At 41.2% G+C, this 144,179-nt stretch overlaps 1 protein-coding gene across 1 annotated transcript; it reads right to left on the bottom strand.

The window, feature by feature from the left end:
• Positions 1-13,826: 13,826 nt before the first annotated feature.
• On the bottom strand, positions 13,827-14,198 carry LOC145391131 (Y-box-binding protein 2-like). Its single transcript, XM_080265815.1, has one exon. It carries the CDS (start codon positions 14,196-14,198, stop codon positions 13,827-13,829), a length of 372 nt encoding a protein of 123 aa, XP_080121941.1.
• Positions 14,199-144,179: the final 129,981 nt, after the last annotated feature.

Here is a 144,179-nt window from a genome sequence, read left to right as displayed (position 1 = left end):
CATCACAGGCCTCAATACTAACAGCTGGAGTATGGGCCTGATGGAAGTCCCTCCTGTTGTTCTCTAAGAACTGTGCTTCTGTGCTTACACCCTGCCTAGGCAAACTCTCGTCTTTGTCTATCAACTTGTAATTCCTTTCTCCTTCTTGCTGGAAGTTTGCTCTCATTCAGCCAGTCCCAAAGAAGGGTGACCACTCCCAACCCTCTAACTATCGTCCTAATTGCTTTTTAACATACTATATCTCAAAAGTGCTTTTGAGTCAAATTCTTAATAGAAAATTTTAAAGCATCTTTCCTATCACAACCTTCTTTTCTGATCGTCAGTATGGGTTCTGTCAGGGATGCTCCACTGGCGATCTCCTCACCTACCTTTCAGACTCTTTGGCCATCCTCCTTTCGGGACTTTGGCGAAAGCTTTGCCATTGGATCTCCGACATCTCAAAGGCTTTCAATCGAGTCTGGCATATGATTCTTAATTTCTAAACTGCCCTCTTACGTGGTTTCTATCCTTTTTATCTGTGCTTTAATCTCTAGCTTCCTTTCTTCTGGTCGTTCTATAGCTGCTGTTGGTAGACGGCCATCGTTCTTCTCCTAGATCTATCAACAATGGTGTTCCTCAGGGCTCTGTCCTATCACCAACTCTCTTCCTTTTATTCATCAATGATCTTCTAAGCTATACAACTAACCCTATCCACTCGTATGCTGATGACTCCACCCCTTCACCTTTCCATTCAGTTTCCGCAACGTCCATCTCAACCGGGTACTTCAACAAACAAGGGATGAGGCTATGGCACACTCTAATGTTACTGACTTGGCTCGTATCTCTGACTGGGGTAAAATAATCTTGTTGTTTTTAGTGCATCAAAGACTCTTGTAGTTCTTTACACCTATCAACCCGACAAAATCTTCCACAGGTGTACCCACTAAAGTTTAATAATACTCAGCTTAATACTGCATCATCCTTAAATATGCCTGGGGTTTCATTCACTTGGGACTTATCTTGGAAAGATCATATTACATCTCTTGTAAAATCTGCTTCCAAGAGATTGGGTGTTGCTTTAAGCCGACTCCGTTCCTTTTTTTACCCCTGCACAATAGTTGGAGTCTATACAGGGGCTCTTTATCCGCCCCTGTGTGGAGTACCAACACGCATATGCGCGGGAGGTTCTCCACATACAGCTCTTCTCAATAGGGTGGAGTCAAAGGCTTTTTGTCTCATTATCTCTTCTCCTCTTACTGGCTCCCCCTTCAATCTCTGTCTCTTTGCCGCACTGTTGCATCTTTATCTCTTTCTATCGCTTCTTCAATGGTCGCTGCTCCTCTGAACTGTCTGCATGCATTCCTCCACCCCTGCGGCGGGCGCGTAGCACTCCGTCAAGCAGCAAACTCTCATCCCTTTTCTATCCATCTCTCTAATGCAAGAGTTAACCGTTACTACCAGTCCTTCATATATGCAACAGGTCAACTTTGGGAACTGTCTCCCTCTGTATGTATTTCCTGCTTCCTATGATCTCCCAGTCTTTCAAACGCATCTCGAAATGATCGGATCTGGAATTCTGGCTCTCTCTTTGTATTTTGTTCTTCTCTTGGAGGGAACAGTTTCTGCGGGCTTGTGGCCTTTGGTTCCCTTCTTCCTAGTATATATAAAAAAAAAAAAGGTCAGGTGTGGGTAGGGGGATGGTTCCATTACGTTTGCCAGACAGGGGTAAACAAGCTCTGCTTGTCGGGCCCTGCTGTGGATGTCACTGATTAATGCACTGCTCACTTGACCCTCGTGCAGTGTGGTGCAGTGAGGATGTGTCTCTTCTCCCTTTTTTGGGGATAAGATGCGAACGAATGCGTGGGAGTGGATGAGTAACAGAGTGTGTCGACCTGTCTCGGCTATCTCCCTTTTCTTGGGGGAAGCAGCCTGACAGGTATATAGATATATAGATATTAAAAACCTGAAGATTCTCTTTTTTATTGGTGTGATATTTGCCCACTCATGCACACACTCTGGGAAATTGCATTACATTTATATCTCTTGCGTGTTGTATGGAATGCCGGAAGAAATTATGGTCACATTTTTGTCGTTGCTTGTGTCCATCCCTTGCCTTCACTCTGTCATTACCACTTGTTTACAGCGATTAAAACTGTGGTTAAGACAATTACTATGCACCGCACCTTCCTTCACCTCAATCCCTCCCCACTCCCACACCACGCTGTATTGCAGCACACAGCATGTCCCTAATGATATGACTTACTTCTCTGATCCTGTAATTCTGACAACACTCACACATACATTACTGTACAACACTATACGGTAGAAATTGTTGCCAGCAAAGTGGAAAAGGTGAGCTAAGTGAGTGAAAGAATTATCATGGAATAAATTTATTGAGTGTGGTAGAGTAGGTATATGGAAGAAATTATTATAGAGAAAATAAGAGAGAGATATCGGAAGTCCCAGTGAGTGATGAACAGGGTGGCTTTAGGAGTGGCAGAGGATGTGTAGATCAAAATATTTACAGTGAGACACTTAGTGGAGAAGGCCTGTGAGAAAGAAAATAAGGTGTTTATGGCATTCATGTAGATTCTGGAAAATGCATACGACAAAGTAGGCAGGGAAGGATTGTGGAAAGCTTTATGCGCATGTACGGTGTAGATGGTAAGCTGCTAGGTGCTGTCAAGAGTTTTTATGATGGTGGTGAAGCATGTGTAAGGGTTTATGGGCAAATTCTAAGTGAATGGTTCACGATCGGTGTGGCTCTGAGACAAAGTTGTGTGATGTCTCCATGGATGTTCAATATATATATGGATGGGGTGATGAGAGGAAGTAAAAACACGAGTAATGGAGAGAGGGATGTGCGTTGGTGGTGAATGGTGATGGATGGAAATATTCCATATTTGTTGTATGCTGATGATGCAGTACTACTTGCAAATACCGTACAAGAACTTGGTAGAAGCTAGATGCAGAGATTTGCTAATGTCTGTGGAATGTCGTTCCTTGAGGGTTAAATGTAGAAAAGAGTTAAAGTGGGAATGGTTACTGAGAGAAGAAGGGTTGACTACTTCAAGTAGTGCGATGTTACTAAGTGAATGCAGAGAGACCTAGAATTAAGGAGAGAAGAGTTTCAAATACCTGGTGATTTACACTGATAGAAAAGAGAGGAAAATGTGCAAAAGAAGTGGAAAGTAGAGTGACACAAGGAAGGAAAGTAGTTTGGTTGCAATAGAGAGGCCTCTGATAAGAAAAGTAGGGCTTGAGTGTTTTGGGCAGCTGCACTGGAGGCTTATATGAAGCAGAGTGTTAGAGTCACCTTTAACAGCTTATGGATGTTTGGAGACTATGTTGTTTGTGCATGAAAATTGAAAAGTCAAGAGTTAGGGGCAGTGGAGCTGGGACTGCTGAGAAACGTATGTGGTGGTACAGAGAGTGGATAGGGATACGAAATAATGGTGTGGATCAGTATGAAAGATGCGGAGTTGGGAAGTCTGGTGGGACACCAGAATAGAAGAAAGTGTACTGAGTTGGTATGGTCTTGTGGAGAGAATGGATAACAATAGAGTGGTGAAAAAGGGTATAACTGAGCGAATTTTGAAGGAAGGAGGAGGCGAGGTAAGCCAAGAAGGTGGAGGGATATGGTGGATGTGTGTGTGAGGAAGAGTAGGTTTGGAAGTCGGTAAGGCTAGGGGACTGACGAGAGATCTGAGCTGGCTGGATGAATTTTGTGAGGAGAAGCACATTATCAAGAATATGGCACCTCTATTTAACGTGAGCCAGCGTCCGGATTGACTCCTGTCGGATAAGTTTATGTGAAGCTACCAGAACGTGCTGAATGTGTTTGGCAAGTATCAGATAAAGCCGGACTCAAATTCCGGGGCCTTTGGAATGATGAGTGAATCGAAGCGTGGTCCATTGGATGGGTCCAAATTTGGGTTTGTCTGTATTGATTATTACTCCTCACCTTGTCCTAGGGGTGGGAAAGGAGGGTTCGGATGATGAATGATGATGACTACACTATACTATATATACCTACTATACCTATACCTCTACTACACTATAATATACTATAATTCATAACTGCCATACTATACTGCGTACTGTACTACACTGTATGATTAATACTATTCTATACAGTACTATACACTACTATACTATACCATACTACGAGTGTTCTGTACTATACTATGCTATATTCTGTTATACTATTGCCATACAAAACTATACCATACATCCCCCCAAATTTTCCGAGCACAACCACATTACACTAATGTACACTCCACCAGTTCACACCTCACACCATACTACATGTCTGTCTGTCACCGGTACTGTCTAATGTTATCTGATGCGTTCCTTGTAATACCGCCATACACCGCAAGACATTATGCTACCAACTGCCCTGCTTTATACAGTTCGAGATACATCTCGCCACATCACAAGTCTCGGTATTGCCGCCGTAGGGTTGTGTCACTGGTGGTACCGTCCGACCGCCATTTTAACTCGGTGTACTGTCGCGATCACTAATTACTTTATCCCCCTGGCAAAAGAGGGAAGTGTAGGGAAAAGGTTGAGAAAGGATCAACGGAGCAGATATTGGCATCTCTCCAGGCACACACACTCACACAGTATACACACTACTGGAAACCGGTATTATCCATTAACTTGCCGTTCACCTACCCTGTCATTCACCCCCTTCTCGCATAGGGCGTAAAGAAACTGATCCTGATAGGATGTGTGTTTGTAGTGTCTATATATTGACCAATTACATTTACTTTTTCCGCTCGTATCGGGCCAGCCTTGCACTTCGTCTGTCATGTTAGATGTCACTTTGGCACAACGCACCACACAGCACCGCATCATATCCTCAGACGGAGGCTACCATGTACGCAAAGTATATGGATTTACTTAGGGTGTCAAGTATTAGAGAGGTTTGCATGCAAATGACCCAGAAAACTCCAGTAAATACTAAAAGTTGCTCCAGTGCAACCGGGAGCAGTATTTGGCATATCATGGCAAGTACTAAGCTGGAGCTTACCCCCAACAAGCTAGAATGTTATTATTTCACAAAAAGTACTTTTTTCTCTTCCTGTCATTTTTCTTATACCGTAAACTAGGATAGATTTACACAAAAAATTTGAGTTCATTTTTCTTATCAAATCAGGCCGTGTGTCTTTGTGCACCAGGTTACTCAGCCCGTAACACCCTCACATCCCACTGATTTCTTAGTCAAGAGTCCACAGAATGTACTGTTGTATTCTCAGATAGACATCTCCAGCATACCTCATTCTTTCTCTGTTGTCTCCATTTTCTCTTTTCCTTTTTCCTATTTTCCAATTATTTAAAATCAACTCACTTTTTATCTCTTCCACAATCAAACTTATATTTTGCTTATTATCACTTTTCCGCCAGCCCACACATTTTATTTTCTCTCTCCAACGCCTTTCACTTCACTTACTTACAACACTCATCTTTTCTCTCCCTTCCCTCCCGACCACATCCAAAGCATTACTTTCTCCTTCCTTTTCCTTTTAGCTACACCACCTAGCTACCTTCTTCTTTCACCCCCCACCATCCGTATCCCCCTCCAAAAGGATGATACACTTTTCTTCCTCCTCCCTCTTTGTATTTCTCCCTCTTTTTTCTTCTCTCATTTGCTTACTTTCATGTTTTTTTTGTTTTTTTTATGCGAGGAAGAGAGGAACCAAAGGCCCATGAGCCCTCGCAGTAACAGTTCCCTCCAAGAGAAGAACAAAATACAATAGAAAACCAAATTCAAGATCCGATCATTTGAGATGCCTGGACACACTGCAGTTTTGAAAAGACTGGAGATCATAGGCAGCAGGAAAATACAGACAGAGGGAGAAAGTTCCAGAGCTGACCTGTTGCATAAATGAAAGACTGGGAGTAACGGTTAACTCTTGCATTAGAGAGTTGGACAGAAGTGGGCAAGGGATGAGAGTTTGCTGCCAGACGGGTGCATACGCACATGCCCGTCGTAGAAGGTGGAGGAATGCAAGCAGATAGTTCCAGAGGAGCAAGTGACCATTAAAGTAGCGATAGAAAAGAGATAAAGATGCAACAGTGCGGCGTAAGAGACAGAGGTTGAAGGCGAGTCAGTAAGAGTGAGGAGAGTTAATGAGACGAAACGCCTTTTGACTCCACCCTAATATTGAGAAGAGCACATGTATGCTTGGGGAGCTCTCTCCCCACACATAGAGAGTTGTACTCCACACAGGGGGCGGATAAACCTCTGTATAGAGTCAACAATTGTGCAGGGGTAAAGAAAGAGCGGAGTCGGCTTAGCACACCCAATCTCTTGGAAGCAGATTTTACAAGAGATGTAATATGATCTTTCCAAGACATTAGGTGTGCCATAGCCTCAGTAAATGAAACCCTCCAAGCATAAGTTCAAGGATGATGCAGGATTAAGCTGAATATTATTAAACATTAATGGATATACCTGTGGAAGATTTTGCTCGGGTTGATAGGTGTAAGAACTGAGTCTTAGATGGCATTAAAAAAAACCATATTATTTTTACCCCAGTCAGATAAACGAGTAAAGACAGACATTAGGTATGCCATAGCCTCATCCCTTGTTTGTTGAAGTAACTGTTGAGATGGGCGTTGCAGGAACCGAATGGAAAGGTGAAGGGTGGAGTCATCAGCGTATGAGTTGATAGGGTTAGATGTACAGCTTAGAAGATCATTGATGAATAAAAGGAAGAGAGTTGGTGATAGGACAGAGCCCTGAGGAACACCACTGTTGATAGATCTAGGAGAAGAACGATGGCAGTCTACAACAGCGGCTATAGAACGACCAGAAAGGAAACTAGCGATGAAGGCACAGATAGAAGGATAGAAACCGTAGGAGGGCAGTTTGGAAATTAAAGATTTATGCCAGACTCGATCAAAAGCCTTTGAGATGTCAAGTGCAATGGCAAAGCTTTCGCCAAAGTCCCGAAAGGAGGATGACCAGGAGTCTGAAAGGTAGGTGAGAAGATCGCCAGTGGAGCGTCCCTGACGGAACCCATACTGACGATCGGAAAGAAGGTTGTGATAGGAAAGATGTCTTAAAATTTTTCTATTAAGAACTGACTCGAAAACTTTTGAAATACAGGACGTTAAAGCAATTGGACGATAGTTGGAGGGTTGGGAGTGGTCACCCTTCTTTGGGACTGGCTGAATGAGAGCAAACTTCCAGCAAGAAGGAAAGGTACAAGTTGACAGACAAAGGCGAAAGAGTTTGCCTAGGCAGGGTGTAAGCACAGAAGCACAGTTCTTGAGAACAACAGGAGGGACCCCATCAGGCCCATATGCCTTGTTAGTACTTATGGCTACTGTCTCTTGCAAATTCTTGTACTTTCCCCATCCCTCCTCCCTCTGCATTCCAGTGTTTCCACCTGTCTCACGATCATCAACAATCATCCGTTTCTTCATTCTTTCCCCTACTATACACTCCCCTTCCTATATCCCCTATTGCTTCCCCTTCTCTCCGTTCCCTCCTTCATGCCTCCCCTTCCCCTCATTCCATCCCTTAAATCCCTTTCCTTGGGGAATGTTGGGGATTGAGAGGGAGGGGAGGGGTGATGGAGGAGGGGAAGAGGAGTAAAGGGGGAGAAGGGAGTGAAGGAGTGGGGAGAAGTGAAGAGAATGGGAAGGAGAGGGAGGAGGCAAGAGAGGAAGGGGAGGAGGTGTGGAGAGAGGAAGGAGGGAGGGGGGGTGGAGCCAGCATAAGGGATGGTGGCGTGGATTGGTAACGTTGTCAATATTCCGCCAGAAGTGTTTAGTAACTTTTCTCCACATTCTCTATCGTTTTTTTCTGCCAGGTCAATGGAGAGAGATAGATAGATAGATAGATAGAGAGAGAGAGAGAGAGAGAGAGAGAGAGGGAGGGAGACTTGTCACTGTAGCTGATGTACGTATCATTAAACAAAAGATAGCAAGGAAGGTGTAACTGACGCTTATCATTATTATAAGCGTGACCTGATTTTAACAGAGAAGAGAAGCATAAAGGAGGCGAAAGAGAGAAAGAAGGTAGAAGGTAGGAAAGACTGGAATGACTGACGAGGAGAATAAGTGAAAAAACTGAAGATAGGAAAAATCAGATATAAACGAGATAGATGGATAGATTGATAGACTGAGCGATAGATAAGTTGATGAATTCATTGAAAGGTAGGTGGGTAGGTAGTGAGATAGTTGTAGATGTGTGTGTGTATGTGTGTGTGTGTGTGTGTGTAGAAGAGAGAGAGAGAGAGAGAGAGAGATCTAAGTAAAAAAAAAATATTTTTGTACGTGCAAATTTACAAGCAATGATTGCAAGAAAATTGCATAAAAAATCAGTAGAATAAAAAAAAAAATTCTCACTGCCGTGGCTTTTAGTTAATTAAAACCCCATTATGTAACTGGCACCATTTAGATAATTAAACCTCACACCCTCTTAACAGTAAAAAACAGCACGTGTGAGAACCTCACACACACACACACACACACTCACACACACACACACACACACAAAGTTCAGTGTGTACGTGTAATGACCTCACCACATCTAAGTGTAATGAGACGTTACCATTAAAAACCCAAAACGTAATACGAGTGGAGAGTACTGTGGTGTGTGTACTGTACGCACAATGGGTAGATGTACAGGTGTGCGTGTGTGTGTGTGTGTGTGTGTGTGTGTGTGTGTGTGTGTGTGTGTGTGTGTGTGTGTGTGTGTGTGTGTTTGCATGCGTGCGCGCGCGCTCACTGTAGCTATTAACATGTGACCTGCAGAGAGAGAGAGAGAGAGAGAGAGAGAGGCACAAATAATATTTTAAGTGTGACATCAGTGTTGGCTGTTCATGAGCACAACTAACCATGGCCACTACATATATTGCGTTCGTTACTACGGTATACCGTACATGTTGCTGCTCTGTGATTCTAACGCTGTCCTGTTTATATTGGGTGTTCAGATGTTGATGTTTGTTGTATACACTGGACGGAAATTATATAAAAAGTGTTCAGAATAAACAGCAATGATGGCGTGCCTAATATCTCCTAGGAAGACCGATTAATATTTTTTTCTCTCTCTCTTTAGCCAGACACAGGTTGAAGGGCAGCGTTAATCGGATGTTAAATGTGACACAGATGGATGCAGCAGACTCTTGGTGTTTACTTTTATGTGGTAGGAAAATTATTATAGAGATGGAGTAAATTTCCTAGCATTGCATACATATCATTTTCGAATAGACTTAAGTATTAGTGAGTTTCACCAGGGTGGATGGACACAACGAATGAACAGGGTTGTGATTAAAAAATGCCAGTTCACTAGAGCACTCATGATGCACCGTAAAAATGTCATTATATTATTTTAACTCTTACATGTCCCAGATTTTCTTCTCGATTTAGCTTATTTCACATAGTTCGGTGCCAGAAGACAGTGTTACAGCTCTACAACCTTTCCCAAGCACTTCTTCTTGACTAGGATCATACTGTAAAATTAATCTTGTGTTACATATGAGCACTCAAAGTGGAGATGCCCACGTTACATTAACAAGAGGATAATCTTTTTTTCTTTCAGAGCATGGTGAACATATCATGACGACGCATTAAGCAAAGTCAGTTCTGTGTTATCCCTTTTAAGGCATAGGGTTCCGAGGCTAGGCTGGGGTAGTGCACGGTATTTAGGGGCAAGTGACTGACTTACGACCCTAGTGGCAATAAAGGATCACAAAATCACTTCTTGAGGATTTCATCCTGCTTGATCACACAACTTTCAGCCTGACTGGTACCCTTACACTACCCGACGTCGCTCGATAGTACGTTACCAGTAAATATAGTTTTGTTGTTGTTCATTGTTGTGGATAGGCCTTACAATTCTTTCTGTTAAAAATTTTCCTGTTGTTATATTCCTGTAGTACAAGGGGCTTTTATTTTAATTTATTTTTTTGGTGGGGGTCACTGTTTCAGTTTTTCATATTATTAGAGTAGGTGTGGGGAAGGCCTGTTTTCCAGTATGAGACCTTGGTGAACATTTTTTCTCGTTTGTTACAAGAAGTACATCGGTTGCAATGGACAACACTTTAACTTCTAACAACTTCAGTCCAAGAGATTTCTCCCTTGCAGAATAAAATCGTCCGTCGTCAGCAAGAATGATGTACAACAGTCGCTTTTGCAGATGATCTCACAATTTCTTTAGTAAGAAAAGAAATACATCTAACAGAAAAGCACTCTCTCTCTCTCTCTCTCTCTCTCTCTCTCTCTCTCTCTCTCTCTCTCTCTCTCTTGTGTACTCGTGACCTTCTCATCGCCACGGGAATACAGTTTCTTCATTAAAGACTACACCTTTTTCTCTCTCTGCCATTTTTTCTTTTACTCTCTTTCTCTTTGTTTCCTTTCGGTACCATCCCCTTCTTTTTTTTTTTTTTCTGCATTATCTTTTTCTCACATATTGAATGAGAGTGGATGTGTGTGTGTGTGTGTGTGTGTGTGTGTGTGTGTGTGTGTGTGTGTGTTTTCTGTCGGGAAGTTTTCAAGATGTATGTTTGAAAGTGTCATATTTCGAGATATTCCATACTTTTCATTCTTTTATTGCTTATGTGCTTGTTTTGCATTCTGTTATTTTTCTTCTGTGTACAGTCTTTCCATGGGTTTGCATTCGTAAATTGCTTACTCATTTTTTTTTTCTCTTATGCTTCTCACTTTTACCTCCCTCTGTCCTTTCTTTCTCATCCTTTTCCTGTCTCCTGTAATCTTTCCCTGTCTCACGTTTTCTTTCCCCTTCATTCTCTTTTCTCTACCTCACAGTCTCTCTCTCTCTCTCTCTCTCTCTCTCTCTCTCTCTCTCTCACACACACACACACACACACACACACACAATACCCTCTGCATAGATAACCATTGTTGCCTGATGATGAACTATCTGGCCGGATTTTTACAGGGGTCATTCGCCTCAGAGTGATGACCTGCATACTGGTGAATGGAGTTGCGTTTGTTGTTTTCCCTGCTGTTTGTGCTGAACAGGTTGTTGGTGTGGTGCGTTAGACATTATACTTTCACATTATAGCCATAGCACTGGAACTTTTATGCCCTTACTAGGCTGGAATTTCGATATATTGTGTTGTTTGAAATATGATAGTGATTTGGGGAAAAGTTTTTGCTTTCTCTTTAAAAGTGGAAGTAGGTTATGCATTTATTTTTGTGTATTGTTTGTCTGCAAATGATCTCCCAGTCCATGGCATCCATGATTTCTATGCGTGTGGAGGGAGGTGAGGATATTGTATTTACACTGGGCGGAGTGTGGGATGGGGAGGGATATTGGCTGGTGATATTTTTTATGCTAGGGAAAAGGAACCAAAGGCTGCAAACCTGCAAGATCGTTCCTCCCAAGAAAAAAAATAACAGAGACAAATGCAATATACGTTTACTTCGAAGTGCTTGGACCTGTTGGCCATAGGCAATGGGAAATATGGACAAAAGAAGACAGATTCCATAACTGACCCGATGCATACGTGAAGGACAGGGAGTATCAGATAACTCTTGCATTTGGAACGACTTGCCACGTTGTTTGTCTATCTTGTTAAAGATGTGTGCAAATGTGTGTATGTGTGGGAAAGGGGAATAAAACGCATCAGCCATATGTCAGGTTATGCAGATCTTGCAGTTTTGTTTCTGCCACATGCCTCTCTGCGTCATAGTCAGGTGCGGTGTGTAATGTATTCTGTCCTGTTCTGTCTTTGTCATTACCGCCGCCTCCATTGATCCCATGAGCAGGATGCTAATTAATGGTCCAAGTGATGCTCCCTCTGGTTCACCTTTATGATGTTGGTTAGCAACAGAAGCCTTAATGATCGCGTCTAAACAAATGTCGAGAAAGTGTTGGTATTTTCATCTGCACCTGTACCTCACTTTGACACGCACCTAATAAAACATGTCCGACCTACTGATTGCGTGGCTTCTTATCAGTCATTAACAGTTCATGGAAATTAATAAGAAATGATAGAGAGAGAACGAAAGAGTAAAAGGGAATGGAAAAGGGAGGAAGAAAAGCATAGGAAATATGTAGGCATCGTCAATTCCGGAGAGATAATCTGCTCAGAACTGCATACAGTCCTGCCCAGTCTTCCAAATGCCTTACCTCCTGTCTTTACACCTCTGCTTACCACCAACCCTGCCTCACCACAATCCCTGCCTTACTTTCTTGTCTTCCTTAACATCTTCCCTGCCTCGCCATCTTTAGTACCTAACCATCCTACCTGCCTTACCACCATCCCTGCCTCACCCCTCTGTTTGCCTCACCCCCCTGTTTGCCTCTCCACCTTCCCTGCCTCACCTCTTGCCTGCATCACCACCTTCTCTGCGTCACCATCTTCCCTACCTCATCATCATCCCTACCTCACCCTCCTGTCTGCCTCATCACCGTCCCTGCTTTACCATCTCCCCTGTCTCACCACCTTCCCTGCCTCACCACCATCCCTGCCTCACCACCACATCTGCCTCATCACCACCCTACCTTACCTCCATCCATACCTTGCCACCATCCACGCCATATCACCATCCCTGCCTTACTACCACCTTACCTTACCGCCATCCATGCCTTATTACCATCCATGTCTTACCGCCATCCATGCCTTATTACCATCCATACCTCACCGCCATCCATGCCTTATTACATCCATGTCTTACCGCCATCCATACCTTATTACCATCCATGTCTTACCGCCATCCATGCCTTATCACCATCCATACCTTACCGCCATCCATGCCTTATCGCCATTCACGCCTTACTATCATCGATGCCTTACCATAAACCCTGCCTCACCATCGTCCCTGCCTCCTCCTCCTCCTGCCTCATCACCTCCCCTACCTTACCTCCGTCCGTACCTTACCACCATCCCTTCATCACCATCTTGTTTCACCCTGCTTCCTGCATAACCACTTTCCCTGCCTCACCATCTGGCCATCATACCTTCCTCGTCCTGCCATATCAGGTCCACTGCCTCATCAGTTTTCCTGCCTTTTCTCCGGCTTCACCTTCCCTCTCTCATCCTCTGCTTTTCTGAATGATCAGCCAAAATGTATGTGTGTGTGTGTGTGTGTGTGTGTGTGTGTGTGTGTGTGTGTGTGTGTGTGTGTTGCACACAAACTTTTGGTTCCATAATAGGTAATACTGAGTCCCTTTGGCCACGGTATGACACACGTGGTGTGGAGGCGTGTGAGGCTTAATTACACTGTGAGAGGCAGGCAGGTGGAGTGAGAACGACAGGGAGAAGGGATCAGCGGGGAAGGGAGGAACAGGAGTGTACAAGGGGAAGAGAAGGGAGGAGGAGAGCAAGAAGGCAATGGGCTAGGTGGAGAAAGGTAAAGAGAAGAAAACTGATTATTAACTGGCAGACAGGGATGTTGCGGTCTCGATAGCATAACCGTGGGGTTTGTTTGAGGAGAGAGAGAGAGAGAGAGAGAGAGAGAGAAGGGGGAGGGGGAAGAAGATTAGAGGTGGAAAGAAAGAGCATATAAGCAACATAGGAAAGGAAAGAAAAGACGGCGAGGACAATCACCGCAAGATCGGAGAGGAAGGGTGGAAAATGAAAAGAAGTGAAAGGAAGAATAAATTAGAATGATGAAAGGAAGAAATAGAGGGATGGAAGGATAAAAAGAGAAGTGAAAAGAAAGGAAAGCCAAGGGAAACGTGGACAGGAAGCTGATGGTAAAAGGGTGCTGGGAGAAACTATAATATTCTCGAACCCCCCCCCCAACATACACACACACAAACGGCTTGACAGCGGAAGTTAAAGCCCCCTTATCACCCCCACAAAAAGCCTTCGCCGTCGCGATACACATCTCCACGATGAGTTTTAGCTGTCCTGGACTCACAGGATCCCTGGCCTGATGTCCCCTGGCCATGAGATGTCGCCATGCATGGGCAGAACCCTGCACGGCCACACCTCCCAGCCCTGTAACATCCCGGGCCTCAGGACCTTTCGGGGTCCAAACAGGCTAAACTGCACCGGCTCTCCATCACCAAGGGAGCGCTGGAGGTGCCGTGGGTTTGACTTAACGATCACCTGGCGGTGCACAAAAACATCAACGCCAGTATCATGGTGTTTAATGAATCTGTACCCCGCTCTTACATTAATCCAGACCACGGTCCTCCGGATCTTCTGGGCTACTGGAGACTGTGGCTGGCTGGTTGCCCCCCTCAACGGGTCACAGGCAGTGGCAGCAGCACGGTCGCCGTCCATGGCTGTCGGTCTCTCCCTCTTCCTGTCAATTGGTGTGTACCAATAAAGATGCATGGCATATTGTTTCTGTTTAGCAGAAGTCCGTTTTGAAGGAAATACATTCTGGCCTTTCTCAAAGCTTCTTCATTTTTGTGTGTTCATTGATTAATTTCGTTTACTGAGCCACTGTGAAGGAACTGGGTATCGTCGGCGTATTGTACAAGGGTACTGTTATTAAACAGTTCTTGCATGTCATTTACATATACTGTATATTGAATAATATGGGTCTCTGAGGGACCCCATATGGCACATTTAATTTAAGGGACACTGTATTATTTATACGAACTGACTGTGTTCTATCTGCTAAGTAGTTATCGAACCAAAAAATGATTAATTTACCTTCTTTAATTTTTTAACGATACTATGACTGACTGTCAAATGCCTTGGAAAGATCACATAGGGTTAAGAGATATACGTTTATTATCCATGTTGTTATAAATTTTATCGGTTACTACAGTAAGTAGTTACTATAGTAAGATATATGTAGAAAGAAAGAGAGAGGTGAAAAGATTAGTAAGGGAGAGTAAGATGAGAGTGGATGAGGAATTTGGAAGGAATTTGGGTGTAAAGTAAAGGGACTGTAAGAAAATGTTCTGGAATGAGGTGAAGAGAGTAAGACAGGGTGGAAGTGAAGTTAGCAGGGGAGTGAAAGATAAAAATGGTAGATTGCTAGTGGAGAAGGGAGAAAAAGTGAGCAGATGGAGAGAACATGTTAAGGAATTGTTGAACATAGAGGATGGAAGTAATGTGAGTATAAGTGCCTGGGGAATAGCTGGGAGAAGAAGGGAGGTGAGAAGACAGGAAGAAATCAGTAGGATAGAAGTTGTGAAAGCAATGAAGAAAGTTAAATTGGGGAAAGCCCCAGGGATTGATGGAGTGTGTGGTGAAATGTTGAAGCATGGAGGAGAGATAGTAGTAGAATGGATGTGGAAGATGTGCAGATTGGCCTGGGAGGAAGGTAAAGTCCCGGAGGATTGGAAGTCAGGTATAATTATTCCACTGTACAAAGGAAAAGGAGAAAAAGAAGTGTGTGGTAAGCATAGGGGCATTTGTCTTCTTAGTATAATGGGAAAAGTGTATGGTAGGATACTTATTAACAGAGTTAGAGAAAGAACAGAGGAAGTAGTTGAAGAACAGGCAGGCTTTAGGAAGGTAAGAGGTTGTGTAGATCAGATACTCATTCTTAGATCTCTAGTAGAAAAGTTTCTAGAGAGGGGTAAGAAGTTGTATGCGGCTTTCATGGATTTGGAGAAAGCATATGACAAGGTCGATAGACAAGAATTGTGGAAAGTATAAAGAAAATATGGAGTAGATGGGAAGTTGTTGAATGTTGTGAAGAGTATGTATGATGGTGCTAAGGCTGCAGTGCGTGTGGATGGTGAACTGAGTGAATTTTTCTCTTTGAAGGTTTGGTTGAAACAGGGATGTGTCATGTCTCCATGGTTATTCAATCTGTACATGGATGGGGTAATAAAAGAGGTACAAGGTAGGCTAGTGGATGTTGGAGTGGCCCTGGTGAGAGAGGGTAGTGTTTGGAAACTCCTGTAGTGTTGTTTGCAGATGATACTGTGTCGTTAAGTGAAGACGAAGGGGAGCTGCAAGGCTTGGTGGATGAGTTTGGGAGAGTGTGTATGAAACGGAATCTAAGGGTGAATGTAGGGAAGGGCAAAGTGATGGCCTTTGAGAGAGGTGAAGTCAGTGAATGTACAACGAGATTGGATGGTAAGGAACTGGAAAATGTGAGTACTTATAAGTACTTGGGTAGTGTGATGAGTAAGGATGGAGGTTTGGAGGGTGAAGTGCTTGAAAGGGTACAGCAAGGAAGAAAGGTTGCTGGTTCCTAGAAAGCAGTGATAAGAAACAGGGAAGTGAGCATGGAAGTGAAAAAGCTACTACATGACAGTATTGTGATACCAACTCTAACGTATGGAAGTGAAGCTTGGACGTTGTTGGAAGGACACAAGTCAAGAGTGAAAGTAGTGGAAATGAGTTATTTAAGAGGAGCCTGTGGAGTCACACGGAGAGATAGGCTGACAAATGAGTATATAATGGAGCGTTGTGGTGTGGATGTGGGTGTGATAGGAAGCGTTAGAAGGTATACACTGAGGTGGATTGGCCATGTGGAGAGGATGGAGGGTGAAAGACTGACGAAGAGAGTGTATGTGAGTGAGGTGCAGGGGGGGAGAGGGAAGGGGAGGCCGAGGATGAGATGGAGGGATGGGGTGGAGAGGTATATGAGAGAGGGGTGTGTGAGTTGGGAGCAGGGCAGTGAAATGGCTGGGGACAGGGCGACGTGGAGGCGATTTGTTTGTGGCCACCCCGAACGGGATTGAGGCGTCTGGCAATAGATAGATAGATAGACTACAGTGCGAGCTGCTTCTGTTGACAGTTTCGGACGGAAGCCATGCTGGTTTTTAGAGAGTAGTTTGTTGGTTTCCATAAATTCCAGGAGTTGGTTAGAGACAATTTTTCGATAATTTTGGAGAAGATTGGTAGAAGTGAGATGGGGCGATAAGTTATGATATCATTCTTGTCTCCAGCTTTATAAAGGGGGGTAACAATGGCGTGTTTCCATGAGTTGGGAAAGAGACCAGTGAAAACTGAGGTATTTTTTATTATGGTTAAGTAGAATTTGATTACATATAAAGAGTCCTTAATTAATTTTAGTGAAATATTATGTGAGCCAAAAAAAATTGGTTTCATGCAAGTGTGTATTGTCAATATAACCGTATTTTGATCGACAAGTTGAGGACTGAAATTATTTGTGCTGTTACTAGCTCTGTTAACAGCTTCTATGTCATGAGGAGTAGGCCTATGCAGTTACCAGTCTTTAACAGCTCTTGTGTTTTACGGAATGTTGTTTCACCAGCATTTGCAAAACATGTATTAATTTCATGTGCTTTATTAATAGTATTGTCAAATGCCAGTGCAGGGGAATTATTCTTTTTATGAGGTATTATATCGTTGACTGCTTTCCATGTAGCAGCTGTATTACCTTTGCAGTTAGATAGTTTAGTGTGATAGAAATGTCCTTTAGAATTATTGAAAAGACTTTTTACCTGCCTTTTAGTTTTTTTTTTTTTTTTTTTTTTAAAGCTACATTAAATCGGTCTCTCTTAAGAGCCTTCTGTGCGTCATCTCTGCCCTTCATGGCATCGCGATTCGTACTATTTATCCATGGGGCGAAGAGTCGGCGTATTCCTTTGGTTATCATCGGAGCACAGCTGTCTAAAGTACTATTAAATATCGAGGTTAAAATATTGACTTATTCGTTTACATGATCTGTTTGAAGTATATGGTTCAAGTTATGGGCTTCAGAGTTTAGAGAGAGAGAGAGAGAGAGAGAGAGAGAGAGAGATGGGGAACAAGATTGGAAATGGGAAGTAAGAGCAAATTAGCCACAAAGGAAAGAAAAGACGGAGAAAATCAGCATAAGATGCGAGAGGAGGCGTGGAAAACGGGGAGAAGGAGAAGGAAGAATAAAGTAGAATGATGAAAGGAAGAAACAGAGGAATGGAAAGATAAAAAGAGAAGTGGAAAGAAAGGAAAGACAAGGAAGAGGTAGAGAGGAAGATGACAGTAAAATGATGGTAGGAGATACGATAATATTCTAGAACAACTCCCCCCCTCAACACACACACACACACACACACACACACACACACACACACACACACACACACACACACACACACACCGTGTTAAAGGAACGAAAAAATAAAATAGCAGTCGTGTGCAACTTAACAACCATTTATTATACCAGAAGGCACTGTATATATCAAGATAATTTCAGAGGAAGTGAGACGCCATGTTTGTGTCATAAAAGTTATACGGTACATAAATATAATGTGAATCTCATTACTGAACTTCACATTAAAGTTCCTCGGTGGTGATACTGATGGAATGAAAGGGAGGGGTGGGAGGAAAGGGTAAGGGAAGGAGCGAGGGAGAGGTGGATGGCGGAGTGATCTAGGAGGAGTGAGGAAAGGTGGGGTGATGGGAGAGGAGGAGTGGGAACAAGAATGGTTGAGAAGGAGTGCTGGTGAAGTGAGACGAAGGTGTGTGTCGTGGGGTGGGATGGGAGAGGTGAGGAAATATGGGGTGGTGAGAGAGAGGGAGTGCGAGAATGAATGGTGACAGAAAAAGGAGAGGGTGTGGTGGGGTACGGAGGAGGGATGTGTGGTTAGGTGGGAGGGAATGGGTGCGTGGTGGGGTGAGGGGGTGGCAGGGAGGGTGATGGAGTGGGAGGGGAGAGGGGAGGAAAAATACGGTAATGGGAGAGGGTGAGTGAAAGGATTAATGGTGAGAGGAGGCGGGATGTGTGATGGGGTGGGGGTGAGTTGGTGCTTTGGATGGGAGGGGAGGAGTGAGTGGTGGGGTGCAAGGGAGAGAAGGGTGATTAGATGGGAGGGGATGGGAAGAGGAAAGATTGGGTGATGTGAGGGAGGACGCAATAGGACGAATGCTGAGAAAAGGAGGAGGGATGTGAAGGGATGATGGGAGAGGGGGAGAGCTTGGATGAATACTGAGAGGAGGAGGGGGGTGTGATGAAGTGGGAGGGGTGAGGCAGGTGTTTTGTCTCTGTGTAATTAAGATTATGCCTTGGCTCTTCTAGTGGGTGAATATAAACAACTCTAATTACTTCCTCCACTCCCCCTTCAGCATGCGTCCTTCAGTCCTTTACATTTTTTTTTAATGCGAGGAAGAAGGAACCAAAGGCCATGAGCCAGCAGTAACAGTTCCCTCCAAGAGAAAAACAAAATACAATAGAGAGCCAAATTCAAGATCCCATCATTTTGAGATGCCTGGACACACTGCGTTTGAAAGACTGGAGATCATAGGCACCAGGAAATACAGACAGAGGGAGACAGTTCCAGAGCTGACTTGTTGCATAAATGAAAGACTGGGAGTAACGGTTAACTCTTGCATTAGAGAGTTGGACAGAAAAGAGTTGAGAGTTTGCTGCCAGACGGGTGCTACGCGCCTGTCGTAGAGGTGGAGGAATGCATGCAAACAGTTCAGAGGAGCAGTGACCATTAAAGTAGCGATAAAAAAGAGATAAAGATGCAACAGTGCGGTGAAGAGACAGAGGTTGAAGGGAGTCAGTAAGAGGAGGAGAGTTAATGAGACGAAAAGCCTTTGACTCCTCCCTATTGAGAAGAGCTGTATGTGGGGAGCCTCCCCACACATGAGAATTGTACTCCACACAGGGGCGGATAAAACCCCTGCATAGAGTCAACAATTGTGCAGGGGTAAAGAAAGAGCAGAGTCGACTTAGCACACCCAATCTCTTGGAAGCAGATTTTACAAGAGATGTAATATGATCTTTCCAAGACAAGTCCCAAGTAAATGAAACCTCAAGCATGTTCAGGGATGATGCAGGACTAAGCTGAATATTATTAAACATTAATGGGTATACCTGTGGAAGATTTTGTCGGGTTGATAGGTGTAAGAACTGAGTCTTAGATGCATTAAAAACAACCATATTATTTTTACCCCAGTCAGAGATACGAGCCAAGTCAGACATTAGGTGTGCCATAGCCTCATCCCTTGTTTGTTGAAGTAACTGTTGAGATGGGCGTTGCGGGAACCGAATGGAAAGGTGAAGTGTGGAGTCATCAGCGTATGAGTGGATAAGGTTAGATGTACAGCTTAGAAGATCATTGATGAATAAAAGGAAGAGAGTTGGTGATAGGACAGAGCCCTGAGGAACACCACTGTTGATAGATCTAGGAGAAGAACGATGGCCGTCTACAACAGCGGCTATAGAACGACCAGAAAGGAAACTAGCGATGAAGGCACAGATAGAAGGACAGAAACCGTAGGAGGTCAGTTTCGAAATTAAAGATTTATGCCAGACTCGATCGAAAGCCTTTGAGATGTCAAGTGCAATGGCAAAGCTTTCGCCAAAGTCCCGAAAGGAGGATGACCAGGAGTCTGAAAGGTAGGTGAGAAGATCGCCAGTGGAGCGTCCCTGACGGAACCCGTACTGATGATCAGAAAGAAGGTTGTGATAGGAAAGATGCCTTAAAATTTTTCTATTGAGAATTGACTCGAAAACTTTTGATATTCAGGACGTTAAAGCAATTGGACGATAGTTGGAGGGTTGGGAGTGGTCACCCTTCTTTGGGACTGGCTGAATGAGAGCAAACTTCCAGCAAGAAGGAAAGGTACAAGTTGACAGACAAAGGCGAAAGAGTTTGCCTAGGCAGGGTGTAAGCACAGAAGCACAGTTCTTGAGAACAACAGGAGGGACCCCATCAGGCCCATATGCCTTGTTAGTACTGAGGCCAGTGATGGCAGAAAATACATCAGCTGAAGAAATTTTAATGACCGCCATGAGGAAGTCAGAGGGGGGAAGTGATGGAGGAACAGCACCGGAATCGTCTAACATGGAATTGGAGGAGAAAGTCTGTGCGAAGATATCTGCTTTATCAGTAGAAGAAATAGCTACAGAACCATCAGAGTAGAAAAGAGGAGGGAAGGATGATGAGGTAAAGTTGTTAGAAAGGTTTTTGGCAAGGTGCCAGAAGGAGCGGGAAGAATTCGAGTTGGAGAGTTGAGAGCATTTAGTATGGATGAAATTATTTTTAGCAGAGCGAAGAACAGATTTAGCACGATTCCGGGCAGAAACTTAAAGATTATGTGATTCAGGGGTGGGTTGGCTCCGGTACCTTTTGTAGGCCCTCTCCTTGTTGCGGACAGCATTAGAACAAGCGTGATTAAACCAAGGCTTTCTTGCTTTAGTCAGAGGATATGAGAAAGGAATGTATGCTTCCATGCCCGAGAGAATAACCTCCGTAATGCGCAAGGCACAGTCAGATGGCTCCCGGCCATGGAAGCAATAATCATTCCAAGGAAAATGAAAGAAGTACTGCCTGAGGGCCTCCCAGTCCGTGGCTCTAAAATGCCACAGACGACGTTTCCCTGGAGGGTCCACAGGCCGTACCGGAGTGATAGGACAGGTTAAGGTGATAAGGTTGTGATCGGAGGAGCCCAACGGAGAGAAAAGATTAACAGAGTAAGCAGAAGGATTATTTGTAAGGAAGAGGTCAGGTATGTTGGAGCTCTCTCCAAGGCGGTCAGGGATACGGGTAGGGTGCTGTACAAGCTGCTCTAGGTCATTAAGGATAGAAAAGATGTAGGCTTGTTCACCAGGTGGATCAGTGAAAGGAGAGGAGAGCAAAAGGTGGTGATGAACATTGAAATCTCCTGGAATGGAGATTTCAGAGAAAGGAGAAATGGATAGAATGTGTTCCATCGTAGAAGTAAGATAGTTGAAGAATTTTTGATAGTCAGTAGAATTAGGGGATAAGTACACAGCACAGATATATTTAGTCAGAGAATGACAGGAAAGCTGAAGCCAGAGTGTAGAGAATTCAGAAGAATCGAGTTCAGGAACACGAGAGCAAGATAAGTCGTTGCGTATATATACACAACAGCCACCTTTGGCTTTGAAATGAGTATAGAGAAAGTAGGAGGATACAGAAAAGGGTTTGCTGTCAGTTGCCTCAGACAGCTGAGTCTCAGTTAGAAAAAGGTGAGGTTTAGAGGAGGAGAGGTGGTGCTCAACAGAGCGAAAGTTAGAGGAAAGGCCGCGAATGTTGCAGAAATGAAGAAGAAGAGAGTCAGACAGTGGTTCCAGGCACCTCGAGTCGTCACCGGGAGAGGGGCGGATGGTGGGGGCATTTATGGTCCCCCCTCCCTGGGGACTCCGAGGCTTGGTGATGAGACGCCATTTTTTAATTTTGGAAAAGGAAGTGTAGTGTGTACTGTGCATGAAGTTTGGTGTGGATAGTTAGAGATATTTGTACTGGAGAGCATGCTGGCCTACTCTCTGTGTAATTGAGACACTGAAAAAGTTCAGCAAAGGGGGATGGTCAGGAACTAGTCCTGAGGGCTGATGAAACGGGAGCTCCAGCACTCCCTGTCATCAGCTTTCCATCCACCTCGGGAGTACTGCCCTGCTCGACTGGTGCTACAGTCTACTCCTCTCTCTCTCTCTCTCTCTCTCTCTCTCACACACACACACACACACACACACACACACACACACACACACACACACACACATTTCTTTCAAGCAGAGTTTTCCCATAAACCACTTAGCCAAAATCCAACAGACGCATTGCTACAGCAGAGAGAGAGAGAGAGAGAGAGAGAGAGGTGGTGGTGGTGATGGTGCACCCAGATATACTGTAGTAACAATTACATTCACTATCCACAGTGACACTCACCCTGCCTGGTCCACTGTTAACACCTACATAATATTACGCATAACATCTGCGATCGTATTTTCGTTGGTTATGGAGGTTCCATAACACCGCCTTAGCTATTTGTTTTCGGATATGGCTGATTATTATCCTTTTCTGCCGTATTTATGCAGAGCTTAGCGATATTGGAAGAGTTTTGTAATATACTGTAGAATTTGTCAGTAAGATGTAATAAACAAATAAATCTCTTAGAAAAAAGAGTTTGGGAGCTTCCTCTACTGACGAGAATACGGGACCTGAAGCTTGTATTCCCTAGTAGGAGAGTCAGTAGTGAAATTACCATATGCTTTAAATAACGTTGTTTCATTATATTGTTTTTATTCTAACTTGACACGGATTTTCGTTCTTCTGAAGTTAATTTCACGTAGCTCACTGCCAGAAAAAGACAATAGAACAGCTGGACATTCTTTCGATAGCACTTCTTTGTGACTAACATCAATATCTAGTGACAATTTATCGTCACGTCAACAGACAAGGTGGAGATGTGGTAATTTAAGGCCAAGTTAGAGTGAGAAGAGTATAGCCGGGAAATTTTCAATCCTCCATTATCTTCTTAATTAATCGTCTTTCACCAAATGCATGAAGTACGTGGGAAATAGTCTCTTCCTTACACCCAAGAATGAATGTAGAGACCAAATTATTGTATGCTCATTTAAATGAAGATGTTATAAATGCAAAGAGATGAAGGATATCATCAGAGGTGGAGAGAGAGAGAGAGAGAGAGAGAGAGAGAGAGAGAGAGAGAGACAGACAGACAGACAGACAGACAGACAGACAGAGAGTTAATAAAAATGTACGTGTGAGCAATGATGTCAGTGTTGATGAGTACCTTATTTACACCAGTATATTCCTGTGCGGAATGATGAAATGTGAAGGAGAACTGGAGTTGTTCGGGAGATGGCTGGTAGAGTTGAGCAGAGGGTGTTGCGATGATTTGGGCATATGGAGAGAATGGATAATGGGCGATTGGTGAAAAAGATAACTAGATCTGATGTGAGAGGTGTAAGACTGAGAGGAAGACCACGAATAGGATGGATGGACAGTGTGAAGAGAGCGCTGGATGCGAGAGGGATGTCTGTTGTGCAAGGAAGAGTGTCTGTGCGTGACAGAAATAAATGGAGAGAAATAGTGAATGAAATAAGCTATGACGCAGCCCTGAGGGGATATTCTCCCGCATTTGGTCTGATCAGCTATTTCAAGTCAGGTGCGGGTAGGGAGATGAGTCTGTTATGATGTGGCAGGGGTAAACCAGCTCTGCTGTCGGGCCCTGCTGCGGATGTCACTGATTGCATTGAGCAGTTGACCCTTGTGCGGTGTGGTGCTGTGAGGATCTGTCCGTACTCCCCTTTGGGGCTAAGATGCGAATGAATGTGTTTGAATGGATGAGTAAATGGGGAGTGTGTCGTCCTGTCTCGGCTACCTCCCTTTCCTTGGGGGAAGCAGCCTAGGTATATAGATAGAGATATTCCTGTTAGTACAAACTGTCTTCTTGAACTCTCTACCTGTGAAGACCTGTTTTGTATTCTCTGTCTGCATCTTCATCTCACCCCAATTCTGGGATTCCACTCTGTTATCCTTGCTGTCCATCTTTTATGTCTTGCGAAGGACTTGGCGTACTCACAAGAATTTTGTGTCCGTGATCGTTTCTCTCTCTCTCTCTCTCTCTCTCTCTCTCTCTCTCTCTCTCTCTCTCTCTCTCTCTCTCTCTCTCTTATATCCAAGAATAGCTTTTTTTTTTTCCCTCTGATACTTAATCTACTTATTTTCATTCTTTTCTGAGCACCTGTTAGTGTTCTAAGGATTGTATTAGGCTCTAGGTTTATATCCAAGAATCGCTTTTTTTTTTTCCTCTGATACTTAATGTACTTATTTTCATTCTTTTCTGAGCACCTGTTAGTGTTCTAAGGATTGTACTAGGCTCTAGGTTTCCGATCAGTAAGTAAGAACAGAAATGACGCATTTCTGCTTTGACGGAGGCAATTTCCTATACCTGTACATCAGGAATTGCTCTGTGCACCAGGAGCCTTCCATTGCAGTCCTGTTGTTCGCTTGATTTCATTGCTATATGCATTATTCAAAACATTCTAGTTTTTCATCTCCTCTTACTACGCTGAACATGTTCATAAAAATGACTTCCGTTTACTACATATGCACTTCAGTGCCTGCTGACAGTCTCCTCCTTTTTTAACAGAACTCTTGTTTCTTATGACTTAACCCAAGATTCACACACACACACACACACACACACACACACACACACACACACACACACACACACACAGTAAGTAGATCAAAGATTGTTGAGTCATTCACAGTTTATGTTACTTCCTTTGCCTTGAGAGGGTAAGGTTTAGTGTCAGACCCAGCAAGTGAGAGGAGGGATCATGCAACACAGTTCCTGCCAACTAACAGCCTAGTGTATTCATCATGTCTCTCACTCACCACAAACTGTTAACGGCTGAAATGTTCGCTGTGTCTTCCATGAACCATTTTATTCCACAGAATAACGAGTCTGACAATTACAAGGGTTGAACTAACATGGCTTGAAAATAATATTGTCTAGGTAGATGGACAGGCAATAAAGCATCGGGACATACCGCTTTGTAACATGATACACTATAACATGAATGGATGATATACCATACCACAACGGCTGTACAAACAGGAGAACTACAGCATCTAATAAAGAGGAAATCATCAGTCACACTCATACAAGTAGGACATAAAAAGTTAAGAAAACAAAATGAATAATATAGTTAAAATGTGAACAGGGAGAAGTGGTGGAGTAGGAAGACAATCATGAAATATGAAGAGGAACAAATGTCCGACCAACATTATTATAAAAGATAGATAAAATAACTGAAAAGAAAGACAAATATGATAAACGAGGAAGGTAATGAACGTGAATACGAGAAAAATGGTAATGTGGGTCAGTCATTAAAGGAAATAAGGATGAAAGAAGTTATAAGTGCAGAGAGGCAGGGAGGCAGGCCAGGGTAGTGAAGGGTGAGTGGAAAAAAGATGACTGATGGAGGGGAAGAGAGAGAAGAGACAGGGTGGGATGGAGAGAGTATTTGTGTTCTGTATAGAGAGACACAGGAATGGAGCTTAGGTAAGATTTCTGAGAGAGAGAGAGAGAGAGAGAGAGAGAGAGAGAGAGAGAGAGAGAGAGAGAGAGAGAGAGACAGACAGACAGACAGACAGAGACAGAGACAGAGACAGAGAATGTTGAGGTGAAGAGTGATTGAGAGTGGATGAGGACAAGAGGGTGAGGAAAATGGTGGAAGAGAAGGATGAGGAGGACTGACCGGCAGACAGATGTGTAGCGAAGGAGAGAAAACGAATGAAAAAAAAAAGAAAAAAATAGACGATGTTCAGGTGAGGGGTAGGTGGGGGCACTTGCCATCCACTCACTCGTTGTAGTGATGCTCTCGGGTGTCTGCCTTTTCCTCTCCTACATTCTGCTTTCCTTCCATCCTCTTATATCTTTCGTTCGTTCATTCTTTTCTCTTTCTTCTGCCTACGGGTGAGTTTACACTCCCTCTTCTGTCTTTCTTTCCTTCATTCTTTCCACTTCCTTCTGCCTGTGGATGACTCTACACTGAGTGACAAGCCAAATGGTTTCCTGTACACCAGGAAACCATTTACTACCCTGGGTGGTAACCATATAACCAAATTATGGCGACTGGTGGTTTAATGGGTAATTAAGGCGCTCCAATTGGATTGAGCCAAGAGGTGGTTGGGGTTGACTGCTCACTTAATGCCACTCAGGGATGAGTGTGACCGGTTGCTCTCATCTTAAATGTCAGAACCAACTTGCCTAGCCCAGGGCTCCTACGCTCTTCATGCGGCAACATAGGACTGGATGATGAAAGAATGAATGATGTTCAGGTGAAGGATGAGAGAAAAAAAGAGAAATAAGGCATGAGGGGAAAAAAATCAAAGAAGAATGAGGAGGATGACTGGGATAACCGGCGACGGAAAAGAACAAATGATTAGACAGACTAAATGAGGAGGAGAACAGGGAGGGGCGAACGAAAAGGAAGACGAAAAAGGAAGGGAAAAGAGTAGAAGTGGGGAATAAGAGACAAACCAAGAAGAAAAGATGTAGATGAAGAACAACACAATGGTGAGGGAGAGAAGAAGGAAGCGGCGCCACGAGGGATATGATGATTATAATTACTGGACATGAGTTGCTGGAAGAACAGAGGACGAGATGGAAGAACACTATTAAAACAACTGACTAGGAGGACAATGATATAATGATTAGGACTATGAGGAGACAGGCGAGAGTCAGAAGGAGAACGAAAATCGTAAAGTGACAGAAAAAGACATGAAGAAAGAAGGGAGAAGGGTAAAATGATGATAAGGATGGCTTAAGAGGGGGAAAAGAGAGAGTAAGAAAGAGAACAAGGAACACACACACACACACACACACACACACACACACACACACTCACAACAGGTAATACGTACTTCAAAGGTATCCTTAATTCAGGTAAAAATCACATAAGACTTTTTCTTGGACTGCCACTCGGGTGACAGAACTGTAATTCTCTGCATATGGTGAAAAAAAAAAGATTCTAAGCCCCCCCCATATATATATATATATATATATATATATATATATATATATATAGAGAGAGAGAGAGAGAGAGAGAGAGAGAGAGAGAGAGAGAGATAGAGTGATAGATATATATATATATATATATATTGTGTGTGTGTGTGTGTGTGTTTTATATTGCTTGTTGCACTGGAAAATTATAATTCTAAAAGCTATGAAGACTATGATATAATTTAATCAAAACGTCATCAGCCTTCTCTAAAATCCAACAGACAGAAACTACTGCGACATATCAGGCAGATGAAGCCCAGTTTAATGCAGCTTAAAAAATAACCAAGTTTAAGCTGATGAAACAAGATGTTTTATTTTTTGGTTAAGAAGGCGAAAGTTATGTTTTCAAGATGATATCTTAAAGTCAATTGCCCTAAGTGTTGTTTCGGATGGTGCAATATGTATTGTAATCTCGAACTTGATGGGGTTTCCACAGGCAGCATTAACCCGTGCCGTCCCGGCGACGTGAATTAACGTCTGCACATGATGTGCACTCATGTCCCTGTGACGTGAATTAACGCAGCAACATTGCAAGTTGCATAATTTTCACATTTTTCAAAATTCGCGCCTGATTTTTGTTGCGGCCGCCTACACAAGCCTCACCTACTCGCCACCAGGCGGATAATCCCCTAGACCCAGATTAACCCCACCTGACCCTGTGATCCTCCACTTACCTGTCAGCAGTCACCCAGGTCAGACATATCGTGTCGTGGGCTGTCAGACGAAGAGATACAAGTCGCCCTGGATACCTTTACAGGGGATAGTGATTCCCCACTGGACGACGACACCCTCGATGTCGTTTACATGCAGCCTGAGGAGGTTACCACCAGCAGTGATGAGGAGGTCCCTTCCCCAAGGAAGGTCAAATATATAACATATAGGAGGGCAGGGGACGACCAGCCTGCACCACGTGCTGCATCTAGGCAGCAACACATACCATAAGATGAGGACGAGGACGAGGAAGCTGTACATGGTGGTGTATTTTCCTGGCTGGGGAAGGAAAAGATATCGCCACGTGGGACTGGTGTTAGGACTCCATATTATAATTACAAATCATAATAGATAGATAGATAAATAGACAGATAGACAGCTCTATGCGAGCCTGGGAATAGGAAATGATCTTGCAAGTTACACTGAGGAAAAGCTGACGACAGATTAGAAAGTAGCAAGTCAGGAGATGATGCAGTTAGCTTGTCAGCGAAACACCAGGTGAACAAAGCCTAGTGACCATACACACACATACACACATACTCACACACAGGCTTCTAGAACTTTCCAACCACAGTGAACACACGTGACACGACTCCTGTTTCACCAGAATTTAGGAAAGAGAGCTCAGAAGGAGACAGGCCATAGAATCGGCAGGTAGTGGGGAGAAAGGCTTAGCAACTTGGAAGAGAGAGAGAGAGAGAGAGAGAGAGCGAGACAGGAGGTAGCTAGCGGGACTCTACTTAACTTCACTCGTGTGTGAGAGACTCTGTTAATATTTCCAAGACAAATAAAAATAGTCCCACACTATTCTTTACCTCTCCTGTCATTGCATGACAAATGGGAACCAAGATTATCAACGTACAAACAACTCAAGTATGACAACCGCTCGTCCACAAGTCTAATATATATAACTTCTCTACAAGTAACTACAAAGTCTTTTTATGACATTTGGTAGCAGCAAACGTATATGAACCTTGTCTACGAATCAACAGTGAATTCCTACAAAATATCAAGATTGAAAACAATAAAATACCTCTCACAACCGACAACTCACAACCAACTCCTGACAGTATTCTCTCCAACCCCCCCTCCGTCTCCCCGATCATCCCGCTGATGTAGAGGTGAAGAGGTCACAGGACGCCTTGCAAGTAGTTTAACAAAGTACTGATACAAACAATCTTGAAATTTCTACGACGAACCAACGAACTACAACCATGTACAATCAACTACAAGTAACAACTCTACGAGTCGTCTGTATAATCTTCTACACGCACCTACAAGTAGCGGCAGTCTTCATCCCACAACGAGTAAATCACAAGAGAAAAGGACCGAGAAAACATCGACAAAGAAAAACAAAACAAACAAACGAAGAGTGAGACACGACTCATAACTCACAACTACCAGACCTCACCCTCCTCTCTCTGCTACATCCACCCAACCTCCACCGCTGACGCAGGAGTCAAGAGGTCAAGACGATGAAGCAAATACCAAGTCCATATTCACAACTCATCTTACTCACTCGTCTTCACTCAAGTTACTCATCGCTACTCATTCACTCACCACAGCTACCAGTGTGGGAAGTCGACGTCATCATGCGTGCTTGCTGAAAAGACTCCACGTCAGTCAACTCACCACCTGCACCATCACTAACACCATTCCCACCACGGTAAAAATTAGTGAGTTACATAGTTACTTCATTTATACAATACACAGTGATAGACAATAAGCTTCTGCACAAACATATAAAACGTGCTGTATAGTTACAGCTTAAATACACATACTTACTTCAGTTATCTGCACAACTCAAACACTAAATAATCACCAACAATAAATATTCCACACTGTATATATTCATTCATTTATTATAACATTTATTTACTACCAACGAGTGTTACCATTTATACCTACATAAAATACGTGTTTCATACATACAGCTATACATTATTATATCTACAAAGTGATAAAGAAAATATACCATCACAGTTACTCAGTGAGCGATTAAAAGAACTGTATTAAACATTTATTAATTAAAGCTACCTAGTGGAAACATATAAATTAAGTTACAAGGTAAACTAGAGAAAAAAAAAATGACCAACACAAATGACGTTAGCAAGAGTGAACATCTTCAACACAATCGTGAAGACAATGATTTCCACACAGTGCTGACACACATATTACCCACGATAGGTACAAGTGAACAACAAGTCAGTATATATAGTTAATATTGTATATAGTGTATATATATTTTTTTTATATAAAATAACAAAATATGGGACTATATGATATCATTTTCAGTAATATCTGTGCAATATAAACTAACCCTTAAAAAAGGGTCCCAAGGGATTTAACCAGCAATTATGAAACCATGAACAACACAGAAAAAGCGTAGACAAACGAAGACAAACAAGCTATAGAAAATCAATACATTAAAAAAAAAAAAGAAAAAAAGAAGAATGAAAGAAAAAGTAATAGAGTAAGATCACATATGTCAGGACTGCAATTATTACAATTATGTAACTACAAACGATATGTAACAATTATGTAACGACAAACGATTGCATTATGTTACACTTGCTACAGTTATGTAACTACAAACAATATGTACCATTTATTTAACAGTTGAATTAACAAGATGTAACTTTTATGTAACTTTAACTACAATTATGTAACTACAAACGATATGTAACAATTATGTAACGACAAACGATTGCATTATGTTACACTTTGCCAATTATGTAACAGTTGCATTAACAAGATGTAACTTTTATGTAACTTTAACTACAATTATGTAACTACAAACAATATGTAACAATTATGTAACAGTTGCATTAACAAGATGTAACTTTTATGTAACTTTAAGTACAATTATAAGGCCAAGACACTTATGTAACAGTTGCATTAACAAAATGTAACTACAATTATAAGGCCAACACAATGATGCATTACCACAATATTTTGTAACAATTCATAAAATGTTACAATTATGTATTACCACAATGCTACTACAATGTTATAAGTCATACAACTATACCACAATTCTGTATTACCAGTATCATCATACAAGTTGGGTGAAATATTAGACATTACTAAAGGGATACCTCAATATGTAATGTATAACCTAGCAGTATTACCATTGCACAATTATATGCGTATGTCTGTTATACATACACATCTTACAAAATGTTATACAACAACCATTGCATTTATTCAAATATGTATACAACTTGTTTAAAATGTAATATTACTGGATAATTACTATTTACTATGAATATTATATATATACAATATTATAATCAATATTATATACTAATAGATTAGCATATGTCAATGATGATTGCTGTCGGAGGACCTCCAGTGGCGTGTGCCGAGCATATGTTAGGACTCCATATTATAATTACAAATCATAATAGATAGATAGATAAATAGACAGATAGACAGCTCTATGCGAGCCTGGGAATGGGAAATGATCTTGCAAGTTACACTGAGGAAAAGCTGATGACAGATTAGAAAGTAGCAAGTCAGGAGATGATGCAGTTAGTTTGTCAGCGAAACACCAGGTGAACAAAGTCTAGTGACCATACACACACATACACACATACTCACACACAGGCTTCAAGAACTTTCCAACCACAGTGAACACACGTGACACGACTTCTGTTTCACCAGAATTTAGGAAAGAGAGCTCAGAAGGAGACAGGCCATAGAATCGGCAGGTAGTGGGGAGAAAGGCTTAGTAACTTCGAAGAGAGAGAGAGAGAGCGAGACAGGAGGTAGCTAGCGGGACTCTACTTAACTTCACTCTTGTGTGAGAGACTCTGTTAATATTTCCAAGACAAATAAAAATAGTCCCATACAATACTTTACCTCTCCTGTCATTGCATGACAAATGGGAACCAAGATTATCAACGTACAAACAACTCAAGTATAATAACCGCTCGTCCACAAGTCTAATATATATAACTTCACTACAAGTAACTACAAATTCTTTTTATGACACTGGGACAGACGGCACATCGCGACTGTTCCACAGGTATGTTCCTTCTATGTGTTCTGTGGCAGGAAGTAGTGGTGTGGGGATGGTTAGGGCAGCAGAAAGTGAAAGTGTTAGGGCGGGAGAGCGCAGACAGATTCGTGAAAGCGAGAGTGGTGTGGGGAAGGCAACACTCTCTCTCTCTCTCTCTCTCTCTCTCTCTCTCTCTCTCTCTCTCTCTCTCTCTCTATATATATATATATATATATATATATTAGGATAAGGCTTACTGTAAATCGTGTACTACTGTGAAAGCAAACGTCTAACGTGGAAAAGGCCAGAATGTAATGTGAGAAGTACTATAAAGGGGGAGAAAATAAATTCAGAGGTGAAAAAATAATGACATGACATGATTTACCTACGTAAATTAGCGCTACTTCAATGCTAATTCTTTTCATAAAGCATGAACTTCTGTAAAAACAATTGTCTAACATGTAAATGGGTAATATGTTATAAGTAATCAAAAAGATGAAAAAATAGAATCTGAGTTGAAAAAAGCATGAAAGACCAAGTTGTCACTTGGTAAATAAGCGCTGTTCTTATGCTAATTCTTTTCGTAAAGCAAGTACATCTATAAAACTAATTGTATAACATGTAAGTGGGTTATATATTATAAGTAATCTAAAAGGTGAAAAAATATAATCTGAGCTGAAAAAAGCATGAAATAAAATGATCTCTCTTGGTAAATAAGCGCTACTTTTATGCTAATTCTTGTCATAATGCTTCAAAATATGTACAAACAATTATGTAAAGTTGAAAATGGTATGATGTTATTGTGGAAGTAATATGGAACATGAAAAAATACAATAGCTGATGAAATAACGATGTTTGTTATCCATCGGTGACATAATCGACTGATTTCGCTAGGGTCGCACAATGGTACATACCTTATTTCTCATTTTTTTCTGTATAAAACCCAATATACTTCTGGTAAACATATTTCCAACATATGAATACATGATAATAAACGTATACTACATCAGTTCAGAGTACCCGTGCCACCATAGAAAACGTACGGCGAAAAGACTACTCATAGAGCATGGCAGTACCTGTCAAACTTACCTGCTCCAGGTAAGCCATTTCTGGACCCAAGGGACACCTTTCTTTGTGATTTTCCTTGGTTTCTGACCAAAAGCGAATGTCTGAGCAAAAAAAAAAGATGGTCCAAAAAAGCCGGGACTGGGGTGGACCAAAGCTCAGAAAACGTCGGGACTGGGCGGGTTAATGTAATCGCCTGACATTATTCACACCAAAATGTCCAAATGGGTCACTGCCCTTTCACCGTTTGTGTCCGATCAAGTCATGTTGTACAGTGCATATAGTACATGCTGGGATTTTTCTTTGAAGGCAGATTTTACAGTATCCAACGTACAGTACGTGCTAGGGCTTTCCTTTTGTGGTGCGAGTCATATGTAATTTTTCAACTGCATTTTAATTAGATTAGAGTCTCGGTGGTGCTGGTTTCTTTAAACAGACACTACTTTGTAAATGGTTGGTTAAGTGCTGTATTAAGGTTAATCGTTTTTTTTTTTTTTTTTTTTTTTTAATGCTAGGAAGAAGGAACCAAATGTCAGGAGCCCGCAAACTGTTCCTTCCAAGAAAAAAATAAAATAAAATAATGCAAGAGAGAGCCAAATTCATGATCCAATCATTTCGAGATGCCTGGACACACTGCTTTTGAAAGACTAGAGATTATACGAAGCAGGAAATACAGACAGAGGGAGACATTTCCAGAGCTGACCTGTTGCATAAATGAAAGGCTGGGAGTAACGGTTAACTCTTGCATTAGAGAGTTGGACTGAAATAGGGTGAGAGTTTGTTGCTAGACGGGTGCTACGCGCCCGCCGTAGAGGTGGAGGGATGCAAGCGGACAGTTCAGAGGGTCAGTGACCATTGAAGTAGCGGTAGAAAAGAGATAAAGATGCAACAGTGCGGCGAAGAGACAGAGGTTGAAGGAAGCCAGTAAGAGAAGGAGAGTTAATGAGACGAAAAGCGTTAGACTCCACCCTATTGAGAAGAGCTGTATATAGGGAGCCTTCCCACACATGAGAGTTGTACTCTACACAGGAGCGAATAAGAGTGGATGGTCATGTGCTGTATTTGTTAATCGGTATGAAAAGGCGCTACTTTATAACTGGTTGATCGTGTGCTGTGTTTAAATTTATCGATAATCTATACATGACTTTACACCTGCGTGCAGCTGTTAACAGATAAAGCTCAGTTATTCCACAGAAAGCTAAGGTAATTATCACCTTCAAAACAAGATAAATGAGACGCATTTGTGATAAATTGGCATGAAGCGTACCCAGGTAACCACTCAGCTAATTGACCTCTCTCTCTCTCTCTCTCTCTCTCTCTCTCACACACACACACACACACACACACACACACACACACACACACACACACACACACACACCACTAAAGCCACCCACTCACACTGCATACAACATGAGCCAAATACGACACCGCTTGAGGTGAAATCTCACACTTACTTCTCTTTTATCTTCTTTCTTTCCTGTTATCCACCTTTACTGATCTGGGACAAAAAATAAGAGAAAAGAGGGAAAATGTTTAGAAAGGCTTCCAACACGCTTCTCACACACAGTTGATAACGTTGCCAACCTTGTTTTATGGTTCTGCCTTTCGGTTTGTCTTCCTCACTTTTCTTTCCCCTTGAAGGACGGATGGGTGGGTGAGGAAGGTATTCAGACCAACGGCATACCTTCCTCTCCCCTCACCTCTCCATCCTTCTGATCCCTACTCGCTCATCCCCTCCCTTTGTTACCCTTTCTAGTTCAACCCAGAATTCTTTAGGGCAGTATTTTGTTACCCTATTGGTAGAAGAATGTCAAATGAAGATAATGTGGCTTGATGGAAGTTGAGGATAATAAATGATGAAGAGTAATGTAAAGAGGAAACAATTGGAGTAAGACATAGAGAAAGACAGGATTGAATTCAATGGTACGAATAGAAGGGAAGAGGGATGAGACTACCCAAGACGCAGACTTTGAAGCAAGTAATCACATTTGAAAGCAACCCGATGAATAAAGGGTTGCTCTTATGAAGTGTGACGGCGACTGTGGTGGGATGGGGAGCAAGGAAGGAAGAAGGCAGTAGGAAGAGTGAGTATTGGAGAAAAAGGAGACAGGGAGAAAGTGATTTGCTACCGAATGTTTATTAACGCGATGTTAATTTTGTGCACACACATTGACAAAAGCGCCTCCCCCCCTCCAGACACACATTCATCAACACAAAAGAACCTCGCCTAAAGTGCAAGAAAACATTTTCACATAAATTACAGTCGCTGAAAGAGACGTTCGCTCACAAGAAAAGTCGCTGGTTACAAAAAAGGAAAAAGAAATAGGAGGATGCTTGATTCTTTATACACTGAGGGAATCACTTAAGCATTATATTATGGCCGTAGTCAAGCGATTTTTCTTAGGTGAGGAACAGTTTAGGCCTATGCCTCAGAAAATTACAGCAAACGACACATGACGGGGAATATGTGAGGCTGGAGAGAGAGAGAGAGAGAGAGAGAGAGAGAGCGAGAGAGCGAGAACGAGAGAGAGAGAGAGAGAGAGAGAGAGAGAGAGAGAGAGACCGAGAGCGAGAGAGAGAGAGAGAGAGAGTATTAGCCAATAACTCCACTCTCATCACTACTTCCACCTAGCGAACCGGAAAAAAGCCAGGGCAGGAATGTTATCGGATTTCATACCAGTCAGAAGCGGGTGTACTGGTCTGGTACTGGTGTTGCAATATGATACTGGTGTGGGAAAGGTGGTAGCCTACTGGTGTGACAAGGATGGTACTGGTGTGACAAGGATGGTACTGGTGTGGCAAGGGTGGTACTGGTGTGGCAAGGGTGGTATTGTTGTGATAAGGGTGGTACTGGTGTGATAAAGTTGGTACTGGCGTAGCAAGAATGGTACTGGTGTGATAAGGGTGGTACTGGTGTCGTAAGGGTGGTACTTGTGTGGCAAGGGTGGTACTGCAGTGGCAAGTGTGGTTCTGGCGTAACAAGGGTGGTACGGGCGTGGCAGTGCTGGCTCTGGTGTGGCAAGGATGGTTCTGGGTGGCAAAGGTGGTACTATGGTGAATGTGGTTATCTGGGAAGTGCAAGACAGTCATCCTGAAGTGTAAAGACTTGTAACCCGGATATAATATAAACTGATTAGAAAATGCATTTGCGATGGGATAGATGAAAAAATATTGCAGTTTCTGAGGAAGTTGGATGAATCGATAATGAATGTACGGAGTCAGAGTGGATCTATGCATGACGAGACAAGAATAATGGATGGTTCAGCACTAAGACAGGATGATGGATGATGAGTATAAATGTAAATGACTGCAAGAAGGATGAATCCAGAGTTTGAGAAGATGGATGAACAGCTAATGAATGGATGCACTCAGAGTGGATTTATACATGATGCGACACAAGACGGATGGATAAATAAACGTTGTGACAGGACGGTGGATGAACATATAATGAATGTATGTAGTCAGAGTGGATGCATGCATGATGAGACACAAGACGGATGGATGAATGAACGTTGTGACGGGACGATGAATGAATATTATAATGAAAGGATGTAGTCAGAGTGATGTATGCATAATGAGACACAAGACAAATGGATGGTTAATCAGTGTGACAGGACGATGAATGAACAGTATGGAGATAACCAACTGGAAGCTAGAAGAATACAGAGAGTGAGATGATAGATTAGTGGATGACAACAGTGTCAGTGGATAGATGTATGGCAATTAATAGTGCATGATGAAGGGATGGGTACAGAATGTGATATGAATATGGACGACTGGAACCGGTGCAGATATAAAGGATTACAGGATTATCACACGTGACAGCAATACAAGTGGAGGCTTGGTATGGAGGGGAGAAGGATTATCTGGTTTACGTGTGTGTGTGTGTGTGTGTGTGTGTGTGTGTGTGTGTGTGTGTGTGTGTGTGTGTGTGTGTGTGTGTGTGTGTGTGTGTGTGTTGACACATTCTTCCTGATATGAGAGGTCCAACTGAGGGCATTGTTAAGTGAGACGCCGAGAATTTCAATACTTTTGGAGATGGGAATATTAGTAGTACTAAAGGTAATATACGAATCTGGCAATAAGTGTCTATTAGTAAATTGTATATATTTAGTTTTACTAGCATTAAATGAGACAAGACTGTTTTGTCCCCATTCACTGATTATAGATAGGTCTTGATTTATGGAGCTGGCTGTATTGAGGTGAAAGGTAGAGATATTTGACTCTGTAAATGTGTGTCTGAGTGTGAATGAACTATAAAGTGTTGACTCATCTGCATATGAATGGATGGGATTGTCGGTAACAGATAAGAGATCATTAATATGAACCAGGAACAGGGTTGACGCCAGAACTGATCCCTGCGGCACGCCGGCGTTAACTGAGTGGAAAGTGGAATATACATCATCTACTTTTACTCTTCTTTTCCTGTCACTGATATATGAGGAAATCAAAGGAACAAAAGACGTTAGTCCACAGCAAGGGAGTTTGGACAACAGGGAACGGTGCCATACTCTGAAAAAAACTTTAGAAATATCAAGGGCTACTGCATGAGTTTCTCCATGTAGGTCAATTGATTCATGGATGGTATGATTTAGGAGATTTGGGTATGTCAATGGTGGATCTGTCGTGGCGAAAACCATATTGTCTATCACTAATTAAGTTGTTGGATTCAAGATGTTTAACAATGTGCTTATTAATTAAAGTTTCAAATCTCTTACCAAGAGAAGATGTGACAGCTATTGGTCTGTAATCAGAAAGGTCAGTGGAACTTCCTTTCTTCGGAATTGGGTGGATATTGGCTTCTTTCCATGAATTTGGAAATGAAGAAGTACGTATGCATAGTCTGAATAATTTAGCTAGAACAGAGGCAAGTTCACGGGAACATTTTTTCAAAACAATTGGCAGAATTCCATCTGGGCCTGGAGCTTTGTTGGTAGGTAAATTGCCTAGGATGGATTTTACGTATCTTGTCTGTATTTTAAGTGGAACAATTCGGCAGTTCTAGTACTGGAACGTTCTGGCTGGCATCGTCTATGGTAGAATTTTTAGCAATTGTACTGCCAAAAATATCTGCTTTCGCACATGGGTCATTTGTAATGTTCCCATCTGAAGTTTGTAATGGGGGAATGGATGATGCCTTGTTAAAGTTATTACTGAAAGAATTAAGAGTTGACTAAAATATTCTATTGTCATTAGGGATGTTAAGTAGTTTTGATGCTTGCTTTTGAAGAAAGTTTGATTTAGCTAGATTTATTATAGCTTTTTCATGATTCCTAGCAATTTTAAATTGAGAGAGTGATTCAGATGTTTTTGATTTAAAGTAAGAGTTATATGCTAATGACTTTTGGGCTGTTGCTCTGGCACAGTTGCCATCAAACCATTTTGGAGAGTTCGATCTTTTAGTGAACTGTTGACTTGGTATGAACAAATCCATACCAGGTAGTATTAAGTCACAAATGTGGGACTGGGTAGAATTGGGATCACTAGAGGCAAAAAACTGCTATGGAGTGTCAGCAAGATAATTTCTAAATCCATCCCAGTTTGCCCTATCAAAGTGCCATCGGGTCACCCTGACAGATTCAGAACGGGGAGGTGTTGGGGGGTTAACTAATGAGGCTTTGATGAGACTGTGGTCAGAGGATCCAAGTGGTGACAGTACCTCTATCCCGTATTGATCTGGATTATTTGTCAAGAATAAATTCAAGAGATGGGCATTATGCTCAGTATTATCAGGTATTCTGGTTGGTTGTTTTACCAGCTGGGTGAGATTAAACGATTCTGCAAACAGCTGGCACTCTAGACCAGCATCGTCAGTCCTGGCAGAATGCAATAACCATTCAACATTATGTATGTTAAAATCACCCAATATGGTAATTTCGGTGCTAAGGGCAAGGTTAAGGTTACTCAGCTGTGTGGATATGGATGGAATCAAATACACTGGGTTCCGGAGAAGCATTGGGGGAGCAATGGACTACACAGATATATTTGGGATGAGGTATAATCCAGGTGAAATTGGGAGGGAGACAGGTGGGGGTATAATCCAGGTGGGATAGAGGGAAACAGGTGAAGTACAATCCATGTGGGACTGGGAAGGAAGCAGGTAGAGGTATAATCCAGGTGGGATCAAGAGGAAGACAGATGGCGGTACAACTGTGCGATCTGGCCCAGTAATTTTGGACAGATTTAATGGTTATGCGTATAAATTGAATTACTATAACTGAAATTCAAATATACAATCAGTCTTTATATCCACGGTGGACTCTCTTTTCTTCTTCTGACATTGAGGCTCCGTTTGGGTTTATAGTGGAATATTTTCCAGTTTGGACTATTATCGGTTTGAACCATTTTCACAGTAACTTGCAATTAATAACAAGTTACACAAATTGTGAATTATCGGCTAGAATAAATATAGTTGAACTATCTGCCTTGAAGATTAAAATTATTTTTATTATTATTATTATTTTTATATATATCGGCGTCTTACTGTGCCATTTTGAAGTGACTGTGAGGTAGGTGGAGATACAGAATAGCTAGTCAACGAGATGAATTACGTTTTAGTGCACTTGGCGTTTTGTCGACTGTAGTGAAAGATTCAAGCATATACATTAATTATAATCAGGAAAGGCTGCAGCCATAAGCCAAAGTTTTATTGCAGTGTACTGCATGTCGATATAAATAAATACTGTACATGGTTAACACCATTATAGCCAGGATACTACATATTGTGCTGCCTGGCCACTGATTTACTACCTGTGGGCAAATACATCATGTGGGGCAATGATGATGATGATGATGAAGCAATAGATGTTCGTGTCATGAAACAACTGGGAAGTCAAACAAATGAAGTATAGATGCATACCACTGCAATGATTATTTAATTAACATCTATTTTAGCTCCAGTAACGCACATATGAAATTCATTATAGAAAGTCTAAATATATTTTTTTCTGTGCACAAAGCAATACTCTGCAAACTGGTGCATTTCACCGAAGTAATACATTTTAAATCTCACCTTGGCAACCTTCCGTGTCCCAGTTATCTATAGTATGGGCACAGGAAGCCAGTTTATTTCTGACACTTAAATATCTGTGATTCATGTCGCATCCATTCTAGCAATAACTTATTTTTCTACACTGCATAGCTCGGCCCTTTATCTCCTGCTATTCTCGATGTCCTTCTGTTCGGAAGGATCTAAATTCCATAATTCAATAATGAATGGCTGCAAACACTGAGTACTAAAACATGCAGAAAACGTGGAACAGGTAGAAAACTGAGTAAAAAAATGGAACTGACATATTTACTGGGGAAGAAATTGTAGTCTGGTGCCATGAATTATTGCATTTCAGTCAAGACTATTCCGGGAGAACCGAGCATAATTTGGAAGGGTGACTAACTGATGCTGGTGACTAACTAATGGCAGCAAACCTGGGTGTGCAGCACAAAGGTCAGTGTCGAGAGGGATGCTGGGTTATTACCTCAGTCCGGATATTATGAGGCAGACTGAATAATTTACCAAGGGATGCTGGGTTATTACCTCAATCCAGATATTATGAGGCAAAATGAATGAAGCAGAATGAATTACTTACCGTACCAAGAGATGCTGGATTATTACCTCAGTCCAGATATTATGAAGCAGAATGCATTATTTACCAAGGGATGCTGGATTATTACCTCAGTCCAGATATTATGATGCAGACTGAATTATTTACCAAGAGATGCTGGATTCATACCTCAGTAGAGATATTATAAGGCAAACGGAATTATCTAGCAAAGCCAGAAAGGTGTGTGACTTTAGCGACACCAGAAGAACATGTTTTTGCCTCTCCCCAGCGACATCATTTCCCGGGCAACAAAGTTATTTTTATATTTTATGCAGTGTATCACGCCGCCAACACAATAAAGGTCAGCAGTAATTTTGAGGAACTTTATTTCCTGAGTGACAGCAATTTTTAGATTTCATGCAAAGTATCAAGCCACCAACAAGATAAAGATCAACAGTAATTTTATGGGACTACATGGATCCTATACTGGGTTGCAGGTGGTGATTCCTAACATTAGTCCACTCCGGATTTGAACCCAGGCAGTGGCTACTAAAAAAGAAGAAAAAAATGTCTATGCATGGTGTGGATGAACCAAAGGGAGATTACAGACGGTAGGTGTGATACGGGGACGTGTGTGTTGTCCCACTGACATATGGGTAAATTACACTAGGTTTATTTGTACTGATATTTTCAGCCTCAGTCATAGCAAGTATGTTTTAACCCCTTCACTACGATGGCATATTCTTTTATTCCAGCCGAGTCAGACGACTTTAAACAGCTTTGGAGAAACTTTTCGATCTAGAGGAGTTATATAAAAACCTAAAATAACCCCATTACTAACAGAAATCCTTTATGTTTAGCAATTAAAAAAAAAATAAATGTCTAAAAGAATCGGGGATAAATTTTGAAAAATTTCACAAACCAAAGGAGGAAATACCTCCTCACAGGCCCTCAGATCTTGATTTATTTTTCGTTATTCATCAATCCCTGGATGTCCCCAGCTATTGCCCTTTTGTCACCATTATCATAATCATTATCATTATCATCACTATCACATATTAATTAATATTATTTAATATTAATATATGGAGTCAGCAGAATCCAGAAAAATGAGTAACATTCGGATATAAACCTAGGATATACTATAGTTTCTCATTAAAAATTACCCCATCACCCAAATGACCTTCTTAAGCCTTTCAACAGCACCACTGACCACTCCCTCTCCTCATCACCACCGTATCAACTCTCTGGACCACCATTTATTACCCTGTAATCATAGACCCTATTTCCTCCTGGAGTAAGGTTTATAATGGAATGAATTTCAAGATATGTAACATACCGTACAGTATCATTGCAGTATCTTCGTCGTTTGATAACTCTCTCTCTCTCTCTCTCAGGCACAGCACCTGCCAAAGCTCTGTGCGGTTCCAGTTTTTGGATCTGCACCTGTACCGTAACCGTAGTGTTAGAACCGCATCCGCATCAGAGCCGCAAATTATAACGGTCTTGGACCCGCATCTGCACCTCACCCGCATGACAATGTCTGCACCCGCACCGCACCCGCAAGACATAGAACCACACCCGCACCGCACCCGCAAGACATAGAACCACACCCGCACCACACCCGCAAGACATAGAACCACACCCGTACCGCACCCGCAAGACATAGAACCACACCCGCACCACACCTGCAAGACATAGAACCACACCCGCACAGCACCCGCAAGACATAGAACCATACCAGCACCACACCCGCAAGACATAGAACAACACCCGCACCACACCCGCAAGACATAGAACCACACCCGCACCTCACCCGCAAGACATAGAACCACACCCATACCACACCTGCAAGACATAGAACCACACCCGCACCTCACCCGCAAGACATAGAACAACACCCATACCGCACCTGCAAGATATAAAACCACACCCATACCGCACCCGCAAGACATAGAACCACACCCGCACCACGCCGCAGATTAGAATCCCACAATTTGCACTACAGTCAACATATATCTACATGGTGGATTGCTGGACATTAAGGAATCAAAGAGCAAGCACATCTGTCTATCAGTCTATGGTCAGACGTCTTAATCCTGTAAGGGGTGGCCAAAGCAAATCGTCTCCGTGTTACCCAGTCCCTTGCAAGCATATACGGTATATATGATATAGAGAGATGAAGAGCAAACAAGAAAAGGATTGCAAAGATTTTATTCCAGTATGGTTATGAAATATGTTTAAGGCTTTTATGATGTAATTTTGGCATGATTGTACAAGTTCATGACCCATCGTGTTATACAGTGGCTTCTATTGCTTGCATGCCTACTTCTCTTTACCGTTAACTTTTAAGATTTATAAGATGAATTCATAAATAAGATATCGACACAGGATGCCTTTAGGCTTGGCCTCCTAACTGACACTTTATGTCCAACAAGACTAACATTTCTTTCCTTAGGTACACTGGTGGCCATGATACACAGAACATTACGTGCAAGCCTAGAGAGTGCCGGGAGTTGGATTTCGTGTTCGTTCCACACACATTCTTTGTGTGTGACTTAAACACTCATTTTCACCCATACTAACTCCAGCAATTCCGCACATGTACCGCAGTGGAGAAAATACAACCCCATCCGCACCGCACCCACAGGGAATGGAACTGCATCCACACAGCATCTGCAAGGATTTCTCTACAGTATCCCGCAACCGCACGATACTGCAACACAGTGCGGTGGGGTTTTTCCTTACAGAGCACCGGCACCTGCCATCCAATATCCTTGAAGAAGTCGACTCTGACAGACGACAGGCAGTGAAATACTTCAAGCTGATATACTACCAACCTCTGACCCCCACATCCCCTCTCACTCTATGTCCCCTCACTCTCAACATACCAACTTACTTCTTTGCTTGATAGTTGATGTTGTATAAATCTCTCTCTCTCTCTCTCTCTCTCTCTCTCTCTCTCTCTCTCTCACACACACACACACACACACACATTATAACACCCCTACATTGTATACACACAAGGCCTGGCATATAAACATATCCATACAGACCCACCAGCAACCACTCTCACACTGAGCTGCCAAATACAACTGTCTTCGTGGCACTTTTCTACCCCTTGGGCAACATGATTTCATTAAAAATACTGAAATTATAACTGACAAAGAGAGAAAAGAATTCTAGATAAAGACTATAAACAAGCTTAGCCTCAAAATGGTAAATAATGATATATGAGTAGGTAACCAGTATAAGAAAAAAGTTTCCAAGAATTAAAATATATCAACGTGTGTTTCCATAGATTTAAAAAACAATACAACTAATCATAACAAAAAATCGAATCGGGATGTTTCTTTATGAAAAAAATCACGAAATCCATTACAAAACCAGGAAATAAATACTGAAAATGAAAAGTATACTGTAAAAATAAGCATCTGATACCTTCTGTTGGCTTTACGGTGATGAACTCTCCATTCTTTACAGAGACTATGACTGGAAAAAAAATGCATACGGGAAAGGATGAGCACGACGTGAAAGTCCTATGTAAAATTTTTGAAAATAATGAAAAAAAAAAGTAGTTTCACACAAAACCTTGGATATATTGAAAAAGGAGAGAGAGAGAGAGAGAGAGAGAGTGTAGAGAAAAAAGGGTAAAAGGGAGGGGGGGAGTGGGGAGGAGAAGCACAGACGACCAGGGATGGAGGGATGACAGGGGAAAGGGGGAGAAAAATAAAGAGGAAGTAAGTTATGTAAAGAACGGTTGAATGAAAGGAAAGGGAGAAGAGTGGAGAGAAAAGAGTAAGAAAAAGTTAGTCTCTCTCTCTCTCTCTCTCTCTCTCTCTAGGTAAGGGCAATATATTCAGCAGGGTTGCGCACATTGCCCCCAACTTTGTCATCTTTCCACAGACTTGTTACCAGAAGCATAACTTGATGGAAATTTATTGTGAAGTGAGAGAACTTTGTGTGTACAAAGTATGAGTGAGTGAGTGAGTGAGATTGCAAGGAATGAGTGAGTGAGTGATTGTTTGTGTGTGTGTGTGTGTGTGTGTGTGTGTAATTCACCGGGTCGGTCAGGATCACTTGATGGTCGTGATGGTCAGCTTTTACCCTCCCGGAAGGGAGCTGAAGCTCATATGGTCCGATCTAAGGGCAAGGTGTGTGTGTGTGTGTGTGTGTGTGTGTGTGTGGTTCACATTTCTCTCCCTGCTATCTTCTCCGTAAATCATAATCATTCGTCTGTATATTTTCCCCTCCTTCTTCCGAATCAGGGTTTATTTCTTAGTCCCCCCACATTTTCTTCCCTTCCATTCACAGTTCCCTTTTCTTCATTTCCACGTTCATTTTTCTCCACCCCCACCCCTCCTCACCTCCCACCACCATTCGTCAATTATTCCTTTGTAACCTTCACTCAGCAAACTGACCTCTCTCTCTCTCTCTCTCTCTCTCTCTCTCTCTCTCTCTCATTTACAAATATTCCTTTTCTCTCCCATTTTCATGCTCCGTCCCTTCCTCCCTTCTTCTCTCCCATTCGTTCTCCTGTTCTCTATTTCCAAGATACACTTTCTCTCCCATTCTCTTATCTTCTACTAGCCTCACTTTGCCATTCTCACTCGCATATTTTCAGTTTGTCGCTTCCCACTCGTGTCAAAAAGGAGACACAAAAATAGGCTGTCTAAATTATTATGCCACAGCCCACCTATGCTGGAGGAGACATTAAATGATGGGTTTGTCCGACTGTGCGTGCGTGGGTCCGTGCGTCCGTAACCTTAACACTATTGTCTATTGATGGATTTCCACCAAAATTTGTCAGTGATGTAGCATGAGGAGATGATAAACTGATTAGGTCTGCTAGGGCAAGGTCAAATGAGTTCGGCTCAGTTTATATTTGTGTACGCGATATCTCCTGAACCCCTCGACGAATTATAACAAACTTTTGTCAGTGATACCGTAGGAAGGGACAAAGAACTGATTAGGTGTAAAGAGGGGGACGTGACAGAGGGGACACGAAGTGTCAGGGTGAGAATCAGAAATGATGGGAAAAGGAAATATATAAGAAATAAAGGATAAATAAGCACAAAAGAAATATGAATAGATGAACGAACAGACTATGGAAACGTGGGGAAAAGAGGGAAACGCAAGAGAGAGAGAAAGAGAGAGAACTTTGGCGAAAATAATGGGTATGTGGGGACATAAAACGCAGGATAAGGGAAGTGATATTGCAGAGAGAGAGAGAGAGAGAGAGAGAGAGACTCTTCTTTCGAGTGAGAGAGGGTGGAAAAGTGACTGAGTGAAAGCCGAGTGGGTTGGTGCGCTTGTCCGAATAGAAGTGTGAGCTTTCCCTGTGCGTAATAAGCATACATGCAAAAAGAGGTATTTCGGTATGTGAGCAGTTAGTGTGTGTGTGTGTGTGTGTGTGTGTGTGTGTGTGTGTGTGTGTGTGTGTGTGTGTGAGAGAGAGAGAGAGTGACATCCAGCTTCACATTCTTTCCAAAGACGCCACCCCCCCTCTCTCTCCACACACACACACACACACACACACACACACACACACACACACACACACACACCAATTATACCTGTCCAGAAATTAATCCTGTCTCAAAATTTGTCTCCTCGTACAAAATTCAATTCAACCTTGATTTCATGAGGGAGCGGGTCTGAGGTAATGAGTCTGGGTGTTCTCTCTCTCTCTCTCTCTCTCTCTCTCTCTCTCACACACACACACACACACACACACACACACACACACACATATACAAACACACACACACACACACACACACACACACACACACACACACACACACACACACACACACACACATATACAAACACACACTAATTATACTTGTCCAGAAATTAAACCTATCTCACATTTTGTTTCCTCATTCACGCGCGCGCGCGCACACACAGACACAGACACACACACACACACACACACACACACACACACACACACACACACACACACACACACACACACACACACACACACACGAAAAACGAGGGACTGAGTAAGGAACACAAATAATCTTGAAAGGAATAAATGCAGGTAACACAACAAAGGTACAGAAGCAAGGTACTGAGGAGAAAGAAATAAACAGACACAGAAAACAATAGAGGAACGCAAGGACGTGGCAAGAACACGAAGGTCGCAAAGGAAGCAGGAATGGAAGTCGATGAGATAACAGAGATGAAGTATGAGGGGTATGAAAGAAACAAACAAATATCGCCATCACACAAGACCGGGATGAAACACAAACTACTACTGTATACGTGAAACTCAAGGAACGCAAGAAAAAAAAAAAGCATGAAACAGACACAGGGAATAAAAATAAGTAACTCAGCTTATCAAAACTAACCGCCATCGCTTCTCCTCGCCACTACAGACCACCCACCCTCACGTACTCGCCCTCCTCATTCTCAGCCTTCCTTTCCTCCTAGTCCAATCGGCCTCGCTGTCGACCACTCTCTGTTAACCTCTCATTCTATTTGCTCAGCGCAACTAAAACATCCGAATTATTCCTTTTATGCATCACTGCATCACTCTGAACATAACTAAAGCACCTGAAATTATCCCGCATATGCACCATTCTTAAATGTATATTCTTTCTACCTAGCCTTCACCTACAACAAAGCAATCGATATACTACACAGTACAGCGAAAGCACACTAATCAATAGCAACGCAGTTCAGTGCAACCCGACCTTTTCTAAACCATCCAAGGGCAACCTAAAGTAACCCAACCCACATTAAATTCACCAAGCTCGTACTAATCTATAAACAACATAACTTTAGCTAAACTATACCAGTTAACCTAACGTAACCCAATCCACATGAAATTAACCCAACTCATCCTAGCCGAACGTGCATCCACTAACCAAACGTGAACCCAACCCAAATTAAATTAAACCAAACGTGCTAACCTCTCAAAGGTTATTAAACACTCAGAGGAGGGAGTGACAAGGCAATAACAACAACCCAACCAACTATTCCAGTCTGGATATGTTCAGGCGGAAACACAGCTGCTATTGCACCACCAATGGGCGGGAGAGAAAAAGGAAGCAGAAAGGAGGGCGAGAAAAGGAAAGGGGGAATGGGCAGAAGAAAGGACAGAAGAGAGGAGGGAGAAGAAAGGAAGGAGAGAAAAGAGTAGAGGAGAGGTAAGGGAATATAAAATATATCTATATCTATCTATTTATCTATGTATATAATGCACACACACACACACACACACACACACACACACACACACACACACACACACACACACACATACATACATACATATATAGATAGATAGATAGATAGATTGATATATATAGATATATATACAGTAGATATGTATGTGGAGAGGGTGTGAAAGGTGAAAGGAAGGGTTGAGCATAAATTTAAGGAAGGAGTAGTCGAAGAAAGAGAAGGCAGGAGGGAGAGAGAGAAGGGAGGATCAGGAGGGGAAAAAGTAAAAAATAAATAAAAATGGAGGGGAAACAAGAAAAATGGAGACAATAATAGAAGTCTGTGGAAGGTGATGGGAGAGAGGAGAGTATCAACAGGAGTGAAGCAAGGGACAGACGGGAAAGGAGAGGAAAACAGACGAGAAAATAATTCTAAAGACGAGAGAGACAGGCAAAAGGAATGAAGTGAGGAGCAAATATAACACGATAAAAGAGAGGTCAGGTAGAAGAGGGTTGTGGGTAGAGGAGGGGGAGGTGTTGGAGTGAGGGGTTATTGACAAGACAATTGGCAGGTGGCAGGTATAATACAATTTCAGCCTCACCTTCCCCTTTGTATTCCCCAACTATGTCCCCACTCTGCACCCCAACTGATGCAATCTTCACACAGTTATGTCGATGTTAACCACTCAGCTCAAACCTTATCTGTTGCTGTTTCTCTCAGTGTTGAGGATATTTATTGACACGATAGATATTACTGTTTTTGCTACTATCAACACTGCCAGTACTACTACCGGTACTGCTATAATTACCTACAACACTACTACCGATATTGTTATTATTACCTGCAGCACTACTACCTGTACTACTATAATTACCTACAGCACTACTACCGGTACTGCTATAATTACCTACAGCACTACTACCGGTACTGCTATAATTACCTACAACACTACTACCGATATTGTTATTATTACCTGCAGCACTATTGCCTGTACTACTATAATTAGCTGAGTACTACTACCAGTACTGCAACTATTACCTACAGCACTACTACCGGTATTGTTATTATTACCTGCAGCGCTATGCCTGTAATACTATAATTAGCTGTGTACTGCTGGCTGTACTGCAATTATTACCCACAGCACTACTACCAGTATTGCTAATAGTAGCCATAGCACTCCTACCTGTATTGCTATAATTGGAATATAGTTCCAGCACTGCTATTGTTACCTGCAGCACTACTACCGGAATCGTTTTTATTAGTTACAGTACTACTTCCAGTTCTGCTATAGTTACCTGCAGCACTACTACTACCGGTACTGCTGTTATTAGCTTCAGTACTACTACTACCGGTACCGCTGTTATTAGCTGTAATACTACTACAATTACAGATTATGTAACCATTAGCACATTATGTTCATTCCACCCTGCTTACCATTACCATATGGGATGGACAGATTCACAGCATCATTTAGTTGATGTATCTTGCAACACTAATGAAAGCCCATGCACGACCCACCTTCCCTATGTCAAAGTTTCCCACTCTCTCTAAAGAGCTAGTAACGTGCTGCCTTAAGTGAACGTGTAAGGTGATGCTGCTTCCACCCCTGTGCTGTAGAGACTAGGAGGCTGCTTGCTTCACTGAGTGTGTGTGTGTGTGTGTGTGTGTGTGTGTGTGTGTGTGTGTGTGTGTATTGTTGTATCTCTACACCTGTATAAGCATACGGCTTCCAGGCCATACTCGCGGCTCTTTAACTTAGATTCAGTAAAAATAATGTTCCCCTACCATCAATACTACTGTAAATGATCTCTGATTATCAGTATTCATTCCGTAACCATTAGTTTAATTGTTTTTGTAATATTATCATCACTTCCCCTTGCGAGTTTCCACGGATCAAAATTGAGTTATTGTAATAAAAACAGTTTGCAGTAATTTAACAGAACCATTTGTCTTCGGTACTTGCCATGTCTATAATTTGCTGTAGAACATTGCAGGAGTCAATGGTAAAGAATTTCAGATTATGGCATGAGACATCGGGGACCTCTCTCTCTCTCTCTCACTCTCTCTCTCTCTCTCTCTCTCTCTCTCTCTCTCTCTCTCTCCACATGCGGTCAGCTTGTTATCTTGCCTTTTCTCCCTCTGCCAGTACATTTCAACAGCCAATGCCTCATTTTTGACGAGTTACCTGAGAGCTGTTCTTACATTTCAACATGACAACTGCAATTTTCACTCACTCTGTGAAAATCACTAACAGGTATATACATAGGTTGTGCCAAAGGTAACTTACTCGGAAGAGACTTTGTCCCACGATAAATCATCCTCCCTCAAACACCCTGCCACATTGTTTCTCATCCTGGTTTTCAGAAAAGGAACAAAGAAGTGAGAAGGGCAGCAGATGTATTGGCTGACCAATAGACTTAATACATAGACATTACAACACAATATTATCCCACAGACTAAGGTACAGAGGTTAAGAGGATGACCTAGTAAAAAGAATGAAGAGACAAACCTTAGAGAAGACGCAGAAAGAAGAGGAGAGATAAAAAAAAATATGGAAAAAGAACGAGTGAAAAAAAAGGGGGGGCGAGGGAAGTGATGCAAGGAAAAGTAAAGGTAGGTGGGAAGTAAGGACGAGAATAAGTAAAACAAGGAAAACTTAAAAAAAAAAAAAAAATTAAAAAAAGAATCCATTATACAGAGTTACGAACAACACACACACACACACACACACACACAAACACACACAAACACACACACACACACACACACACACACACACACACACACACACACGAACAGTAACATTATGCAAGGACATTTTTCTTCGTGTTGTGGCGTGGGTCATGATGGAAAAAGTTTTTTTATTAGTCGATCAGGGAGGTCATAAACTCCAGTTAATGTGAGGGAAGACGTCAGATTATGCACAGGCAGGTAATCTGACCTGACCTAACATGACCCATCCCTCTTAATGACGCGTTTACACAGCAAAATTGACCTCACAACCACATTACATGTCAAGCTGAGACACATATGGTGTGGGGTGGGGTGTGGTTGACGGGAAGCAAGAGAAATACAATGCACACGACCCAAAGACGGCACTTGTGTGTGTGTGTGTGTGTGTGTGTGTGTGTGTGTGTGTGTGTGTGTGAGAGAGAGAGAGAGAGAGAGTTTACTCACGGGACTTCCTGTGTCGTAAGAGTAAGAACACACACACACACACACACACACACGCACACACACACACACACACACACAATATTTAGTTCTTTACGGAATGTAATGCAGTTCACCTTAAATATAAGCACATATATATATTATCTACCTGGAATCTGAAGAGCCGAAGGTTAGGTTAGGTATGAATCACAGATAAAGAGAACAGGTGAGGATGGGTCAGAGTGGACGGTACATGAGTGTTAAGATATACAGGAACTGATTACCACACTGGATAGTCTGACACAAACTAGGCAGCTATAAAATCTAACTTGGCCTAATCTCAGTTTCCCCTACAGATTCAGAATTGCATAACATAACGGACTCTAACTAAACCATAAATGACCCAATCACGAATATTTAGGTGATGAACACAGTCAGTTCTGACCAGAAAGATAAAAAAAAAAAAACTTTTCAGCCTAAAAACTTAAACCAGACAAGTATATATCTATATATATATATATATATATATATATATATATATATATATATATATATATATATTGCTACATAGCCTATGATTTCATCATCCTTTGTGTAATTCTAACGTACAGTATGCTGCATGTTTGATCACGAGCGTGTTCTACCTCACTCCCCCCTCCTCCCTTATAGTAGAGTAAGTCGTTCTTTCTGTTGTTCAGAGCAGGATTGTCAACTCTTTGTCCCCTCTGGCTTCATTTGCGCGTCATTCTTACAAGTTGTATCAAGCTCTGCCGGCCCCTGTATAATGAGCTTAGTCTCTACATTAATTGCCACTTAGATCTACTCCTCATTTTGCTCACATCTCTGTCCTCCCCTGTACAGTTATTATTATTGTGAGTGCTCAGGAAGTCTCCAACCATCTAGCAGCTGTGTAATTTGAGTATAAGTGTTATTACATTTTGTTCTTGTACTGTATAGCATAAGGTGTTGATTCGTAGGCCTATTAAAGTTTTTGTGATTCATATTGTCAGCCAGTGGTAATAATATTTTGTATCTGTAATAATATATCTTGCATTCACTGAGTATTATCTGGTTTTCTCATTTTATCAGGGCTGACTTAGATAAATTTACTCTTGCTAATTTCGTGTTAATAGAGGTTATTGCAGTTAACCATATATTTAACCTGTTTTTTGCCATTACATTATCCTTATGAGTCCTGAATGTTTTGTTGTTAGTTTAAGCATTAAACTTTAACTTGTAATTTTACCTAACTCTTTTGTTTTGAACTTGGAACTTTACGGGACAGTAGTGATTTTTAGTATTCTCACCATTCATTGTGGTGATGATACACCAAATACTGCAAGCTTCAGAGCGTGTCATCCATTACACGGATCATTAAGGAATATAACCGTACTTATTTCACGAACAAACACAGGAAATAGAATTAGAAATAATCTCTTGTGATGGCCTAACACCACCCCATCTATCTATTGATGATCTGTTGTTATAATCATATCAATAACATCCTTTGCTAAATGGTTAATGATATACCAAATACTGGAACCACCAGAGCGTGTCATCCAGTACTCGGGTTATTAAGCCACGTAAGCACTCAATTACACGACCAAAGGCAGGGAAAATATAAACACTTGAACCACCGGAGCGTGTGTTTTATAGCTTCAATAATTAAATTACACACACACACACACACACACACACACACACACACACTTTCCATTCCTTTATTCGTAATGCTCCTCCTCGCCGAGATTCACTTCTCCCTTTCATCTTTCATCATTTCATGTTCCATGCCTCTTCCCGTCATTCTTCCTCGTACTGTGTTAGAGAGACAGACAGACAGACAGAGAGCCAGCCAGCCAGACAGACAGAGAGACAGAGACAGAGGTGTGTGTGTGTGTGTGTGTGTGTGTGTGTGTGTGTGTCTGTCTGTCTGTCTGTCTGTCTGTGTGAGTGTGAGTGTTTGCGTGTGTCCGCTTGTGTGTGTCATTACTTCAGTTTCCGCTTCGTTCAGTTTCTTACATTGTCATGACTCCTCTTGCTGTCTTGTTACAATAATATCCGCTCTGGAACCTTAAGACATTTGACTTACTTATCCCTTATCTCACCTCGTGTCTTCTCAATCGATGCTTCTAACCTATTTGTTTCCCATCTCGTTTCACCTGCTTGGCTCCTTTTTCTTCATTAATGCTGATGTACCCCGGTACATAGTTCATCTTTGCCCTATTACCGAGGTCTTGTGAGCACAAAGGGACACTGGTGAGGAAAATGAAATATAAATAAGCCTTCATTAATCCAGAGATCATAGTCTTACCTTCCGTTTTCCCTCACTTCCTCCTGCCTCCCTTTCTCTAAATCCGTCTTTGTTTTCACCACCATCCTTTTCTTTTCTCTCTTTTTCCCTTCTGTCTTCCTCCTCCTGCTCTCTGCCATGTCTTAGTTTTGCTAGAGCAATATATCCTGTTCCATATTCACCTCAGTTTCCCCCCTCTTTTATACATATATTTCCGTAGATTTTTTTCCCCAAATTCATTTTCTTCAAACTGCCACTGTTACCTCACTACCAGAATGGGCAGCTCAAAGTCACAACTTCTGGGGTGATATTTTAACAACTGTTGTATATTGCAGTAATACACAGCTATCTCCGCTCTTGGCACTTGTACGTGATTTTTATAGTTACGTTGTCTTTTTATTTTTTACAGTACTACATAACTTTCTTTGCTCAGGCAAAGAAGACTGGTTTGAGCCCTGTGACATATGTTTGATCACATGTCAAACCTGTAGTTCCGAATGTTGCGGTTATCGATATTTATTTTTGTTGCACCCAGAAGGGCGGCCAAATACAGAGTGTGTCCCTTGCAGTTACTGAGTCACTTTACGGTTTTGAAGGATGGGGTCCAGGCCTTGTGGGGTGCGTGTTATTGATTGTGATATACATACACACAACGTACACAGATACATACATACATACATACATATATACATATAAACATACAGAGAAACATAGACTAACAAACAAACAGAGGTATGGCCGTTATGGTAACATGACCGTGGGGCACCAGCAGTTACCTGTATTGGGATGACCTGTGAGCCAGATGGGTGTCACTGAAGTTGCATAACCAATAAATAATTATTTCTTTCCTCTTAGAATACTATAGGGGTGGGTGCGGCTGTTAAAGTGCCCTGTGATTTTAAGGATTGCCTTGTATTGTTACTGTTTAACTCACTTCTGCGTATAGTGGTTCCAGAATAGCCTACTGCAGGGACGTATAATGTCCTGCTTTGTTTTGTTGATAGTTTCAGTTCATTAATAGCTGTAGAAAATTATTTTGGTGTAAACTGTGATAAAATGCTATTTTGAAGATTTTGCAACCTGCGTTACTGTCAGTTTTTGTAAGAAAAAACAATGTATCATTGTTACTGATGACAAGATTTGTCAGGAGTTGGTTTACCTTGCATTATTGTAACATTTTTCCTTATTTTTTCTTCATTTATTTTTTTATTGTCCAGTATTAACCAAGAAGTGCCGTTTACCCACAGCTTCATGAAACTGGGCTCGAAGGATGTTTCTTTATATGTTTACATGTCTGGTAGTTTTGAGCAGTAACAAAAAAAAAAAAAAAAAAAAAAACGAAAAGGATACTCAGGAAAGGATAATATATGTATCTGAGTGACCAATAAAGGAAAATCATGTATATATATATATTGGAGGGTGAAAATTTATTGTAGGAATGAATCAGCCCGCATAAAATGCCAGCCAAAAGAAGGTACCGCATGGCAAACTACAATGAGAATTCCATGCCATTAAATGTTTATAGCCGCAATAAAGCCGAGCGAAGCAGCAGTAACCCAACTCCTGGGACATAAACACGAACCTACTCAGACATGATCCACCAGGCCAGTGTGAGGTGTGCCTGGTTTATCACAGTTACCAACACAACCAGTAGCATTTTTACTGTGTACCCCACATATAAAGGGTGCATCACTCGTAAACCCCATTGTAAATAACAACTGGTGGTATGCTTTACTGTACTCCATATACATTTAGGTGAATATTAAGGTAGCCTTGGACCAGAGACGTACTTCATATTTTATTTTTCACTCATATAAGTCTTAACATTTAGTTCGCCTTGCAACGTTGTACATAATTTTTAAACATATACCACTGTGTTCGTTCCGTGTGTATTTGCATTGCGATGTCTGGTATTCTTTTTGTATGTAAGCTGTCCAGACGAGCCCACTGAGCCTTGAATTTGCATCCTGGTTGATTTAGCAAACAAGTTTCTCTTGACCAAAAAGAAAGAGGGAGAAACAGGCACAGAAATACAAGCAGGAAAATAGATGATGACATACAGATAAACAGACGAAGAAAACTTCAGACAAACAGGTACACAGACGGACCTATACGCTGACAAACAGACAGGCAGACAGATAGGTAAAAGACGGACAGAGAAGCAACCAGACAAACACATACAGACACTCAGGTAAATAACAAATAGGAAGACAGACGTACAGATAACTAGATAATGTTATCATTCCTCCTGTGAGTGCCCAAAAATGGAAGACTGCAAAAGCTGCCTGAAGGGAAGGGAACAATACATTATTTTTTTTTCTTCATTATTCCCTCTGCTTCTCACACTGTCTTTTGTTACGGGTTTTCAAGCATCAATTTCACTTCATTACCTTTTGTTTGTATCACATTTTTGTCTCATTTTCTCACTATAGTTTTCATTACCTTTTGTTTGTATCACATTTTTTGTCTCATTTTCTCACTGTAGTTTTCATTACCTTTTGTTTGTATCACATTTTTGTCTCATTTTCTCACTGTAGTTTTCAATTAGTCTCACGTCATCATTTATCAGATTCTTTTACATGCTCTCCTCTCTGACATTTCTCCTGCACTCACAGATTCTCTCACATTTACATCACTCATATTTTCTTATTCACATTTTTCATGCGCTCATACATCCTCTTTCTCACATTTTCACTCTCTCACATTGCCTCAGGCTTACACACCGTCCATTCACGAGTGTCAGGAGGAAGACGTTTAGAAGCCCCACAGTTTTCACAATGCGGGGGCTTGGTGCAGGCAGAATTTTAGAAATACAGTAGGTTATTTCTTTGTCACATCTGAGGTATTACTTTGCTTGGTCTATTTTCACCTTTGTAGAGTTTTCCCTTAACTGAATAAATATGACCATAGGTACCAAGAATATAATATCTGTATGACTAACCCTCTAAAAATTGAGGATTAAGAGACATGGCTATGTTCTGTTTATTAGTTAATGTAGGAAAGGGGTAGGTAGATACAAAGCGTAATACAAGTAGATAGACAGTTTTGGGAGCATCTCAGTCAAAATAAGCAAATAGTGTGAAACATAACGTATGTGTGTGGGTTGGACCCGAGATGTTCAAAGGCTTGAATAATGAATAAATTAATGGATGTATGGCCCATTTCTCTAGACAGGATGTGTTCTACATTTGCAGTACCTCATTTACTTGTGAAAAATTAAATAATAATAATGCAATAGCTCTGATGATAATGATGATTGTGATGATTTTATTTTTATCATATTCGAGCATTGCAGCACTGGTCATTTGTAATCCTCTCCATCATCATCACCATCATCATCATCAGCAGCAGCAGCAGCAACCTGTATCAAGCCATGGGGGAACAAATGCCGGTCCCAGGTTTCTCGACTTGACAGATTGATTATTTGTGTGTGTGTGTGTGTGTGTGTGTGTGTGTGTGTGTGTGTGTGTGTGTGTGTGTGTGTGTGTGTGTGTGTGTGTGTGTGCGCGCGTGCACCCCAGCATCACTGTCAACCATTTTTTGTTTTATCACATTTCCCCCCAAACAAGCGTCATTTAGCATCTTGTTTTCAGAGCATGATTCAGTCAGGCACCTGTTCGCCTCAGTCAAAGCCACCACCGCCACCTTCACAGACGTCACGGTCAGGTGAGTAGTGTAATATCCTTCACTGGCGTGGCAGGCCTAACTATTCCCCAACCATTGTGATGTTGAGTTAGTTTGACTGATTGATGGATGGATGGGTTGGTTTTATTATCATCATCATTATTATTATTATTATTATTATTATGATGATGATGATGATGATGATGATGATGATGATGAGGGTGATGATGATTACCATCAATTTTATTATTATCATTATTATTATTATTATTATTATTATTATTATTATTATTATTATTATCGTACAAATTGCTGTGGTATTACACACACACACACACACACACACACACACACACACACACACACACACACACACACACACACACAAAAGCAACTGCTTCCCTATATTCGTGTCCATCCCCTTATGGCCGTAGAAATACAACTTTTCCCAGCCATACATCAGCTTTACGCTGTTTTTTTCCCTTTTCCTGACCATTTGTCCCTTTACTCCCTCTATGCTTCCCTTCGTTGCCATCCCTTTTATGATTTATCGTACATTTATATTTTTTCATAAGCTGACCGAGGGTAGATATGTGTATATATTCCTCTGGTGGCATTTTAAAAAAAAAAGTATACGCGATTGTTTGCCTTGTTTCGAGATTGTATTTTCTACATTTTTCATTTTGGGGGAAGCAAGGGGGTATTTTTCCTGTTGCTAGTTTTCCCTGACTCTCTATCCATTCTCTAGAGTCCACGCTTTTTCTTGCTTTTCTTCGTTTTTACCTTTTGGTTACTTCCTCCCTCCCTTTCCTTATCGCCTGTTCTATCCTGCCACACACACTCTTTACCTGTTTCTCCCGTTTGCTTATCTCACAGTCCCTTCCTTGCTTCACGTCCTCCTTCCCTAACCACTCTTCCCCTACTTAGTCTGTTCCTCCTCCCTCACCACTTTCCGCCTGTCAACAGTTTTCCTGTCTCACACACCATCCCTGCCTCACAAACCCTCCTTGCCTCACTATTTTCCTTCCATCTCTGTTATGCCTCCCACCCCTCCACTCTTTCACTCCACACTTCCATTTCTCCCCCTTCCTCCCCCTCTCCTTCCTCTCTCCTCCCTGTCTCCTGTCCTTCCCTTACGAGTCCCTTTTCCCTGCACGTCTTTCCCCCCCAATTTTTCATCACCAGAAGGACAGCAAGGGAGGTATTCCACTAATATAAATTACCTTTTATATTCCAAGTCTATGTGGGGTATTTCGAAAATCCTGTGTAATTCCACCAACGCGGAAATTATGACAAGTTGGTGATAAACGCAGCATTACAGTAGGCGTGGGAGGGGGCGAGGAGAAGGTGGGTGTGGCAGATTTGTAGGGAGGAAAAAGTGAAAGGAAGGAAGAGGAAGAACAGAAATAGGAAAGAAGGAAAATGAGATCAAGGAAGAAAGGAAAATGGGGAGAAAGCAAGGTCACATAAAAGGAAGGCCACAAGAAAGAAAAGGTGAAGAAAAGAAGACATGGACTGAGTATGAAAGGGGGGGCAAAAGTGTCAGTTGTTATGAAGAAAGATTGAGAAGGAAGCGAGAAAGGAAAGAAGGGAATAAGGAAAGATGTTTAAGTGTGTTGTTAAGAAGGAAGGCGTGGAAGAAATTGGTAATAAAGAGAGGGAGTATGGATAGTAATATATGAATATATATATATATATATATTCCATTTATTAATCAAGTACTTTCTCTTCATTGTACCTAGCTTTGTCCTCATATTCATTTTCAGTCATACTTTCTTCTCCGTTTGACGTTTTCGCGTCGTTTGGCTTCTTTTCAGTATGTTTTGTTCATTTCAGCAAACTTCAACTTACAGCAGTTCAAACCCAACTGTTACAGATTGTTTTTGTCTTTTTAATAAATGGAGGACAGCAGTACTCTGGTTTATGAATTTTTAAAAATTTTTCTTCCTCTTTAACTTCAGTTCTAAATTAATCACTTACTTTCCTTTTTTTTTTTTTTTGTACTGTCAGTAAAACAGATTGCCATTCTGTAATTATTCATGCTGGACAGACCGTATAAAGAACAGTCATAGGTTATTCCATTATTAACAACATTTATGAGTATACGACAAGCCTAAGTCCCTGGTAGCGTACAATGTCTAAGAAACCTCGTGTTGCCTCTATGAACCTACGTGGTAATGGTGAGGCCGTGGCTGCACCTGCTGCCTTGAATCACTACACCACCAGGCGATTAAAGGTTATATAATAAAAAAAAAAAAAATCCAAAAAACGTCAGCTGAAATACAGTGGGATTGACTTATTATTCTGACGACAGCGATAATCCCTTGTAGCTAATCCGGCAAAATTTCACCATTTAATCCTTGGATTAAAAACTTTGTCAGATTTGTTTTATCGTGATTCACACATTAGTTTTCCGTAATGTAGCCGACGCACACACACACACACACACACACACACACACACACACACACAGGTATAATCCCTTGTGGCTAATCCGGCAAAATTTTACCATTTAATCCTTGGATTAAAAACTTTGTCAAATTTGTTTTATCGTGATTCACAGAGTTTTCTGTAATCTGGCAGACACACACACACACACACACACACACACCGAGGGAAATCTACCTTTGGTTCACATTCAGGGCAGAGTAAACCAACAGAAAAGTAACTAATTCCATGATACAAGTAGGGTGAGGGTGACGGTAAGGATGAAAGTGAGGTTAACGGTGACTGTGAGGGTAAGGGTAATCGTGAGGGTGAGGGTTGGTTGGAGTGTCAGGGGTGAGGGTGGGAGAGGGGGAGAGTGAGAATGGCAGAGGTGAGTGTGAAGGAAGGTATAAGAATATTAAATGATGATTAGGATACTATGATGGGAAGTATGAACAGAATAATTAGAAAAATGATAAATGTACGAACAAGGATGGACCCGGAGTAGCCTACCACAGGAGAACTTATGGAATCTCTGTCTGTCTGTCTGTCTGTCTCTCTGGGGGGCAGGGTGGCTCATTGGTAGAGGGCCTGACTCAAGACTTAAGGGTCGAGAGTTCGCGGCCCGCTCAGGTAACTGCCCTGCTGGGAGGGGTAGCGCTCTCCCGAGTATCATTTGGTTAACTGAAGTAAATTGCATTTGAATACACCATTGTTGTCATATCAATAGGGTTTTCATTATTTTTTTGCTCTTAAACTGTTGTCAATGAGTCATTTGTGGGGTGTGATGGGGTGGGGGGGAAGGTTGGAAGGCGGTGGGGTGTGACGGAGTGGGATGGATGGGTGGGGTAGGGTTGGAGGTAGTAGTATCACGAAGAGACAGCCGCAGGACAATGTAAAGAGGGTACACGGAATGTCAGATTTTGGTAGTATTTACACGGGTCAGTCTTACGGCCATGTTTATATATCAAAGGAGAGCAAGCAGGAAGCATACTTGGTAAGGGTAAAAATAATTACGAAACCATGAAATAAATCAGCTTGAAAGTGTCCTCCTTTTCAGCTATAATTGGTAAAATAAAGTAAAAATATCATCTTCAGTCACGGTAAACAAACTGCAAACTGTTTTTCCTCCATCAGAGAAATAAAATCCGTTGTAAATTAAACAGTCGGGTAACAGGTGCATTCGACTGTCTGTTTGCCTCATTTTGAAGAATAAGTGAGAATAAGAGTATATGAACGGGAGAAGAGAGAGACACGGAAAAATGATAGTTATATTTGTTGTTTAAAATCATAAGTTGCCTTCACAGTAATATATAATGAACACCAGAAGGGATGCTAAGTGAATAAAATCATGTTAACTGGAGTACAGATGGTGTTTCAGGGTAGAACTATGAATCTATACTACCACAGTAACACAACCACATCTATAATACACTGTCCATCCCCCACCATTCCCTCTATCATTATCCCAGTATTCTCCTTAGTTAGTCAAAACAGACAGGAAAAAATGAGAAACAACACCGTAGCACACACAAGAAAACGTATTAACTTTGAAATTTTGTAAGTTTAAGGATGCCTTTAATCCTATTACTAAGGGAAAAGCTGATGGAAAGGGAGAGCATGTAATGAACAATCAGTCTCTGTAATTAAACAAGGTAGTCCCTTAACAATTATATGCAAAGTGAGTATGATGCGATGTTTAGGATATTTTTTGAGGATTTGTTGCTTAAAGGATATGATTATTAAAGGTTCGAACTATGGAAGAATCTCTAAGGCATAGGAGGTATGAGACTTGGAATACTGATTCTTCTCTTTACTAAATTGCATCAAGGCTGTCTTGTTCAAGAACGCTGTGATGGTACTAGCAGACGTGTTTTTATGACAGGTTGGTGTATGATAGACAAGAAATGTTGAAAATATTAAGAATATATGGAGTAAATGAGGAGTAGACTGTAGCACCAATCGAACAGGGTAGTACTCCTGAGGTAGATGGCGAGCTGGTGATAGGGAGAGCTGGAGCTCCCGTTTCACCAACCGTCAGGACTTGATCCTGAACATCTCCCTTTGCTGAACATTTTCAGTGCTTTCATTTACACAGAGAGTAGGTCAGCATACTCTCAAATTACCTCTACCTTCAACTGTCTACACTGTGCTACATGCATGTAAGATATCACACCTTCTATTCCCACTCCCTTTAGCAGTGGCCACTGCAGTATTACTATCACCACCGGCAGGGTAGGGCTGGCGGCACAGAGTCCTCCCGGTCTCCATCAAGCGACTGTGCCGGCAGCGACTGTTGCAATTTCCAGTCATGCTTGTCAGTGGAGAAGTGAAGGTGCAGCCTTATATTTTACCAATAGCTTTGGCCTTAGCACCAACCTAAATTCAGTTCATTTTTTCCTACAGTCCATATCCCCTCTGGTCCTGTTCCTCACACAACCACAAATCTCACCCTTTACAGAAATATCCCCATTTAGTTTTCCTGGTTACCATTTCACAAAGTTCCGTAACAAGGGCGGCATCTGTTGTTATATCAAATCTCAGTATGCAGTTGACACAGTTTTAAACTTCACTTCATCCAGCTTTGATTACTCATTGTATAAACTAAATTCTCTAAATATTACCAAATATATCTGTGTAGTCTATTGTTCCCCCAATGCTTCTTCAGAACCCAATGTATTTGACTCCATATCCACAGTTGAGTAACCTTAACCTTGCCCTGAACACCGAAATTACCATTTTGGGTGATTTTAACATACATAATGTTGAATGGTTATTGCATTCTGTCAAGACTGAAGATGCTGGTCTAGAGTGTGAGCTGTTTGCAGAGTCGTTTAATCTCACGCAGCTGGTACGGCAACCAACCCTGACCATAATGCCCATATCCTGGATCTATTCCTGAAAAAAATACTGTAATCTAGATCAATACAGTAGTGCACCAACTTTCGCTACAGCAGGATTCGCGGAATCCACTTTCGCGGCATGCACCAAATATTCCCTAACTTCCACTTTCGCTTGAAAAAAATCGATTTTCGCGCACAAATTTGGGGTTTGGGACAATATTTTGAACTTTGAATTTCCTGCACCGCCCGCCCGCAACCCACCGCCATCTTGAATGACGTCATGTCAACACTCTGTCCACCCATTCCCGCCATTGTGTACGAGCGTGCTAGCTCCATTGTGTTGGATTCTCACGGTTCAATGGCCTCTACTATACCTGGTAGTGTGGGGAAAGGGCCTGGTGGTGTGGGGGGAGAGCCTGGTGGTGTGGGGGGAGTTGCATCTGAGGAGGCAGAGAGAGAGAGTGGTAGCGAGGCAGCAAGAGGTGGCGCCAATACGTCTGGCGTGGCTAAATAAGCCCGCCACGCGCCTCGGATACTTACCCCCAACATCCATTAAACACCTCAACCTGGTCTCTGTGGTATGTTTCTCCTCATATAATGTGTACTGTACAGTTTTTATTGTTTGTATCTCACAATGCAATGTACAATAGTGATTTGATGTACTGTATTGCAAGTGAAAATGAAAATCTGATGTTACTTTAGGATAACCGGGAACCAATTAGCCTTTTTGCCATAAAGACAATGCCCCAACTTTCGCTAATTCCACTTTCGCGCATTATTTTTGGACCCAATTAGGCGCGAAAATTGGTGCCCCACTGTACAGCATAGATGTGCTATTACCACTTGGATCCTCTGACCACAATCTCATCAAAGCCTCATTAGTTAGCCTCCCAAACCTCCCCATTCTGAACCTGTCAGGGTGACCCGATGGCACTTTGATAGGGCAAACTGGGATGGATTTAGAAATTATCTTGCTGATATTCCATGGCAGTCTTTCTTCTCTAGTGATGTCAGTTCTACCCAGTCCCACATTAGTGACTTAATACTAGCAGGTATGGATTTATTCACTAAAAGATCGAACTCTCCAAAATGGTTTGATAGAAACTGTGCCAGAGCTACAGCCCAAAAGTCATTAGCATATAACTCTTACTTAAAATAAAAAACATCTGAATCACTCTCAATTTAAAATTGCTAGAAACCACGCAAAAGCTGTAATAAATCTAGTTAAATCAAACTTTCTTCAAAATCAAGCATCAAAACTACTTCACAACCCTAATGACAATAGAATATTCTGTTCAACTCTCAGTTCTTTCCATAATAACTTTAACAAGACATCATCCATTCCCCCACTAAAATCTTCAGATGGGAACATTATAAATGACCCACGTGGGAAAACAGATATCTTTGCCAGTATATTTGCCAGAAATTCTACCACAGAGGAAGTCAGCCAGAGAGTCCCAGTATTAGAACTTGACTCACCCAAAATTGTTCCTCTTAAAATTCAGACAAGACACGTAAAATCCATCATAGACAATTTACCTACCAACAAAGCTCCAGGACCAGACGGAATTCCTTCATTTGTATTGAAAAAGTGTTTCCCTGAACTTGCCTCTGTTCTAGCTAAATAATTCATACTATGCATACGGACTTCTTCCCTAATTCATGGAAAGAATTCAATATCCACCCAATTCCAAAGAAAGGAAGTTCCTCTGACCCCTCTAATTACAGACCAATAGCTGTCATCTCTTGTTAAAATATTTGAAATTTTAATTAATAAGCACATAAACATCTTGAATCCACCCAACAACTTAAATAACGATAGACAATATGGTTTTCGCCACAAAAGATCCACCATCGACATACTCAATCTCCTGACTCATACCATTCATCAATCAATCGACCTACACGGAGAAATTCATGCAGTAGCCCTTGACACTTCTAAAGCTTTCAGCAGAGTATGGCACCGTTCCCTGCTGTCCAAACTCCCTTGCTATGGACTAACGTCTTTTGTTCCTCTGCTTTGCTCATATCCCAGCGACAGAAAAATAAAATTAGATGATGTATATTCCAATTTCCATTCAGTTAATGCCGGCATGCCACAGGGATCAGTTCTGGTGCCAACCCTGTTCCTGGTTCATATTAATGAACTCTTATCTGTCACCCACAATCCCATCCATTCATATGCAGATGACTCAGCACTTCATAGTTCATTCACACTCAGACACCCATTTACAAAGTCTAATATCTCTAACTCTCAACTAGTACAGCCATCTCCATAAACCAAGACTTATCTACGATCAATGAATGGGCACAAAACAACTTGTCTCATTTAATGCTAGTAAAACTAAATATATGCAATCCACTCACTTGATGTAGTGCTGCCTACTTCTTCCTTAGCCTTTATCATTCTTTTTCTGTGTTTGTCCTCCTCTCTTCCTATTTCTTCCATCTTTCCTGTCACTTCTTATTGCTTTCATATCCTTTACAAGTGGCTTTACATTGAGTGACAAGCCAGATGGTTTCCTCTAAGCCAGGAAACCATTTACAGCGCCGGGTGCTAACCATATAACCAACCCATATGTGCTCCCTACGTTTCAACAAGTGGGTTGGTGGAGGGTTAGTGCCCCTTCCTGTAAAACAAATAACTCAGAGTCAAATGGCCACCCCTTACGGGATTATGGCGTCTGGCAATAGATAGATAGACTAATAGACAGATATTGCCAGATTCGTATATTACAGTCAGTGCTACTAATATTCTCATCTCCAAAAGTATTGAAATTCTCGGTGTCTCACTTAACAGTGCCTTCAGCTGGACCTCTCATGTCAGATCACTTGCTAAAACCGCCTCAACTTGTTCACTGACGAGCAGTTAGCTATAACTTATAGGAGTCATGTGTGCTCTCAGCTTGAATATTGCTCATCCTTGTGGAATGGATGTGGAGAGGTTGCATTAAAACAACTAGACAAAATTCAGAATAAAGCAGCTGGAATTAAACCCTGCAATTATAAATAAACTACCTCCCCTACAAGTAAGAAGAAATGTTGCCTCCCTTGCATTATTTTACAGGTATTTTTATGGCAAATGCTCAGACGAAGTTGCATCCATTGTGTCATCTCTCCATACCATCCCTCGTGCTACACGGGCATCTGGCAGCGCTCATGACTGAAACGTTACTCAGCCATATTGCAGAACTTCTGCCTATCCAAACTTCAACCTACAACTGTTCAAGTCCAACTGTTACAGATATTTTATGAATGGAGGGCACCATTAATCTGTCGTATGGATTATTTTTTTTACTCATTTGTTTTTCTTTCGTCTGTTCTATTATTTACAAAATTGGAAAGCTGCTGAATGCCAAGAAAAGCATGTATGAGGGCGCTAAGGCTTCAATGCGTGTGGATGATGAAGTGAAAGAAATTTTCTATATCTATGTTGGATCGAAAGAGGGACGTGTCTTGTCTCCAGGACTGTTCAGTTTGTGTAAGAATGAAGTTATAAAAGTGCTATAAGGTAGGGCAGTGGATGTTGGAGTGACTCTAATGAGAGAGAGCAGCGTTTGGAAAATTCCTGTTTTGTTATTTGCAGATGATACTGTATTCATAAGTGAGCACGAAGGGGAACTGCAAAGCTTGCTGAATGAGTCTGGGAGAGTGCGTAAGAAACTGAATCAAAAAGTAAATGTAGGGAAGAGTAAAGTTTTGGTCTTCGAGAGGAAATGAAGCCACTGAATGCAAAGTGAGGCTGGATAGTGAGGAAATGTAAAATGTGCATTTAAGTTCTTGGGTAATGTGATGAATAAAGATGGAAGTTTAGAGGATGAAGCTCTTGAAAGGATAAAACAGGGAAGAAAGGTTGCTGTTTCATTGAGAACAGTGATAAGAAACAGGGAGGTGAACATGGAAGTTAGAAAGTTACTGTATGATGGTATTGTTATACCACTTCTAATGTATGGCAGCGAAGCTTGGACCTTGTTGGAAGGACACAAGTCAAGAGTGAGAGTGGAAATGAGTTACTTGAGAGGAGCATGTGGAGTTACATGGAGCGACAGACTGACAAATAAGGAATTGAAGGAGCGTTGTGGTGTGGATGTGGATGTGATAGGAAGGTCTAGGAGAAACACACTGAAGTGGTATGGCCATGTGGAGAGGATGAAGAGTGAGAGACTAACGAGGAGAGTGTATGTAAGTGACGTTGAGGAGAGGAAGGGGATGGGGAGACACGATAAGATCGAGGGATGCAGTAGGGAGGTATATGAGAGAGGAGGTACAAGTTGGAGTAAAGACAGAAAAATGGCAGGAGGCAGGGAGGCTTGGAGGCGATTTATTTTGGGCCATCCCTTACTGGATTAAGGAGTCTGGCTATAGATGGATAAAGATAGGTAGTTTGTATGACATTCTTGGGGACCATGCTAAAAATCAATGAACATTATTTAAATGAAATTTCATTTCAATTTGTTCTTTCCGCAGCCGGGCTAAATATCTTAATTATTATTTACCCAAATTTGTTTTCTTGTTGTTAATCAAAGTTCAATCCCTATCCCTCGTTATATATAAATTTTATTCTTTAATTATCGCCTTCAATCTCTCCCTATATATATCTTTCTTCAGCCCTCCAGACTCTCCCGTAATGTTAACCTCCTTATATATCCTCTTCAGTCTGTCGCCTAATACGCCATCATCCCTCACCGTACGCCCCACAGTTTTTCATCCCTTTCGTGAAGTCGCCTCCACGTCACTGAGGCCATTGGGAAGCGCGGGTGTTGGTGAATAGAGAGATGCGAAAAGAAGTGACTGACATAACAGAGTGACTGACATAACCAAATGATTGGCATAACCGAATGACTGGCAAAACAGAGTGACTGACATAATGGAGTGGCAGGCATAACAGAGTGACTGACAGAACAGAGAGACTGGCATAACAGTGTAACTGGCATTGCAGTGTGACTGGCTTAAAAGAGTGACTGGCATAACAAAGTGAAGGAGGGGAGAGGAGGGGAAGGATTCTTGTAAGATAACATTGACTGGTATAACAGTGAGGAAGACAAGGGGAGAGGAAGAACACATGGAAGATACCAGTGCCTGGCATAACAGTGAGGGAGGGGAGGGGAAGGACACGTGTAGGATAATAGTGACTGGCATAACAGTGAGGGAGGGGAGGGGAAGGACATGTGTAGGATAACAGTGACTGGCATAACAGTGAGGGAGGGGAGGGGAAGGACATGTGTATGATAACAGTGCCTGGCATAACAGTGAGGGAGGGGAGGGGAAGGACGTGTGTAGGATAAGAGTGTCTGGCATAACAGTAAGGGAGGGGAGGGGAAGGACACATGTAGGGTAAAAGTGACTGGCATAACAGTCAGGGAGGGAAGGGGAAGGATACGTGTAGGCTAATACGGTCATAAATTACATGGTAGTTATCGCAACCATACTGATGGAAGTTACCATATATTTGATATTCATTTTCTTAAGTTTGTCCTTGTTTGACCTGCCAGTCATTTTTTTTTTTTTTAAGCAATTGTTTGCTTACTGGTATCTAAATTGTGACTTAGTTACGCTTCATATTTTTCTGAGTCCTCCTGTTCTATGCTGTTGTAGTGTTGGCTGACTTTTGTTAATATTAACTTTTTTTTTTCTGCCATGCAAAAGCCTGCAGGTTTCTTTTAAACAGTAGTCTGGTTGTAGATGAACTATAACAGTGAGAATAAGTCATTGTCTGTCTGTCTGAATGTCAGTTCGTATAATTATAAAAGAAACGATGACTGAATAAGGGAGACAACGACCGCAGCATTAGGATATTGATATATATATTGGTGTGCATTAGTGATATTTTACTTTGGAGCTTAACAGAGAGAGAGAGAGAGAGAGAGAGAGACAGACAGACAGACAGAGACAGACAGACAGACAGACAGACAGACAGGCAGACAAACAGACAGAATACGTAATATCAGAGCCCTTTGAGACCGATATTGAGGCATGTGATGTGGTGTGGTGTGGTGTGGTGTGGTGTGGTGTGTTGCAGTGTGTGGTGGCGTATGAGTGTTAATGACAGTGCAGGGAAGGTGGGTGCACAGGAAAGGGCAAGAGGCGGGCCAGGAGGGTAAGCAAGGAGGGGTAGGGAGGGAAGGAGGGGTAGGGGGATGAAAGGGGGGTAGAAGAGAGAAGGGGGTATAAAAAAAGGGAAGAAGGGATGAAGAAAGAAGGAAGATGGGGGAGGGAAGGAGGGAAGACAAGCACAGGGGAAGCGAAGGAGAGAGAAGGGAATTGGAAGGAAGGAAGGAAGGAATGAATAAGGATGATTAGGGGCTGAGGAAAAGAGTGGTAGGAGAAAACGGAGGGAAATAGAGGGTGGAGAAAATGTTAGTGGGAGTGAGAAGGAGGAGGCAATAGGTCACTGAGGGAGAGGGAGGATGCGAGAGGGGGAAAGCAAGGGGAGAGGAAAACTGGGGGAGGAGAGGGATGGGGGGAAAAATTAACAATGGGAAGAAAGGGAAACTGGGGTCGAATCAGTGCGGGTTCTGGTCAGAGGTTGCGAGGGTATACCTGAATTTGATAACAGAGAGAGAGAGAGAGAGAGAGAGAGAGAGAGAGAGAGAGAGAGAGAGAGAGAGAGAGAGAGAGAGAGAGGACATCTCTCAAAAATTATAATATCATTCATGTTTTCATAGTCCCTTATCAGCTTTTTAATATCTTCCCTTCTTGTTTCTCTTCTCTAAATCGCTTCCTTTCTTTGACTGTTTCTTCACTCTTCCCTTCCTTTGTTTTAAGTTCCCTCCATTAGGCCTCGCTGACTGGGCCTGGTCTTTACCTTCTTGGTCTTTTTCTTTTCCTTTTTACTCATCCCTCACCTATCTTGATCTTCCCTCTGCTCCTCCCTTCCTCCTTCCTCGCCTCTCCTTCTCATCTTCTCCCCCCCTTTTTCATTACCTGTCATTGTACCCCCCTCTTAATTTGCACTCCTACCCCATTTATCACATTACATTCACTTAACTCCCCTTCGTTCGTTCAGCTTCCCCCCACCCCCCCCCTCTCTCTCTCTCTCTCTCTCTCTCTCTCTCTCTCTCTCTCTCTCTCTCTCGTAAATCTCACTTTTCCAACTCCATCTCTAACTACCTGTCACTGTCTTTTAATTTTACACATGGCAGTTAAAGCTGATGTCTGTATTTAGTAACCCCAGTATATTTGTAAACATTTATGTTGATTAACGCAGTAGTGTCATTCATGGGGTGAGTGGTTACATCCTTGACCGCTGCTTAATATTGCTTTCGTAACCGCTCTTGTATGCATGTAAGTGATGTTTTCAGCGGCGTGAACTAGTGAATGCCATTACATTTATTTCTACAGTCATACGATTATATTCAGATTAGGAGAGTAATCTGGTACTGGAGGGGTTAATGAAGGCTTTGTCTAACCCATCTAGAAAAAAAAAAGTCCAAATCACAGTAATGTATGAGATACGATAAAAATATAAAATACCTATACGTCTTACGGCAGAAAGGGTTAAATCACACACACACACACACACACACACACACACACACACACACACACACACACACACACACACACACACACACATGTCGTTCCCCTTGTTGCCAAATTAGTTCGGTTCCCCCTACATTTCCATTTCAGTTTTCACAGTGCTTTTTCTCCCCCTCACAATTTCCCTGACTTCCTCCGTATTTCCTCCCTTGTTTGCATTTTTACAGGTCATTTTTTTTTTCATATATTGAAGTGTGTGTGTGTGTGTGTGTGTGTGTGTGTGTGTGTGTGTGTGTGTGTGTGTGTGTGTGTGTGTGTGTTTCCTGATGAGACATTATTAGGGAAAAAGATATTCCTTTGCTTCCAGTGCGTTGTCGTTCCTCCTGATGGTTGTTATGTGTATGTTGTGCAGTGTGTGGCATTTGCGACCTTGGGTGCACTACCATGACACCGTAGTTGCCAAACATCATGTGTGTGCAGTTGTGTGCATGTCCTCATACAGTTGTCACACATCACGTGTGCGCATGAGCACTGTGTACATTTCACCATGCAGTTGCCACACACCATGTGTATGTGTATTGTGTGCATGACACCATGCAGTTGCCACGCACCATGTGTGTGTACTATGTACGCAAGATAGTATTTCCTTTGCCTCACTCAGTGAATTCCCCATTATCATGTGCAAGAGGCTGTGTTGCATATAACGCCGCATCTTCCGACAGTCCATCTGTTTCATAATGTCCTCTTTATCCCATTTTTCTAACTCCACCTCATGTCTTGCACTCTTTCAATCTCTCTTTCCAGTTTTAAGCCGGTCCAAACATTCACTACCTGAAACACACCTTTCCTTGCTCACACACATTAAGTCCCTCGCTAATAATTTGGTACCCTTTCCTGCCCCTCCTCTCCCTTTCCTCTTCCTTTTCCCCTACTGCTGACCCACCAGAAGGTCATTTACATTCCCTTCCCCCTAACTTTTCATCAAGAGGAGGGAAGCAAGGGCAGTGTTTTAATCTATATATAGAGAAGAGCCGCGTTGTTTGTTTGTTTGTTTTTCCTCCAGTCACGCCCAAATCAAGGGCCAGAGACCCCTACACCCATACATATGCTGAATCAGGGTGACCCAGGGATGGTTTTAGGAAGATCAAAATGCAGATCTTGGTCATTTGAGGTCGTCGGTAGTGTTCGCCCTTTTGGCCCGGGCAACGCCGGGTACCCCTGTAGCCCAATTTTTGACATGGAGACTCCAGTTCGGACATCAGCTATGTGAGGTTGACCTCCGAGGTCATGTCAAGTCACTGGTCGGAGGTCATTTGAGATCACTGGTAATACACACACGAACAACTGGACCCAGCAGTCCAATTTTGGGCATGGAGACTCACATGACCTCCAGTTAGGATATAGGCTATGGGAGGATGACCTCCGATATCATTTGAGGTCACTGGAAATAGTAAGCAAGTGCGCACAAATACTGTGCGTTAGTCAGCGAAAACTGAAATAGAAAGTTCCTGGACCTCCTATAATCCCTCTTCAATAGCATAAGAGGAACATTGTCTTTCCGGAGTAAAAGGAAAGACTGAACTAGAATAAATAGGATTAAAGTGTTCACCTTTCAACCCGGCAACGTCAGGTACCCATGCTAGTCCGTATATATAAAAGAGCCGCCTTGTTTGTTTGTCCTTCAATCATGCCTAAACCAAGGGCCAGACACCCCCAGACCCATACATATTCTGAATCAGGGTGACCCAAGGATGGTTTTAGGGGGGTCAAAATTCAGATCTGGGTAATTTGTGGTCACTGGTAGAGTGTTTGCCTTTTTGGGCCAGGCTACGCCGGGTACCTCGGCTAGTTAGTGTATCATAGTTAAGTTTCTTTCAGAATACTATAGGAAAATCGTGGTGACTCGCACGCAAGTGTGTATATATGTATGTGTAAGTGTGTGTGTGTGTGTGTGTGTGTGTGTGTGTGTGTGCTTATATCTATGTTAGAGTGTGTGTGTGTGTGTGTGTGTGTGTGTGTGCCTATATCTATGTTAGAGTGTGTGTGTGTGTGTGTGTGTGTGTGTGTGTGTGTGTGTGTGTGTGTGTGTGTGTGCTTATATCTATGTTAGTGTGTGTGTGTGTGTGTGTGTGTGTGTGTGTGTGTGTGTGTGTGTGATTATATCTATGTTAGAGTGTGTGTGTGTGTGTGTGTGTGTGTGTGTGTGTGTGTGTGTGTGTGTGTGATTATATCTATGTTAGTGTGTGTGTGTGTGTGTGTGTGTGTGTGTGTGTGTGTGTGTGTGTGTGTGTGTGTGTATCAGGCGAGGACATGTAATATTGGCTGTTAGAGTTTGCATATCTTAATGTGTGTGGGGGTGATACATGACAAGGGCAACGTGAAGTAGAGAACGTTAGAGGACGAGGAAATAGTGAAAAAATCTGCAGTTACAAGTGCGGCCCTGGAAAGCCTGTTTGTACTGCCTACCCACACTCCTTCACCCTTCACCCTCAATCTATCCCCCCACCCTTCCTACCTTGACCATCCCTACTCTCACCCTCCTTACCCTAACCCTTCTTTTCTACAGTGTTTCCTACTCCCTCCATGCCCTAGCCTGTTCCCAAACCTCTCCACACCAGCCTGACACTTCTCTCCCTCACTCATCCTTTCCCCCTCCTTTCCTCCCTCTCCATGCACACCCTCCCTTCCCTGTTTTCCATCACTAACGGGAGTATTCTGTAGCACCAGTCGACCAGGGCAGTACTCCCAAGGTGGATGGAAAGCTGATGACATGGAGAACTGGAGCTCCATTTCATCAGCCTTTGGGACTAATTCCCTACCATCCCCCCTTTGCTGAACTTCTTCAGTGTTTCAGTAACACAGAAAGTAGGCCACCGTACTCCTCAATACAAGTTTCTCTGACTGTGAACACTAGACTACATGCACATTACACACTACACTTCCTATTAAAAATTCAACCAAAATGACGTCACATAATTAAGTCTCGGAGTCCCCAGGGTGGGGAGACCATAAATGCCCTTACCATCTGCCCCTTTCCCGGCGACGACCAGGCGAGATAGCTGGAACCACTGTCTGACTCACTTCTTCATTTCTGCAATATTCGCGACCTTTCCTCTAACTTTCTCTCTGTTGAACACCACCTTTCCTCTAAACGTCACCTTCTCTTCTTAACTGGGACTTAGTTGTCCGAGGCAACTGATAGCAAACCCTTCTCTGTACCCTCCTACTTTCTCTACACTCATTTCGAACCCAATGGTGGCTGTTGTGTATATGTACGCAACAACTGATCTTGCCCTAGTGTTCCTGAACTTGATTCTTCCGAGTTCTCGACTCTTTGGCTTCGGCTCTCCTGTCATTCTCTAACTGAATATATCTGTGCTGTTTACTTATCCCCTATTTCTACTGGGTATGGAAAATTTTCCTACTATCTTTTCTTCTACGATGGTACATATCCTATCCATTTCTCCTTTCTCTGAAATCTCCGTTCTAGGAGATATCAATGTTCATCACCACCTTTGGCTCTCCTCACCTTTCACAGAACCACCTGGTGAACAAGCCTACATCTTTTCTGTCAATAATGACCTAGAGCAGTTTGTCCAGCACCCTATTCATATCCCCGACCGCCTTGGAGAGAGTTCCAACATACTTGACCTCTTCCTTACAACTAATCCTTCTGTTTACATTGTTAATATTTCCTCTCCATTGGGCTCCTCCGACCACAACCTTATCATCATTGCCTGTTCCATCGTTCCAGTATGGCCTCTGGACCCTAAATAGAAATGTCAATTTTGGCACTTTGGAGCTGCTGATTGGGAGGCTCTCAGGCAGTACTTCTTTGATTTCCCTGGAATGATTATTGCTTCCATGGCAGGGAGCCATCTGTGTGTGCCATGCTAATTACGGAGATTATTCTTTCGGACATGGATATATACATTTCTTTCTCATATCTTCTGACTAATTTAAAGAAACCTTGGCTTAATCATGCTTGTTCCAGTGCTGTCCACAACAATGAGAAGGTCTACAAAATGTACCGGAGTCAGCCCATCCCTGAATCTCATCTATTTTATGTTTCTGTCCGGAATCGTGCTGAGTCTGTTCATCACTCTGCTAAAAATACTTTCATCCATACTAAATGCTCTGAACTCTCCAACTCGAATTCTTCCCATTCCTTCTGGCACCTTGCTGAAAACCTTTCTGACAACTTTACCTCATCATCCTTCCCTCCTCTTTTCCACTCTAACGGCACTGAAGGGAGTTCTTCTACCACTAAAACAGAACTCTTCGCTCAGGCTTTCTCCTTCAGTTCCACCTTAGACAATTCCGGTTCTGTTTCTCTATCACTTTCTCTTTCTGCCTTCATCATGGCTAACAATAAAATTTTCTTCAGCTGATATATTTTCGACTAGCCTCAATACTAACAAGGCATATGGGCCTGATGGGGTCCCTCCTGTTGTTCTCAAGAACTGTGCATCTGTGCTTACACCCTGCCTAGATAAACTCTTTCACCTTTGTCTGTCAACTTGTACCTTTCCTTCTTGCTGGAAATTTACTCTCATTCAGCCTGTCCCAAAGAAGGGTGACCATTCTCATCCCTCCGACTATCTCCCAATTGCTTTAATAACCTGTGTCTCAAAACTTTTCGAGCCTATTCTTAAGAGGAAAATTTTAATGCATCCTTCCTATTACACCCTTCAGGGACACTCCACTAGCAATCTTCTCGCCTACCTTTCAGACTCCTGGTCATCCTCATTTCAGGACTTTGGTGAAAGCTTTGCCATTGCATATGACATCTCAAAGGCTTTCGATTGAGTCTGGCATAAATCTTTAATTTCCAAACTGCTCTCTTACGGTTTCTATCCTTCTATTGTCATAAAAGACTCTGTAGTAACTTGTAGAGAAGTTTTGTAGATTAGTTATATATATATTTGACTCGTGGACGAGCGGTTGTTATACGTGAGTAGTTTGTAAGTAGATAATCTTCGTTCCCATTTGTCATGCAATGACAGGAGAGGTAAAGAATAGTATGGGACTATTTTTATTTGTCCTGGAAATATTAACAACGTCTCTCACACACGAGTGAAGTATAAAGTAGAGTCCCGCTAGCTACCTCTCTCTCTCTCTCTCTCTCCCATGTTGCTAAGCCTTTCTCCCTACTACCTGCCTGTTCTATGGCCTGTCTCCTTCTGAACTCTGCTTCCTAAATTCTGGTGTAGCAGGGGTCGTGTCACGTGTGTTACACTGTGGTTGGAAAGTTCTAGAAACCTGTGTGTGAGTATGTGTGTATGTGTGTGTATGTTCACGAGGCGCTGTCGTGTGCCTATAAAGCATTCTTGAGTTAAGAATGTGTAAGCATGTTTAGCATTGCTCGATTCTCGCAGACACAATACCTTCTCATCATCTGACTGCTGCTTCTATCTGTCTCTCTATCTATGTATTTATTTATTATGATTTGTAATTATAATATGGGGTCCTAACATATGCTCGGCCACACCACTGGAGGTCCTCCGACAGCAATCATCATTGACATATGCTAATCTATTAGTACATAATATTGATTATAATATTGTATACATATAATATTCATAGTAAATTGCAATGATCTAGTAATATTACATTTTAACAAGTTGTATACATATTTGAATAAATGCAATGGTTGTTGTATGACATTTTCTAAGATGTGTATGTATAACAGACATACGCATATAATTGTACAATGGTAATACTGCTAGGTTATACATTACATATTGAGTTATCCCTTTAGTAATGTCTAATATTTCACCTAACTTGTATGATGATACTGGTAATACAGAATTGTGGTATAATTGTATGACATAATATCGTAGTAACATTGTGGTAATACATAATTGTAACATTGTGAATTGTTACATAATTGTATTGTGATTGTTACATTGTAGTAACATTATAGTAATACATAATTGTAACATTTTATGAATTGCTACATAATATTGTGGTAATGCATAATTGTGTTGGCCTCATAATTGTAGTTACATTTTGTTAATGCAACTGTTACATAATTGTGTTGGCCTTATAATTGTAATTAATGTTACATAAAAGTTACATCTTGTTAATGCAACTGTTACATAATTGTTACATATTGTTTGTAGTTACATAATTGTAGTTAAAGTTACATAAAAGTTACATCTTGTTACTGCAACTGTTACATAATTGTTACATATTGTTTGTAGTTACATAATTGTAGTTAAAGTTACATAAAAGTTACATCTTGTTAATGCAACTGTTACATAATTGTTACATATTGTTTGTAGTTACATAATTGTAGTTAAAGTTACATAAAAGTTACATCTTGTTAATGCAACTGTTACATAATTGCTACATATTGTTTGTAGTTACATAATTGTAGTTAAAGTTACATAAAAGTTACATCTTGTTAATGCAACTGTTACATAATTGTTACATATTGTTTGTAGTTACATAATTGTAGTTAAACTTACATAAAAGTTACATCTTGTTAATGCAACTGTTACATAATTGTTACATATTGTTTGTAGTTACATAATTGTAGCAAGTGTAACATAATGCAATCGTTTGTCGCTACATAATTGTTATATATCGTTTGTAGTTACATAATTGTAATAATTGCAGTCCTGACATTGAATCCGGTCATGCTGCAGTCGATGATAGTGATGATGTGTCATGCCACTAGCTTGTGGAGACAACAATTTGCTTTTTTGTTTGTAGTTTATGTGGTATTTTGGCATTTGTAGTAACACTTACACTTATTTTCATTTGTTTGTTATGTGATCGTACTCTATTTCTTTTTCTTTCTTTCATTTTTTTTGTTGTTGTATGTATTGATTTTCTATAGTTTGTTTTTCTTCGTTTGTCTACGCTTTTTCTGTGTTGTTCGAGGTTGCATAATTGCTGGTTAATTCCCTTGGGACCCTTTTTTAAGGTTTAGTTTATATTGCACAGATATTACTGAAAATGATATTATATAGCCCCATATTTTGTTATTTTATATAAAAAATATATATACACTATATACAGTATTAACTATATACGCTGACTTATTGTTCACTTGTACCTATCGTGGGCGATATATGTGTCAGCACTGTGTGGAAATCTTTGTCTTCACGATTGTGTTGAAGGTGTTCATTCTTGCTAACGTCATTTGTGTTGGCCATTTTTTTTTTCTGGTTTTCCTTGTAAGTTAATTTATCTGTTTCCACAAGGTAGCTTTAATTAATAAATGTTTAATACAGTTCTTTTAATCGCTCACTGAGTAACTGTGATCGTATATTTTCTTTATCACTTTGTAGATGTAATAATGTATAGCTGTATGTATGAAACACGTATTTTATGTAGGTATAAATGGTAACACTCGTTGGCAGTAAATAAATGCTACAATAAATGAATGAATATATACAGTGTAGAATATTTATTGTTGGTGATTATTTAGTGTTTGAGTTATGCAGATAATTGAAGTAAGTATGTGTACGTAAGTTGTAACTATACAGCACGTTTTATATGTTTGTGCAGAAGTTTTTTGTCTGTCACTGTGAATTGTATAAATGAAGTAACTCACTAATTTTTACCGTGGTGGAAATGGTGTTAGTGATGGTGTAGGTGGTGTGTTGACTGACGTGGCGTCTTTTCAGCAAGCACTCATGATGACTTCGACTTCCCACACTGGTAGCTGTGGTGGGTCAATGAGTAGCGATGAGTAACTTGAGTGAAGATGAGTGAGTAAGATGAGTTGTGAATATGGGCTTGGTATTTGCTTCGTTGTCTTGATCTCTTCACTCCCGCGTCAGCGGTGGAGGTTGGGGGACGGTAGGAGAGAAAGGAGGGTGAGGTCTGGTGGTTGTGAGTTGTGAGTCGTATCTCACTTTTCGTTTCTTTGTTTTGTTTTTTCTTTCTTGATGTATTCTCGGTCCTTTTTTCTTGTGATTTACTCGTTGTGGGATGAAGACTGCCACTACTTGTAGGAGCGTATAGAAGATTATACAGACGACTCATGGAGTTGTTACTTGTAGTTGATTGTAGATGGTTGTAGTTCGTTGGTTCGTCGTAGAAATTGCAAGATTGTTTGTGTCAGTAGTTTGTTAAACTACTGGCAAGACGTTGTGTGATCACTTCTAAATCAGCGTGATCATCGTGGAGTCGGAGGGGGGGTTGGAGAGAATACTGTCAGGAGTTGGTTGTGAGTTGTTGGTTGTGAGAGGTATTTTTTTGTTTTCACTTTTGATAATGCAGAATCAATTGTACACTCGTGGGCATGTATATTGTAGGAATTCATTGTAGAACTGAAGGTAATCTTGTAGAGTCTTGCCTGCTTTTGTAGAAATTCACTGTTGATTCGAAGACGAGGTCCGTACTTTCGCTGGCCACCAAATGTCATCTCTAGCTTCCTTACTCGTCATTCTATAGCTGCTGTTATAGATGGCGAAAGTTCTTCTTCTAGATCTATCAAAATTGGTGTTCCTCACGTCTCTGTCCCATCACCAACTCACTTCCTATTATTCACCGGTGCCCTTCTATGCAATACATCTAACCCTTCCACCCTTCACCTTTCCATTCGTTTCCCACAGCGTCCAAATAAGCAGTTACTTCAATAAACAAGGGATGAGGCTGTGGCACACATAATGTCTGACTTGGCTTGTATCTCAGACTGGGGTAAAAGTATTCTTGTTTTTAATGTGTCAAAAACTCCTTTCTTACACAGGACTACCCATTAATGCTTAATAATATCCAGCTCGATTCTGCATCATCTTTAAACATACCTGGGGATTCATTTTCTCGGAATTTATCTTGGAAAGCTCATATTACATCTCATGTAATAATCTGTTTCCCAGAGATGTTTGCTAAGCCGACTCCATACCTTCTTTACCCCTTCACAGCTGTTGACTTTTTACACGGGTTTTATTCGCGCCTGTGTAGAGTACAACGCTAATGTGTGGGGAGGCTCCCCACATACAAGATGGAGTCAAAGGCTTTTCATCTCATTAACTCTGCTCCTCTTACTGGCTCCAACCTTTGTCACTTCGCCTCACGGCTGCAATCTTATCTCTTTTTCTTTTTTTTTAATCGCTACTTCAATGGTCACTGCTTCTCTGAACTATCTGCTTGCATCCCTCCAACGCTGCGACGAGCAAGTAGCACCCCTCTAGCAACAAACTCTTATCCCTTTTCTGTCCAGCTCTTTAATGCAAGAGTTAACCGTTACTCCCAGTTCTTCATTTATACAACAGGTCAACTCTGGAACTTTCTCCCTCTGTCTGTAATTCCCACTTCCTATGATCTACAGTCTTTCAAATACAATGTGTCCAGACATCTCGAAATGAACGGATCTTGAATTTGGCTCTCCGTTGTATTGTTTGTTTTTTTCTTGGAACTGTTTGTGGACTTCTGGCCTTTGGTTCCTACTTCCTTACAAGAAAAAAAAAAAACTCTCCTCTTCCTCCAATTTCGCCAGCTCTTTCCCTCCCCATCGTCACCCTTCCCGTCTAAACTACTCCCTCTCTCCCCAACCTAATCATTTCTCCCATTACGCCTCCTTACATCCTCCCCTCTCTTTTCTCTCTGCCTCCTCCCTCCTGTCTTCTTACCTCCTCCCTCCTCTTTTCCCTACTTCCTCCCTGCAGTCTTCTTACCTCTTCCATCCTCTCTCTCCACCTCATTCTTTTCAGCTGCACTATTCCCTTATCTCCTGTTACTCCCACAATAATGTGTGTTGGAATTTAGTGAAACCTTGTTTTTATTTACATAATTTATTTACAGCATATTGCTGTGTAGATATTTTAGACAGGAACAGATATGTGTCACACACACACACACTAGACACGAGTGAGAGAGGATGTGCCTACGCATCGCTCCGCACCGGGTTAATCTCGGCCCTCAAATGGCTATACCTAAAAAGTATCTTTATACGAATCAGGGTCAGTACTAGGTCCAACTAAATAGTGTTCTAATATAAAAGTGGATGTCTAAGCAAAAGTGTTATTTCAATAACATAATACAAACGAAGTAGGCAGCAATGTCGAAACAAGCAAATCAGCTGTTTCAGTGTTGACTGTTTGGTCTGCAACGAGGAGGAATGCAAAACTGTAAGTAGAAGCTTTCTGTTAGTACCAGAAGATGACCACCATCTTTAGCAAGTCAACTTTGGAAGGAGTTAAGAAAAGGGACAGAGGCAGAAAGCAGGATGATCATTTCTACCAGGAATTGGTTGAAATGGAGACGCATAAAAACTGGTAGTACGAGTGCACAGACTAGAAAAAGCACTTCAGAGTGAAATAGATGAAATTAAAAAGCAGTTGCACATGCAGAAGGAAGAAAATGAAAATTTAGTGAAAGGGATTAATAAGAAAGACACAACAATAGATGAATTATCAGTTGAGGTGGGTACACTGAGAAGGAAGATTAGTGAAATGGCAAGCACAGTTGTCAACCATGAGAGTATTATGGAAGAGTTCGGAAATAATACAGAGACAATAAGGTAGGCAAGCACTCTGATAGATCATAGTAGTGATATTGAGGAGAAGATAACCCAGGTAAATGAAGCGATGCAAAATTACAAAAATGATGTGGAAACCACATACCGGTATGCTGAAATGGTGAAAGTAAAGAAAGACTTAGAAACAAGAGTTGAAGAAAAGAGCATTAAAAAGAAAGTGAAGAAAATCATCCGAAACAATCCAAAATTGGTCAAAGATTCAGCAGACATCAACAAGTATATAGTAATCACTGGTATAGAGGAGGAAGAAATAAAAAAAAAGATTTCGAGAGACAAACAGGAGATGACAAAAGTAATGAACATGTTGAAGGAAGTGTCAGAGGAAACTGTAGTAAAGACACAGAGGAACACAAAAGTCTAGGGAAATATGAGAGAAATAAATCAAGGCCCCTGAAGGTAACCTTCCAGAGTGTAAAGACTGTGGATGAAATACTGAAAAATGCAAACAAACTTATGGAAAAAGAGGACTTCAAAAATGTATGGATAAAAAGATGTCTAACTCTAGAGGAACTTGGTTTACTAAAAGAGAAGAGGGAGGAGGTAAGAACAAAGAATGAGGGAAGATTAGAGGAAGAGAAGAACACTTTTTTTTTTTTTTTTTTTTTTACAAAGTAAGTAAATTGCAGGTTCGAAAGTGGTACATAAACAGGAGGGAATAAAAAGGAGAAAGGTAGCAGGCCCAAGTCATGACAAGTATGTAAACAAGTTGATTAAGTTGATGTACTTTAATGTAGATGGAATAGTATCTAAATTACTAGAGATGAATAATAATACAAAAGAAAAGGAACCACATATTGTTTGCCTAACTGAAACAAAATTAACACCAAGGATATCAAACGATACACTAAACCTAGAGGAATACAATATATGGAGAAGCGATAGGAACTTTAAAAAAAAGGAGGAGGAATTATTATATTAACAAAGAAAAATCTGCAAGTCAAGGAAATAGAACTAGATGTACCCTCACAGGTAGAACTGATTGCAGTAGAGGTTAGTGCGTCTGAAGGGAAAGTAATTTTGGCAAACTTATACATGCCACCGAGATCAAACATTTCGGAAAAAGGCGAATATGAAGACCTGGCAGAGAAAACAATTCAAAGTTTAAGAGCATTAGCCTACTACCTAGAATGGAGGAGAAATCTGAAAGAATTATACTAACTGGAGATTTCAATACAAATATAAATTGGAATACTCGAGATATAACAAGCTAGGAAAGCTGTTGGGACCAAAAACTCCTGGACCTTGTGCAGGAGTTTTTCCTAACACAACATGTAAAATAAAGCACCAGAATATGAGGACTTGACATACCATCAGTACTAGATCTTATTTTTACTAGGCAAGAAAATGATATTGATAATATAATGTATCACCCTCCATTCGGCAAAAGTGATCATGCAGTATTAAAATACAACTTCAGGATTGCATATGACATAGTTATAGGACTTTGATGGATGGTCGTGGAGGGCACAGACGTGTATTCGTTGTTCTCTCCCCTAGCGTTATAGGGCTGCCTCACCGGCAATAGTTTTGTACATAGACCTAATAAAGTTAGGTTAGCTAGATCTCATTAGAGATATAGTAGGTGTCTATATCTACTTACTGAGATCGCCTTTGCTTACTCACCTCTGGAGTGTACCCCCCACTGATAGCTCTGGGGTGTGAGATACTCACAGGTGCATCCTCCCGAGAGTGGTTTGAGAAGGTAATCTCAGACTAGGTGTGTTTCCCTGGGTAATTTCTCCCTTGGTCGTTTTTCTCTTTCTTCCAAGTGGTAACTATGGCAGATGCCCCTACTGCCTCCCCCCCCTTCAGGGGGGGAGGTAGTCCTGACCAACCCCCGACTGCCTCACGGACGGACTGCCCCCAGACTGAACGGCCCCAGACACGTACCCGCCTTGACATTAACGTAAACAGTGCCGAGTTTGTACTGATTAATGCAGTTGGTTCCACTCCCCTGTCCAGCCTCAATCCCTTCATCAAGAAGGTGATTGATGGGTGTGCAGGTGAGGTGGAACAAGTGAAAAATCTTGTGAGTGGAGACCTTCTCGTAAAAACCATGAATTCAACCCAGGTCAAGGATTTGCTTAAACTGAGGAAGTTCCACAGTTATGATGTTCAAACAACGATCCCCCCACTCCATGAATTCCTGCAAGGGTGTTATCACCTGCAGGGATCTTGTGCTTATGGAGGAAGAAGAAATTGTACAGGAACTTGCTCAGCGAGATGTAATAGAGGCGAGATTCATTACCAGATTCTCGGAGGGAATATGGACGAAGACCACAACAGTTTTCTTGACTTTTGGCAAAGTATCTCTCCCTACTAATGTGAAATTAGAGTATGAAATTATCAGTGTAAGACCATACATTCCCAATCCCCTTCGTTGTGCAAAGTTTCAGATCTATGCACACCACAAAAAGGCTTGTTGGGCTTCCAACTTCGTGTGTGGCAGGTGCGCAACTGTGGGACATTCTGCTGAATACTGTACATCTGAAACTGAATGTTACTTCCACTGTAAGGATGCTCATTCCACTTCCTCTAGGGTTTGTCCCAAGTGGAAGGAAGAGAAAGAGGTCTGCACTGTGAAAGCAGCTGAGGGCATATCCTTTTACGATGCTAGGAAGAAGGTGAAGGAGTTGCATTCAACTCCCAAGCCTAATATCTCCTATGCATCGACGGTTGTGTCCCGTTCCGTGATGTGCACCGTGGAAACATAGACTGACCTAACATTCCCCGCGCCCTACCTCTCAATCTAAGCCTCCTGTATGCTCCAACTCTCTGACGGACATCCCTGTTGCTACTTCGTACTCCCTGGCTGCTGCTGCTCCTTTGCACTCAGTGCGGCCAAAACAGAAGTCTGACAAGTCAGATAAAATTAATTTGACCACCCTCACCAAGCCAGCACGTCCTCATGTCCTTCTGGGTCCTGGTCCAGTGAGGGAGAGAAAGAATAGCTCTTCCTCGGTGGAGTCTGGGAGCCTTGTTTTTGACGAGACTATGGAGATCTCCAGGAGCAAGCACCGGGAAAGGTCCCTTGGTAGTCACTCGCCTGCAGGCTGGCGACAAAAAAAGACCAAGCACACTGGCCCCCAACGTAAATCTTAAACCGCCGCATTCTCTGTGTTACAGTGGAATTGTAGGGGTCTTAGGAATAAATTACACAATATAGCAATCTTGCTTTCGCTACACAGCCCAGACATTGTTTGTTTACAGGAGACATGCCTAGAGGATCATCCTGATCCTCCACAGTTCAAACACTACCACTCGTACAGAAGATATGAAGGTCACGGAGTTGCCATTTACACACACAAATCACACCCACAAACGGAAGTGATTCTAAATTCTACTCTGGAAGCTGTTGCGTGCAGAGTAAAATTTAATAACACGTATCTGTCTATTTGCTCCCTGTACTGTCCTCCACATGGCCCCATTGATAGTGATGCTTTAAATTCACTAATCGAACATCTTCATGACAATAGGTTAGTGTTGGGCGATTTTGACATCCATCACTATCAATGGGGTAGCTTGAGGATTGATGGTCATGGAGAGCAAGTAGCCGACCTAATACTACAGTCCACTCTCTGTCTTCTGAACGATGGTAGAGCGACTCGTGTAGATGATCGTACTGGTAACTTTTCGGCCATTGACTTATCTTTGGCCTCCCCTGGTATACATAAAGATTTCTCATGGGACCCTTATGACGACTCCTTGTGAAGTGATCATTTACCCATCCGTCTTTCTTATACACACGACATCGTTTCGGACCCTCCACCTTCAAAATTTAACTATAAGAAAGCAGATTGAGGATTCTTCTCAAGGATCACCAATTTAGATATATCTGGGGAGACCATAGATGTTAAGGTCGAAAATGTAACTACTTCCATATTACACGCAGCTGAGGCTGCTATTCCCAAGACTTCTGCAGTTCATGCGAAGCATAGAGCACATTGGTGGATGCCGGATTGCCGACAAGCATTAAGAAAACGCAATAGGAGATACAGGATTTTTGATAGTCAGCCCACTGAGGAAAATTTTATTGCATACAAACAGGCACAGGCTGAGGCAAGGAGAATAATAAGAAGGGCCAAACGTGACTCCTGGCTGTCCTTTGTGTCCAAGGTGACTCGTACAACACCAATAAGAAAAGTCTGGTCCACCATAAGAATATTAAATAATAAAGGCCCATACTTCCCTATTACCACCCTGCAGATCAACAATAACATCTATGACGAGCCCGTGTACATTAACATCCTCGCCAGGAGTTTTTCTCATGCAAGTAGCTCAGCCAATTATGATCCACGTTTTCAACATCATAAACGCACGCCTGAGCTACAGTTAATAGACTTTGCCTCAGAAGATGTAGACTCCCCGTACAATCAAGAGTTTACGTTAGATGAACTGCTCCTTGCCCTTAAATCCTGTTAAGACACCAGCCCTGGACCTGACACCATCACATACGGTATGATCCAGCATCTTAATCAGGACAACCTGATTAAGATGTTAGCATTGTACAATGAGATTTGGGCGTCTCGAACGTTCCCAAACTCATGGCACTTTGCGCATGTCATACTGATACCCAAAGAGGCTTGTCGTCTTATGAATCCCACTTTATTTCGTCCTATTGTGTTGACTTCTTGTCTATGTAAGGTCATGGAACGAATGGTAAACAATAGGCTTCTTTTTGTTTTAGAGTCAAAGAATTTGTTAAATGATCAACAATGCGGCTTCCATAAATACAGAAGTTCACTAGATCATTTAATGAATTTGGAGCAGTGTATTGCAGAGGCATTTGCCAATAAAGAATTCATGATAGGGGTGTTCTTGGACATCCATAAAGCCTATGACATGACCTGGCGACACGGTATACTAATGAAGCTCTATGCTTGTGGTTTAAAGGAAACTTGCCCATTTTTATTTCAAATTTCTTAAGGGACAGGACTTTCTCTGTCAAATTGCCCCATACCGTAACATCGGATATATTTATCCAGGAAAACGGTGTGCCACAGGGAAGTGTGCTTAGTCCTACTTTATTTAGGATTATGATCAATGATATTCTGTCATCAGCTCTTATCCCAAGGAATCTTAAATACTCGCTCTGTGCTGACGATTGTGCAATATGGCACTCTTCCCATAATGCACAATTTTCGGCTGGGCAGATTCAAGCAGCCCTTGACTCCGTCCACCAATGGGCCTTGCAGTGGGGATTTAAGTTTTCCGTCCCTAAGTGTGCCACTGTAGTCTTCACTAATCGTAACGTACCTAATTTGTGCTTAACTTTGGATAATCAGGCGGTACCTTTTCAAAATTCTGTAAAGTTTTTGGTAATTCATTTTGATCGTTGGTTGAACTTCAAAATTCATGTTAATAATTTGCATGCTCGTTGTGATAAATCTGTAAATGTTCTCAAGTACCTAGCGGGTACTACCTGGGGTGCCAACAGAAAATCTTTATTAATGGTGTATAAGTCCCTTATTCGATCAAAGCTAGACTATGGTGCATAGGTGTATGGCTCGGCATCCGATGCCACGCTGAAAGGATTGGATGTGTTGCAGAATAAATGTTTGCGAATGTGTCTTGGAGCTGTGCGGTGTACCCGTGTAGCTCGTATGGAAGTGGAGGCGAATGTGCCTCCCCTTCGTATTCGCCGTGACCACCTTGCTTGGTCCTATGGCCTCAGAACATCGAGGAAAAGTATTATCGGCAATGTGGCCTGTACCACCACCTTCTGCAGGGGGTGCGTCGGCCACTTGCCGTTCACCTCCACTTACTGACTCAGGAGCTTGGTGTGGACCTCAGTGACAGACAAATTGGTGTTAAAAAATATAGCTCCTTGGGAGCCACCCGGCTTTACCATTGACATATCATGGCTTCCAGCACCAAAGGCCAAGGCACTGGAGGTGGAGGTCCACCACTTGTTTTGTAACATCATCGTGCGTCACTTGGGGTCCCACCAATTGTCACCGACGGTTCCAAGTCGAGTGAATGTGTGGGTGCAAGTGTATGGTCGACCGAATGTGCCCTCAGGTATCGGTTGCCGACTCATACATCTGTGTTTACCTTCGAACTTTTTGCCATTGACAAAGCCATAGACTATGCTCTCAATTCTAGGCATGACTCATTTGTCATATTTTCAGATTCAAAATCAGCCCTTCAGGCAATTGCATCTTGTACTACGAACTCTCACGAGATCCAGGGCCACATCATTAACCCCTACACCGCGGGCATGTTTACTGATGTTTTGCGTGTGCCGAGGGGTTATTCGTGCTCCGACAGACTCTCAAAAAATATTTGCCAAAAATCAGTTATTAGTCCTAGAATATTAAAATTATATATGCTTATGGCACATACCTTCAGCTTTCTCCTGGAATGTTTGTTGAGCCTTCGCCCGTTACCGTAGGACTTGTGGAGACCTCTGAAGTTGGGTAACGAATTCTCCACTTTACACTTCCCGACAACCCGTAATATGATTACCACAGCCAGATATTAACACTATAAAACTACTCTATGATTTTCAAGTAGTTTGGGATCCATACTCCAAAAAAAAAAAACACTGTGAAAGCAATGAAAATTATGAGCGCGTGTGACTGCCGCACTTGCGCTAGTTCGCTCTTGGTACTCTGTCATTTATTATTCATAAAACCCCTCACACTTTATATTTCTATTACTAACACTTGTATATATCTACAGTCTTTATCCATAAGTTTCCTTCAGTAGTATTAGTTTATTGTCACTGTAGGGATTCAATTTCTTTCAGTAAAATACGTAGCATTCACTTTCTCGTCCTGTATACTAGCATTGAGATTGAATGTCACTTTCATCTTCACTGTCATAACTCATAGTATTCAGACGTGCTAGAGTGAAACTTTCACTTTCATTACTCCTAGGGTATATACTCGTATTCTTATAATACTACTCATTTACATTTCTATTTACGTTCTCTATTTTATTTACGTTATTTACATTTCTATTTTATTTACACTGTGTTATGCACTCTCACTTGAAGTAACTTATAAAACTATTTTCCATTGTTCACGTATATTTACATTCATTACTTTCACTTGCTGTTTACACATTATTTACACATTATTTACAATTCCACTTGCACTGTTTTACTCAATAGAAAGATCGTAGTCACTCTTTTATCAATTGTCAGCCCTTTACCTCTTTCCACACGAGGTTTAGTAGGGGGTAAAGGTCACAGGGCCCTTTGCATGGGGGTGAAAAAGGCCCTGAAGTCAGCAAGAGGAACAGACGTACCTCTTCTTCGGAAGATGAGAGAGAACTGATAAGGGAGGGCCGGCCCGGGTAGAGGCCTACTTAGGGGATATTCAGTACTACCAACGTAGCTCTTGAAACAGCTATGTATTTCACTGAAATGATTGGCAGGAAATCTAGACAATACATTATAAATTAGGTAGTTCCAGGTGAATGTAAATATCACTTAGGCTTCTCCCTTCCTTCCTTATATGTATATTTATTACGAAAATAGATTATACGGCATATTTCAAGGGGAAAAAAACAGCGAAAATTAGCGAACGAGTGCACGTTAGGTGTTGGCAGGTGATAATTAGCCAATTCCAGGTGTATGGCACTCTCACTTACCTTATTTCTTTCTCGTATATATTATTTGGTATAAGAATAGGGCATAGGGCTTATTTCAATGGATGAAATCAGTGAAAAATTCCAGGGAAGATTTACTTAGCGTAGCACGGCCGGGCAGGCGAGAGGATAGGGTAATGGAGGGGGGGTAGGGAGGGGAGTCAAGAACAGGGAGAAATGGCTAAATTGTCAACAATGGATGGGAGTACAGATGAGATTAGGAGTGCTGACTAGTGTTGGACATTGGCAGTACTGATAGATGATACAAGCCCCCACTTGGAAGCCCGGGTGAATTCAAAATAACACAGAATCACAAAAGCGATGCCCCGCGGTATGATCCCTTGCTCCCAAGCGTCACAAAAGTGATGCCCCGCGGTTAAGGGGTTAATAAGTTGCATTCATGCAACAAGTCATTCACGCTGATCTGGGTGCCTGGTCATTGTCGCATCTACGGCAATGAGCAGGCTGACTTACTTGCAAAGTCGGCTGTAGAACTCGAGGAGACTTGGGACGTTCCTCGTGATCTACGGTCGAGTCTCTCTCTCGGAAAGAAATTAATAAATCTTCTGTGGCAAGGTCAGTGGACCAGACTAAATACTCAAACGTGTAAGCCGTACCTGGGCGACTGGGCCACTGCCAACCGTCCCAGTCACCTGGAAGAGTTTTGGTGCGGTTACGGCTCAATGCCACCATGCTTACTCACATGAAACCTTATATGGAAAAACGATTCCCACCGCACTGTGACATCTGTGATGCGGTGTTATCTGTCAGTCATATTATCCTGCGCTGTCGGCGATTTATTCGTGAATTCCTTCACTTATAAATTACTGCGGTGCAGCAGACGTCCCCTTTCACCCTTTCCGCCATCCTGGGTGATGGGGACATTGTTATGATTGATAAATTGATGGCTTTCTTGAGAGAGACCGGACTGATCAGAGTGATGTGACTTTTTTATTATATGGTTTTGTTTTTTATCGATTGTAATTATGTATATATTGTACTATTAATTAGGGTTGACAGTTGACATATTTGAGATAGTTCCTCCTTCCCACTGACTTCTAATATTGATGTCCCCTGCATTAAACCCCGTTCTTCGACTGACAGTCACCAGCTGATGAATGTAAATGTGCAATATAGAAAGGTATTGGGCAATTGCAGTCGATGGTGGTCTGTTGGGCGAGGTTCTTCACTTTTTGTACATTTTATGTCAATACCTTATACCACCATGTTTAAGTTGTTCTAATTAGGGCCGACAGCTGACGTATATGGAAATGTTCCTGACTCGTCTGGTTCCCTTTCATATATTGATGTCCCCTTAGGTTGTGCCTCGACTGACAGTCACCAGGTGATGAGTGCAGGTATGTAATGTAGAAAGGCATTACATATCTGCAGTCGGTGGTGTTCCGTTTGTCGAGGTTTTTTACCGTTAGTGTAGGCCTAGCTATTTGTCTCTGTAGGATTTAGTATAGGTTAGCGATTTGTCTGTTAGGTGATTAGTTTTAGGGTCCTTAGCTTAGTTTTTCTTTATAATATAAGGTATAAAATATATAAAACCAAGAAAAAAAATACAAAAAAATAAATAAAATAAAAATTATTATATATATATATGGAAGTGTGTGTGTGCATATATATATATATATATATATATATATATATATATATATATATATATATATATATATATATATTGTTACATAGCCTATGATTTCATCATCCTTTGTGTAATTTTAACGCTCAGTATGCTGCATGTTTGATCACGAGCGTGTTCTGCCTCAGTCCCCCCCTTCTACCGTTATAGTAGAGTAAGTCGTCCTTTCTGTTATTCAGTGCGGGATTGTCGATCGTTTGTCCCCATCGCTTCATTTGCGCGTCCTGCTTACAAGTTGTATCAGGCTCTGCTGGCCCCTATATAATGAGCTCAGTCTCTGCATCATTGCCACTTAGATCTGCTCCTCATTTTGTTCACATCTCTGTCCTCCCCTGTACAGATATTATTATTGTGAGTGCTCAAGAAATCTCCAACCATCTAGCAGCTGTGTGTAATTTGAGTATAACTGTTGTTGCATTTTTTCTTGTACTGTATAGCATAAGTTTAATTTGTAGGCCTAGTGAAGTTTTTGTGATTCGTGTGGGGTTCTTTGTCAGTCATTTTTGATAATAGTTTGTATCTGTAATTATTTATCTGGCATTCACTGAGTATTATCTGGTATCTCATTTTATCAGGGTTGACTTAGATAAATTTATTCTTGCTAATTTCGTGTTAATAGAGGCTATTGCAGTTAACCATATATTTAACCTGTTTATTTGCCATTACATTATCCTTATGAGTTCTGAATGTTTTGTTGTTAGTTTGTGCATTAAACTTTAACTTGTAATTTTACCTAACTCTTTTGTTTTGAACCTGGAACTTTACGGGACAGTAGTGACTCTTCGTATTCTCACTTAAAGTGTACGTTATCTTTCTCTGTTCCGTAACATAAATTTGGCGACCTCATATCAGGATATTCAGGATATTATCATAAGGATATTGTTTGATATTTTGTGACTGTGATATATTCATGATGGCTACTATTTCTACACTTGATGAAGCCAAAGATTTTTTGTCAAATGTGCAAACAGTGTGTGATATAGAAAACAGAACAAAGAATGAACTTAAGCTTGTTGCTCAACAATTGGGAATTGCAGTTCACTCTCATCATTCTAAAGATCAAATTGTTGGCATGATTAATAAAAGCTTGTTTAATGTAACTCCTCCAAATGAGCAAACGCAGATTGAATTAGCTAAGTTACAGCTAGCCCTGCAGGAGGCTCGTGTGAAGGAAGCTGAATTTCAAGCACGTGCTAAGGAGGCTGATGTTAAGGAGGCAAATGCTCGTATTCAAGAGGCAGAGGTACGGGCTCAGGCACAAATTGAGCTTGCCAGGATTCTGGCAGACCATGAGTATCGCATGAAACAAGGTGGAACTGGATCATCTTGCTCTGATGATTTTGATGTGGCTAAAAATGTTAAACTTGTCCCTCCTTTTAATGAATCTGATTTAACAAAGTATTTTCAGTTGTTTGAGAGGGTAGCTACAGGTTTTAATTGGCCTAAGGAGTATTGGCCAGTATTCCTTCAAACTGTTCTCACCGGTAAAGCTCAAGTAACTTATGCATCTTTGCCTCAGGATCAATGTGATAATTATGATGTAGTTAAGAGCTTGATTCTTAAGGCCTATGAGCTTGTTCCTGAAGCTTATAGAGTAAAATTTAGGACAACTTACAAGCAAGATAAGCAATCCCATGTTGAGTATGCAAAAATCAAAGAAGATTTGTTGGAGCAGTGGTTAAATTCTAAGAATGTGGATTCTGATTTTGACAAATTTAAGCAGATGATTTTGCTGGAGGATTTCAAAAGGTGTATTTATAAAGATGTAAGCCTATATCTTGATGAGAAAAGAATAGATAATTTGTCTGATGCTGCAGTTTTAGCTGATGAGTATGTTCTCACTCACAAGAGATATTCTAGAGAAAAAGGGAAAGCTGAGAGTAAGTACGTTGCCTCTACTCAGAGTACAGGTAACAGGAAAGAGAATAAGGATGATGTTTCTCAGGAAGTAAATACCAGCTTCACCTATAGATTTCAGAAAAGTAAATGTACTTATTGTAGTAAGCTTGGTCATACTACGGAGAGATGTTTCAGGAGACAGCGTGATGTGAACAAAAAGGAGTCTTTAAATATTCAGTCAATTGGTCTAGTGTCCACTCTTGAGAGTTCCCAGAATTCTTTAACTGAGTTAACTGAACCTGCTTTGAGGGGTAACTTAAATTCTCATGATGGAGCTCCTCTTTTGAGCAGTAACGTGGGTGACACTCTCAAGAGTTCATGTGCTAATTTCCTGTCTGAAGGTTTTGTCAGTCCTCTGGACAGTAATGACAGGAAATCAGTTAAAATATATCGTGATACAGGTGCTTGCCAATCCCTTATGCTGACCAGTGTTCTAGGCTCTAATGTTAATTCCTCTGATGAAACTGTAATCTTACAAGGTGTAGGGAATAGTTGCTTCTCTGTTCCTCTGTGCAGAGTGAATTTAGAGTCTGGTTTTGTTAATGGTTCTGTTATGGTTGGGTTGGTTGAGACACTCCCAATGTCAGGTGTAACTTTCTTACTTGGAAATGATATTGGTGGAAGTCAAGTGTGTCCAGCTCCTCAGTTGTCTAGTGAGCCAGTGGCTGTGTCCCGGGATTGTGATGTCCCTGATGTGTTCCCTGCATGTGCTGTCACTAGGGCTAAGTCTAAAGTTACTGGTGATTTAGAGGATAATGATGATGATGATGTTATCCTAGCTGACACTTTTCTTGCTAATTTGGACCACTCACCAGATGAGGCAGTACCCCGTAGTGTTGATAATTTGTCTCGTCAAGAGTTGGTTGAGTTGCAGGTTGCTGACCCTGAGTTGAAAGGTCTAGCTAACTCTGCTTACAGTGAAGAAGAGTCAGCCGGTGCTTCTACTTGTTATTATGTAAAGTCAGGAGTACCTATGAGGAAGTGGAGACCCCCAACAGCATCAGCCGACTGTGAATGGGAGGTTGTACATCAAGTTGTCATCCCTCGTGTTTGTAGGCAGGATATCATTAGAGTGGCTCATGATTCCAGTTTGGCAGGACACCTTGGAGTGAGGAAGACTGTGGCACGCATTTTGAAACAATTCTACTGGCCAGGTATCTTCAGGGATGTTTCCTGGTATTGTAAGTCTTGTCACACCTGTCAAGTTGTGGGGAAGTGTAATCAGACCGAAAAGGTTGCACCTCTAGTTCCCATTCCTCCTTTTGAGGCGCCTTTCACCCGTGTGTTGGTGGATATTGTGGGCCCTCTTCCTAAGACTTCTTCAGGATTTTCTTATGTGTTGACCATGATTGATATGGCTACTCGTTATCCTGAAGCCATTCCACTTAGAAACATCTCAGCAAAGAACGTGGTTAAGGAAATGCTAGGGTTCTTCACAAAGTTTGGTCTGCCCAAGGAGGTACAGTCAGACCGAGGAAGTAATTTCATGTCAAATGTTTTCAAGCAGTCTCTGAAAGAGTTGGGCATCTCCCAGATCACGTCTTCAGCTTACCATCCCCAGACCCAAGGAGCGTTGGAGAGATATCATCAAACACTCAAATCGATGCTCAAGAAATACTGTTTGGAACATCAGAAAGACTGGGATAAAGGTCTTCCATTCGTTGTGTTTGCCGCAAGAGAATCTCCAAATGAATCACTGGGCTTCTCACCTTTTGAACTACTGTTTGGCCATGAAGTAAGAGGACCCCTTAAGCTACTCAAGGAATGCTGGCTGTCGGAGGAAGATGACGTCAACCTGCTGGAGTATGTGATGAAGTTCAAAGAACGGCTGTCCACTGCTTTACAGCTGGCGAGAGAGAATTTAGGAGCTGCTCAGGAGAAGATGAAGACTTGGTATGATAAGAAGTCCAGGTTACGCCACTTTCAGCCAGGAGATCAGGTTTTGATTCTGCTACCAGTTCATGGGCAACCTCTTCAAGCCAAGTTTAGTGGCCCTTATTTCGTGGAGAAGAAACTCAGTGATGTCAGCTATGTCATCGCCACACCAGATCGTAGAAAGAGCAAGCAACTATGTCACATCAACATGCTAAAGTTATATCACAGGCGGGACGAAAATAATCCAGTCTGCACTGTAGCTGTTCCACCCGAGTCTGCAAGTGAAGCTCTCCCATGCAGTATGAGCCTGAGTGATAGTTTGGGGAAGAATCCTGATATCATGAATGATCTCCAGACTAAGCTTTCTCATCTACCACCCAAGGAAAGGCAGGAGTTTTCGGCATTACTGCAGGAGTACCCGCAAGTGTTCCGTGCTACTCCAGGAAGAACCACTGTGTTGATGCATGATGTCGATGTTGGAGACGCAAAGCCAATTAAATTGCCTCCTTACCGTGTGAACCCAGTGAAAGTTCCTCTCATCCAGAAGGAGCTTGGCTACCTGTTGGACCACAAGATGATTGAGCCCTGTCAGAGCGAGTGGAGTTCTCCTGTCACTCTAGTCCCTAAGCCAGGTGGGTCACAGAGGTTTTGCATCGACTACAGACGTGTTAATCAGATAACCAAAACAGACACTTACCCTCTCCCTCGTGTGGAAGATTGCATAGACAAGATCGGAAAGGCTAGGTACATAAGTAAGTTTGATTTGTTAAAGGGATACTGGCAAGTACCTATGACTGAACGTGTTAGGGAGATCTCATGTTTTGTAACACTAGGAAAGGCTTTTGCATGTTCTGTAATGCCGTATGGTATGAAGAATGCACCAGCCACATTTCAGAAGCTCATGAATGTTGTAACAGAGGGTTTGGCAGGGTGTGTTGTTTATATTGATGATGTATTAATCTTCAGTGACAACTGGAAAGATCACCTATGCCATGTCAGTAAATTTCTTGACCGTTTAGTTCATGCTAATCTTGTAGCTAATTTATCAAAGTGTGCGTTTGGTCAAGCTAAAGTTCAGTACCTTGGGTATGTAATTGGTGATGGACATGTTGCACCACCAGGAGCTAAGGTTCAGGTTATAAGTGATCTTCCCAGACCTAAAAGTAGGAAAGAGCTACAAAGATTTTTGGGAATGGTAGGTTATTACAGGAGATTTGTTCTTAACTTTTCTATTCTTGTATCACCACTTACAGACCTACTGAAAAAGGGAGTTAAATTTGTCTGGACCGATAACTGTGAATCCTCTTTCAACAAACTTAAAGCTATTCTATTAAGTCAGCCAGTGCTCGCTACTCCAAATTTTGCTAAGCCTTTTAAGATGGCTGTTGATGCAAGTGATACAGGAGCTGGGGCTGTTTTGCTGCAAGAGGATGATCAGGGTATTGAACATCCTGTATCTTATTACAGTAAGAAGTTCACTCCACCTCAAAAGAACTACTCAACTATTGAGAAAGAGCTTTTGGCCTTGATTTTGGGTTTACAGCATTTTTCATTTTATTTGTGTTCTGGTTTTGACCCCATAGTCATTTATACCGATCATAACCCACTGAAATTCCTTAGTAAGTTTAAAGATAAAAATCAGAGATTGACAAGATGGAGTCTACTTCTTCAGGAGTATTCATTAGACATACAACATGTCAAGGGGAAAGAAAATGTTATTGCAGATTGCTTATCTAGACTTTAGACAGATTGTTTTAGAGTAATAAGAAATTTCCTTTGTAAATTTCTTTTTCTTTGTGGGGAGGTGTTACATAGCCTATGATTTCATCATCCTTTGTGTAATTTTAACGCTCAGTATGCTGCATGTTTGATCACGAGCGTGTTCTGCCTCAGTCCCCCCCTTCTACCGTTATAGTAGAGTAAGTCGTCCTTTCTGTTATTCAGTGCGGGATTGTCGATCGTTTGTCCCCATCGCTTCATTTGCGCGTCCTGCTTACAAGTTGTATCAGGCTCTGCTGGCCCCTATATAATGAGCTCAGTCTCTGCATCATTGCCACTTAGATCTGCTCCTCATTTTGTTCACATCTCTGTCCTCCCCTGTACAGATATTATTATTGTGAGTGCTCAAGAAATCTCCAACCATCTAGCAGCTGTGTGTAATTTGAGTATAACTGTTGTTGCATTTTTTCTTGTACTGTATAGCATAAGTTTAATTTGTAGGCCTAGTGAAGTTTTTGTGATTCGTGTGGGGTTCTTTGTCAGTCATTTTTGATAATAGTTTGTATCTGTAATTATTTATCTGGCATTCACTGAGTATTATCTGGTATCTCATTTTATCAGGGTTGACTTAGATAAATTTATTCTTGCTAATTTCGTGTTAATAGAGGCTATTGCAGTTAACCATATATTTAACCTGTTTATTTGCCATTACATTATCCTTATGAGTTCTGAATGTTTTGTTGTTAGTTTGTGCATTAAACTTTAACTTGTAATTTTACCTAACTCTTTTGTTTTGAACCTGGAACTTTACGGGACAGTAGTGACTCTTCGTATTCTCACTTAAAGTGTACGTTATCTTTCTCTGTTCCGTAACAATATATATATATATACGGCCTTAAATGACCAGAGGCTTCGGCCCCAATGGTTGATAGGCCAGAAGAAAAACTAAACATAGTTAATAGTAATGAAAGTTACAAAAAGAGCCCTAACTACAAAATGGGCAACTATCATGACCTAAAGAAATACTTCTTAGAAAGAGATTGGGAAAAAGAGCTTAGAGGAAAAGATTTAGATGTTATATATAGAAAATTCTGTGAACTTTATGAAATAGGAGTCCAGAAATATATCCCACAGCACAAAGAAGCAAAAAAGAAAACACAGAAATGGTTTAACACAGAATGTAAAAAATCCAAAGAAAAAAAGATTTGCTGTGAAACAGACACAGAAGACACAATAGTGAAATGGCATATAACAACTAAAAATAGGCAAGAACCGATTATACACGAATAAGGAGGGAAGCCCAAAAAGAGTTTGAGGAGGACATCGTAAATAAAAGTAGTGATCAACCGAAGCTATTTTACAGCTACATCAGAAGCAAAACCAAAGTAAAAGATAAAATACATTCCATTTCAGATGAGGGGATCACCTACACACAAGAGAAGGATATTTGTGAAGCACTAAATAAGAATTTCCAATCAGTTTTTACAGAAGAAAATAATTTTGAGAGGGATTATGTGGAACGTGCATGCCCACACATACTACCAGATATACAAATATCAGAAAAAGAAATACAGGAGGAGTTAAGTAAATTAGAGAAAGGAAAAACAAATGATCGTGATGAAATTTCATTTTGGGTGTTATTATTATTATTTTTTTTTTATGTGTCCGACTGTGGGCATAGGCTTAACAGCCTGCTTCCAAGGCCCAGTAGTCCCACGTTCCATACACCTCTACATGTCACCATGAATGTGCAAAGGAGTTAAGTAAGCCATTATCTAAAATGTTCAAGGAATCCTCGGGACAAGGTAAACTACCTGATATTTGGAAGAAAGCAAACATTGTTCCCTTATTCAAGAAAGGGAATAGACAAAATCCACCCAACTACCGAATTGTATCACCAACCAGTGTTGTAAGCAAGGTATTAGAAAAGCTGATAAAGAAAAGTTTGGGTGAATCATCTAGAAGAACACAGTATGATAACAGAAAGACAGTTTAGTTTCAGAAAAGGAAAATCATGTGTTACTGATCCATTTAGCTACTATGATAGAGTAACAGAAACATTAGAGAACAGAGAAGGATGTGTGGACAGTATCTATTTGGATTTCAAGAAAGCATTTGACAGTACCGCACCAAAGACTTTTATGAAAACTGTACCATCAAGGAGGAGTCCGAGGCAAACTGTATTGTTGGATGCAAGATTTTCTTTATAAAAGAGAAATGAGAACAGTACTAAGGGGAAATTACTCATCATGGAGGGAAGTGACTAGTGGAGTTCAACAGGGCACAGTGCTTGCACCAGTAATTTTCTTAGTGTATATAAATGATATAGCCAGTAACATTGAAATGAAAGCTATCTAAATATGTTTGCTGATGATGCAAAAATACAAAGGAGAATTGCTAACACAGACTCTTGTTAATAGCTACAAGAAGAATTAAATAAACTTCATGAATGGAGCAATACATGGCAAATGGGATTCAATGTGGACAAGAGTCATGTACCTAATCAAGTTTGGTAAAAGTGGAAAAAGACTTGATTGGGATTATAAGTTAGGAAGTAAAACCCTACACATCAGAAAAGGAAAAGGACCTTGTGATTATCAATAACAGACTATCTCCGGCTGACCACATCAGTGAGAAGGTACGGAACATGTATACACTGCTTGCAAATGTGAGAATAGCATTCACATACATAAATGATGACATATTAAGAAAGATAATATTCATCAGACCAATCCTGGAGTATGCGTCAGTAGTCTGGAGTCCTCATCTCAAAAAACACATAGATGAGATTAAAAAAGTTAAAAGGGGCCGCTACAAGATGGGTACCAAGCTTAAGGGATCTAAAATATGAAGAAAGACTAGAAAAACTGAATCTACCTACGCTACAGGAAAGAAGGAAAAGAGGAGACATGATTATGCTATATAAATGCATATCAGGGAAAGAGAAAACAGAGAAATGCTTACATAACCTATGGGGATGCATCAGCAAGAGGACACTGCAAAAAACTGCAATCTAAGAGAGGCAATAAAGACGTAAGGAAATTTAGTTTCCCAAATGGGGCAACTGATCAGTGGAATGCACTGCCGAATGAAATACTGTGTGCCAAAACAGTTCATACCTTTAAGGATATGTACGATAAAACTGGTGTAAGACACGGGACAGTACGAGCTTGACTCATTCCTGTAAAGATACAATTAGGTAAGAAGAATTAGGTAAGAACACACACACACACACACACACACACACACACACACACACACACACACACACAGAGCTATAAAAAAAAAAGTGCGAGAATCCATGCGGATATCGTGGACTCCTTAGGTTATATGAATTCAACACCGACTCCACACTTGGCCAGCCTTCCACATGCCTGCACCTGCTTCTCCACCCAGTCAAAACTAGGGCCACCGTGGTGCGATAACTTTCCTCTAGCTTATTCCTACTTTTTTTTTTTTCCTTTTTCCCATCTTATTGTTCATATCTATTTTTGATATATCCATGGTGTTTAGTATTTGTCTTTTATTAATTAGTTTACTTGTATTCTCCGCCATACCCTTATTTTTCATCTGTCTGTGTCCACTAATCATGTCCTGCCATTCTTTACATATTAACGTCATATCTTTGCCTCCTTCCGTCTCTCTCTCTCTCTCTCTCTCTCTCTCTCTCTCTCTCTCTCTCTCTCTCTCTCTGTCCATTATAACTTATCACCTTTTTTGTCTCCCCTCATACCGCCTATTTTTGCCCCTATTCTTTTTCTTTTTCGTTAACTATTTCTTTTCTTCCTCTATGCCTCCGTTTTCTGTCTGTCCACCGCTGTCTTTGTCACTTGTTCGTCCATTTCAATCTTCCTTCCGACCCATTATTATAATCTCTGATTCTCATTTTGACTCTTCGTATCTCAGTCTTTTCTGTTTTGTGTCCTTTTTTTTTTGTCATGTTTTTCCTGCTCCCTCGCGCTACATTTTTCATCGTTCGCCCTTCTCTCTCTCTCTCTCTCTCTCTCTCTCTCTCTCTCTCTCTCTCTCTCTCTCTCGTCTACTTCAGTGACTGTATATTTATCCATTTTGTATAATACCCCTTTTTTGGGGGGTTAGGATGGAAAGAAAATTATATTTAAAAACTTCATACGAAATTTATTTTGGAGGTTCTAGAAATTAAGACTGGCGGAAGGATTGAATGTGACATGGTGTTTTTTCTATCAGTAATAAGAAAACATAGGCAACGCTACGCTGTTGTAACCCTCCATCTGACAAAGCACATACCCCCACCCTCCTACACACCTAGCCAAGCGCATAACGCCCCTCCCCTTCCCAATCTTTTTTTTTTTTTTTTTTTTTAAGGTGTGCGTAAGGAGAACACCTTTTTCACCTGTGTCCTTCAGATTCCTTGCGCAGGTCGCATTGAAATATGTGGAAAAAATAGTTTTTAGTTTTTCATCATTAAAAAAAAAAAAAAATAAGATACAGGATTCTGCCTATCAAAAGGCACCATTTCACTGTAAAACACATAACTATGTGAAGTTTCATGACTCAATAGCTAATAGTTTCTGAGTTCAGGCACGGAAACGAAATCTCTACACCCGGCCAACCACCCTGCCGCCTGTCTCTACGGACGGACACCCACTGATCACAGTGATAACGACACCCGCCTCTGACTTTGTCAGGTGGAGGGTAAAAAGAACTATATTCGACTGGTGAGTATGTGAGAGGAAGGGAGTTGGGCTGTATGGGTTTGTGCTTATGTGTGTGTGTGGGGGTGTGTGTGGGGGTGTGGGGGGGTGAGAGAGAGAGAGGGGGGGGGAGTAAGTGCGCGTCGCAAGTTGGAAACATCTAGTTGGATCAACCAGAATGCAACAAAGAAAGTTGTTGAGTGTGAAAAGTGAGGAGGAGAGGGGGTTTGGGTGGGGGTGGGGTAGGGGTGGGAGTGTGTCAGGTTGGAGTAAGTCTTTTGTTGCCAGTCATCCAATGCAGTGGACTTATGCACGGATATTGGATGACAGGTCATTCACATTAGAGAGAGGGAGAGAGAGTAACCTTTATCAAGACTGGATGTATCAAGCCATGAATTTTGTGTGTGTGTGTGTGTGTGTGTGTGTGTGTGTGTGTGCTGGGTACGAGATAGAGGTGGGCGATCACTAAGTGGGTACATTGGGAACACTTTGTAACAACTATATGACAATAGCAGTCATAATAATAATAATAATAATAATCCATCCATCTATCATCCAGTTCTACGTTGCCCTATGAGGAGAGTAGAAGCCCGGGGCTAGGCAAGTTGGTCCTGACATTTAAGATGAGCGTGACCAGCCTCACTCATGCCTGAGTGGCATTACGTGAGCAATGAACTCCAGCCACCCCTTTGATATAAACCTTCACCTGTTCTATCCGACAGGAGGGCCGTAATTACCCACCAAACCACCAGGCGCCAAAATTTGGTTATATGGTTACCACCCAGCGTAGTAAATGGTTTCCTGGTGTACAGGAAACCATTTGGCGTGGCACGCAGTGTAGAGTCACCCGCAGGCAGAAGGAAGAGGAAAGAATAAAGGAAAGACAGAAGAGGGAGCTTAAAGTCACCCGTAGGCAGAAGGACGAGGAAAGAATGAAAGAAAGAAAGTCAGAAGAGGATGGAAGGAAGGATGGAGGAGAGGAAAGCGCAGACACCAGAGAGCAGCACTAATAATAATAATAATAATAATATAATAATAATAATAATAGTAATAATAATAATAATAATAATAATAATAATAATATTATTATTATTATTATTATTAACTGCATCCTGTCACAGCTGTCATTTTATAGTTTTGTTCAGTATATTGTGGTTTTATCGTAACACCGCCATTATCGCAAGTTCTTGTTGGACTAAATCAGATCATCTTGTGGGGTAGGGTATGAGTGAAAGGAGGTCTTTATTTAATTCATTCATTCAGGGAGGAACACGTACCTGGGTATAGTCATGCAGGGTAGTAAGAATAACATAAGAAAGGTTCTGTTGCTGCGAACGCTTACCAGCCTTTTACAACAGCTGTGATTGTTGTAGTTTTCTGCCCCGATAACAGCGTGATTGCAATATCGGAATATCGTGAAGGCAGAGGGTGAGAATAGAGGAAAGGGAGAGTAAGAAAGAAACCCAACGGGAACATAGCCATTGACCCTTACGAGGTCATTCGTTATGCATGAAGAACAAGAACAACGGCAGGAGTTTGTACTCGCCTTTCCCTGACTTTCCTGCCAAAACTGATCTTGCTTACGACACGGAACTGGTCTTGAGTTGATTTGTAAATCCTGGCATTGTTGATTTTAGAGGAAGATATGACGGGGCTGGGTATAAAAACGGGCTTGAAGTTATTGAATATTTATCAACATCACCATTAACACCACGACCAGTACCACAGCTACTGTTGTCATTATTGTCGCAATCAACTTTATCATTGAGTCTATACCATTGTATTAATACAGTTTTGTTTATATCATTGTGTTTATACCATTGTGTTAATATCAATGTTTGTCATTGTAATTATAACATTGTGTTATACCATTGTCTACGTACTATTATGTCATTGCTTTAATACCATTGTTTAAACTTTAAACCATTGTTTATACGGTTATGTTTATATCATTGTGTATATAAATACCATTAATATACCATATTGTTTATACCATTCTTTATACCATATTGTTTATACCACAAAGGTTTGTAGATGATAACCGAAAACAGAGGAAAACGCCACAAGAGTAGCGGAGAGAGAATGGATGAAGAGGAGAAGTGAGGAGGAACGGTAAAGGGAGGAATAAATCGAAAGGAAAAAAAAATAATTAGCATAAAGGAAAGAGTCGAAAATGAACAAATGAAAAGAAGTGAAACGAAAATTAGGGAGAGAACGGTAATGAGAACATGAGAGTCAGAGAGGAGGAGCTGAGGAAGAAAGAAGTGAATAACTGAATTCATAGAACTTTAACTGAACCATTATTAGAAACACAGATATATTAATGATGTATATAAAGCAAATCAGGAGGGAAGAGTGGTTATTAGTGGTCGGTATACAGCACACACACACACACACACACACACACACACACACACACACACACACACACACGCACACACACACACTCTGTGTGTGTGTGTGTGTGTGTGTGTGTGTGTGTGTGTGTGTGTGTGTGAACGCTATGTCGTATTGTCTAGCTAGCAGCATCGGTGGCAATTTCGTCTCCCTTGTGCGTTAATGACAGCAGTATATCACGACTGGTGGAGTGTGTAGGACAAAACGTGCAGGATTAGACGTAACTGACCTAAGTAATACAGTTTAACCATCAGTAACATTGAATGGAACTCTAAATTATCTCTGTGCATATCCATCTTTATTGACAGACAATCCCCTTTTTCTACTAAAAATAATTTCATCCGTACTAAATGCTCTCAACTCTCCAACTCGAATTCTTCCCGCTCCTTCTGGCACCTTGCCAAAAATCTTTCTAACAACTTTACCTCATCATCCTTCCCTCCTCTTTTCTACTCTGATGGTTCTGTAGCTATTTCTTCTACTGATAAAGCAGATCTCTTCGCACAGAGTTTCTCCTCCAATTCCACCTTAGACGATTCCGGTGCTGTTCCTCCATCACTTCCCCCCTCTGACTTCCTTATGGCTGACATTAAAATTTCTTCAGTTGATGTATTTTCTGCCATCACTGGCCTCAGTACTAACAAGGCATATGGGCCTGATGGGGTTCCTCCTGTTGTTCTCAAGAACTGTGCTTCTGTGCTTACACCCTGCCTAGGCAAACTATTTCGCCTTTGTCTGTCAACTTGTACCTTTCCTTCTTGCTGGAAGTTTGCTCTCATTCAGCCAGTCCCAAAGAAGGGTGACCACTCCCAACCCTCCAACTATCGTCCAATTGCTTTAACGTCCTGTATTTCAAAAGTTTTCGAGTCAATTCTTAATAGAAAAATTTTAAGGCATCTTTTCCTATCACAACCTTCTTTCCGATCGTCAGTATGGGTTCCGTCAGGGACGCTCCACTGGCGATCTTCTCACCTACCTTTCAGACTCCTGGTCATCCTCCTTTCGGGACTTTGGCGAAAGCTTTGCCATTGCACTTGACATCTCAAAGGCTTTCGATCGAGTCTGGCATAAATCTTTAATTTCCAAACTGCCCTCCTACGGTTTCTATCCTTCTATCTGTGCCTACATCGCTAGCTTCCTTTCTGGTCGTTCTATTGCCGCTGTTGTAGACGGCCATCGTTCTTCTCCTAGATCTATCAACAGTGGTGTTCCTCAGGGCTCTGTCCTATCACCTACTCTCTTCCTTTTATTCATCAATGATCTTCTAAGCTGTACATCTAACCCTATCCACTCATACGCTGATGACTCCACCCTTCACCTTTCCATTCGGTTCCCGTAACGCCCATCTCAACAGTTACTTCAAGAAACAAGGGATGAGGCTATGGCACACCTAATGTCTGACTTGGCTCATATCTCTGACTGGGGTAAAAATAATATGGTTGTCTTTAATGCATCTAAGACTCAGTTCTTACACCTATCAACCCGACAAAGTCTTCCACAGGTATACCCACTAATGTTTAATAATATTCAGCTTAATCCTGCATCATCGTTGAACATGCTTGGGGTTTCGTTTACTCGGGACTTATCTTGGAAAGATCATATTGCATCTCTTGTAAAATCTGCTTCCAAGAGATTGGGTGTGCTAAGCCGACTCCGCTCTTTCTTTACCCCTGCACAATTGTTGACTCTATACAGGGGTTTTATCCGCCCCTGTGTGGAGTACAACTCTCATGTGTGGGGAGGCTCCCCACATACAGCTCTTCTCAATAGGGTGGAGTCAAAGGCTTTTCGTCTCATTAACTCTCCTCCTCTTACTGACTCCCTTCAACCTCTGTCTCTTCGCCGCACTGTTGCATCTTTATCTCTTTTCTATCGCTACTTTAATGGCCACTGCTCCTCTGAACTGTCTGCTTGCATTCCTCCACCTCTACGACGGGCGCGTAGCACCCGTCTGGCTGCAAACTCTCATCCCTTTTCTGTCCAGCTCTCTAATGCAAGAGTTAACCGTTACTCCCAGTCTTTCATTTATGCAACAGGTCAGCTCTGGAACTGTCTCCCTCTGTCTGTATTTCCTGCTGCCTATGATCTCCAGTCTTTCAAACGTAGTGTGTCCAGGCATCTCAAAATGATCGGATCTTGAATTTGGCTCTCTATTGTATTTTGTTTTTCTCTTGGAGGGAACTGTTACTGCGGGCTCATGGCCTTTGGTTCCTTCTTCCTCGCATAAAAAAAAAAAAAAATACATTAACTTTTTTCTTAGCTTCTCACAAGTTATTTTTTTTCTTCCTACCACCAGACAGTATTATATAATTGGGGAGAAGGGGAGATCTGTTGTAGTGTAGGGTTCAGATGCAGTATCTGTCAGAGGGAAACACTGAGGTATATTGAGACTGTCGGTGCAGTGCTTGTGCAATTGTTGTCTTGGATAACTTCACAGAGACATGGAATAAAACATAGAATTATTATCTCTCTATTTGTTTCCCTTCCCCCTTTGACTCTCAGTTTGTAAGAACCTTGCTTTCTTTAAGCCCTTCATAACAGTAGCCTTGAGTGTGGCTGTCCTCACAAGCTTTTATACAGGTCAGGAGAGACCTGTTTGACTATAATGTCTGTGACCTCACTTCTGGTCATGCAGTTCCCTCCCTCTTCACTTGCCCTACACCACATGCCCTTGATGACATCCGCCCAGCTGAAGTGTGTGCAAACTGAACACACAGAAACCTGGGAGACTTGATGATGTATGTGTGTCGATGGGTTGTTGTTAGATGTGTGTGTGTGTGTGTGTGTGTGTGTGTGTATGAGAGAGAGAGAGAGAGAGAGAGAGAGAGAGAGAGAGAGAGAGCATTTCTTTACCTCGATATTGTCCTTTCCTGTCATTAGGTGGCACTAGTCTTACCCACGGTTCTCGTGCTCTCCTCTACGACGAATCCGTTTGTTTTTGCTCCATCTTCCTCTTCTCCTTCCTGTCTTAGTTCTTCTCCCTCTCCTTCCTCGTATCTTACTCCTTCTCCCTCTTCTCCTTCCTATCTTACTCCTTCTCCCTCTCCTTCTTCCTATCTTACTCCTTCTCCCTATCCTCCTTCCCATCTCTCCCCTCTCTTTCCTCCCTCCTATTTTCCTACTCCCTCTTCCCTCTCCTTATGTCACTCTTTCCGCTTGTCCTTCCTATCATTCTCTCGTGCTTTCAGTAACATTCTCTCTCGCTTCTCTTTCCATCTGTTTCTCTCATTTTGTCTCTCATCCTCCCGCCTCTGTCCAGCTTCAGCTCATTCCCCATCGCCCCCTCACTTCCACTGATTCACACTTCCCTTGCATCTTTTTCTCTGCTTTCTTCATCGTTAATCCTCTTACCCTTCCTTCCTCCCTCTTCCGCTCTTTTCTGTCTACCTTTTCTTCTTCTTTGCCTCCTCCCCTCCTTTGTTCGTTTCTAAATTCAGTTTTACATCCTCTGGCATTCTGATTTTTGTTAACGCCGCGTCTCTCTCTCTCTCTCTCTCTCTCTCTCTCTCTCTCTCTCTCTCTCTCTCTCGTACACACGATCACATTTCGGGAATATCTTTTCTCCTCTGTGTTCACAGCCTTTTCTTCCATATTGTTAGATTACTTTTTTTTTCTCTCTCACCTTTCCGCGTATTTTTCAACGTGGGAAACTGCATTGTCGAAGACCAAAGGAAAAAATGTAAATTTGTATATGCTGTATAATATTATCTATATCTATCTATCTATCTATCTATCTACTGTGTATATATATATATATATATATATATATATATATATATATATATATATATATATATATATATATATATATATATATATATATATATATATATATATATATATATATATATATATATATATATATATATATATATATATATATATATATATATATATATACTATATATTGCCAGACGCCTTAATCTCGTACGGGGTAGCCACAAATAATTCGCCTCCACGTCGCCCTGTCCCCCGCCCTTTCATTGCCTTGCTCCTAGCTCACACCCCTATCTCATATTCCTCTCCAGTCCATCCTTCCATCTCATCCTCGACCTCCCCCTCCCTCTCCCCCCCTCCACCTCACTCACATACACTCTTCTCGTCAGTCTCTCACCCTCCATCCTCTCCACATGGCCAAACCACCTCAGTGTGTTCCTCCTAACGCTTCCTATCACATCCACATCCACACCACAACGCTTCTTTACATCCTCATTTGTCAGCCTGTCTCTCCATGTGACTCCACAGGCTCCTCTTAAATAACTCATTTCCACTGCTCTCACTCTTGACTTGTGTCCATCCAACAACGTCCAAGCTTCACTTCCATACGTTAGAGTTGGTATCACAATACTGTCATGTAATAACTTTTTCACTTCCATGCTCACTTCCTTGTTTCATAATATTGTTTTCAAGGAACCAGCAACCTTTCTTCCTTGTTGTACACTTTCAAGCACTTCATCCTCCAAACTTCCATCCTTACACATCACACTCCCCAAGTACTTAAATGTACTCACATTTTCCATTTCCTCACCATCCAACCTCACTGTTCATTCACTGACTTCACCTCTCTTAAAGACCATCACTTTATTCTTCCTTACATTCACCTTTAGATTCCGTTTCTTACACACTCTCCCAAACTCATCCATCAAGCCTTGCAGCTCCCCTTCGTCTTCACTTAACAACACAGTATCATCTGCAAACAACAGTACATGGAGTTTCCAAACACTACCCTCTCTCACTAGGGCCACTCCAACATCCACTGCCCTACCTTGTTTCTCTTTTATTACTCCATCCATGTACAGATTGAACAGCCATAGAGACATGACACATCCCTGTTTCAACCCAACCTTCAAAGAGAAAAATTCACTCAGTTCACCATCCACACGCACTGCAGCCTTAGCACCATTATACATACTCTTCACAATATTCAACAATTTCCCATCTACTCCATATATTCTTCATACTTTCCACAATCCTTGTCTATCTATCTATCTATCTATCTATCTACGGTATACATATATATATATATATATATATATATATATATATATATAGTATGTGTGTGTGTGTGTGTGTGTGTGTGTGTGTGTGTGTGTGTGTGTGTGTGTCTTCCACTGATGCTTTTTATCCTATAATTTTTCCACCCCTCATTTCCCTTATTCTGTTTTTACTTGAACTCTGCACTTTTTCCTACTTTTCTCTATTCAGCACCTTGCCATATTTTTTTGTTCTTCCTTCGCTAAGTTTCTCCCATAATCTTCATATATCATCTTCCTCTCAGCTTTACCTGGTTATTCTTCTTCCCTTTCTCTCTCTCCCGTTTTCCAGTCTTTCTTCCGTTTCACTCGCTTTTCCATGAACCTTTTTTCTCTTCGTTCTTTAGTCTTTCTCAGCTTCTCCGTAGCTTCCTTCAGTCTCTCATTCTCCATTCTCCTCTCCTCCTCTTGATTCTCTCCTCGCACTCTGTACAGTTTTTTTTAGGCCAGTGTTTATGTTTGATGGACTGCAGACCCGGCATTTAAAAGAACCCTTACTATCACCACCTGCCACCTTGCGTAAATGTTTGCATTTGTTACGCTCCTCAAGCTCTCTTATTGTCGGCTCTTTCTCTCTTATTTTTCATACACTGGCTTTCTTCCGGTTCCTCTGCGTTCATTCCTGTGCAGTTGTTATCATTATCTACAACTAACTTTCTCCTAATTTACTTTTCCTTAACATGACTCTTATTTACTTACACAGCCGCCATCTTACTCTCCTAGTTACATGTTTAATATTTCATGCTCACTCATTTCTTATTCCTTTCGCACACTATGAATTTCTTCTTCTGGTGTCGGAGTGAAGAATGTTTGTGCCGGTAGACAGTGCGTATCGAGTAATACGATGCAATACGTCATAAATTACCTAAAGTATAATTAAGAAACGAGTTGTCTGACTCAGTTTACCGATTGTCAAGTAAATGGCGCTTGTGTCAGTTATGTTGTATCTCACACCATCACAAAAACTACACTCTTTTTACCCTAACTTGGCCTAAAATTGCTGTCTCTCCATATTCAGAGCAGGGTAATAACGAGACATTAACATTAAAATATGATACTAGTCACGAGCCAGATGAGATGCCCAGTATAATTATTTTTCTTGCCCCTGAAGTACTGTACGTGAAATAAGCTGCATAAGGACCAAAATTTGGGCCAAGTTAAGGTGAAAAGGGTACAATTTCCACCGTGGAAGGCTGTGTTGGAGTGGCGGCCATTCCATTCAACTAAGGAATGGAAGTTTTAAAATATTAAATTGTTCTCACAAAAACAAGTATTCACTGATAGAGGAATTAAATGCCAAACGTTAAATGGTATAACTCCCATCTACTTACCCACCACCACCGACACACACACACACACACACACACACACACACACATACACATCCCCCCTCATCCAAAATGCAATCAGTCACCATTATATTCCCCAAACATCCCCACAGCCACCACACACTGCTACCAGGCCTTGTGATAATTGGCCACACGTTAAATATTTCACCACATAAAATAGCCACGTTATCACCGGTCTCTGGCAGATGATAACTGACGAGATATTTACCTGTTGTTTAGTGTGTTGCCACACGGGGTGGGGGATGGCCAATGACTGTGTGTGTGGGGGCAGGAGAGTAATTAATAACTGGATTTTATTACTTGAATGTTACTCTGGTTTTTATGTTGTGGTAAGTGGCTGGTGGGTACCGGAGTTATCATCATAACTCACTGCTCCTTATTAGGAGGGGGTTGAGCTCGTAAATATGAGATGAATGTACTGTATACATATTTATTAATATTGTTACTATTAATAGTAATAGCATTAGTATTAATAGTAGTAGTAGTAGTAGTAGTAGTAGTACCGGTATTATTATTCATTACCGATATAGTGATAATCCACTTATGTCAACAACAACAACAGATACTACAGAAATACCTACAAGTCCCATTACTACAACAAAATCAGCAACAAGTAGCACTATTTCAAGTCAGCACGTGCAATAAGAATTATACAGTAATGTAGTTATCACCGTGTAGGCTAATGTATATGTGTACTGGGTGTATACGTACTTATGTAGCTGTATGTGTAGTATTTCATCATACAATTCACAGTGTCAGTCAAGGGTTACATCTGTCCTTCCTTTAGATTTGTGTTTTAAAATATTTTCACATTTACCTTACTGTTTCATTTGCTTATCCCTCTTCTCGCTGTCTCTTCTCTTCCATGTGACCATTCATTCATTCCCTCGTTAAATATTTCTCACTGGTTTGGGTATTTCTAAGCTCTACCTTACCATCCAACCCTTCTTCCCTTTCCTCCCTTAATCGTAAATATAAAAGTAAAAAGAACATACCAGTTCAATTTGCTCTTCTAATTCGTCTAACTTGTTTTTATTCCCCTGTTTCTTTTTTTTCTTTTTTCTTTTTTTTTTGGAATATTAACTTCACGGAGCCTGTATATAAGCAGAACCTGGTGAGTCCCAAAAGTTTAGTCGTAAGCTTTGGGAAATATTGGAAAACTATACAGACATTTTCTTTCTTTATTTAACAACCATTACCAGATGTCCAGGTTCATTTACACATATTCCAGCATGCCGGTAATGAGAGAGAGAGAGAGAGAGAGAGAGAGAGAGAGAGAGAGAGAGAGAGAGAGAGAGAGAGAGAGAGAGAGAGAGAGAGAGAGAGAGAGAGAAGAAGGAGGGTGAGGTGAGAAAGGAGAAAGGGGAAGGCATGAGAAGAAAAATGAAACAGAGGGAAGAAAAATGATATGAAGTTGAGTGAAGTAAGTACTGATGTTATGTGATGTGAGGAAAGTGCCAAGTAGGCACGGGTGAGAAGGTATAACTGAAGAATTATAATATAGAGTTTGTAAAGAGAAGTGAGATGTGTAGAAAAAAATTTCTGAGAAGTGAGATGTAAGGAGGAATAAAGTATGTCAAGATGTGTGTGTGTGTGTGTGTGTGTGTGTGTGTGTGTGTGTGTGTGTGTGTGTGTGTGTGTGTGTGTGTGTGTGTGTGTCACAAACTAAACAGCACTTTCGCTGAGACAGAGGAGGGAAGAAGGAAGTAGGAAAGGAAGGAAAGATGGAAGAAAAGGAAGAAGAAAGGAAGGAAGAATGAAAAACGGTAGGAAAGAGGGAAGGAAATAGGGAAGGAAAGAAGGAAGGAAGGAAGGAAATGAAAGGAGGTGCGAAGGAAGGAGGGAAGGAAGGAAGGGAGAATGGAAGTCGACATATAATGAAAATGGCTGGTGGAAAGGAAAGTTGGTAGCAAAAAAAGGAAGGAAAGAGGAGATATATGGGAATCGGAGTAGGACGTGGAAGAGGAAGCAGCGAAAGACCTAGAAGACTGACACAGAAAGAAAACGACAGAAGAAGAAAGGGAAGGATGAAGAAGTAAGGAAGGAGAAGTAAGTTGGAAAGGAAACCACAGAAGAAGAAAGGGAAGGATGGAAAAGTTAGGAAGGAGAAGTAGATTGTGAGAGAAAGAAATGAAAGAAAAAGAGAGACAATTATAATATGCATTAAGAGAGAGTAAAGCAACAACGAAGGAAGGTGGTATGGGAGAGGTAGCGCCGGCACTCGATTACAGTGGCCAAATCAAGCCAAATATCTGTTGACACCTGACTGCAATGTAATTTTCAGTTTTTGGGGGAATGGATTAGAGAGAGAGAGGGGGGGGGGCAGAGGTCGTTACCCGGAATATCCTGAAACTGTGGCATGAACCGAGTCCTCCAAGAGAAAATTTCAGGAGAATCGATGCGGACGGTAGCCTCAGTGTTATCCAGTAACGATATACAGTGTGTAAATTAACTGTTAAAATAACACACACACACACACACACACACACACACACACACACACACACACACACACACGTAGACTACGATATTTATTGTTAATGAATGCTTAATTATTTACATTCACTCCTCCCGCATGCTTATATAGCTGTCAGTGCCTGCCCTTCCACATTTCTTTCCTACCTCCGATGTGCCTTTCCCATTCCCCTTGTGTGTGTGTGTGTGTGTGTGTGTGTGTGCAGTAATGACTTCAAGCCGTTGTCAGACCTCATATCATCCAAGCCAATTTTGTTATTATTCAACATCTGATCCTGAAATTTAGTTATGCAAGGCACCGCCTGGCGGAAGCTCATGACAATAATCAAGGCATTAGTGATTCTGGTTTGGGATGGCCAGGATGGCGATCATGACCTGGCAATGTTGGCGTGGTAATAACACACGTGTCCGACAAATGTTTACGCAGCGCTATGTCCACATGCTGAGACCACAATGTCTGGAAAATATTCTCACAGCATTATGTAAAGGGTGACGGGGGAAGAAGCACTAAGGTGGGAGAATGGACAATACTGAATTTGGTAATACCGTACCACAGTTCTTCTTTCTGCGAGAGGGGAGAGTAGCTTTGTGAACTCATTGTTGCTGAAAAGACAAAGTCTGAAAATAGGTTAAAAGGTCATTAGGAAGAAAAGGGGTACTATAATTAACAGATTATATTTGGTCCCTGATAGTTACTGCAAGAGATGAATGGATAGAGTGTGTAGGAATACAGCCTGCACACAGAAAGGATGGCCTATGAGTCAGACAGTACGATACCACTGAAACTATTGAGGGATTAAAAGAAAAAGTAATATCAGGAAGAGTATATTCTCTCTCTCTCTCTCTCTCTCTCTCTCTCTCTCTCTCTCTGCTAGTGTATGTATGTACATACATACATACATACATACACTAGCAGGGGTACCCCGCGTTGCCCGGGCCAAAAAGGCGAACACTCTAATCTTATTTGTTCTAGTTCAATCTTTCTTTCTACTCCAGAATGACCATGTATCTCTTATGCTTTTGAAAAGGGATTATAAGAGGTCCAGGAACTTTCTCTTTCAGCTTTCATAGACTAACGCACAGTATTTGTGTGCACTTGTTTACAATTACCGGTGACCTCAAATGATTTCTGACCAATGACCTTGAAAGTCAATCTTACAGCCTATGTCCGAACTGGAGATCATGTGAGTTTCCATGCCAAAAAGTGGGCTGCAGAGATACCCGGCTTTGCTCGGGCCAAAAAAGTTAACACTCTGCCGGTAACCTCAAATGACCCAGATCTGAATTAAAACCCCCCTAAAACCATCCTTGGGTCACCCTGATTCAGAATACATATGGGTCTGGGGTCTCTGGCCTTTGGTTTGGGCGTGACTGGAGGACAAACAAACAAACAAACAATCAACGCGGCTCTTTTATATACATATATAGATAGATAGATAGATAGATGAGGAATAATAATAGTCTTTGCATCGATAGCCTGACGATTCCCTTGGCAGACTTGGCTGGTAGGTGTAACTGTAGGTTGGATGAAGTACCACTACACTACACAATTGGTAGGGCTGGGTCAAGTACCACTACAGTACACCCTGTAATTGGTAGTCCTGGATCAAGTACCACTACAGTACACCCGCTCATTGGTAGGGCTGAATCAAGTACCACAACACTACATCCACTGATAACAAGTATTACTGATTTCCAAATAAATGTAAAAATTGTAACGGGATCTTTTTCACTAACCCGTTTTCATTTTTTTTTTTTTTTAGGCTAGTTTAACCAAAGTTACTGGTGTCTGATGTGAGTTTGGTACCATTCATCATCAGCCCTCTCCGTTTTCTTTTTCTATCTGTGATAGTTTTATTGAGGCTTTATTGTCTAGAATATTGCTTACCTACGTCTTTATTTACCGCCAGTTTGATCCGAAATGATATAAGTTTGGGTCTGCAATTCAAAATATTGCAGCATTTCCCGTATTTAATTCAACAGCTGGGAATTTACTGTTTTCTTTATTGTTTTGGGAAGTCGTATTGAGCAAATTATAGAGAACCGTTCTGAGCAAATTATAGAGAAAATGAATACCGTTACTTCATTTGCCGATGCTCATGTTCACTAATAGCTACAGGACTTTTGTAGTAATCCGTACAAAGATTCTTGCTTGCAAATAGTGTATACCTTTCTTATAATGCTCGAATAATGCAGTACAGTATTTTTAGGAATAAATGGGAGTTGCCAGGGTCAGGTTTGCAGCCGCTGCTACTAATACATAATTATGCATACACACTTGCTGGACTCGAGACATAGGCAATGTGGACAGTACCCGTTTATTTATCACTTTGTATGTCTGTCTACTTACCTACCTATCTGTCTATCTCTACCTCTCTGTCTCCGTCTATCTTTATATCTGTCTACTTTTATCTATATGTCTGTTTATTTGTCGATCTCTGTCAGTCCGTCTGTTAAATCATGATGTTGGTGTGAGGGTACAGCTGTACAGCATTGCTTTGTGTCCTTACCACAGCTACCTCGTTAACCTGAATTTCCCTCTGATGTATTTAATGTGCCTGTGTATGATCATAAAATGATTGTAAAATGACTTAATATTCCCATGGACCAGTGAAATATGATGATACCGTATATTTAGCTGTTAAATGTTAACTGGATGGTAACAGGCTAAACGGGCTTCAGATGTGCTGGCCACTAAAACACAAGCTCTTGAACTATGAACGGAACTTCTGAGACTTGACTTAAAGGGACTATAAGCAGAATGAATGTCAAAGTATGCTTATTAAAAGTGGGAAAGAAGGTGCTGCAACACTGCCGTGAAGTGAGTTCCAAAATAAGAGCAGGGAAATATGAGAAAAAAAATCTTAGCTAAAGCAGCTTTGGAAAAAAGGAGCAAAGAATCCATGGAGGAGGTCTAGCTCACCAGAATTACTATGAGTTATTTTCCACACATTTATATATCTGTTGCCAGACGCCTTAATCCCGTAAGGGCTGGTCACAAACAAATCACCTCCATGTCGTCCTGTCACCCGCCAATTCACTGCCCTCCCCCCAACTCACACACCTCTCTCTCATATACCTCTCCACTCCATCCCTTCATCTCATCCTCGGCCTCCCCCTCCCTCACCCCCTTCCAATTAACTTCCATACACTCTCCTCGTTAGTCCCTCGCTCTCCATCTGATTCACATGGCCGAGAAAATAGTTATGAAGGAAATATGAAGATGTTTAAAGATTATCGAAATGTGTGATTTAGAAGACAAGAAGGTAGTTATGTGAAAGTTTGTTACGAGAAGTCTAATAAAAGAACCATCGTCTCTAAGGCAGTAAATAGACCGAACTTTGCTGCAACAGAGAAAACTGACAAAGTTAGATGTTCCTAGAATCGATGATCACGGGAACTTGGAGCGGGAAATGTCAGAGTAACTATATTCTTTTTACCCTAGCTTATCTTAAAACTGTCATCATCCCATCTTGAATGCGGTGGCTGAATCGGTAGAGAGGCGGCCTGCAGTCCTGATGGACCCAGGTTCGAATCCCGGCTGGGGCAGGGAACAGTTTAAGGATTTGAATTTCATAGAAGCAGACTTTCCTGATCTACCAGATGACCCGCCGACATGTCATAAAAGTACCCCCGCTAATACCAATACACCAGTCCTGTATGAGACAGCCCTAGCATGTATTCAATATGGACGGTGGGTGTTAGCGCCGAAGTGGTGACATGCGGAGGTGTAGGAGGACTACTGGGCCTTGGGATAGGCTACTGCCCCCGAGATATAGGCCCTGAAGCCTTTGCCCAGAGTCGGACACATAAAAAAAAAAAAAAAAAAAAAAAAACAAGAATATGGTACTGATAGCGAAATATTACGAAAAGGATGTAGGGCCGTAGAATTGCTTATTCTGCCATTGAGCTACGCGAAATGAGTTACAAAAGGGAAAAAATTAGCCAAGTTAAGTTGAAAGTAATATAATGGGGAGAAGCTGATTATATTGTGTGAATCTCCAGTGTAGTTTGAAAGTTGACGAAACGGGAGGCATGCACAGAAACACCCAAGGAAAGGTATACCATACTTAGAGGAGTGGGAGGGAAAGAGTAAGAGAGGAGCGTGCACTGTTATGAGAGTGAGGTGGGTGGAAGATGAAGAGGTATTAGTACAAGGTGGAGGAGGATGTGAGGGATAGTGATGGGTCGTGGGAGGAGGGGTCGTTACTGAACAGGGGTGAAATGCCTGGTGGTCTTTTCGTCAAGCCTTACCCTCACAAGATCCGACATTAGGCAAGATGGATGGATGGATGGATGGACGGACGGACGGATGATTGAATGGATAGGTACTGTAGATGGATAGATAGATAGATAGATAGATATAGATAGGTAGATAGATATAGATAGGAAGATACATACATATATATAGAGAGATAGATATAGACAGATAGATAGATAGGTAGATAGAGATAGACAGATAATGACATTGATATATAGAGATAGATGTATAAATAGAGATATTAATAGATTGATGTAAATTAGGGGTGGGCGATACCAGCAAAAAATGGTAATCATGATTACTGATTACTTTTATGAAAGTAATCGATTAGTAATCGATTACTATTTCGATTAATATCAATATATAAGTACAGTATAATCATTATAATGTGATGGTTTGAGTGCAGTCAGTTACAAAGTGCACACTGCAGATAGTTTCCTGGTACCTGGTAGTTTGTGTGTGTGACTGTGTGTATGTGTGTGGTAATATGAAATATCAATATATTTAAATTAGAATTTATAGCTACAGAAGCTAAAAAGTACCCATAATTGAAACTACATAACGTAAAAAGAAAATATAATAAAGCCTTACAGGAATAAAGGGTGTTCACCAAGATCTATTTTTGTTATGTTTAATAGCTGTTTGGAAGTAATGGTCATTACAGTGTACTGTATTACATCACACTCATGACATAATGATAAGTAGCACATTGATTACGACATATTTCAAATCATCATAGAAAAATATATATCACTTGTACTATCAAAGTAATTATAAATAAAATAAGCCTCTGTTAAATGTATCACAAATTCACAATCACAGACTCACACGACTGATTCCTATTGAGATACAATAATCATTGTACTCCATGGAGAAATTATGACTAGTTAAAGTTATACTCTTTGCTTTGGTAAGTAACCTGTTAATAATGGCGACATACTGTAGAAATCTGGATTAGTTTTCATGAACATTATGAGGTAGGTAAATATTGTACATGAGATATATATCCTTTATCCTAATATCAGAATTATCTCCGATGCCTTACGTCCTCTCAGGAAGCTCCCTCAAATACATGTAATATAAAGTTACCCCTCCTGAATAAATAATAAACTATAATGCCTTATTCTGAATTATATTACTTATCTATCTTAACAGATCCTTAGGCTGTCAGGATAAATGGAACTGATGGATAATGCCAAACAGAAGCTCCAAAATCCTCCACTAAAAACTAAAACTATAAAGTGGTGGTGGTTTTAGTAGTAGTAGTAGTAGTGGTAGTAGTAGTAGTAGCAGTAGTAAATGGCATAAATGTCCTGCTAAACAAACACTGGCTAGGCCTATTAAAGCAAAATTTAAAATAATTATGATTGAATATATAATGCAATAGTTTGTGGGGCCAGATATTTTATAATTCATCCATCAATATAGATAATACAACAAGGTTGGGTAAACAAAGTAAAGGACTCACTAGTCACGGACACTGCTCTATAATTTTCATTCTTTCCAAAACTATAAATATAAAAAGCAAGCGACATACCAAGAAGTCTTCCTTCCCGGGGATCAGTTGGCTGTCATTGTTTTGTTTACGAGTCAGCTGTGCGTTCCGCGGGAGACAATCTCGTCTTGTGTACTGTTCTTATGCATGTCTATTAAATCCGCTTCAATAAGAAATCTTACTTACAAAACTGTAATGTAACATGAATAATAAGCTTAATGTTAAGGAAAATAATATGGGTCATCTTAAAGTTTCTGATGTCCAATCCCCAAAACGAAGATGGGTTATTTGGAAGTCGTCACTTTATTGGTATTTCCGCCAAATATCATGCTTACAAAATGAAATACCAGTGATCAATATCAATGTTCTCACAAATAAAATACATACCTAGGAGTTGGCAGCTAAATCGTCTATCTATGCCACTGAGACGAGGGATTCATTTACAACTTGCTGTACAAAAATGCCTCCAATTTTTCGAGTCGCGAAGGTCTGCAAGTGCATTGCCAAACGTAAGATATTTAACAAACCATAACCTGGCATGTTATTGGCTAGAAGTATGACAAAAATCCACCAAAAGTACTCAATAAAATAATCGATTACTGGAAAAATAATCGATTACAATATTTTTCTGGCGAGTAATCGAAGTAATCGATTACAAATAATCGATTACGCCCACCCCTAATGTAAATAGATAGATGGAAAGAGACAGAGATAGAGACAGATAGATAGAGATAGATAGAGACAGATAAAGAGAGACAGATAGATAGTTAGAGATAGAGATAGACAGATATAGGGAGACAGACAGATTGATAGGGGTAGAGAGATAGAGAGATAGACGGATGGATGGACGGATGGATGGATGGATAGATGGATAGATTGATGGATGGATAGATGGACGGATAGACAGATGGATAGATCGATAGATGGATAGGCAGACAGATGGATAGATAGGTGGATAAATAGATAAATAGATAGATAGACAGATAGATAGGTAGATGGATAGATAGACAGATAGATAGGTATATGGATAGATAGACAGATAGATGGACGGATGGATAGATGGATGGATGGATATATATGCAGATATGGATAGATGGATGGATGGATATATAGACAGATATAAATAGACGGCTGAATAGTTGGATGGATAGATGTGGATAGAATGATTGATCGATAGACAGATAGATAGATTGATGGATGGATATATAGACAGATATAGATAGACGGCTGAATGGTTGGATGGATAGATGTAGATAGACAGATTGATCGATAGATAGATAGATAGATGGATGGATGGATATATACAGTACACAGATACACAGTAGACGGCTGAATGGTTGGATGGATAGATGAAGATAGACAGATTGATCGATAGATAGGTACATAGATGGATGGATGGGTGGATGGACAACAGATAGAAGGACCTCCAAGACTGAAATGGTAGTAATCGGGTGGTGCACAAAATTGTCTTGGCGCTTCAGAACAGTTTTTTTTACTCTGTGTGGGTTCATGAAGGCGACCAACTGAACTCTAATACTGACACTGACAACACTTCATTGGAGGTCCCTGAGTGAAGACTGCAACTGGCTGTGTTGAACTTAAGAGAAAGAGGTAAAAGAATCATGACTTAAGCAGATTTAAGGGAAGAGAAAAAATTCTCCTTATGAACTGAAGGACTGGAACTTTTTTTTTTTTAATGCGAGGAAGAAGGAACCAAAGGCTGAGCCCTCAAAACAGTTCCTCCCAAGAAAAAACAAAACAAAACAAAAACAATACAAAAGAGAGCCAAATTCAAGATCCGTTCATTTCGAGATACCTGGACACACTGCGTTTGAATGACTGGAGATCATAGGAAGTAGGAAACACAGACAAAGGGAGACAGTTCCAGAGTTGACCTGTTGCATAAATGAAGGACCGGGAGTAACGGTTAACTCTTGCATTAGAGAGCTGGACAGAAAAAGGATGAGAGTGATGAGAGTTTGTTGCTAGACGGTTGCTACGCATCCGTCGTAGAGGTGGAGGGATGCAAGCAGACAATTCAGAGGAGCAGTGACCATTGAAGTAGCGATAGAAAAGATATAAAGAGGCAACAGTGTGGCGAAGAGACAGAAGTTGAAGGAAGCCAGTAAGAGGAGAAGAATTGATGAGACGAAAAGCCTTTGACTCCATCCTATTGAGAAGAGCTGTATGTGGAGAACCTCCTCACACGTGAGAGTTGTACTCATCACAGGGGCGAATAAAACCCGTGTATAAAGTCAACAACTGTGCAGGGGTAAAGAAGGAACGGAGTCGGCTTGGCACACCTAATCTCATGGAAACAGATTTTACAAGAGATGCAATATGATCTTTCTCGAGTGAATGAAACCCCAGGCATGTTCAAGGATGATGCAGGATTGAGCTGGATATTATTAAACATTAGTGGGTACTCCTCTGGAAGGTTGTGTCGGGTTGACAGGTGTAAAAACTGAGTCTTTGATGCATTAAAAAAAAGCAAGATTATTTTTTACCCCAGTCAGAGATACGAGCCAAGTAAGACATTAGGTGTGCCATAGCCTCATCCCTTGTTTGTTGAGGTAACTGCTGAGATGGACGTCGCAGAAACTGAATGGAAAGGTGAAGGGTGGAATCATCAGCGTTCGAGTGGGTAGGGTTAGATGCATAACTTAGCAGATCACTGATGAATAAAAGGAAGTGAGTTGGTGATTGGACAGAGCCCTGAGGAACACCACTCTTGATAGATCTAGGAGAAGAACGATGGCCGTCTACAACAGCAGCTATTGAACGACCAGAAAGGAAGCTATAGATGAAGGCACAGATAGAAGGATAGAAACCGTAAGAGGGCAGTTTGGAAATTAAAGATTTATGCCAGACTCGATCGAAGGCCTTTGAAATGTCAAGTGCAATGGTAAAGCTTTCGCCAAAGTCACGAAAGGAGGATGACCAGCAGTCTGAAAGGTAGGTGAGCAAGTGGAGCGTCCCTGATGGAAACCGTATTGACGATCAGAAAGAATGTTGTGATAGGAAAGATGCTTTAAAATTATTTCCGTTAAGAATAGACTCGAAAACTTTTAAGAAACAGGATGTTAAGGCAATTGAACGATAGTTAGAGGGTTGGGAATGGTCACCCTTCTTTGGGATGGGCTGAGTGAAAGCAAACTTCTAGCAAGAAGGAAACGTACGAGTTGAAAGACAAAGGCAAAAGAGTGTACCTAGGCAGGGCGTAAGTACAGAAACACAGTTCTTAAGGACAACAGGAGGGACTCCATCAGGCCCATATGCCTTGTTAGTATTGAGGACAGTGTGGCAGAAAATACATCAGCTGAAGAAATTTTAAAGTCAGCCATGGGGAAGTCATAGGAGGGAAGTAATGAAGGAACAGCACCGGAATCATCTAAGCTGGAATTGGAGGAGAACGTCTGAGCAAAGAAATCTGCTTTATCAGTAGAAGAAATAGCTACAGAGCCATCAGAGTAGAAAAGAAGGGGGAAGGATGATGAGGTAAAGATATTAGAAAGGTTTTTGGCAATACCAACCCAACAACAATACCAGCACAACAACAGTACCAACATAGCAACAATACCAACCCAACAACAATACCAACCCAACAACAATACCAACCCAACAGCAATACCAACCCAACAGCAATACCAACCCAACAACATTACCAACCCAACAACAATACCAACCCAACAACAATACCAACCCAACAACAATACCAACCCAACAACAATACCAACCCAACAACATTACCAGCAATACCACCTCTCTTTGAGTCCCAACCACAGAAAGATTGTGAAAAGTATGACATCAGTGTAGACATCCTTCAAGATAATATATGACAGTTTCAGAGTTGATATAATACTAAGGTGAGTAGCCTAATGTGAGTGTTTTGATGATGTGCTGGTTGTGTATATGGTAGGCATTTTTTTGTTTGTTTTCCTTTGTTAACGAAATACCCCTCATCATAGTGTTCTCTACAACTCTTAGGGGTATATGTTATTTTACTTTCTCATTCTCTACTTACGACAGATTTTAAAATTTTCCTACAACTAATACCAGTCTCTCAAATTTCTAAACACCACAAACCATTCAAATTTTGTATTTCAGTTCTCTATGCTATCTTTCTAGTATGTATTGTATTCATATTCTATTGAGCTCCACCCGTGCAGAAAAAAAAAATCCAGTACGATAATGACAACCTGGAGAGAGAGAGAAAGAGAGAGAGAGAGAGAGAGAGAGAGAGAGAGAGAGAGAGAGAGAAAGAGGTGTGTGTGTGTGTGTGTGTGTGACTATCATAGGGATGTAGGAGTCATATTCAGTAGAGAGTATAAACTCAAACAACAATTTACCATTAAGTGCAGCACAGTTATAATGGACCCCGCGTTATATAAACAGATCCAATAATACAACACACACGTTGATGCTTAGTATAAATCTGGTGACACATTATTTGATTCATGCATTGGAATTTTAGTATTCACTGTATTGAAAGAACAGAAAATACAGTATATAAAAATTTATCAGAAAACAAAATCAGCAATCTGTGCATAATGAAACTAGCATGAGGACGGATGAAGTTAAATTTGTCCCTACTTCCGGGGCGATTTAACTTGGGTGGGAACGTTGAGACGGTTTTGCAAGGGTTGGAAAAGAGTTAGTTAAGAAGTATACTGGTTGGCAGATGACAAAAATTGCATTGCAGTAAAACTAGATAGGTTTTCGAATGAGTTTCAGTGACATTCAATATCCTAGATAGACACATGGTTGGTAGGGGATGAGATAAGAAAGCCATCCAGTCGGTGCTTGGGATGTGTTTTAAATATAACCAATATTATTTTTCCTACTCTTTCAGATCGTCATGGACACCTGGCGACGGTAAAGTAAGTACCGATAAAATGTCTATAGTACCACTTAGAAATGTACTTTACATTCGTCCTTTGGCAAAAAATTTATCATGCCAGACATCCGAAAGATGAATATCGTAATTTGCGCTTTCACTGTTCCCTCTGGTTTTGTATGGAAGGTTTTGTAGGGATAGGATAGAGGGTTGGGAGGTGAGGGAACACTTTCTGCTTGGCATCACGTGTTCTGTTTGTAGTAACTGTAGATTCAGTTACATTCCTAGACATGGCATAGAAAGGAATCGCCATGTATTTTTGAAGTGTTGTCCCTACATGCTTCATGTGGTTATGAGAAGAAAGCACTGAACAAACACAATGATAGTCCCATCTTTCTTCCCTCATACTTTACTATTTTTCACTCATCTTCTTCTTTTCCTTATCCATCTTTGCAAATGGCAGGATATTTTTTCAGTTACTTGTAAAAGTTTAACCGAAGGCACAGTTCTGGCTATGATAAATTACACTGCAATACATTGAAACTTTGTTTTATGATGACTGCATTTTTTTTATCATTTGTATTTCTTTTTTAAATATTACTAGCACAAAGTTGGTTCCAAAAGGTAGGAATATTGCTATTAAATGAGTTTAAAATTTAGTGATTTTCTTCACTGTTATTACAAAGCAATAGATCGTTGGGAGATGCACTGTTTATTTTCAACACAACATAAAATGATGTAATTCCCAAAATTTGGCAGTGTGACTGAGGGTATTACTTTCTCCAATGTGGTTATCACTTCAGGTGGTCTGAGTACCCTGGGAATCTCACATAAGCCTACCTTTAATATAATAGCATACCTTAAATTTTCTTATTGATGTTATCAGTTGATTTAAGTCAACCTAAAATAATGGTAAAGGGGATGTTGAGGGATTTATCTGATCTTCACATCGAAAAGGTGAAGGAAACGCAAAGATATAGCTAGAACTAAACCTGAAGTACGCCGTCGAATTAAAGGTGTTAGCTGGTTCACCTCCCGCACTTCTCCTATACTCCCACTTTACAAGCATCCAATGAACAGATTACAAATACAGAAGGAAAAGAAATAAAGGAAAATATTCTTGACAACAATAACAATCCTGTGTCCAGCAGCAGTTCGCTTTGGCTAACCTGACTGGAACTGGATTTTGTGCCGGATGAGGGCTGATGAGGAGAGTGGCGTGAGTGCTTTTGTGTGTGTGTGTGTGAGACAGAGAGAGAGAGAGAGAGAGAGAGAGAGAGGGAGAAAAAGAGAGAAGAATTTATCAAAACACGTCAGTAAATATGAGGGAGGCGGTGGCTGAATCGGTAGAGAGGCGGCATGCAGTCCTGATGGACCCAGGTTCGAATCCCGCCTGGGGCAAGGAACAGTTTAAGGATTTGAATTTCATTAAAAGCAGACTTTCCTGATCTACCAGATGACCCGCCGACATGTCGTAAAAATACCCCAGCTAATACCAATACACCAGTCCTGTATGAGACAGCCCTAGCATGTATTCAATATGGACGGTGGGTGTTAGCGCCGAAGTGGTGACATGTGGAGGTGTAGGAGGACTACTGGGCCTTGGGATAGGCTACTGCCCCCAAGATATAGGCCCTGAAGCCTTTGCCCAGAGTCGGACACATAAAAAAAAAAAAAAAAAAAAAAAAATGAACGCTTGCCTGTAGGCCTACATGACAGGCATTTCTTTTTCTTTTCTTTCTTTTTATTGAAAACATAACACTCACTGGAAGAAAGGTTTGGTATCTACTTGCCATTTGGTGAGGTGTATCTAATTGTATGTTTGTCTTTAACTATCTATGTTTCTTCTGAAGGGTCTCTCTCTCTCTCTCTCTCTCTCTCTCTCTCTCTCTCTCTCTCTCTCTCTCTCTCTCTCACACACACTCTTGTCTTGCTAGTAAAGTTCAAGAAATGTGTTGAGAATAAGTATGCAATATTTTCGAAAGTTAACAGAAATTTGAGACTAGCCAGCTGCTGAGAGAGAGAGAGAGAGAGAGAGACCATCATCCACTCACATGATGTAATGTTGCCTTGTTGCTAACTTCATCCTTCATCTTTATCTTTCTATATCTGTGTCTGTCCTTCTCCCTTCCTGCATCTTCCTTTCCTTCCTGTCACTTTTTATTACCTTTCTTTCCACTTCAGGTGGCCGTACACTGAGTGACAAGTCTAAAGTTTTTCTAACTCAAAGAAACATGTACCACGCTGGGTGGTAACCATACAATCAGATCACGGGGTGAAGTGGAGCTGCTATAGTGCTCCTGTTAACTGGGTAGAGAGACCCAAATATGGCAACCACTCAGGAACCAAATCTTCACAACTCACCGCGCTTCGCTTTGGCGAGACCCAGTCAACAGCAGAGAGACGTCGGTTCATTTCACGGGACGGCCCAGCAGAGGCGATTGCTTCCTTGTGGTTGATGGATCTGCTCGGCCAGACAAACTGAAGCTGATCGTCAACAACAACAACCAGACTGACAAATAGTAACTGCAACCGTAATAAACCAACCACTCCCATATCACCGAAAATTATATTCCAACCAGTACCACCGACGTTCATAATAGTTTGTCAAAAATCATATTAATAACCAGCATGAAAAGCTCCAACTAATGTCGATAATGAGACGAAAAATCAGTGACTAGGAATGTTTTAGTTGGTAACGAAATATTAAAATATATTTATGGCGTGCATTTCATATTAATATCTAGTCCGTGTATTATGTACGGTTGAACAAGTATGTATGTGCGAGGAATAGTTTATGTTGACTGTCAGGGAGATTATGAGGAATATATGTGCGAGGAATTGTATATCTCGGGTGTCATGGTGATTATGATGGATATATGTGTGAAGAATTGTTTATGTCAATTGTCATGGTGATTATGGGGGCTGATCATCCTCCTGCATCAATCATACATAATCAACAATTCCTTGCAACTTACAACCTGCACATATGTGTACTTTATTAGGACACGACTCCTGTCCGGTTTTTGCCGGCTGGCTGAATGAAGTAAACTGTCTTTCATCTCGTTAAAAAAAAAAAAAAAAAAACGCCTGAACTGCCTGTACATTTTGTACCATACAAATTCGGTAGAGCATTTTGGGTATTCTCTAGACGCTAGACTCTCAACTTTCTCCTAATAAAATGATAATACTTGTCTATAGATTGATAGATAAATAGATAAATAGATCAATAGATAGAAAAATTGATGCTATGTTACCACCGTCACACTACACATTAAGTTTGTGCACCACTAAGTATATATTCTTGAGGAGTTTGGGAGATAAAATTTACTTTTTTACAGTGCTAAAAAAAAATCAATATTTAAACTACATTAAAAAGTATATTACTTGCACAATACTTTCTTCCATCTTCATGTGTTAGCACTTAAGTCTGAAAAATATATAGTGACTACTGTCGAGACTGAAAAATAGCCCATATCTCGCAAGGTTTTTGTTTATTTTTAAAGTGAAGGCATGTAACTACTTAGTGATAAATGAGTACGACAAGAAATGGAGTTTACTGGAATTTCTCTCTCTCTCTCTCTCTCTCTCTCTCTCTCTCTCTAACTTAAACACACACACACACACACACACACACACACACACACACACACACACACACCAAAGATAAGTGACCCACCGTTAATCCCTCGCCCCTGTGTTGTGCAAGATTGATGGTGATAATGGGTAGGGTGAGAGAGAGGTCACTGATGAGGGAGTGGTGACCGTGTGTGGGTGGGGGACAGACTGGGTGGATGAGGTCAGGCAGGTCACTGATGAGGCGGTGGTGACTGTGTGTGGGTGGGGGACAGACTGGGTAGATGGGGTCAGCAGGTCACTGATGAGGCGGTGGTGACTGTGTGTGGGTGAGGGACAGATTGCGTGGATGGGGTTGGGCAGGTCACTGAGGAGGTGGTGGTGACCGTGTGTGGGTGGGGGACAGACTGGGTGGATGGGGTCAGGTAGGTCACTGAAGAGGTGGTGACTGTGTGTGGGTGGCGGAGAGAGTGTAGAGGTGAGGTCAGGTAAGTCACTGGGGGCGGAGGTATTTGGTAGGAATGGGTAGGTGGGGGGATAGGTGGTGAGACACTGAATGGCGAAGGTTGTGGAGAGGAGGGAGTAGTCAGGTTGGAGGTAAGGAAGTAGGGAGGTGATGGAGTTACAGTGGGGAGATGGAAGCCAGGGGGCATCTGGGCAGGGGGGGAAATAATTTTGTATGTGAGGAATGGGTGAAGAGGTGAGGACAGTGGATGAATATATGACATACCGTGGTAAACCATAGTATTAATATGGTGTACCAGAAATTGCAAACACATGGCATTATAATGTTGTTGTTGCTGTTGTGATTTCAGCTTCATCTGAATGTCGGTTAGGCGGACTGGACGCTAAAGTTGCACTTTTGCAATCCACCATCCTCCTTTCGGTAAACAGGGACAGTAGGGGGTCTTCTGTGTAACTGGGCAGGTGAAATAGGTGTCATAGAGGTGAATATATATATATATATATATATATATATATATATATATATATATATATATATATATATATATATATATATATATATATATATATATCTCTTCAGTGTCCAATAGGGTAAAGTATGCCTGCACCCAGTCGGCTTGCGAGGGCCGATTACACTTGGTTCACAGACTACACACACATCCAGAGCCACTCCAACACTTCAATCACACTTACGAGCACTTCTTACCCTACATACAATCTCTACCAGACAGCCGAAGCCACTTGGTAGAGATACTTAGGCTGTATCGTCCCCACTTCGGTCGGGATAGGCCGGTCCTGCAGTGGATACTCAAACGGCTGATGATGATGATGATGATGATGATATACTGTATATCGAGAGAGAGAGAGAGAGAGAGAGAGAGAGAGAGAGAGAGAGAGAGAGAGAGAGAGAGAGAGAGAAATTACAACTTTAGAGCAAGGGCCCCTGTGTGGAGAGAAGTGGGCCAAAAAGTGGATGAAATCCCAGTCGAGTAGGACCATTGGTGAAGGGGAAGTTGATGACGAGGGTGGAGAGGAAGAAAGGAAGTGGAGAAGGCCCTTGTTTGTCATTTTAAGCTCTTAAGCACGTGAATGTAAATTGTGCTGTATCTTGGCTAAGTTCAAATAATTATGAGCAAGCGAGCGCAGCAAGAAATGAGCGGCCCAACACGACCAGGCCCGGCCTGACACGACACGGCCCGACCGCGATGGTTTTCAGAGGCTAATAACTTTTCTACTATGTGAGATAGAGAAGAGATTCTTTCAGCAAGTAGTAGATACATTCAATAAATTTTCCCTTTAGCTATGAATTTACTCGTGAGACCAAAGAAACCCCTTGGAATCCCAGCTTTCCAAGGGAATGTATCTGGGGCTTCTTTAGGCATGCTCCGCTATGAAATCTGTTTTTAACAGGTAGTCTGTTGAAACACTAATGTTTTCTTGCATGTTCGTGCATGTGAGTGAGAGAAAACGTGGAAAAGTAAATATTTTATCTCAATTATTCTTCTGTTATTGTTCGACTACCACACCAGAAATGTTGAGAGTTTAAACGAAGATGAAATTATAATGATATTGTATTTACAAATGCTTCCTCGCTAGTCACCGGCTCACAAAGAGCAATTTACTGGTTTTATTCATTTTTGAACACATCATACTCTTAGACAGGAACTCCCTTGCACGAATGAGTGAGTCCGCTGCCGTTATCTTGAGTTTATTGCTTATAGGTGTGATGGATGGCCGAGAATGATGTTGGCAACAGACAGAATGCTAAGATAGGGAAGACTGGCTTAGGTGAACTGCCGGGTAATGGCAGTATCTTGAGCTAAGAGTCATGAAAGCCAAAAGAGTGCTCTGTGTCACTGCCTGTATGTGAGTTATAACATTTGTCATACATATTAGTATAATGCTGAGCTCACGTCGTTCGGTATATTATTTCCTTATCCTACCATATTCTCCATCCTCACCGCCGCTTCATACCAACCCATCCCCAACACCATATTACCCACGACAGTGCTTCCAGATTTTTACTTCTTCTGCACCTACATTTACGTCCAGATTAAGATATTTTACACACACACACACACACACACACACACACACACACACACAAAACAAGGAATGCGGAAGCCCATGTGGACGTATGAGATCCAATCTTAACAAGATCTCACAACTGCTCTTCCATCATCTTCCTGGAAATTTGAAAAGCTGGGGAAGGTGGCTTGTATTTTCTCTGCTAATCTTGTCTGAAGCACTTTTAAGTTACGGTAGTTCAGTTTCCTTTTACAGGAGCTTCTTTTCGTTAGCTGGTTTATATTTCCACCCTCTGTATTTCTAGTTATTTTCTCCACCAAACTTCTCATACCATCACTACACCTTACTGTGTTTCGCATCTACGCCAGCGTTTATCATAATGTGTGATTTTGAGACTGCCAAGTTTAAACACTTCCTCTTCTGTTTATTTAGCAATTCAAGATTATTCCTCTTTTTCAGTGTCGTCATTTATTTTCGTTCACTTCTTCATTCACCTCTCAGATGCACAAGTCAACACCACTTTGAATCCTCTGTTAATAAGAAAAAGAATTATTATGATTATTTTATTGTTAGGAAGTGTTGCCCAGTAATTAGATATCAGATTTGATTACAGTAAAGTGTGTATTAATCCTAACCTAATATATTTAGCCAACACCCTGATAATCCAGTACAGCCACCTGTTTTGCCTCACCGCTACCGTTATCACGCCTCACAAATTACTGTTGACACATTTTATCCATTCGGTAGTTGTTAAATTCAGTGGAATATTTTTTACGGATTTAATGAAGTCGTGAACAATTGCATTGGACGATGTTAATGACGCGACATTTGGATTGGTTAGCCTGTGGGATGGACGCAGGAATACCAAAGGACTGAGTGGAAGTGAGTTATGTGACCCAATTTTGTTTGGATCCAGCCAAACCAACGTACAGTACCTAATGGGAAACTGGTTTAGATTGATGGTGGTGGTGGTGATGATGATGATGTTGAATTTGTTATTTAATAAGGATGATGATGATGGTGGTAGCGATGCTGGATGATTATTAAGATAATGATGGCATTATACCTGGCCTCGAGCTGAACAATTAAGGGATGACACAGTAGTACATGTTGAGGACAAAGATTATCTGGTTTACAGTCCGTCCACTACCACTAATGGTAGTGTGTGTGTGTGTGTGTGTGTGTGTGTGTGTGTGTGTGTGTGTGTACACTGGTGCTGATAGCGTCTTGGTAATTAAATAGACTCCAGGGAAATTGGGTTTGAGAGTAATCCGGGTGGAGTGGTGGAAGAGAGGAAACAAAACAGAATGAATTATTTGTCGTACTCTTAAGAAAATACGAGTATATATTCTACAAGGGGAAAACGAGATCCAGTATTTGAGTCATTATATATGTAAAAAGAAAAGAGAAAATAATGAGGTAATAGATTTTTATAATCTTGCGTGATGTGACTGACATTCACAGCGAGGGTTCAGAGTCACCCTGGTAATTACATTAATTATCCAGCCAGTTGTTCAGCTGACCCACAAAAGCCCTCTCTCTCTCTCTCTCTCCATCTATTTATCCCCATCTGTCCATCTCTATCTTTGTATATCTATCCATTTATCAGTATATCTATCTGTCTATCTATCTGTCCTGTTGTGTTGGTCTAAAACTTAATGAATGAAAAAAAAAAGTGGTTTTTATAATGTATCACTAATCTTCGAGTAATTCTGTTTATCACGTACACATTGGATGAAAGAGATATAAACAAGGCTTTTCGGTCTAGTAAGGGAAACGAATCAGAGGAGAAAGTCCCAGATCCATTTTCTCACATTTCCTTAAGAATTTTGAGACAGCTGGAAACACATGTGAGGGATGGTATTAGCACAGAGAAAATAAAATCCATCCTTCCCTCATCGCAAACCCCGTACAGTTTTCAGTATCTGTCTGTCTATCTGTAGGACTGCCTGTCTGTCAGTCTGTGTGGGCTGTGAAATGAGATGCATAGAGAAGTATAAGATTAACCCAAAATACTGTTATATGTTTGATTCTGAAGTACTGTGGCAAATCCACTCACTCATTCTGACTCAAAATGATGGCTGTCCCTGCTGTTTTGTGGTAGAGAGTATCAAACTTTTTAAGCAATATTGTGGCCTGCGCTCCTTTCACTATTTTTTTTTTTTTTCAATTTGTTAATAAGAGTACAGTCCTATCGGCTGACTAAGGACGTGACGAGTCCTACTTCAATGAGGTTATTATTCCCCCAAGCGTTAAATAGAAGACTTACTGTGTCATGATAGTCGCTGACATCTTAACCAGCCTTCCCTTTTCATTTTAGTTTTGTTTTCATCAGTTTTCGTTTTATTGTTCTTATGGATTTCCTCTACCATTACTCTCTTGCAGTTTTCCTTCTCTGGGTTTTTCAATACATTCACTTCATTTTTTTACTGCCTATGCTAACAATGTGTGTAACCCAAAAGACTAAATCTATCGCGTTCTTTGGATTAGTGTTTACAGTACATTCACTTTATCTTCTTATACTGTCTTTCGTTAACCGCGTGTGTGTCACCCAGTAAACTAAACATCGTCTTAGCGGCATCTCATTATTAACCAGTCTATCCTCCTCCTGTGACAGTAATTTTGACCAGTTTTCTTTTTTCTTTTTCTTTTATTCCTTTTTTGTCCTTTATTGGGTCGTTTGTTTTGTACTCCTTTTTTTTTTCATTTACTTCCAATAAAATTTTCAACCTCTCTCTATTTTCTTTCGCAGTCATGCAGTAGCTGTGTCCTGCCTGTTTATTCTCCTTTGTTTTCAGTTCTTATTTCCTCTTTTTTTTTCTTGGATACGTCGTTCACTTTCCCAGTAATGCAGTTTTCTTGTCTTGTTCTGTGCCCTTAGTGCATCCTCCTTGTCTATTTATCTTCTTTTAGTGTGGTTTTCCTGCCATCATTCTGCATTATACCACAATATTTCAAACACATTTTATGAAATTTCATTCTTACCTTTTTCCCCTTCCACTTGTATTATTGTCGACGTGTTCTTCTGCGTCATTTATAACCTTGTATTTCTAGTAGTGCTTCATTCATTTATTTGCCTATGGCTTTTTTGCTATACGGCATATGCATTATTGTACGTTTCCTTCACCCTATAATATATTTAATCTCTTCAATATTTTAGGGAGCCTTTTCCTTATCCTCGTGCATTTTTTTTTTTAATTATTTATTCAGTATCTTTCGCTCATCGTGTTCATTATACAATTCGATTTTCTTGTGTGTGTGTGTGTGTGTGTGTGTGTGTGTGTGTGTGTGTGTGTGTGTGTGTGTGTGTGTGTAGTTTTTACCTTGATCTTTTTCGTTATTTTTCATGATCTTGTTATGTCAGTTACTTGGTTTCTCTTCATCTTTTATTTATGTTTTTTTTTTTTGGTGTTTTTGTATCCCTCCATCGCCTTTATACGGTCATTGTCCTTTTATCTCCCCATACTACCATCTCTCTCTCTCTCTCTCTCTCTCTCTCTCCTTTTCTTGTGGTTCTCAATTCCTCTTCTATTCTCTTACATCTTTCATTATCACTCATTCATTTCATACTCATCCCTTCTTTCATAAATATTTCTTTCTTTCAGTGTCTTTTATTGTCTTTTGGGAATGCTTCTTATTGTCATTGTTTTCTTTTCACTTATTTCCTCTTTTCTTTCTTTCTCCTTGCCTCCCTATCGTTGTTTCAGTTCCTTCCATTTCTTTACCTTTATTTTGTTAGCCAGGCAAAAACATCTGGATTTCTCGATAATGAGATGAAACGAGAGAGAGAGAGATGTAACCCTAGAAGCAGGATAAACAAAAACAGAACTACTTCTGGAACACAGAGCACATCAAGTAAATTTCAGCATCACATACGCACCGACAACAGCAAGTACAAAATAACATAAAACCCATTTTGAATATATTTATTTTAGTCAGGAAAGCAAAGAAAGTGTATCACGGATGCAATAAGCTGAGAGGATGTGGGTAAATGTTGTTGATAGGGTAAGGCAGGCGTACTGTAGATTTAGCCATAATACGACAACAATATCTGGGAGTAAAATGCTTATATCGGCGTGGGATATACTGGAGGAGGGGGTCAGAATATAATATACGGAGGGAAGGAGAGGTAATGGTATACATGAACAGGATATGAGATGTGTCAGGATTTACGTGTATATCCTGATGTAGGCTACACACCTCAGTAATCCTCATTATTTACCTCATTACAACATAATGCAGGTGTTGCCGGCCAGACTCATAGATACCTTCTCCTTCACACTGATTTCACAGACGGTAAATTATTCAGGAAGAGAGAGAGAGAGAGAGAGAGAGAGAGAGAGAGAGAGAAACTGATAAATAGCACACACACACACACACACACACACACACACACACACACACACACACACACACACACACACACACACTGCTTGTAAAGATTATTGAAAAGCTAATCAGACAAAAATTGTGTGACAAAAAGGAGGGTGCGGTAAGGGTGGAACATGTAGCATGAAGAGGAAAGGGTGGGGAGGTAGAGAAGTGAGGCAGGAAAGGAGTTACTCAGGGAGGCAGACAGGGTGGTAGGGAGGTGAGACAGGAAAGGAGGCAATAAGGTAGGCAGTGGGTGAGGCAGGATGTAATATTCGACTTAATGGATCTTTACTGATTTCTGTACAGATGAACCACACAGGCAGGTAGACAGGCAGGCAGGCACACAGGCAGACAGTAAGGCAGGCACACAGGCAGGTTGTGAGGTAGAATATAATCGCTTTTGTGATGGACATTAATGACTCCTGCATAAATGAAAAACCCAGGCAAAGAGGCAGATAGATAGGCAGGCAATAAATAATGCAGATTGAATCGCTGGTGTGATAGCAATGATTGACTCCTGCATAGATGAAAACCCCAGGCGGACAGGCAGGCAGGAAGGGAGGGTGGAGGGAGGCATGGGAAGAGTGCCAGGTGGTGAAGCAAATTGATGGTTGGTATTTGGGATGCAGGGAAGTACGAGAGTATGGGTTAGGCTGAGGCAGGTACTGAGGTGCAGGGGTTTAGGTGTACGGGGGTATGAGGTAGGGTAAGGTAGGTACTGGGGTACAGGGGTGTGGAATAGGGTAAGGCAGGTACTGGGGTACAGGGGTATGGGGTACAGGGGTATGGTGTGCAGGGGTATGGGATAGGGTAAGGCAGGTACTGGAGTACAAGGGTATGGTGTGCAGGGGTATGGGTTAGGGTCAGGTAGGTACTGGGGTACATGGGTATGGGGTACAGGGGTATGGGGTAGGGTAAGGTAGGTACTGGAGTACAGGGGTATGGGGTACAGGGGTATGGGGTAGGGTAAGGCAGGTACTGGTGTACAGGGGTATGGGGTAGGATAAGGTAGGTATTGGGGTACAGGGGTATGGGGTACAAGGGTATGGGATACAGGGGTATGGGGTACAAGGGAATGGGGTAGGGTAATGTAGGTACTGGGGTACAGAGGTATGGGGTACAGGGGTATGGGATAAGGTAAGGCAGGTACTGGGGTACAGGGGTTGGTGTGCAGGGGTATGGGGTACAGGGGTATGGGGTACAGGGGTATGGGGTAGGGTAAGGTAGGTACTGGGGTACAGGGGTATGGGGTACAGGGGTATGGGATAAGGTAAGGCAGGTACTGGGGTACAGGGGTATGGTGTGCAGGGGTATGGAGTACAGGCGTATGGGATAGGATAAGGTAGGTACTGGGGTACAGGGGTATGGGGTACATGGGTATGGGGTAGGGTAAGATAGGTATTGGGGTGCAGGGGTATGGGGTACAGGGGTATGGGGTACAGGGGTATGGGGTACAGGGGTATGGGGTACAGGGGTATGGGTAAGGTAAGGTAGGTATTGGGGTACAGGGGTATGGGGTACAAGGGAATGGGGTACAGGGGTATGGGGTACAGGGGTATGGGGTACAGGGGTATGGGGTAGGGTAAGGTAGGTATTGGGGTACAGGGGTATGGGGTACAAGGGTATGGGATACAGGGGTATGGGGTACAAGGGTATGGGGTACAGGGGTATGGGGTACAAGGGAATGGGGTACAGGGGTATGGGGTACAAGGGTATGGGGTACAGGGGTATGGGGTACAAGGGAATGGGGTACAGGGGTATGGGGTACAAGGGAATGGGGTAGGGTAATGTAGGTACTGGGGTACAGGGGTATGAGTTACAAGGGTATGGGGTACAGAGGTACAGGGTAGGAAGGACAGCCATGCAATGGGACGTATGACAGAAGCTCATGACGTCATATCTTTAACACCAACATCCTTGTCAACTGCTACTTGACCCGCTATCCTGAGGCGCGACTGTACTGCATTTCTCAGTTTATTTTTTTGTTTGTTTATTTATCTATTTTTTTTTAATCCACTGCACTCAAACAAACACAAAGGTAGTGTCTTACATGAGAACTGAACAATAAACCACAGTATAAGAATAATTTGCGGTTAAACCTTTGAGCACTTTTAAAACTCTTTGTGATGGCGAGTGCTGAGTGGCTCTGACGATTTGTCTACATAATAACACACGTCACGAACAAGTACACAAACCAGAACTGTATCTGTTGTCGGCGAGGACCTCATGTGTGTTGCTGGTGTTAGTGTGGCGAGGACCTTGCCTGTGTAAGGGTAATATAAATTCAATATATTACACACCCAATATCCTATGTGTACCATACTTGGAATTTGGCCACACAAACACGCTTACTTTACAAACAATTAGACGAAGCCAAACGCCGACTCATCCCTCCCCATGTCCCCATTCATCTCAGCAGTGCCACAGCATCATGGAGAACTTCAAGTGACGTTGATAATAGATAAAATATTACATCCGGTGTGCATGTGTACATAAATGCGTGCATGTGTACATAAGTACCAAGTGTGATTATGCATGTGTGTGTGTGTGTGTGTGTGTGTGTGTGTGTGTGTGTGTGTGTGTGTGTGTGTGTGTGTGTGTGTGTGTGTGTGTGTGTGTCAGATACCTCTGGTTTTTAAGCCACGTAAACCAGTACATTTTACGAACTAAGTCACAGAATGAAGACACAAATTGTGCTGTTCGTGGAAACATCCCTTGGTGGTGCCAGGGTAGGAAGAAATCAGTACCCTGCTGATGTAGGCGAAATAACAGACAGCATACTAGAACCAGGGATGCTATGTTGGATAACTTATAGGATTATGCGAAGAAAACACACTGATTTCGCCGTGAAGACACAAAATTAAACCATACGATAAATCATATCCGTTAGCCATCTATGTAAAGTTTAAATGGAAAAGGTATATTCAGTAACACGTCCTTAGAGTCTGGCAATCTTTAATTGAATAGCTATAAGCAGTAAATGTGATTATCCGGCTTGCTTCATCAGAGTAATCATGAGCGAGATAAAGCCAAATATTACAGTCCGTCCGCCTCTCCTGTCTCTGGATTCACAGAAGCTGGAATGTGTCCTAGTGGCTTGAGGTGTATATTAGAATTCATCTGTGGGTGATAACATACAGTACAACTTTTACCATTACGTTTCATTGAAGTTTTTAAGGATCCAGTAATTAAAAATAGGCAAGGGAGGCGAATGGCCTTTAGTATTTGGCTATACACATTATTGTCATCAATGGTTTAACAAGTGGCTGTCAGAAACTTGGATCGTACATTCACTTTTGTGAATTCAGTTTTAACCCGTCACGTCCCGAGGTATTCCGCACCTCCGACATCCCCCAGTCCCGAGGTATTTTCGATTTTTTTTTTTTTGGCTAAAACCTTCGCTTTTGGTGAGAAACATCGAAAATTCATAGAGAAATCGCTCACCTGAGGTTTAAAGTGCCCAATCCAGGTAGGAGTTCCTCCTTACCTGAGTGGGTTTTCTAACATGCTGGCACCAAAGAAAACGAGTTCTATGGGAGGGTAACTATTTTATCCACTCACAAACGGTATGTATTTATTTACTTGGTACGAATGTATATGTAGTATGACAGTATATTGGTTTTCAAGCAGTAATAAAGGCATTATAAGCATTGTTTCACTCACTAACTAATCACCATACCTGACCTATTTTTGCCACACTACCTGATCATTATTTCTGGCTGTTTCTTCTTCTAATGCTATGTAAACATTGTCCTCCACATTGTCATCGATTGGGGAATCACTCTGGCCCTGAATAACTTTACTAGCCAGGTCACTGGTAACAGGTCCTTTGCCAAGACAATGGCGTGAGGGGGGGAGGGGGGAGGTTATGCAGTGTAAGGCATTGTCCCTGCTTGGTATCTTGTACAGGAATAGAGGAAGGTGTCCCGTGTATACATACGAAAAATCACGTGCGAAAATTGAAAATTGTGCAAATTAGGTACCTTGCAATTGCACGACGTACTGGTACGTCGCCGGGACTAGCAAATGCAAATCGTGGTGACGTACCCATACGTCGTCGGGACGGGGCGGGTTAAGTATGTTTCCCTCATTTCCTCTGATATGGTGCTCTAGCAATAGCACTAAGAAATTATGTGGCGTTAAAGTCAGTATATTAAATTGCGTGTGTCTTCAGCCAGTAACTGTGTCCATATTACGGTATTAAAGGATGGAATACCCCAAAATGTACAATGCGCTACTTTCATAAAATTTCTGATTATATGACGTTTCACAAACAAGAACATGATAAGATGGAAGAAATTATCTCGCGTGTCAATGGGGATTACTTTTTGTTTTACTAGGGCGAAATCGATGCCTTCCCATGTTGTACAGATGAGACGATATATTAGAACCAGCAGACCGTAAGTGTTCGATTACACGCACGATAAAGCGAGTAAATATATCGTGTAAAAGGACACACAATGAAACCTGGAAATATCTCTCGTGTACCTGGACCGATTTAAACCTTTCTGCATTTTTTGATACCTATCTATCTATCTATCTATCTATAGCCCGACGCCCTAATCCCGCAAAGGGTGGCCGCAGACAAAACGCCTCCAAGTCGCTCTGTCACCCACCATTTGACTACCCTCCCCCCAACTCACCCCCCCCTCCCTCATATACCTCTCAATTCCATCCCTCCACCTCATCCTCGGTCTACCTCTCCCTCTCTCTCCCTCCACCTCACCTACATACACCCTCTTAGTCAGTCTTTCATTCTCCATTCTCTTCACATCTCTTCACATGTCCAAACCACCTCAGTGTATTTCTCCTAATCTTCTCAACCACATCCACATCCACCCCACAGCGTTCCTTCACTTCTTCATTCGTCAACCTGTCCCTCCGCGTCACTCCACATGCTCCTCTCAAGTAACTCATTTCCACTGCTCTCACTCTTGACTTGTTCCCCTCTTGCAAGGTCCATGCCTCGCTTCCATACGTCAGGGTAGGGATCACAATACTATCATGCACTGACTTCTTAACTTTCATACTCACCTCCCTATTTCTCATCACTGCTTTCAGTGTACCAACAACCTTCCCTCCCTGCTGTACCTTTTCACGCACTTCATCCCCCAAAGTTCCATCCCTACTCATCACACTACCCAAGTACTTGAATGCACTCACATTCTCCATATCCTCACCATCCAACCTCACTGCACACTCTGTGACTTCAATCCTCTCAAACACCATAACTTTACTTTTGTTTACATTAACTTTCAGATTCCTCCTCCTACACACTGTCCCAAATTCATTCACCAAACCTTGCAACTCCCATTCATCTTCACTCAACAGTACTGTATCATCAGCAAACAGCAACACCGGAAGCTTCCAAATCTCACCCTCATTCATTAGAGCCACCCCCACATCCACTGTCCTACCCTGCACCTCCTTTACAACCCCATCCATGTATATATTAAACAGCCATGGAGACATCACACAACCCTGTTTCAGTCCCACATTGAGATCAAAGAACTCACTCAGCTCACCATCCACTCGCACCGCAGCCCTAGCTCCCTCGTACATACTCTTCACAGCACTCAAGAAATTCCCCTCCACTCCATATATTCTTAATACCTTGCACATACCTTGCCTATCTATTCTGTCATAAGCTTTCTTCAAGTCCATGAAGGCAGCATACACTTTCCTTCCCTTCTCTAGATACATCTCCACTAAACATCTTAGAACAAATATCTGATCTACACACCCTTTTCCCTTCCTAAATCCCCCTTGTTCTTCTCCAACTAGCTCCTCTGTCATATGCCTAACCCTATCAATGAGTATTCTACCATATATTTTACCAGTCACACTAAGTAGGCAAATACCCCTATGGTTACCACATACTTCTCTCTCCCCTTTTCCTTTGTATAAAGGAACAATTATACCTGATTTCCAGTCCTCTGGAACCCTTCCCTCTTCCCAAGCCAATCTAAACAACTTCCATATCCACTCCACAACAATCTCACCCCCATATCTAAGCATTTCAATACACACTTCATCAATTCCTCGGGCCTTTCCCAACATAATCTTCTTCATCGCTTCCACTACTTCCGCCCTACTGATCTCTTCCTCCCTCCTCTCATCTCTTCTTCTCCCAGCCATTCCCCAACCACTTATACTCGCACTGCTCTCACTCTCTACATTCAACAAATCCTCAAAGTGCTCCTTCCATCTCCTCAGTTTCTCTCTCTTCTCCACCAACAATCTATTATTCCTATCTTTCACTCCCCTACTATTTCCCCTTTCACACTGCCTTACTTTCTTTACCTCCTTCCAAAACAATATCTTACTCTCCCTCCATTTCACACTCAGATTCCTCCCAAACTATTCATCCACTTTCTTTTTACACTCCTTCACCAGTCTCTTAACCTCCCTTCTCCTGCTCACATATACCTCTCTCTTCTCTCTCTCATCTTCTCCTCTACCTCTACTCGCTAACCATTCACTATATGCCTTCTTCTTTTGTTCCACAGCTCGTTTCACCTCATCATTCCACCATGCTGTCCCTTGAACACCCTTGCATCTCCTCCTCACTCCACAAACCGCTTCACAATAATATCTATATTTTCCGTTCTCTGCAGCAAGTAGAAACCATATACATGAACCACCAGAGCGCGTCATCCATAACTTCTTCCAATTTGAACAAAGTGGCATCTGTTCGAACACACGTCAAATTTGTAATCCGCAATACTGCAGCGATCTCGTTATTTTCTGTCGGGATTGCATGAAAACTCCGCTCCTCCACTGATTGCCGTGTGTAGTGTTTCCAGAAGAAACAAATGGGGAAGCAATAGCTTACTTATACATGGAAGTTTTCAGTTCCCCAACATTTACTGACCGTAGTTATCTTGGCGTAAACTCTAATTATATTCCTAATTTCCACGTTCCCTCACTTGCGCCGCCATCATTATCGCCAAAATTACAACGTCGTATTTTTATTCATATCTCAAGTATTTTTATTGATATCTCAAGTTCTGATTACGGGGCTTTGCTGTCAGTGCTGATGTAGGAACTTAATAACAACACACACACACACACACACACACACACACACACACACACACACACACATTATGATGTTTCATTAATGATTTCACCTGCAGACTGGAAAACCATCAGTTCAAATATCTTGTAACATGTACGATACCTAATTACCTTCACCCAAATTAATTACTGTGTTTGGCTCAAGCCTTTGTGTGTTTGTGGGTGAGTTGTGTGCTGTCTTAAAAGTACCCAACACTGAATTGCCGCAACGATAATGTCAGTTTCTTTTTTTGGAAGAGGACAGGGGGTAAAATTGAAACTTTTTTTTATTGATTTGTTTCACTTGTCATATGAAGTCAACAGTGCAGTATCATTGACCATAACTTCGATAAAACTGAGCCAGAGTGATATTTTTCATTTGTGTTAGTGGTCTGTAGTTGAGTATTTCTGCCGTGATATCCGCCAGTACCTACCCAGTGTATGTATCCAGCCTGGTACACTGGTGTTTGTGTAGCCTTGCTGGTGGCCTCAACAAAGAAGAGGCTAACAAGAAGACAGAAAGACAGAGATATACTAACAGGCAATTACATAAATGCAAACAGGCAAATAAATGATGTCAGTGGGACTAACGAGAGAAACCGATTGATAGGCAGATAATAAGAAATAAATCAGTAAATCGGCTAATAACAAAAATAACAATAATCTACCATCCCACCTCTGATTTCTTTCTATCATCTCGAAGACGACACACCAAGACTGCCAATACAAGAGACGCGAAGAACTGGATGATACAGAGATAACACATGTAATACTGTATTAGGCAGAAGAGAGAGAGAGAGAGAGAGAGAGAGAGAGAGAGAGAGAGAGAGAGAGAGAGAGAGAGAGAGAGAAGGTCTTTCATATATCCACACTGAGAGAGATATAATAACATAACCAAATATTACGCAGTTCATGGAGACACTATATAATTATTTAATTGCTACGACTTTTGCAGATGAACTTTGAATTGTAGCCTGTACGAATTATGGCATAATTCTTGTACATTAATTATAAGGCCCAAAAGTGCTTCAAGTACTTCTGAGTTCTTTTGGAAAACTGGTATTTTTCCGGGAAAAGACCTGTTTATTATTATTATTATTATTATTATTATTATTATTTTTATTTTTATTATTATTATTATTATTATTATTATTATTATTATTATTATTATTATCATTACTATTATCATTTTAGTTGTTGTTGGTGTTGGTGTTGTTGTTGTTGTTCTTCTTCTTCTCATTATTGTTATTATTATTATTATTATTATTATTATTATTTTTATTATTACTGTAATTATAATTATTTGTTATCATTAATACTATGCGAATAAGCGTTGTTTGTGTGTGTGTCCTTCCACATTTGATCCTCTCGAATTTTGAAGTGCCCATCAAAATACTTGGAATGACGAGCTGAAAACGCTGGTATAATTAATAGCTGCATGCGATCAGTTGCGTCCGTGTCACGGGCACTTTTGTGCCCAGTTTTTCATCAGACTTTGGGAACCCTCTACAGATCATACCGCTGGGTGAAATGAACTGAAATTTCGCATAGGCATACCTGGTACGTCAGAGCAGGTCCCTCTGAAGTTTGGTGCCGGTGCATGTCTGGGGTACAAGCGCTTGTTATTATTATTATTATTATTTTATATGCAGAATAATAGTTTGCAGCATACCATCATGTCGACGTAACACCACTAAGAGCGAAGCCTTGTAACCACCTTGCCGCTGCTGGTCTAAAAGGTGTGACAGCATAAGATACAGTGATGTTTCCTTTCGGATTCCCGCACCCCGACCCATTGCCCTGGGGGTGACAGTGAATTTATATAAATGTGGCAAATATTCTTCAACCATTGTGACCGCATTAACTTAAATCCAATGTCACTCCCACTGCAATGGTATGGGAATCCGAAATGAAACATCGCTATATCTGATGCTCTAACACCTTTTACGCTCACAGTGGCTAGCTGGTTAGAAGGCCTTGCTCTTAGAGGTATTAAAGTGGCCTGACGGTATATTGCATTATTGTTATTGTTATTGCTGTTGATAGTGTTATTATCATTATTACTGTTGTTATCATTATTATTATTATTGTTATTATTATTATTATTATTATTATTATTATTATTATTATTATTATTATTATCATTATTTTTATTATTGACCTGGTGTAAACAGAAAGTTACACATGGTGATATATACATTAATTTATTTATTAACCAGTGAGTTAACAGTAATAAATCAAATATGAAGAGAAGATATACAAAAATTAGGGAAACTAAATATATGTAAGGTTAACCCTTCACTACACTGACATCTTGTTTACTTAATGCTGGCAATCTTCAGAGGGTTTTCATTATGACCGAGCAAACGATGTTTACTCAGTTGAGTCTGGAAATTCAGCGACCCGGCCCTACCCGACCGCCACGCTAAGCAAAAGTTAATAACTTTACTTCTATGTGAAGTAGAGTTGAAATTCTTTCTGCATGTGATTCATTCAGTAAATGTTTTTATCAACTACAATTTCACCCACAAAGGCGTGGGAACTCCTTGGAACCTCGAGTTTTCCAAGGAAGTGTGTTGTCGTGTTTCTTTGTCTGTGTGGATGTGTGTGAGAGAATGTCTCGTTCTAGCATATTTTTCATTGTTCAGGTACCATCATGAAGAAATAATATTATATCAGAGGGAAACTGTGATAACCTGGCGTTCGCTCGCTCGTCACGCGCTCACAAAGTGCACTGTACTGGTTTAATTTAAAAGAGGCTTGGAATGTGAGGAGTTAGATTTCGATCCGTATTTTCATCGGGTAAGGAAGCTCCCTGACATCTTTTCCTAAGCGATTTATCTTGCTTATTATACATTACTATACTCCTCTGTGTTTTTTAAATCGCTCTAATACCAACATACTCTGCATTAGTTACGTACAGTAGGATACTGACTAGTCGGATCCTAAAATAAATCGCTGAGAAGAAGGTACTTGGGAGCTTCCTTAACTGATGTGAATACGGGTCTTAGCCTCCATTTGCCTCATCCCACTACTCGAATGTTATGGGTAAAATTGGTCATCACCAGCACGAAAAAAATAATAAATAAATGAATAAATGAAACAGCCTATAGATAAGGTTAATATAAAAGTGTAGTGTTTGATTGTTTTGAGATTCTTGGTGTCTGTCCATACACTACGGTTCTCTGTTATTATTGTTTTGTTCTAGTTTACTGTTTGCTTGAAGGAAAAAATTGGGGAAAATATAAAGTTGGAATTTCGTCCAGAGATTCCTGGCATTAAGAGATTGGCGGAGGGATCTAATGTGATTTGGTGTCTGCTTTCCCAGTATTTGAAAAGATTGGTATTGGACGGCTGGGTGTATGCGAGAGGGAGAGGAGTTTTGTGTGTGTGTGTGTGTGTGTGTGTGTGTGTGTGTGTGTGTGTGTGTGTGTGTGTGTGTGTGTGTGTGTGTGTGTGTGTGTGTGTGTGTGTGTGTGTGTGTGTGTGTGTGTGTGTGTTACTACTAGAAGGATGCAGGAGGCATATTTAGTAACGATACAGGCTCTTACAACTGTGTACCATTGAGTGTGTTATACAGCTAACCAGGGCCCTGATTATAATTATAAATAAATCGACTAGTACATCACTGGTACTTCACATATTGATGATTTCTTATTCCACTAACACATTGCACATTAAAATTTTAGTGTCCATTGTGTAGAATGAAAGAAAATTATTTTAAAAGTGTTCGCAGTAACACCGGAACACTGAGCACGTAAGGGGTCTTGAGCGTGAGAGCAAATTAAACAAATTAAATTTGCATTCTCGAGAGAGAGAGAGAGAGAGAGAGAGAGAGAGAGAGAATGTCTCAAGGGCGATTTAACGTCGGTGCTTAAGTGGAGGCCGATTTAAAAGAGTTGGAAATGAGGTGGTGAAATACAGTCAGAAGCAGATGGAATGGTTCACGTAAAAATTAAATTTGCGAGATTCATTAAGCATGATTAATACACGATTGACGATGCTTGGAAATAAGTCACTGCACTGTTCAGAACAAATCTTAAAATGTCATTAATAATGTTCTCATCTGCTTCGAGTCATGGTGGGCACATCACGATGACCAGGTAAACCAACGAGGCACTGTATATCATTTTTTAATTGTAATTTTTAGTTATCGTAGTATGTTTTCCATTCCTCACAATTGCAGATAACTACTCTGTCAGTTTTACTTAAGGGCGTGGTGTTCTCACTTTTTCCTGATGGCACTGTCTGCAGGGATACATAGGGTAGTAATGGAGGAAGTGGCGATGGAGGATGTTATTTGTAATGGTGTGGTTCTGTTGTGGTAATATACACTCACAGTTATACCCTGACACACCACTTGTACACCAGATAACATACTCGTAACTATTTCACTAATTATTCTTTATTAGATTCATTGATTGTTGGTGTAAGGCAGGTGATGAATTTTAAAGAAATAATTATCCATTCTCTTTTTTGCTCTATTCCTTCTTTCCATTCTTTTTCTTTTACATTAATCAAAAAAATAAGAAAAATAAACGTAACACGATGCTGGATTTTTAGGACGATTATTAACATATTGCTAGTTCATTTTTCTAAAATAATTTCAGTCTGAATGTGTGTGTGTTCTAACGAATTTTTTGACGCTGTAGCTGAAAGTTGGATATTTTTCTCCATTTTCCTGAAAAACTTTTTAGCACGAGTTTTTGCACATAGATTATGTATGCAATACAGGTTAACTGAAGTAAGTTTTTTTGTGAAGAATTTTGCTGCAATATAGTTGAAGGTAAACTTTTATTTGACACTTACCAGACTAGTTATTTAACATTTAGTGAATGTCGAATATGTAATGGTGTATATTGTAACACTACATTTACCATTTATTTATATACTTCCTCAATATTTCCCTCACATGTTCCCCCTCCATGTACCATCACTTACTCTCCCTCCATATTACTGTACCATCCCATACTCTCCCCCATATTACCCTCACATACTCCCCATCTATGTTATCATGACATACTCCCCCTCCGATATTACTCTCATATTCCCCCTCCAATATTACTCCCACTAGGTGGTGGATAGTGGTGACCATCATCCACTCACTTGATGTAGTGCTGCCTACTTCTTCCTTCACCTTTGTCATTCTTTTTCTGTGTCTGCCTTCCTCTCTTCCTTTTTCTCCTATTTATTATGTCACATTTTTTTACTCTTCTTTTTCAGGTGGCTTTACATTGGCTTACATTTAACAGCGCCAGGTGGTAATCATATAATCAACCCATACGTGTCCCCCACGTGTCAACAAGTAGGTTGGCGGAGGGTTAGTACCAATCCCTGCAAAACAACTAACTCAGAGTTAAACGGCCGACATTTACGGGATTATGGCGTCTGGCTGTAGATGGAAATAGATATTCCCCTCCATTATTACCCTCATATTCCATTCCAATATTACCCTCACATATTCCCCTCCAATATTACT

The sequence above is a fragment of the Coenobita brevimanus genome, chromosome 17 (genome assembly GCF_032717465.1).
Source record: "Coenobita brevimanus isolate Jiangsu-jjx chromosome 17, ASM3271746v2, whole genome shotgun sequence".
NCBI classification, from domain to species: Eukaryota; Metazoa; Arthropoda; class Malacostraca; order Decapoda; family Coenobitidae; genus Coenobita; species Coenobita brevimanus.
Note: the sequence above shows the minus strand (reverse complement) of the source record. Positions and strands in the feature narration are given on the sequence as shown.

Bases quoted from the DNA above. Each gene is read 5' to 3' on its own strand.
- LOC145391131 (XM_080265815.1), bottom strand. From the start codon at position 14,198: ATGGACGGCGACCGTGCTGCTGCCACTGCCTGTGACCCGTTGAGGGGG.